Here is a 144,179-nt window from a genome sequence, read left to right as displayed (position 1 = left end):
TCTTTCGTACTCTAACCCCTTGGTGGCCTGGATTCTTCCCCTCCTTGACCCCACACTAGCCATTGGAGCCTTGCTTCTCTTAGCACACTGTCTCATTCAGTTTCTAAAGCAGCAGATGAGTAGCATTGCAAAGATCACTACCAATCAGGTCTTGGTTCAGTATCAAACTGTTCCCAACATAGGAGACAGTTACTCTGATGATACCTCTTGTTTATAAAAAGAAAAGGGCAAGTTGTGGTGTGGTGGGCTGTGAAAGATAGCCTGGCTCCCCATTGAGCTAAGGCTAGAAACCCCAGAGACCCTGAAAGAATGGTAGGCATTTTGCTTGTTCCTGGGCACCAAGCTCCTGTCATGTAGCTACAGCCTCCCACAGCACACCCCCTGTAGGTTTGTGGCCATCAGTCATGTAGGAGCAGCACCCCAAGCCCTCATGTAAATAAGGTACAAGCTCTCAGACCAAGCCAATAGGAAGTACCAATTGTCAGACCCTGACCCACCCCAAAGCTGTATATAAGGATTCTATCTAGAAATAAAAGTGTGTGAAAACTGCTCCATTGTCTGAGAGTTTCTGTCATAAGAGCTGTAACATTGCTCTTTGGGGAAGAGATTTGCTGTCCCGGAAAATGTCCCCTGTATCCTTCACTGGCTAGTCAATCTGGCCCAACTCTCTGAGCAGAGTGACCGGTGCAGCATCTTGGAGCAACTGAAGCAGCAGCAGTGGAGACCAAGGTGGAGGCAGCTACAGCAGCCGAGGCGCTGGGGTAATCCCCCCTCCCTATTCATGTTCTCTCCCCTTCGCCTGAACCCTTGCACCTCACTGGGCCAGAGACCTTGGGAAAAGCTTCCAGTACACAGACCTACGTCTGATCACAAAGATCTCAGATATGGCCTAAGAATGCTAACAGCGTGGCAGAGGTCTATTGCACATAAGCTTTCCCAGTTGCTTCTCCAACCTACTTGAAGTTATTCAAACATAAACAGTTTCACAGGATGATGGGATGCAGAAGAGCATTAGACAGTCCAGTGAGGGACATTAAATGTCACCTAGTCCATGAAGGGCAGCCCAAGTTCCACAGTCACACTGTGCATGCCAAGTGTCTCTCACTGCAATCACTAAAACTACTCACTACCAAGGAGACTTCTTTGCCATTTTGGGGTGTGTACTACAGTCAGGTGTGGTTTAAATCCTTCCACTGTTAGGTGCCATGTGTATTCAAATATATTGAATTTAAAATGTACTATTAGTGTGTGTGTGTGTGTGTGTGTGTGTGTGTGTGTGTGTGTGTGTGTGTGTACACATGTGCTATATCAGGTAAATATCAGAGAACAATATTTCTTCCTTCTATACTTCTTCCTTTACATGGTGTGCTAGCCAATTTCATGTTAACTTGACACAAGCTAGAGTCACTGGGGAGGAGAAAGACTCAATTGATGCCTCAATAATACTGTGCTATTCTCAGGCCTGCAGAGTATATTCTTAATTAGCGATTGATGCATGATGTCCCATTTCATTGTGGGTAGTACCCACTGAGGACAGGTGGTCTTGTATTCTATAAGGAAGTAGGATGAACAGGCCATAGAGACTAAACCAGAAAACAACACCTGTCCATGGCTTAGTTTCAGCTCCTGCTTTCAGGTTCCTGCCCTGTTTGAGGTTCTGTCCTGACTTCTTTCAATTATGAACAGTGATATGGAAAGGCAGGCCAAAGAAACCATTTCCTCCTCAAGTAACTTTGTCCATTATGCTTTATCACAGCATTGATAACTCTGACTAAGACCAGTGGATTCTCAAGGCAAAACTCAGGACCTTAAGGTTCAAAACGTGACCATTACTTATGGAACCCTATTACAGCTCTTGTTTGTTTTCTTGAGATAGAGTCTCATGTAACCCTGTATGATTGGGGGTGACCTTGAACTTCTGGTCTTCTTGCCTCTTCCACCCAAATTCAGGGATTATTGGCATCCACTGCTAAAACGTGTTTATATTTATTGATTTTGATTAAAGGTTTGGGAGAGAGACTAGCTCCTGGAGTTTACATTTGACCATTTCTACCATAGCATAGATTCTGACAGTTGAGTTTATCTATTCAGACAATTCTGAAAAGTGGAGAGGTATCAACATCAGGTCTCCTCTTAGACCAACCAGGTCTTCAAAACTCAGTCACTGCCTGACCCCTGGGCTACCATTCCAGTCAGTGAACATAGCAGGAGTTTGGGTTCCCTGGGACAGACGGTTGCTCAGAGCTGAAGTTCAGAAACACCCAATGGCCTTTTCTTGTCTCATGTGATAGTGTCTTCCTTGCAAAGTAGATGTTGACCAGCCAGGCAGTAGATTTACCCACCACTTGTCTGCTGTCCCTGTAGGGTTCTTTCTCAATGGGTTTCATGTTTTCTTAACTGACTCAGGTCTAGGAGGAGTTTAACGAATTTTTCTGTTCTTCAGAAATAAAAGCGTTTTTGCTATTTTATTGTTGTTGCTACTGGTGAATATATTATAATATATATAGTGGTATGGGTCTTATTTTTTTGTCTAGACTGGCCTAGAACTCACTCCTTTACCAAAATATGGCAATATTGTTCCCAGCCTCTAGAATTTTGAGGTTAGAGGCATGTCTGCCTCACTTTTTCTTCATTTTAACAACTGAATTGCTTTTCTTTTAAAAAAAAAACACTTAAATGACATTTATTATTATTTATTGTGTATATCTGCTTCTCTCCCTCCCTCCCTCTCTCTCTCTCTCTCTCTCTCTTTCTGTGTGTGTGTGTGTGTGTGTGTGTGTGTGTGTGTGTGTGTTACTGACCACATCAGAGGAGTGAAGGGCGAAAGTCAACCTGACAGAGTTGGCTCTTTCCCTCCACCGTACTAGTCATCCATTTTAGTGGCAAGCACTTTTACTTCCTGATCTGTCTCTCTGCACAGGCTTCTTTTTATTTTTATTATTGATGTGCATGTTTGTCAGCTTTCTAGTACTGTGACACAATCCTTTAGAAGATCAGCCAGAAGAAGTGCTGTGTCTTGTGGGCTCAGAGCTTCCAGTCAGACGGCCATTATCTGCATTGTGTCTGAGTCTGAAGAACATAAACCAGGGCACGTCACCAGGGTCCTGCTTCTTCATACTGGGCCCACTTCCCCGACGGTGTCACCCCCCAGATAGCCCTCTATGCTACAGTAGACTGATGGCATAAGATGCTAAAGAGGTGAAAGTGTTCATGAGCCAGTGAACATCCAAAGCCACAAGTCTGAAATCCACTACATTATAAATCATTCTTCAACACATGTGCTTTTGGAGAAAGTCCAGACCTAAACCATAGTGGTATGACAGGCTCTAGTCAGGATGGCAGGTCATATCATTACAGGCTCTCCTGTAAAAGGCATGGGAAGAGGCAATTGCCAGTTTGGACTGATGCCTGGAACGCAAGAGAGATCGGAATGGCCTCATCAGACAAATCAAGAAGGGCTGCTTGTGTCTGGGAAATCCAGAGGGATTTGGGAGTTTGAACATTATGAGTCACCCAACTTCCTAAAGTGTCCCATCTAATCACTGACTGGGAGATACTTAGAGAAATTAGGAGGTGCTGAAATTCAGGAATGCTATAATTCAACAACCCATAAGATAACACAGTGTCATAATTTCAGTCTCCACAGCCTGTGGCTTTAGGAAAGAAAGGCAGTCTTTTTAGAGACCATATGGTTCTCTAAACCAACCCAGGTCATGGCTAAATTGTTCCCCTGTCTGGATTAGTCACAGTTCTGCTTTATCTGAGGATATGGGAGGAGATTTCAAAAGAATTGCCTCTTGCCTTTATAGGTGCTGCCAATTGGAATCAATCTATAAAATACGGTAATAACATGGAGACTCAAGAGAGAGTCCTGTTCAAACTCTGAAGGCAATCTGAAGACAGAACTCCCTCTTCTATTGTAGTCCATATTTTTCTCCTGGGGTTGTAACTGGTTGTGAGGAGACTACCTTTCATAGGAACTCAAAGCAAATCAGTATATTATTAAAAAAAAAAAAAAAGTCCTCAGGAGGGCCAAGGGCAAAGTTTAACTGATAAAGTGCTTGCTTAGTGTACGTGAAGCCTGGATTTTGTCCTAAGGTCTGCATAATACTGGCCTGGTGATGCACACCTATAATCCTATAATCATAGCACTCTGAAGGTAGAGGTGGGAAGATCAGGAATTCAAAAGTCGTTTTATTCTACAAAAGGAATTTGACGCCAGCCTGGAATACATGATGAATAATACGCTGAGCTGGGGAGATGCCTCAATTGGTAAATTGTTTGCCCTGAAAATGTGATGACTTGAATTTGAACCCCAGAATCCCTTCAGTAGGAGGTGAAGTGGTACTTGGTCTTTTGAGGTCTTGAGTTCAACTTTAGCACTCACAAGGTGACTTCCAATAATCCATAACCTCTTCAAGCACTAGACACATACATACTATGGGAAAACTAATTATACACATTCAATAAATAAGTAAGTAAATAAATAAGTAAATAATAAAGCAAAAATTTAAAGAATCTGGTTGTGCTGATGCACTTTTACAACCTTGGTGATAGAAAGACATATATAGCAGATCTGTGGGGCTCATGAATAACTCCTCTAACCTAAACAAATACTAGGACAGTGAGAGGCTGAATCTTAGCACTCTGCCCCCAAAAGAAATGAAAGAAACCCATACAAATAAGCCAAAACAAACAAAAAGAAAAGAATGAAAAAAAAAAGAGAGAGAAGAGAAAAAAATTAAGAAGAGGCACACAGAGCTTGAGAAAGATTGTTCTAGTTTGTCTTCTGGCTCCCATGTGTATATATGTATTCTCCTCCACTTCATACACATACATACAAATATGCAAATGTGTAAATAATGTCACAGCCACACTCTGACCTCCATTGAGCTAAATATCTGGGTGTAGTTGATCTAGGTAAGTTGGCACATGAAATTAACTATCATACTGTTTTTGCTTCTGTAATAGTAGTGCACAGGCTAATCAGGATTTCTTTTTTTTACCTCACATGAACTTCTACTCTTGGTAATTAGTAACTTGGTCTTCCAAGGCTTGCCTAGCTCTTCCTTCCATGTGACTACAGTTCTCTAGAACATCATTAGATAAGCATTTCTTGAGGGTAAGGTTGCTTAGCTTCAAGTCTGCTATAATTGCCATGCTGCTCGACGTTCTTATCTGAAAATAACACAGTTCACCTGGGGCTGGTTTTAGTTGCAGTGGGCGAAATAAAAGCTCATGGGATCCTACAGGAAATGAAGAGAAATGCCGTTGCCTCGAAGTCGAACTGGAGATAGAATCGCATGAGGCAGCTGCCCCAGGGCTGCTAGCGCCAGATCAAATTCAGAGCGAAGGCAGATGCTCTTAAGCCCCAGTAGATGTGTGAAGGTCTGGGAGTTGATTACAAGGAAATCAGGCAGAGTTGTTCATCTTTTTCCACTCCAGGCTGAGAAAACACGATGGGTAATCTTCACTGTCAACTCAATGTCAGGTCTCAGAGAAACTGGTGACAAGGCTCACTCGGTCCCTGGGGCTCCTCCCAGCACTTCTCGCCCCACCCACTATGCTAAACATCTCTAACCTAGGGGCTCGCCTTGGATTCCCTTCCCCCAGCTGCTCTTTTCCTCTATAAAACCTGCATTAGCCTCTTGGTCCTCTGCTCTTGGTTCCTGGTTCTCTCTCTTGACCCTCTTGTTCTTTCACTCCTGACTCCTCAGTTCAGTTTGTTCTGTTCCAGATACCTCTGGCTGTTCTCTCCCTGTATCTATAATCAAACCCTTGTCCTGAACCACACCTAGGAGCTGTCATAACCTCGTTTTCATTCACTCAGTTGGACCCAGAATCACTTATGCCCTAGGAGACTAGGAACACTGTAGTGTAGTCTGTGAAGAAATTTCCAAAAAGGGAGGAAGATCCATCCTGAATGTGGGCAGCACTATTCCATGGGCTGGAAAGGATTCTGATCCACCTCTGCATCTCAGCCTGCCCTGCAGGAGCTGTTCTGTCCAACACTTCTCCCTGCCCAATACACTAAACTTTCTGAAACCGGGAACCTGGAGGAATCCTTCTTCCCACAAGCTGACTGTTTCAGGCATTCTGCTACAGCAACAGTGAAACTAACTAACATAGGTGTCATCTTGCTAACACGTAGAACATCCAGTTTCAAGATGGCGGTGACCATGCAGAGCTAACAATGAAATTCCGGGATAGCTTGTAAGAATTTGGGAATTTCTTCCCTCTGCAGAGCTGTGACCCAAATGTAACCATTACAACTCCCTTTTCATCCCAGTATGAACCCAGAGTTTTGCCCGAGCAAGGCTAAAACATATCCCTAGACCCTTCACTTGTTTTTCAGATAGATAGCTCAGGTGAGTTCAGGCTATAGACTTTTGCTTTGGTTTTGAGAAAAGTCTTATTATATAACTCTGGCTATTCTGGAGCTCATATGTAGATGAGGCTCACCTTGAACTCAAAGAAATCTGCCTGCCTTTGCCTGCTAAGGGCTGGGATTAAAGGAGTGTGCTAATACGAACGCTTGCCAGGCCACAGACTATTAACTGTGTTTTCAAACTACAGAATGATTTAGAATGCTGTAGGAAGCATTCTGAAATGCTCCCTAAGATTCAGTCCTGTGATATGCAAGCTCAACAACTGAGAATATTGCCAATGACGGACGCAGAGGCCTGGAATTCTGAGGCTGGAGAATGAGGTTATAAGTGGTCGTCCTTGGGAGAATCACAAAAGTTACTCTAGGTGGGCCACGCTTAATCAAATCAGCAACTTACTTAGTAGTTAGCTGCCTTTGGAGGTTTGGTTTTGGTCAAGTGAGAGCGAGAACATGTTTGTTTGGAACTTGTTGTGGCCAAGTTTCACATGAATGACCTTGGACTCCTGAACTATGTGGCCAAGTCTCCTGAGTGTGAAGATTACAAATATCTTTTATTTTGTTTTTGTTTGTTTTGAGATAAGACCTTTCTGTGTAGCCCAAACGTCTGAATATTGGGGCTTCGGGTGTGTACCTCACTTGGAGCTAAATAATGAGCTCTTGTTCTCTCTCTCTCTCTCTTTCTCTCTCTGTCTCTCTCTGTCTCTCTCTGTCTCTCTGTCTCTGTGTGTGTGTGTGTGTGTGTATGCACATGTGTGCATATGTACGTGTGTGTTGTTCATGTATACAATGTATGCATAGGAGTGTATGAATGTGTACATGTAGAGCAAGATGCCGAGGGTCGGTCTTCCTATAGTTTTCTACAGGAAACATTTTAGCAAAGCTGGTTGGCTTTTGAAATATGCTTGTCTGGGCCCTTCCAATGCTAGGGTTAAGAGCAAGAACTCTTAGCCACTGAGCCATCCCCTCCCCAGCTCATAAACAGGCTCTTTAGAAAGTGAAGCATCCATGAAATGCTCTTGGGCTGGAAGATAAGCACACAATTGAAAGAAAGCCAGGACTTAGTCCTCTGCCAAAGGAAGTGGATTTGACTGACATTCAGAGAGAGCTTAGAAGAAAGCTTGATCCTGAGAAAATGTAGTTTGTCTGATGCTCTGACTTCAGTCTTGTGAGGTTTTAAGCATATGACACAATGTGTTCTCCCAGTCTCCCTGTGTGTCTGATCCTAATTATGAGGTGATACTTGGGTATTTATTGTTTTAGCCACTAAAGTTTGTAATAATTCCTTATACAAAATAGAAAATGATTACAGAGGAGATTTGAATCCATCAATGAGATATTTTCAGTGGCATAAAGATTCCTCTCAAATTTATTTATTTATTGGAAGTAGAGACATTAGATCTTTAAAACATGTATTTATTTTATGTGTATGAATGTTTACTTATATGTATATATGCCACAAAGGCTAGCAGAAAGCATTGGATCCTTAAGGGTTGTACATATAGATGGTTGCGAGCATTCATGGGGGTCCGGAAACTGAATTCAGGTCCTTTACAAGAATAGTAAATGTTCTTAACTACTTAGCCATCACTCCTGTGCCTAGAGACATTTTAAAAAATAGGGGCACAAAAGAAGAACTAATTCAGTAATATATTCTCAAGCCTACTGAATTCTTCTCTTCTTTAAGTATGGGATTCTTATGCTCTGGCTAGTGATTGAAAGAAAGAACCTGGGGTTGGGGATTTAGTTCAGTGGTAGAGCGCTTGCCTAGGAAGCGGAAGGCCCTGGGTTCGGTCCCCAGCTCCGGAAAAAAAAAAGAACCAAATAAATAAATAAATAAATAAATAAATAAATAAATAAATAAAATAAAAAAAGAAAGAAAGAACCAAAGCCTGGGCTAAAATCTAGGGTAGTCAGTCAAAAGGCCTACGTCCAGTTCCTAGTATCTGTTAGAGAGCTTGGACAGGAATGATCCATTTTTAATAGTCGCTCATATCAAATATGTGTAACTTTTTTATGGTAATAGAAATGGAACTCAGGGCCTCAAGAATGCCAGGAAAACACTTCACCGTTAATCTCACTCCCCTTTTTACTTTCTACAGTTTGAAACAGGGTCTCACTTACTTGCCCAGACTCGCCTTGGATTAACGCTGTAGTATAGATAGGCCCTGAATTTGTAATTCTCCTTCCTCTTGAGTGGCTGAGATTACAGGTTTGTACCTGAACTGGCAAAAAGTCTCATTCTTATTGATAGTTTTCATACTTCTTTTGGCTTTTTACCTTTTTCATGTTTTTATTAATTATGTACAATTGTGTGTTCATTATGACAATTGTTTATTATATTCACCCATTATTACCTTTCTGTTGTTCCCTCCCCACTTATGATGAACTGAAGCCTTACTCTTTTCTCCTACACCCCTTTTGCTTTCATATCCTCTTTTCTTTCTGTGTTCTCAATAAGTTCAGCTAGGGTTGCTTAGAGGAGCATGGACTTTGCACCACTGGCTTCACCACTGAAGCCTAGCCTTCTCTGCCCTAGCAGCCATTATCTGCCTGAGAGCCTCAGGAAAGAGCAGGGTGTCATGAATTCCTCCTATGTACATGGCAGGATAAGACTAGGCCCAATCTTGTGCAGATTTTATTCAGATAATCCCAGCCGCTGTGAGTTCAGAAGTGACATGACCAAGTCATTTCCAGAGGACAGGATCCCATAACATTTCACTCCTTCCTCGAGCTCTTACCTTCTTTCTGTCCTCTTTTCTGCAAAGTTCTGAGCTGTGAAAAAATTGGTATAAATGTTCTGTTTATGGTTGAGTATTCAACAGTCAACTTGCTCTCCTCACTTTAACTATGAATCTCTCCATTAACTGCATCCCATTGCAAGAAGTTTCTCTGATAAAAGCTAACAGCAAGAGTAATCTACAGGCATAAAAGGTATTATTCAGAAGGTAACACAATGAGCACATTATAGCCATTTAGCAGAACAACAGCTATAGTTTCTCTATAAGAGTTTGTGACATTTCCCAACTGGCAGCCATCCCTTTCACCAATTTAACAGTACTAGACATGGATGGATTCCTTTCTATGCAATGGCTTCTGTTACAATCACAGAGTGGCTAGGTTCCCACAACAGAACTGCCTCTAGAGCTTGAGCTGTCTTTTTGAGAGTTTTAATTATCCTGGAGCTTAGACTGTCCATGAAAGGGTGATCAAACGCGCCAGGATTGTAGGAACACACTTGGACAGCTGACTTTATGTGTTCCTCAACATCTTCAGTTCAGAGGCTCCTCTGGTTTCCATTTTAAAATCTAAGACCCATGCCCTTGAGTGCACATCATCCTGAGCAACACGGTTTTCATGTAAAAGCAAAGCTAGACAAAACAATAAAATGGAATACTTTATGTACTTGACAATATCTAAAGGGAAAATCATAGACTCATGTTTTATTTCTTTAATGAGCAAATTAGTTTTACTGAAATAAGTAAAGAATGGATGCTTTTGTTTAAGGTAGCTAAATCTTAGTTCCAAAGGATTGATCTGATTCACCAACAGATTGTTTTGTTTCAGAAGGTGTTTAAAATACCTGGATGACAGAGTATTTAGCCCTGTTTTATAGCCATAGCCCAATTTGTTAAAAACTTTTTGTGACGGTATGAGAATGGCATTATTAGAAGGTGTGGCCCTGTCAGAGTAGGCGTGTCACTGTGGGTGTGGGCTTAAAGTTCCTCATCCTAACTGCCTGGATGTCAGTATTTGCTAGCAGAATAGAAGATGTAGAACTCTCAGCATCTGCTACACCATGCCTCCCTGGATGTTAGCACGCTGCCAACTTGATGATAATGGACTGAACCTCTGAACCTGTAAACCAGCCCCAATTAAATGTTGTCTTCATAAAAGTTGCCTTGTCCATGGTGTGTGTTCACAGCAGTAAAACCCTAATTAAGACATCTTCCTATCTTCTGCTGCTGTTTATCTGATCAGGTAGAAATTAGACATTTTATTTTGCCATTAGCAAAATCAGAAGAACAGACTTTTATACAACAATGTCCACTATCCTGTTTACATGGTATCAGGATGTAGGCCTCCAGGACATGAATGGAGAACTGTGTTTATTCGTGGAGGAGCCCACCCTAAATGACCACTTCTAAGATCACTTCGTCTATGAAAGAAAGGAGATGAGAAAGTTCAAGGAAATAGTATCTGTTAGCTGAGTTTCTCCTCATCTTAAGCTGGTTTCCCAGAAGTCTCATTCAGTGAAATCCCTTACACCTGATAGATGAGAGCATATGATTAATTCTATCTGCCATGAAGCTTTCTTAGAAATCCAGCAACATCTTGCTTTTTTTGGTATTTGTTTTTGTTATTCATTTCTAGGGTGGAGGCTCATGACCCAGTGTATGAGTGGAGTTCAGAGGACAGCCTTGTAAAGTTGATTCTCCACTCCCACCTCTGGGTTGGTTCCTGTGACGGAATCCTTTTTAGGTTTGCATGGCAAGTTCCCTCACCTGTTGGGCTGTCTTACTGGCCTTTTACCACTTTTCTCTACCAGGTGGAAAGAAAATGAGAATAGAAGAAATTATAAATCTTACCTCACATAGCATAGGAGAAACCATTATTTAAAGAAGAACTATGTGGATTCTCCAAGTTTGCACGGGGGAGAAAGATTTCAAAGTATCAGTACTGTGACATTGACATAAAACATTGTGACAACAGAATGCAATAGATTACTTTAACATTAAAAGACACCTATTTATTGATTTATTATCTATCAATCTATTATCTATCAATCTATAATTTTTCTACATATCTTTGGCTATCTGAATAAAAAAGGGATTATATATCTAAATTCTAGTAGAGGAGCTCTATCTCTTTCTACTTCCTCAAGTTCTTCAAAATCTGGTGAATCTTTTTTTTTTTTTTGAGTCATTAACTATTGGTTCACAAAAGCATGGATATTTTGAAAGGTAGGTATTTAAATTCTAATTTCCTTTCTACAATGAAGAGCAGTAAGTATCATTATCAATTATACAGAAATAAACAACTCAAAGGTGAAGCGTCCTGGGAAGTGCAAAGTGAACAGCTGAATATGATGAAGACCTGGAACTTTAGAGTTGCATTCTAGAGACGACGGTGAGAGCATTTTTCTGGCCAATAAACCAGCATCAATTAGCTGGGTGTAGTCCAATTTCAGTACAAGTTCAGCGTAGTTGGTAGAGTTTCAGGGGAAAACAGAAGTTCTTGCACTTTCTCCACAGCAATCACTCAAAGTATGCTCTCAAAATACCCTGCGGTCACTTTTCATCCTCTCAAAATAAACTTAGTTTACGAATAAACATGTAAAACGTATTTGTGCTGATTTTTTTTTTGTCTTGCCTGTAAGATGGGAAAAAGTAATTGTATCTCCATACAGGGGTAGAAGAGTTAATGTGTGAAAAAATCTCTCTATGAAGAGTCTACTGCTATTGTTTAAAGCAGATCAGAAAAGAAGATTAGTACCATCTCTGTATGGAATCCATCCACAGCCATGGAAATTGTCCAATGGTGATTTCTCCTACCTGGCAAGGATGAAAACTCTATTTCAAGGCTCTGAAATAGACTTCTGCTTCCTGCTGTCTTCGTTGGGTTGGCAATAAACTCACGATTTCCCCTGAACACTCCTGTGTTCCTCAGCAGGGGGAAGGGAAAAGCTAGTTCAGGGCATTATTAGCAGATTGTACTTGGTGCAGGGTCTTCCGTTTCTCTTTTTACATGTAAAGTCTCTTTGACCTTGTTGGACCATGGCATTAAATTCAAGGTTAAAAATGACCTGACAAATTTTTTAAGACCAAAGTTACCTTTCTTTTCAGAAGGTCCTCCTGGACCAAGCTAATGCAGCCATGAGTTTGGCAGGTCTGAAGCTATTATATAATCCTTGATAAGGGAAGCACTGACTAGCTGGTCTAAACAGGCGGTCTACAACAGGATTTGGAATGAAAGGCAAGATCACAAATAGGGATCCCTTTGTTGGAGAATAATGTAAAAACAAAGACATCCAAGCCCCAGAGCTGCTTCTCAGTGGTTGCATCTACAGCAAGGAATCGGGCATCCATGAGGATGGTGATGTTACTGTATTTGACAGTGACTTACAAAAGCTTCTATAACAAATAGTAGCCATAGTGTGTTGCCTTTCTTATCAAAATTGGTACTTCTTTCTTTCACTGCAAAAGTCTGTCAGCTTTCCTTCTATACATTTCATGTCAGCAGACAGGAAGGGTCCAGTACGCATTCTCCACATTTTTGAACAAAAGACTGAGAAAAATGATAAATGTCTCTTTCTCACATTCCACTGGGTGGAATTTAGTTGACTCTATAGTCTCTTTCTATTGTCAAAGTGGCTACAACCCAGATCTTTAGCTTGCTAGCTATCTAAGCACTTGAAATTCTATTCCTATGCTGGAGAAGGAATGTTAAAGGTAACTAGCAAGATGTCATATCTGCTGTGCTTACCTTATGGTATTTGGGAAAGAAGAAAAACTAATAACTCAGAAAAAGCACACACATATTCCATTGTAATCTTAGTTGTTTTGTTTGTTCGATTGTTTTTGTTCATTTTGTTTTGTTTTGTTTTTGAAACTCTGTGTGTGTGTGTGTGTGTGTGTGTGTGTGTGTGTGCACGCATGCACATATGTGTGTGTATTCTTGGCTATAACGAAACTCTGTAGACCAGGCTGGCTTTGGACTCATAGAGATTTGCCTGCTTCTGCTTCTAAAGTAGGCCACCATCACCAGGGTGTAATCTTAGTTTTATGATGTTGTCAACATCATAAAGCACACAGCTAGTTGCTGTGGGTGAGAAGACTTACACCCAGCAAGTACAGCAGGCTAAAGGTGTTATCATTGCTCCACGTGGTTGCAGACACCCATGCTCTTCTCTGAGGGTTGGAAAGTTTCTCAACTTAGATTGCTTGAGGAAAAATCATCTTTCTTAGGATTATGTATATGTTTATATGTGTATGTTGTTTGGTAAGTAGCATGCAAGAAGCCATGAGTTTGATTCCCAGGACAGCAAAAAGTGAGCAAGGTGGCACATGTTTGTGACACTAGTTTTCTAGGGGGTGAAAGGAGAAGGATCAGAAACTCAATGTCATCTTTGGCAACATATTCAGTTTGAGGCCAGCCTGGATTGTGTGGAATTCTGTCTCAAAAAATAAGCAAGCAAGTACATCATGGGCTGACATATAGGCAGAGAAAAAAATTGTGGCATCTTTGTGAATACAGCAAATATAAGGGGAAAAATATCAACTGTGAACATTCTTCTATTAGTTTTTTTGATATCACATAGCCATAGACAAGTGTAAACCCTATCGTGACCTTAGTCCTGACCTAAGACTGTGTAAACAAAATCAGGTGTAGCCACCATCAACCTTGTAACTGGAGAGAGAGCATGCTGTCAGTTGAGTGAAGTCACTTGCCATGTCTGGACATTGCACGTAGCAACATTTTCAGAAGCAAGAATCTGTATATGAGTGAGCACAGCCTTTGCCTTCCTCCTCATGGCTCAGCCTGTACATGTGACAAGCCTTGGGTTCAAGCCCAGCTCTATGTTGTGTGCACTTTGGACACAGTACCTCTCTTATCTTTCGTGGGGGGGTGGGGGGGTGATATTTCTTTTGCAGCACTATGGGAGAAATAAATCAGATAAATGTGGTGAAAACATTCTGTATTTAGGACAAAGTCCTAAACATGTAAAAGTGCGTTTATCATAATAAATAATGATATTGTGTTCAAGCAAATGGCATTATAATAAAAGTATTATTGTATTCCCACGTTATACAAATGCATTTGTATATGATCAGACAATACTTGTTTATTAGCACATCCATTTGTTCACCCATTGACTCCATACTTCCTGCCTGTAGAGCATTGTTCCCTGGGGGAAAGGAGGAAGAACATGAAGAGAGATTGACCAGATTAAAATAGAACAGGGAGTGTGTGTGTGTGTGTGTGTGTGTGTGTGTGTGTGTGTGTGTGTGTGTGTGTGGTAAGTTGTAAAGGTGCTTGCTGCCAAGTCTGGTGACCTGAGTTTGATCCCAGGGACTCTGCTGGTAAAATGAGAGAACAGATACCCACAAATCCTTTGACCTACACACATATCATGGCCCATGTATTCATTCATATACATACATACACATACACACACATACATACACACATTCATACACATACAAACATATATATATACACACACATACAGACATATACATGTATACACACATACACATATACATGCATACAGACATACACACAAATAAACAAAAATAATAAATATAGTAGAGGCATACAGATCAAATTTGAGATGAGTGAATACACTGTTCCTAGAGCTCAGTTTCTTTGTGGGCAAATGCAGAATAGGAAGGCTCTCTTTTCTTCAGTGGAGAGATTCACAATCACATGGGGAAGATGGGGCTTAAGTCTGATGCAGTCAGAGGTAGGACATCCGGAGCTGCTTCTACTTGGGAAACGGAGACTGATGCCTTCTTTCAGGGTCATCTTCTAGAATATTCACTGGTTTGTTTCCTGTTTAACAGTTCTAAAGCATCTTTTTTTAGGGCTCCAGTTCTCCCAAATGCCCTGGATAAATTCTGTAGCAGCTTGGACTGATTTCATTTAGTCATTCAAAATTGGATGAGTAGACTTAGAGATTATAGACACACAGGCTGGTACAATTTTGGTCCTGACAGCCTCATAACAGCACTAAAGCAAAAATGACCAACCTAACCTTCTCTCCCCTCCCCCCTTCCTTCCTTCCTTCCTTCCTTCCTTCCTTCCTTCCTTCCTTCCTTTCTTTCTTTCTTTCTTTCTTTCTTTCTTTCTTTCTTTCCTTCTTTCCTTCTTTCCTTCTTTCCTTCTTTCTTTCTTTCTTCTTGACAGAGTCTCTCATTTAACCCAGGATGACATTCCCTTTCCTTCTCTCCCCTCCTCTCCCCTCCCCTCCCCTCCTCTCCCCTTCTCTCCCCTCCCCTCCCCCCCTCTCTCTCCCCCTTTCTTGACAGAGTCTCATATGTAACCTAGGCTGAGTTTCAACTTCTGATCATCTGGCTTCCATCTTCCTGTGTTAAGATTGCAGTCATGTGCTACTGTGTCCAGTGTATGCACTCCTGGGGGTTGAACCCAAAGCTTTGTGTAAGCTAGGCAGGCATTCTACTAACTAAGTTACTTCCCAGATGACAATAAAAAATAAAGCAAAACTGTTATGTCACCCTTGAACATTTTCTTTTAAAATCATAGTAGAAACCACAAATGACTTAGTATGGCTGTGTGTGTGCAATGATATATGAACTGCTTTCTTAGGTAGCCAAGGGCATAGGGCTGTTTGCCTGTGGCAGTCTTATCTGGGCCAACACTCCTTTTGGGTCACCCATTTAGATAAGTGGCCTCCTATTAGATAAGTGTTCACAACTCATTCCAAACTTGGCTTTTAATGTGCTTAAGTAAAATCTAGTGTAAGCTTCCTCATACACTCAATGACTAGGTAGAAACTAGAATTTTCCATTGTAAATCATGTCTTATCCTTTGATCTCTCTCGATTGTCTCAGAAAACAGTGACAACAGAACACATATTTCCTCTCCTGTTCAGTGTCCCTACCCCAACCGTATTCTCTTCTGGGAAGCTCTTAGGTCAGAAGAGAAAAGGTTGCATGGATTTTGCAATCCAGAGAGATCGAGCAAGAATAAAGGTCAGGGTTCCTGCTCAGAGAAGGAGATTGTGCCAAAACCCTTCCTTCTAAGCCTTAGTAAGTCACCCTTGGCCTGCTCTGCTTCGCTCTGTGGCTTTGACATTGATTTGTTTCAAGAACTCTTTCAGGACAAGCTACCTGGTGTGTGTTTTTCCTCTTTATGTCAGAACAACTTTCAGACTTACGTGGCATTCAAGTGTACCTCACAGTAGTCTGGTACAGATAGACTTCTCAGGGGACAGGTCTGTCTTTCTCCATTGTTTTGCAGGAGACAAACCTACTACCCTGTAAATGAGATTTGGCCCTTGTCTCACATTTAGTTACAAAGATTGCTTTACAAACTACTCGTTTTTTACATAATTGATAACTTTTTCTCATGGATATTTCCTTTACCTTATTTGTTCTTTTTTTGAGATGGGTTTCAGGTAGCATAGGTTGACCTATAATTGTTATTTAATGGAGAATGCCTTTGAACCTCTGATTCTTTTGCCTCCACCTCCCAGGATGTTGGAGTTGTAAGTGTGCATCACCACTGTCAGGGCTGGGTGTCCAGCCCAGGCTTCGTACATGCTACGTAAGCACTATAGCAGCTGAGCTACAAACTGCTTTTTACAAAATGCTGTATGTCTTTTTGCTGGGCATACTGGCACACGCCTTTAATTCCACAACTCAGGAGGCAGATGCAGGCAGATCTCTATGCGTTTGAGGCCAGCCTGGTCTGCAAAGAGAGTTCCAAGACATCCAGCACAACACAGTGAAACCCTGTCTTGGAGGGGGGAAAAAAAAAACGTAAACCAACGAAAAATTGTATTTTTAAAAGATAAGTAGTGTCACATAGATACAGTTGCTTAAAAAATTTAGGGAAACTTTTGAGCCTTTTAGAACATGCATTTCTCATAAAAGAACACTTACCATAAATAAAGAATTTTAACTAAATGTCATAATCTCAAGATTGAGGTTCTCTTGAAAATGCCTCCAACATAACAGTGGTAACCAGTAACTGATTAAGCCTCAAAGTTTAAAATGTACTTTTCTAGTTAGAGATGGAAAGATAGGAAGTTCAAGGCTATTCTTAACCATATAGCAAATTCTAGTTCAGACTATTCTATGTGAGATCCTGTCTCAAAAAAATAATTCAGAAAAAAATGTTATCATATCAATGAGCCATTTGTTCTTTCATACTCCTGTCATGTCACAGGTAGTGGCGAGTCAAGGTATCCAGAGGACAAAAGGTGTAGCTGAAAACTCTAAGGGCACAATCTCAGGATCCAGAGATTAAAGTTGCTGTAGTTACTTAACCTGTTTTTCTCTGGATCTGGCCAAGACTTGGTGGCTATAACTACACAGGAATGGGCATGATGGGTGAGTGACAACATCACTTGGTTATCCATGTGATACACAGTCTCATAGTTCATTTAGAATCCTCCCTGGTCTCTGAGAGGAAGTACTTGAAGAAGACTAGAGACTGAAGACAAGAGCTCAGCTCAGGTGTGCCAAAGGTCTGCCTGGCTCTGCTTTTCTGAAGGTGGAGACTGACATTTGCCCCAGTAACCAATCTGAACTGTTGTTTTTGAAATTCCAAGTTGATTTATAAACAGTACCTTAGTTCAAATGTTGCAAAAATGAACTAAAAAATATTTGGGGGTGGGGGATCCACTGAGCAGAACCAACCAAAGGATGTTGAAAGCTAGTTCTGCAACCTTTAACCCTTCATCTGCTTTGGGACAGAAAGGGATTAAAGGTGAAGGGGCCAAGGCTAGATGGAAAGTGGAGTCTGAGATCTCAGGGAGTTATCACTGTGCTGTTAATATTCTTCATCCGTGGTGGAGGGAAAAGGAGGAGCACCTCAGGACAACCTCTTGGAGACAACATAGATTCATGCAGTTGGAGGACAGCTAATTGAGAGGCACAGAACTTGACTCTGAACACTTGGACCAGAGCTGCCCATGTGCTGTGCAAGACCATGATCCAGAAAGTAGCCGTCTGGTAATCAAGGGGCAGAGAGGCATGCTTCAGGCCCAATGCATCATGGGAGCAGGAAAGGAGCTAGTTCTGATGGACTCAGATTCTGCTTCTGACTAACTAGGACAATAAAAAGGTTTCTGGAGAAAAAGGCTGGAGGTCAACATCCATGTAAGTCTTCTTCACCATCAGTGCAAACACATTAATTTACAAACTTTCCCAAGAATAGCCAATGGAAGTCCAAGGAAATGAAGTGTCTCTCAGGAACCCATTACAGACCCCATGAGAGGAAGGGCAGACTTTATTAACTTATTAACAAAGTAACGGAGACAGTGCCATTAACACCTGTCAGGAATTTTCCTGTCTCTGGTCCTTCTTTCTGGAGGTGTCTTCACTAATTAGTAGGAGAAAGGAGACAGAAGAGGGAAGTAAAGACCTAGATTAAACTAAAGAGATGGTCCAGCAGGTAAACTACTCACAAGCATGCGCGAAATCCGTGGTTCTAATTCCAGCATAAGGTTGGATGTGGAGGCAGCAATGAGTGGATCCTTAGCGCTCACTTGCCTGCTTGTATAGTCAAAATGTCAGGCTCCAGGTTCAGTGAGAGGCACTGTTTCAAAAAGCAAGGTGGAGAATCAATGGAAGAAGACATCTTGATGTCAAACTGTGGCTTCTGCCTGTTCTCTCAGTTCATCTGCATATATAGGTGCTTGAAAGGAGAATGAGAGGGAGGGAGGTAGGGAAGGAAGGAGGGAAGGAGGGAAGGAAAAAGAGAGAGAGACTACTTTAGAAACTAGTGGCTCCTTTTTTGCAATTCTAGCATTTCAGAAACTAAGGCAGGAGGATTGCAATGGGTTGCAGGCCTTGCTGGGTTACATAGCAAATACCAGCTCAGACAGAGATCCGGATGGAGACACAGCCAGCCCAAAACCCTATCTCTCTGTGGTCATTCTGGAAGTCCTCTGGTCAGACTCTTTGGAAGGAGTTCTGAGTGTTTTTAAACCTAGACTTATCAGATTAACATTGTGGGAGACTTGCCTGGAAAGATATTGCCAGCACAGAGCTTCTTTCTTGGTAGGCCCATTAGGGACCAGACAAGGATGGCTCTAAATCCAGTGGAGGGATCTCAGCCTCACGGAACAGGCAAAGAATGAAGGAAGTGGTTTTCAGTTGTGTTTCATGCATCCTATGTCTACAAATAACTTTTCTTTGTCTCAAATGAATTGATTTGAAGAAGTGTTCCTCAATTGCAAAAGCACAAAGACGTCACAGCTCTGTGGTGTTAATGTTCTCTTTACATACCAGCGCCAGTTATTAGAAGAAGAAAAAAAGAAGGAATGTTCTTTCTCCTCTTTGCTGCGGTGTCTGCAGTCATTCAGATCCTAAGGCATGAAATTGCAAGGAAAAAAAACCTCTTTCTTCTTTCACAAGGTTATGGCAAACTTTGACCCAACCACCCCCATCAGATAAAGTTCACATTTAGATTACAAGCAGAGAAGAGGAAATAAAAAAAAAAAAATAGCAGGAGGGGGATGTGGCAAAAGAGAAGTTAAGGAACAGAAAAAGAAAGAAGAAGTCGGGGGGTGGAGGGGAAGGTTACTGTGGACATAGAGCAGCATTCGTGACCATCAGGAAAGAGAAGCCACTGGGGCCACAGAATAGAACTCAGAGGAATGGACTCTGCGTTGACAGTTCTTAAAGGCAGGAGGACCGAGCTTCTAGCTCTGTGTTTGACTGCCCAGGATTGTACCAGGCTTACCTATAGCTCAGGCTGTGACTTGGCTGGGGCATCTTCTTATAGTTTGGATTCATTTCTCCAAGGGCATTTAATGTGCACTCGAACATATGTGCAAATGTGGAAGCCAGGTATCCTGACTTTTGATACAGTGTCCTCCATTAAATCTGGACTCACCGATCAGCCTAAACTAGATGGCCAGCAAACCCCAGGGATCCTCCTGTTCCTAATCCCCAGCCCTGGGGTATGGTTGCATGCCACTGTGTACTGTGGGTGCTGGGATCAAAACTCAGATTCTCATGCTTGTGCAGCAAGCTTTACCCACCATATCAAGCCATTTCTCCATCCCTAAAATTGTGTGTGTGTGTGTGTGTGTGTGTGTGTGTGTGTGTGTGTGTGTGTGTGTGTGAGACAGGGTTTCAATGTGTAGCCCTGGCTCTACTAGAACTCACTTTTTTCTTTTTCTTTTTCTTTTCTTTTTCTTTTCTTTTTTTCTTTCTTTCTTTTTTTTTTTTACAAATAACAACAACAGCAACAACACAACAAGGAACCATGTAGTCCAAGTTGGTTTCAGACTTGCTGTGTAGATAATGGCTTCTGTTTCTGATCCTCCTGCCTCTACCTGCTGAGTGTTTAGGTTACAGGGCTATGCCATCATATCTGTTTTGTGAGGGGCTAGGGACAGAACCCAGGACTTCGTGAATTCTATGTGAGTGAGTACTCTGACACAGTTTCCATTCTGAGTCCCAGAAACAGCACTTTGATAATAGAAATAAAGAGAAGGTAAATGCACGCCAAAGTCTTTTGAGTGTGCATATGAAGTGACTCTAATGTCACATATCCTACCGGGAGACAAGACCAGCTCCAGTGAAAAATCTACTTGTGGGCTGCTTAAATGAATTAAGAAGCTCTGTTAAGTTGAGGATGATGACTTGTGCCTGTAATCCTGGCACTTTAGGAGATTGTGGCAGAACGATTGTTACATCTAAGCTAGGGGCTACATAGCAAAACCCTGTTTCAAAAAACCAAAACCCAAACAAACAAACCAAAAGAAGTAAGAAGCTGCCAGTTGAGACTTTACTAGGGCCAACATTTCTCAAAGTATATTTGATGGTCTACTGGGTTCATCAAATGCCTTTAGCAGATAAAACTGGGTTAAATTCTAGCAAAGTATGAAATGTTCAAGTCTCTGAGAATTCCTCCCGTAAACAAAGACATCTATTTGTCTCAGTGTTAACCAAGTAAACCTGGCCCTTTAAAGAATTACATGTTGTTGTTTTCTCTTTCATTTTGTGTATATGTGCAAGTCATAAGGCAACTTTGTGGAATCATTTCTTCACCTCTACATGGGCACCAAACTTGAACTCAGCTTGTCAGGTTTTTGTGATAAGCACTTTTACACCCTGAATCCTCTCTCAATGGGCTATTTTTACATGCAACTTTTCCTCCCCCCCTCCTCTTCCTCCTCCTGGTCCTCCTCCTCTTCTTCCTCCTCCTGCTCCTCCTCCTCCTTCTTTTTGCACTTATTCGTCAGAGTTAGTATTGGGGGAATATGCAAAAGCACTCTTCTACTAGATTATGTTAGACCATTGACCTGAAGTTACCATTCCCTCACCATCCCGAGGCCACTTGGTGTTTATCCCATACTCTGATATTTTCCCCTAATCAACAAAGCTGTAGTAGCTATACAGTGAAACCAAGCAAAATTATATAAACATACCAAACTATAGGGACCACTTCCTGCTAAAGATTCATTAAGTTTGACCATCCAGATTTTTCTGTATGCATACCCATCCAACAAGTGAGCTTCCTCAGAGAAATGCCTGCAGCATCAACAGCAGCCAATCAGAACTTCTAAGTAATGTGACTTAGTCAGTTGCTAGACTGAGCTAATTTGATTCAAGCCTCAAAGCAAAGAAATATAATGTTACAGTTAATTCGAATTAACACATCCATGAGGCAGAGCTTGACTTGCTGATTGTAAACACCTGAGAGTAGAGGCATTATATATAGATGAGACATATAATCAGTTCATTAAATTCTGTTATTCTGTTTCTGCAGCATGTGCTATTTTTTCTTTATTAGCATGCCTTAATGAGTTTGATCGTGACATTTTCATACATGTATACAACACACTTGCACACATTGCTTCGTACTCAAGAGCTCATCAATCTAACAATTTATATTATATAAAACCCTTGGGAATCACAGGTAGAGATATCTGTGGTAATGTATTATGAAGAGTTTGAAAAAAAATCAGTCTGGGAATGTAGCTCAGCTGGTTGAGTGCTTGTCTGCATAGCATGCAACCCTGACTCCAGTCCCAACATTGTAGGAAGTGGTACTGTGTGTCTGAAACTCCAACACTTGTAAGATAGAGGCAAGAAGGCTGTGAGTTCCAGGTCATCCTCAGCTACAAAGTAAGTTTGAGGTCAGACTTGAAATATATGAAACTCAGTCTTGGGATATTTTTTCTAAAAATAAGAAAATGATAAAGCATGAAAAATCTGTTAGTCTTTAAGGATTCATTTTTACTCCCAGTTAAAGATGTCTAGAGAATAATAGCTATGAGTTTCACTTTACAAATGGCACGTTTTATGTTAATGATCTCATTTAACTCTGCTCACCCAATCCAAGACTGAAGAGTGCCTCATAATATAATTTCGAGGATTGCCTCCGTCTCTCCTCCTCTTTTTTCAGGTGCTGGAAACCTACTATTAAACCAGCTATATAAAGATGACATTTATTGGATGGACACTCCAAACATGAACACTTTGTTTTACTTTATAGACTTCCAGGAAACACTGACAAGTGAGATCCAGGGAGCGCAGAGATGTCACTGGGTCTTGAATGCTGACAGATGAGAATGGAAGGGTTGTCTGCATCCTTTTCCTCCTTCTGCTCCTTGTTCTGTGCCGGCTGAGTCCCTCACTGGCGTGGTCTAAGTAGTGGAAGGCATGCTTACCGGAAATGCATGTCTACGTGGAACTGCTGAGCTATATGAGAGCATATTTCCACTCAGTCTTTCTGCCAAGGCTATGTGCCACCAAGAAGAGGTATGGTCTAGTTCAATGATGATCTGTGACTGTCTCCACAGGCTCCATGGATCAGGGCCTTCACATGTGGATGGGGAGCGTGCTCCCATAGTGAAAGTGTAGTCTGGGAGAATAAGAAACAGAGGGAATAAATTGGAAACATGCTAGGTAGATACTTCTGCTGATATATGTTCCCCATAGTGCCTCAGAATGTACATGTTCTATGTCTATTATATCGGTCTATCAAAAGATCCCCCAAGGCCACTATGGATGACTTTATACTTCAGTCATAGTGAGAGAGATTGCGAATAGTGGAAACCCTGTGAGTGTTTGTCTCAATGTAGCTAAACCTTCCTTAGTTCAGTCTAACAAAATGAAAACCCTGTTCTACTTGGGCCTGAGGTACATACACGTGGCAGACATGTTCTCACCTTCTGTGTTAAAGGTGAGACTGCTGAGGGAAGAGCAATGAGGAAACATCTCATGACCGCAGAAAGGGGTATCGGCCAAGACTGTTTCCTTATGTAACAGTAAAGAGCGAGATAAAGGCTCAGGGTTTGTGTTAGACTTTAAACTCCAACGGACAAAGCTGTTGCCTCCCACGGTGTCTCTGTGTGCAGATGTCACAACGACTCTCCCTGGAGGAAAGGAGCATAGGAGAAGATATGGGGAAGAAAAGCCACAGTTTAAGGAATTGAAAAGGAGTTGTTGCCTTCCAGGCAAGTGTGTAGGCCAGAGAAGGCCTCCAGCAGAGTGTGCTATGTTCATTAGGAGACTGGTGACTTGTGCCATTTGAATTTTCTCATTTCTTCTTACTTCTCATGCTAGGTTCAACTGTGTTAAGGGAACTTTCTCTCGCCCATCTCTTTAAACCTTCTGCTTTCACAGTAAGAGCCCAGTATTCATGTCTGGTTTTGGTAATGAGTCTAGACTAACAGTGAGATGGGTAGGGGAAAGAGAAAATCTCCCCTCCCCCCTTTGTGGTTAATGGTGTCAGAGGCTGGAGGAGACTGGCAGGTGTTTAGAAACCATCATGAGTCATTCTATATCTCAACTTGGCTGGGCTATGGGGCTGGATTTTCAGTCAAGCATTATTTTAGATGTTTCTGTAACAACAACTTTGAGTGAGATTAACATAGAAACCAGTGGATTCTTAATACAGCAAGATTACTTTTCATGACACGATGGGCTCCATCTAGTCAACTGAAGGTAGTGCTAAAGACTGATGCTGACCCAAGAGGTTTAGGTTCATATCAAGTCTCCATGATTGCGTGCAATAGTCCCTTAGAATAAACTTCTCCAACCCTCGTCTTGGTTAATATGGAAGCTCTTTCTACACTCAACCATAAAGTAGAGATTGCTCTGTCAAGAGTCCTGAAATCAGGATACCATTGCTATACATAGCTGTATATGTGAAAAATACAACAAATTCAAATGCCCAAACATCAGTGGCTATTTATTACTCACTTCCCCCTTGTTTTAAAACAGGGTCTCAAGTTGTCTGGGTTTCCTTTGACATTTCTATATGGCTTACGATGACCTTGACCTTCCCATTGTCTTGCATCTACTTCCCAATGGCAGATATGTGCTACCACATTCCTTTATGCAGTGCTGGGGATTGATCCTGGGTCTTTGTGCTCCTTAGGCAAGTACTCTGTCGTCTGACATACATGCCTCAGTCTTCACCATCAGCTTTTGACACAGAATTTTTGGCAGGGTACCCGTTGGCTGACTACAGAATGTGTCTGTCCCCTGAGCCAACATCTTTTTAAAAGGACAGATGATAACAAACCCAGCTGAGTTGGAGACAGTCATCCTGGCAACTACATATCTACTTTTTGCCTGGAACACCAACTCTTAGGCAAGGACTATTTGTCTTTGCACTAACTCAGGACCAGGACCAAGTTCTAGAGAATACCCCATGCCTCCGATAACTCTGAGGGTGGGCTCTGCCAATGTAAGTGACTGGACTTGGCTCAATAACCAGTGTTTTCTCAATGGCAAATCTTCACAAAGCTTATGTCAATTGTTCTACAACAGATAAGCCTAAGGTGTCCAGTTTAAGGAAATGTTCCTCTTTGAAACAGTGTGTGTGCTATAAACCCCTCCTTAGGAGAAAGAGGAGGAGTGTGCCCAGCTCCAAGATGTGGCCAGACAGCATTGTGCAGCCTGGTGATACTAGTCAGCCCCACCTTCAAGGACCCAAGTTCAGCAGAGGTGAAGAGTGCTTTTGTTCTGGTCACTCATTCACCAGGGGAAGCTGGACACCATCCTGTGAACCTGATCTTGTGAAATCAGACAACCTCATTGCCCTTTACAGCTTGGTAAATGATACACTCCAACTGTGAGGGCTAAAGTTATATTTTAAGTTTTAATTACTGTGCTTAAGAAATGTATAAAACAAAAATGTCTCTAGCCTATAAGCTCTACTTGTCCATGGACAGATAACTTCCTGGAACCCCGGGGGCTATTATTTGTGCAAGAGAACAAGCCATGAAAATGTTTTCACATTTGTAAAAGAGGTTGATTGGTTGCTCCAACCGCCCAGAATGTGCTTAATCACATTTACCAGGAAGTACATAGGCAAGATGTATACTTCCACCCAAGGCAGCAAGTACACATCCTTGTGGGTTGTGCCTTTATAATCACCAGATTAACATAATTTGAGGCCATTTTCTGGGAATCCTGAGTATGGATCTGACCAGTGTCCCTAGTCTTGGCCAGCATTTAATAAAACTTACTTCAACTTTGGCTCAAAAGTGGGGATAATGGTCCTATTCTCATTGAGTAGGATCAATGATAGGGCTCGTAAAAGTTAATCCAGACCCAGGCTTCCAAGCTCATACGCTGGGTGATGAGCAGAGATATCTAGTTGTCTGGTCGTGGGTAGGCAAAAGCTGGCCGAGGTTTCTACACCATACTTGGAATCTCTGGAGAGGCCTGTATATGCTGCGTCTGGCTCAATCACTTAAATTCTGGGACTGGGCATACAGCTCAGTTGGCAGAGTGCATGCTTACCATTGATGAGGCTCTGGGATCTGTCTTTGCACCATATAAGTAAAGACAAATAGTGCATTCTTGTGATATTCAAATTTAGGAGGTAGAGGCAAGAGGATCCACTCTTCAAAGTTCTGCTCAGCTATGTAATTAGAAGTCATCTTAGCCTAGGTAAGACCTATCTCAATAAACTAAAAAGCAAGCCAAATAACAACAGAACCCAATTTAGATGCCATAAAAATAGGAAAAGCTGGAAAGATTTCTAGAATGTTCTCCAATTTGATTCATTCTCCAGGTTTTCTTTACTTTCCAGCTAATGAAACTATTTTATGTTGACAGATGAGGTGGTTGGGGTTAGTGATTTCTTTTTTCTTTAGGGTTGTTGGCCTTTGATCTTCCTCCTGGGGCTGTGACTTACAGTGGGCAGTGGCTCCCATGCTCTCAGTTTGTGGTCAGCCTGGGATCACAAATGCAAACAACCAATATGCTCCAGTATGGTTGTTTAGCTAGTTTGTCCCGTAGGTGATGGGGATTAAGTGATATTTTCATCTAGTGATGGGCTTATCAGGAGATGATCTCATTGTGATTGAGTAGCATCATTAATTGTTTGAAAATACTATTTTCTACGGATTCCTGAAGCCTTAATCTGTGCCAATTTATATACATATGTTGCCTGTTTAATCTTAACACGTGTCACATCCAGTGGTCTTATTCCCTGAGAATCAGCAAAAAAGCAATGATGTTACATAGCCGCAATACCAGAATCATTTTTCCCTCTCTTTCTCTCTCTCCTGTGTGCCTGTGCGTGTGCATGTGTGTGTGTGTGTGTGTGTGTGTGTGTGTGTGTGTGTGTGTGTGTATTTGGGGAGGGGCACTCATCCAGGGGCCAGAGAAGGGTGTAGTGTTTCCTTCTCTAATGGTTTCAGTTGCCTTGAGACAGTGTCTATCACTGAACCAGAAGACTACCATTTAGATGGAGTTGCCTGGCCAATGAACTCTTAGAATCTGTCTCTCTCTCTGCCCGCAAAGCTGCGCTTATGAAAGGGAGCAGCCATGACTGGCTTTTTACTTGCATACTGAAGATTTGAACTCAGGTTTTCATGCTTGCAGAGCAGGAGCTTTTACCCATTGAGCCTTCTACCCACCCCCTGAGAGTTATTCTTTAAAATCAGGAGTTCCTGCTACCACAGTTCACATGTTGGAATCCTGCCATCTGAAAGGCAGTGTCTGGGTCATTTCCCTGGTCTCCTGTGATGGTAAAATGCAGCCATAGCAGTTTCACCAGTGGAAAGTAGGAATGGGTGGAGGGTCCACTTTTCTTCCTTGGGAAGATTCTGCAGTTCTGTATGGAAATCAAGTATGCAGGAAATAAGAATAACTGAATTTTGAGTCATCTTTGGTAAGCACTGTGTCAAATTTTAAATGGCAAGAAGCTAGCAGGGGAGGAACAGGGTATTTTTAGAAGCTGAAATTTATTTTAACCAAACAAGTAAAGAGCATGTGTTACATCTTCACTGCTGCTAGGATCTTTCAGACAAATTCCTACTGTGGTTTAAGAAAGAGACTGCTTAATGAAACTTACTATTTTGTAGGATAACTAAAAAAGTTAATAATGGGGGAAATAAAGGGAAGCTCTTCATTCTAGTAAAAACTGCAAAGCTGTTGTATTTTGCTTAACATTTCTTTATTCAATGTGTGTTAGAGGCAGTGGGGGGGGGAGGCTCTTGTTGGTTGCAGCACCACAAATGAGTTTCATTTATTATTTATTTAGAATGGAATCACCAGAAATTGCTATAGTCAATGCTGAATAGACTTGAATCTTTCCAGCTAGATATTTAAATAGATGGGCTAAAAATAGATGGACTATAAAAAATGACATTATGATACAAATGCTATGTCACAGTTAATAGAATACTTGCCGGCATGCAAAAGGCCTGCATTTGATCTTCAGCACCATGACTGCCACACGTGGTGGTACAGGCGTATAATCCTAGCACTCTGAAGGTGGATGCGGGAAGATCCGAAGTTCAGTCATCTTGAGCCACATAAGGCTTCATGGGTAGCTATCTCAAAAGGAGGAAAATACCAAGATAACAAAACCAGTAACAGAACCACTGAATCTAAAGAAGAAAAATCAGATGAAATGAAACCAGAAGAACCGAGTTGGAAAAAGCTCTTTTTGTCTTTGAGTCAGGTATGTGCTAATTACACTGGCTTGATCATTAGCAACTGTCTGGATCTGTCAAAATATCTCACCATCCCTATAAATTTATATGAGTACACAGGAAGAAGTAAAGCAATTTCTTTATTAGAAGTATTTTCTACAGAAGCCTTTCAATGTATGAATGGCTGTGACAAACACTTAGAGGTATTTTCCTCAATTTTAGATAGTAGAGAATGAGGATACTGCCACACTCCCCTACTTCGTGCCCCTCCCCCATTTGCTCTGAGTTGTGTTTTTGCATTACCTTCAACTTGCTGTGACAAATGTCTGGGATCTGGCTTAATTTGGAACTTACTCGTGGAGTCTACTTCCCACGATCAGGCTGTCTCATTGCTTTAGGCTTTGGGGGTAGTCATCTCAAGAGCCAGAGCAAAAGTAGAAAGGAGAAGGGGCTGCAATTCCACAATCCTCTGTCAGGGCTCATCTACATGACCTGAAGATTTTCTCTGTGGCACCATCTTTCAAAGTTTCTATCCCTTCCCAGTATATTATCCATGAAGAGAATCCAGCCTTAGCGGAAAGAGCTCTGGGGGACATTTAAGATACAAATTATAGCACTCCCTCCTCCTTTTCTTTCTCTTTGAATCAGGATTTCACCTATATCAGACTTGTCTGAAACCCTCTATGTAGTTGAGGGTAACCTTGAACCTCTGATCCTCCTGCCTTTATCTTCCAAATCTGGGATCACAGGGAGTACCACCATTCCTGATTTACCAAATGCTGGAGATGGAACTCAGAGCTTTGTGCATTCCCCTAACTCTGCGAGCATTTTGCCAAACGAGCTCCAGAATTACTCTGTTCAAGTTGCCCTTACTGGTATTGCTTGCCTCTTGTCATTGTAATTTCTACTGTGTTAGTATAATTTCCCTGCGTCACAAACTTTCTGCCAGGCTTCGTGCTCTCTCATTTTGCTATGTTTTCTCTCTCATCGGCCTAGGTCTTACTGTCTTATTTTCCCAGGAGGTCACATTGCCTGTGTTCTCTGATTCTTCTATTTTGAAAAGAACTGCAGTTGTCAGCATACTAGAATGATGTCCCTACTCAACGTTCCTGAGTCACAGTTTCTTTTCATTAAAATTTTGTGTATGTTTCTCCAGGGTTCAATCATTGTATGTTACTGCAGAGACTCATGAGGTCAGTTTGATGTTTTTCTTTACCCCCCCTCCCTTTTTAAAAAATCTTTTAGGTGCGTGAATCAGGATTCTCCAGAGAAGTGGAACCAGTAGTGTGTGTGTGTCTGTTTGCGTTTGTGGTTTGGGGTTGGTTGATATTGTTGTTCTTCCTATGGTGCTGCACACCCATTCAGCTACCTAAGGACATTCTTAGATCTTATTCTGTTCAACTGTTATGTGTTTGAGGTTATTTTTTTATTTCATCTCCTTTCATGTTTTCAGAAGTTATAAGACAGGAATTGGAATGATACGTGAGGGAACTAAAAAAATGGACCCACGTAACTCCAGTGACATTTTCTCGTTTTCAGTTAAGAGGTTCCATCTTGTTGGAATACAAGCAGACTGTGTTTTGGAAGGGAAAGCAGCCTGGACCTCAGAAGCTTCCTTAGCCTCCAGGCCTAAGGGTCACTATCCACTGCTCGCTCTAACTGGGAGAGCTCCCTTGGCTCTCATTTTCCAAAGCCGTGGGATGGGATGAGAGCATCTGTCCTGAGTCCCTCTTAGAGCTCTCCAAGGCTCAAGTGAGGCAAAGTAAAAGGGCTGTGGTGGCCCTAGTCTGAAATCTCAACACTGGGAGACTGAGACAGAAAGGTGGAAAGTTCATTGGTCAGCCTGAGCTACAAAGTAAACCCTTTGTATTTATGAGTCAAAACATCAAATCAAAGGAATGAGTGAGCTACTTGGGGGAATCTGAACATAGCGGAGTGACAAGGAGAGAGAGTATGTCTACTCTGGCAGATGTTCTAGGTCATTTCTGCTGAGCTTGTCAGGTTTAAACGTTTACACAGCCAGAGACAAGCAACCAAATGTTTGTGATTTATGCCATCCACATTGGTACACTGCCTCACAGCTTTCACACTGATGGGTGGCTAGCAGTATTATGTTTTGATATGTTTACCATCCTTTCTGCATTTCAAGAGATTGGTACTGTTATTTTTATTTGGATAGAATTTCTTTCCAAAGAACAGGTATATATAAAAATATGTTTCAAGACCATAAAACCTCTGTTTTTGAGAGAGCAGTATGAAGTCTGACCATGGGGCTTGTTGCACAGTTCAACCTGGAGCACTCAGACAAGGTGATTTGATTATAAGTCTTACTCTGAGTAGTAAACTTTTATCTCTTCCTCCTACAGCCTTACTGGATTTTTCATATTTCCCTTTCAAATGTGCATATTTTAAATAGCAGTCATTCCGTGAGGTTGCATTTTATAGTTCCATAGATGCTGGGAGGTAAAATAAGTTCATTGACATCCTTGATTTTGCACCCGTCATCATGCTTCTAAGGTATCTTTGGTCTGAGTAGAATCAATGCTTAGCTAAAGAGTTTTGAGAGAATTGTTATATACTGCTTCCTTCCTTCCCTTCCCATCTTCCATCCTTCCCTTCCTCCTTCCTTCCCTTCTTCCTTCCTTTCTTCCCCCTTCTTTCCTTCCCTCCTTCTTTCCTTCCCTCCTCCCTCCCTCCCTCCCTCCCTCCCTCCCTCTATCCCTCTCTTCCTTCCTTCCTCCTCCCCTCCTTCCTTCCTTCCTCCATAGATATTTTTTCCTGATCATATATAGCCAGGGTGGTCTTGAACTCCTTATGTATCTGAGGTTGACTGGTTCTCCTCTCTCCACCTTCCACTATGTTTACATGCATGTGCCACTATGCCTGGTTTATACAACATTGGGAATCAAATCTAGGGCTTCATGAAGGCTAAGCAAGCACACACCAACTGAGCTACATCGCAGTGTCTCAGTGTTTATAATTCACTTACAGGCACATGCCTCATGTGTGTGTGTATGGGTGTGTCTGTGTGTATGGTATATGGGCATATATGCTTGTGTTGTGTGCTTATACATGTGGGCAAGAAGTCAGAATAGGACAGCTTATATTCTACTCTATCAGTTTCTACTCTGTTCCCCTGAGATGATCTCCCATTGAAGTTGAAAGTTGGTACTCAGCTAGTGACCAGCAAGCTCCAGCAATTCTCTCATGTCTGTCTCTCACAGGGTTGGGCCTTTAGGTGCTTGGGACCACTCCCAGCTATTTATTCAGGTAGATTCTTGGATACAAACATAAATCTTCAAGCTGGTATAACATGCGTTCTTACCATGTAACCATCTATCCAGTCTTGTGTTTATAATTTTTAATTTAATTTCAATAAGTCATTCATTCTTCTTTTAACATAATATTTTATTGATTCTTTGGGAATTTCACACCATTCACCCTTATCACATTCATTTCACTTCCAGGTCCACCTCACCCTTGTAACCCCTCTAAGTAAAGATTAATATTAAATTAAATTAATAAAACACCCCCCTCAAAAAATAAAAGAACTCAAGTCCAACCTGTACTATCTATATACTCAGTGGAGCATGGTCAAACTCTCAGAGGCCTATTGCTTAAATAGAGCTGAGTCCTTCCCCTCCACACCACTGCCAGAGCTATCAATTGTGGAGAGCTAACTTCAGCATCCTTATCACATTCTTAAGAGTTCTCTTCAATGGTTTCCTGTTTTAGGCTGCTTCCTTTTGAGGTAGGGAGTGGCAAGTTCCCACTTGCTGGGGATTGGGGTAGGGGTGGGGTTGTCACAGAAGTCTTTCATGCCCTTCTTGTCAACTGTGTGTCTGCAGTCATCAATGTCACTGCAGAAGTAGCTTTCTTGCTCTTTACAGAAGCATGGATCGTGGGCTTCCACATGGTTTCTAATGACAGCATAGACAATAAACATGGCCCTGGCTGCAGAAGACCAAAAACCCAGATGAGGCAGGCTGGACCACGGACACCACCATGGCCACAGGTGGCAGGCAGCACAGGCTACTCACATCAATATGGCCCATGGCAACTGCACAGCTCATGGACATCAACATAGCTCAGGCTGCAGCATAGACCACAACTATGCAAATGTCCACCGTTGGCAACACAGGACATCAATAGAGACCTGCTGCAGTACAAATTAAATTAAAATTTTGTTAATTTAATTATTTAATTTCATCTCATGACCCAGACGTGGCCCTCAGTGAGGCATGAATCCGGACATAGCCATGGCCTCCCATCTATATGGCACATGCTGGCATCCTAGACCGTGGACATCAATGTGATTTCAGGCTGCAGCATAGCCCATAGACATCTGCATGGCCTTTGGTGGTAACACAGACCATGAACATCAACACACACTTGACTGCAGTAGAACCACAGACCCAGACACGGCCCTCTGTGACAGTATGGTTTGGATATCACCATGGCCCAGGCCACTCCCATCAGCCTGGTCCTCACTACTGTTATGTCTCTAGTCCTGCCTCTCTCCTCACCGTGCACACCACTCTGTTTTTGGATCTTTCCCATGTTTCATACAGGGCAGGGCAGCCTTCACTCACTGTTTCATAGTCACCTAGCTTACTTCAATCACAAGGCTAGGACAAGATGCTTTCTAGGTAACCGCGGCTCTTAACCATCACATCTTGTAAATATCACATCAAGTAAATATCAGCTTGAGGTGGAATGTTGCTACAGAATCTGGGACTCTGGGCACTCAGAGAGTAGAAGATCAAATGTTCAAAGGCTTGGCTCCTGCCATGTCCCAGATTGCACCCGTGTTAATAAAATGGTCCTTTCAGCTCACTGTGAAACATTTCTAAGTTATTCTTGGGAATCATCCTCTGAAATTTGTAGCCAAGTTCTGCAATAAATATTGACTGTGATTATTTTTAGAACTCATGTTATTTAGAAACAAATTCATTCTACTTCTCAGAAATGTATCTGGTATAAGTCTGCTCTCTTTAATCCTTAGCCATGTAATCATTTTAAATTGGTAGTGGAGATTGAAAGCAGAGTCTTATACAACTCATTAGAAGCTAGGAACTTACACAAAATTTACTACATTGTTCCCTTCACTGTTAGCATAAAAGGGAAAACCAGCAGGAAGGAGGAAGGAAACCTTTTTAGAAGACTTACAATGCATCTCAGTTGCTTTCACTGTGTGTGTGGTTACAAGGCTCTTATTGTTGGTCACTAAGAAGGGGTGTTTATTTCAGTCTGAGCATCACTCTGGGATTGTCTTCATAAGAAAGGAACACAAAAGTAGCCTGTGCCTATCAAGGAAGACCAACTAAATGCTCCAAGTTTGCCTTTACCTGTGGGATGAAGATAGATTAATGGTTAGGTTTGCTGAGATATACACATTATTATCCTCCAACCTTTCCCCTACTGCTTCTCCACAGGGTGTTGTATAGCCCCATAACCACCCAGCATTTACATGGGGTGTAGGCATCTTAACTCTCGCCCTTTTGCTAATCAAGTAAAGGCTTTAAATTTGAGCCAGAGTCTCAGCCAGTGGACACGTTTTTAGCTCATTCATTTCCTACTTTTGTGTTTCTCCGAGACACGAACGTGAGCATGTCTCCTTGATCTCATATTCTTTCCTGGCTCCTAGTTGAGTCCTGTAGCTCCCATGTGGAGGTATGGTGCATCCTTTTCTAAACTGATGTTTCTTCCACTGTCTGTCATCTCCTTTCCAGGTTTCCAAGTTTGTTAGTAGAGACACTATTGGATATTACATATCCATTTTATACCCTGCAATATTCTCAAACTTGTTTATAATTGCTTGCACCTTTTGTGCAGCCTCTCTTAGGTATCCTACATAGATGACTTCATAAAAAGCCAGATTTACTGATTTACATGTCTTTGTCTTCTACCTGGTTGCAAGTAACTTTCTTGCTTGCCTGAGGCAGGAAGTTCTCAGCTGAGTGGCAGGGCTGCCCACTAAAGACCTTTAGAGCCGAAGTTCTTTGTTTTCCGATCATTTGCCCTAGATGGTTCAATTCTTATTAAAAAATACTTTAAAAGTTATTTTCTGTGTGGATTGGGTGGAGAGGGAATGGGTATGTGCATGCCCCAGTAAGAATATGGAGCTCAGAGGACAGCTATGGGAGTCAGTTCTTCCCTTCCCCAAGTGGACTGTTCTTCAATAACCAATCTCAGATCACCAGGCTTGGTGGACAAGCCTGTACCTTTTTTAACCTACTTGTTCGATTTTTTCCCCCCAGGAGGAAGGGTATGTTCAGTTCTTATTACTTTATTATGTCTAGAGTTATAAGTCTGTGTGGAATGTTTAAAATATTATTCTTGAGAGTAACTGGTAATAGAATAGGCCATATAAATCTGAAGGATATCTTCCAAGCTCCACGGAACTTGATGGACCGTGAGGGGAGAAATATCATCCCTGTCACCCATGGCTGCTGAAAGACAGTGTCACTGGATGCCCTCAGAACAGAAGGAGGTTGGGAAGTTATTCTTCCTTTTGGTCTTGGCCTCCAGGTCCTCCAGGTATAGATATAAAGCTCCACTGTCCTTGTTTCTGTACCAAAGTACCTGACAAGACTAACCTCTGCGGTTGGGGCGAGGTTGATCTTGGTTCATAGTTTGAGGATACGATACACCACGGTAGAAAGGCAGAGAGCCAGGAGAGTGAAGTAACTGGCCACTCGGTGTCCATAGTCAGGATTCAGGAAGCAAGAAATGGTGATGCTCAACTCACTTTCTCTGCTTTTCCCTTTACCAAGTCTCTAAGGCCCTAGACTAGTCAGTGGAGCTGCCTGCACTTAGAGTAGGTTTTCCCTCCTGGAAAAATAACCTCACAAGTGTGTCCTCTAGGCCATTCTAAATTCAGCTGAGTTGATGTTGAAAATTGTTCTAGTTAGTGCTAATGTCTTCCTGACATAGTCTACAGACTTCCGACAGGAAAACCTTAGCTGGGGAATTGCCTAGATCAGTCTAATTTATGGATAGATCTAGGAGGGACTGTCTTGATTGTTTTAATTGATGTAGGAGGGCCCAGCCTGCTGTGGGTAGCTCCATTTTCCAGACAGATGGCCCTGAGTTGCATGAGAAACTTAACTAAGCATGAGCCTGAAAGAGAGTGAGCCAGAGAGCACAGAGTAGGCCAAAAAGCCTCCATGGTTTCTGCTTGAGTTCCTTCCCTGGCTTCCCTCAAGACTGGACTGTGACCTGTAAGTTAAATACAGCCTTTCCTCCCTGAATTACTCTTGGCCAGGGTGTTTTATCACAGTGACAGAATGAAACTGGAACAAAGATGAGCCCTGGCACTGAGAGGTAGATAGAAATAGATGTGTTCAGGAAAGAGGGGCTGACTGAAATGACAGACTAGAAATTCTCCTAGAAAGGACTGTGCAACTGAGAAATGACTGCTTACCTTAATTTTAAAGAACATGAAATGTAAGAAGCTCTATAATGGAAAAAAAAATCATTCCATTTCAGAAGAATATCTTTTATGCTCACATGTGTGTTTGTGTGTATGCATGTAATTTGAAGCTCAGAGAACAGCCTCAATTGTCATCCTCAGGAACACCATCCAATGTCTTTGAAATAAGTCATTAGCCTGAAACTTACCAATTCAGCTAGACTGCTTGGCCATAAAGCCAGAGGAATCTTCCTGTCTCTACCTTCTCAGAGCCTGCACTACAAACTACCACCATTAACTCTGGCATTTATAGACATTTTGTGGATTTAGCTCAGATCTTCATGTTGCAAGACAAGCAGGTCCCTGATGGAGCCACAATCCCAAACCCTAACAGAATCTACTGATGTTACTACTGGCGGTCCTTATTACAGCGTCACTCTGTGTGGCCATTTCTTTCCTCTAATAAAATTCACATTGACATAAAACAAAAATCCAAAGACTTTAATCCTAAAGACTATTGCCTTATAATATCCATAATATCCACCCAGTAGTTATGTACCCCTAATTCTGCCTTAGAGTTCATTATAATAAAAAGAATAAATTATAATGTTTTGTCCCTTTGCAAGTTTCTAAAATTACATTTTTAAACCCCAGTAATAATTTATATCAACCATTTTATAAGAACACTGAAAAAAGCAGCCGTTTGTGAAATTCTTTGATACCTCATATAGCTATTCAACTCAGTGGAATTAAAAGAATAAGTGATACTATTATTAATATGAGTCTTTGGGTATTAGTCAAAGCTTGACTCAAGTTGAAACTCAGTACAATAAATTCTTGCTTTCAGTATTATGTATTTCTCTAGTCAGTGGTTTGGAACTTGTGTCAAGAAGATGAGAAAACACAAGAAATAACTTATTCATATAAAATAACGTTCAACAATCTGTGTAGAGCTTAGATCTATTTCACTTAGACTCCATGAGAACTCAGATGAGTACATTCGTACTAGTGCATGACAAAGGCAGGGGCTGTGATATGACTCAGTTGACAGAGCACTTGCTTAGCATGTAAGAGGCCCAGGCATTCATCCCTAATTCTGCATAAATTGAGCATTGCGGTGCATGAATGTAATCCCAGCACTGGTGAGGTGGAGGCAGGAGGATCAGAAGTTCAAGGTCATTCTTGTCTACATAATGAGCTTTTAGGTCAACCTGGGCCATATGAACAATCTATTTTACAACAAACGCAAACAAAAACCAAAAAGGAGGCAAAGGCAGAGGAACATGATGATATCTTTCAGCCTTTGGGTTATACCTGCCATAGCTGGCTCACATAGTCTATCCTGATCATGTGTCAAAAGAACATCTTTAAGACTGTTTGGTTTTATCAGGGATGTAGAAAATTGAATCCATGAGGAAGGCATAGAGTAAATACTACATAATATCCCTTACCATGAAGTATGGCTGACCTTTATCAAGCCAACCTTCCCTTGAAGTCACAGTGTGTGTGTACTATGGGGGTTGTAAGGTCTAGGTGAGAAGGGAAGCAGCTTGCAGCTTTAGTTCGAGAATATATTAGCTTTAAAGGTTAATTGTGAAACTCTTTAACCTTTCTTAGAGAATGCCTTTTGACCCACAAGCTGTTGTCTATCACCCAGATTAATAATTCGGCTGAAAGCAAACCAGATTTACCCAAACAGAGAAGCTTCATCTCTTTTGTCTGTTTTTGTTGTTGGTGTTACTTTTTTTTTTTATTTGTTTTTAGTTTTGAATCATCCAGTAGACCCTGAGAGTGGACCCTGAAATTTTCATTTAGATGCCGACTCTGAGGTTTCATGGGTTAAAGCCTTTTACCCAGGCATGGAATGAACATGCTAGCCACAGTGTATCCATCATATGCGAGCTTCCCAATGTCCTTCATGCTGCCATCTCTTCAGAGTAAACAGTGTAAGAAAAATGATGTAGTCCTTAGTACAGATGACAAGGTATCTCTAGCAGTTCTTTTACACAGGGGTAGAAAAAAAAGCTTAGGTTAGTAACTTACAGAGCAAAGGGTCTTGTCATGGGGTTTCATTGCTGTGAAGAGACACCATGAGCACAGCAACATATATAAGGGAAAACATTTAATTGTGTCGGGCTTATGGTTCAGAGATTTAGTCCATTGTCATCCTGGTGGGAAGCATGGCAATGAACAGGCAGACATGAGGCTGGGGAGGAAGCTGAGAGTTCTACACCTGGATCTGCAGGTAGCAGGAGGAGAATGTGAGCCACACTGGGGTTGGCTTGAGCATCTGAGACCTTCATGTCTGCCTCAGTGACATACTTCCTCCAATAAAGCCATGTGTACTCCAACAAGGCCACATTTCCTACTAGTGCCACTACCTATGAGCCTATAGGGGCCCTTTTCTTTCAAACCACCACAGATTAACATCATTTAGAAGATTGGGTTCTGGCCTGAGGAAAAATAGAAAACTATAAAATAGTTAATAGAACATGAGACTATATGGTGGGTAATATAATAGTTAAACAGATATAGAAGAGACTGTAAAAACTGTATCAAGATATAAGTGCTGGATTATCATTTAAAAAGCACTACATGGACTGGGGAGGTGGTTCAGTCACTGGCTGTGTTTGCCTCATAAGCGTGGAGATCTAAGTTTGATTCCTAACACCTATGTACAACCTAGGTGCGGTGCTATACACACGTAATCCCAGGGCTGGAGAAGTGAAGACAGGAAGATTCTTCAGTTTGCTCCTCAGTCTGTCGGTCCAAATTGGTGCATGGTGACTTTGAATTTTAGTGAGACCCTTCCTCAAAAAATAAGGTGGCAATTGACAAAGGTTTACACTGGACTTCAATAACTGGTTCCACATATGGACATGTTTGTGAAAGAGTTTGTGTTTGTGTGTGTGCACACACATGTGCATGTCCAGAAAGCACAGCAAACAAACAGATGAGAGACAATTACGTAACTTATTTTTAACTCATTGTAAAATACTGCTACACCTTTAAGGATTATAGGATAATAGATGAATCAACGAATGGAAAAGAGGTTGTGGAAAAGGCACAAGATTATTGCTAGTCTCTTTAGTTCTTAAATTAGACTTGTAAAGCGCTTGGACTGAAGCCTATTCTCACTTTATAGATGAGGAATACAAAGCTGCAGGCAGTGGGTATAGGAAACTGCCTGAATTCTCACTGTTGGTCAGTGACGGCTTCAGCTTCAAACCTGGAATGATACGATTGGTATTGTTAGGGGTAAGCGTATGTGGCATGGCTGAGATAGAAATTTATATTTTCTTGCACTTTTTCCCGTTGTGCCTATTTTCCCTTCAAAAGCTCTATGCCCAGGCTGTACTTGGGAAGTTAGGAGAAGCAGACAGAAGCGAGAAGATGTACTGAGTCTGGCAATAAATGGTGGTGTCCAGCCTGGACTTCAAGACATGGAGAACTTTCCTGGTTTGCTTGTAACCTCCTTGGAACCAGGGAATAAGTGAGTGCAGTGTCCTTAGAGAGGCTTGATGTCAGACTCTGGGGCTTCCTGCCCCCAAAGATGTCTGTGCTAAGGCTGGCAGGAGTAAGTAGAGCTGTGTGACAATGACAACATGTTTTGGAGGGCTTGCTGTGAAGATAAGAGGATTCTGTCTGAGAGGAATGTTCTGAGTAACTTCCCCAAGGATGTTTGCACAAGGCAGTAAGGTCCTGGAAGACTAAGGACCAATACTCAAATAATTTGCCTTCGGGATGAAATGAAATATTGTGACATTTCAGCGGAAAGCAGAGCTGGTGTGATGTTAGGCGTGTGGGCCCAAGGCCTTCCTCCACGTCAGCAGACTTGCGCAGAGAACGGTCTTTTGTGCTCTTAATACTACTATCAACTCAACATGATTTTAGGTTATCATTGGGATGCGCCAGCCACTGAATAGCTTAGCTGTTCAGAGAGTGCTAATGAGCCCAAGGTCAGGGTTCTCATTTCCACACAGACAAATACACTTAGGGAGAAAGAGACCTTCAGCTCCAGGTCCACAGGGAGAATCTAACCCACATAAACTCAGTCAGTGGAGCCAGGTGAGAGGCTGGGAATGAGTCAGCACAAAGCCTGACTGCAGGGCAAAACATGAGTGCTCACGCTTGATACCCCTGAGCACAAAGTGCTTATGGAAAAGCATATGCTAGGCACAATAGCCAATCACAGACCAGAAGCAGCTCCGACCAGCTCTGGGCAGTTGGACTTACAGGGTAAGGCTTCTATCTTTCATTGGTCAAATGCCACATCGGTAGTGAAGACCTCAGCTACAATTAACTCATATTATGATATGATTTATTAAACTAATACAGTAGTTTATTTGACTTGTTTTAAAGTACCCAGAATCAGACTTCAGGAGCTGAATATGTTAAGCAAGTGCTACTGAGCTAAATCATCCAGTTCCCTGATAATGTAGATTTTTTTAAGAAGCATGTTTAAAAATCTGAAAAAAATGGGTCAGGAAAGATAGCTAATGGTTAAAAAAGCTAATATACTGTCTTGCTGAGAGCCAAGGTTCAGTTTCTAGCAGCTGGAGTTGGATTCCCAGGACTCACATTAAAGCTGTGTGTGGTGGTGTGCATTTGTAATCCTAGTGCTGAGGGGAGGGGGTGGGGGTAGAAAGAGGCGGAACTTAGGATCTCACTGGTTATCCAGTCTAGTCAAACAGTGAAGTCAATGAGAAATCCTGTCTCAACAAAGATAGCAATAAAATAAGACATCCAATGTTGATCTCTAGCTTACACACATATACACACACATACACACACACGAATACATACAACACACAAACACATAATCACACGCAAACACACACTACACTTATACATACACACAAACACATAAACGCACAAACATTAGAGCAGGAGGGTTGTGGAGAGTGATTTGAATCAAATAAACTGGTCTGGTGGAAGGATGGAGGCTGTGTTATTAAAGCATGAAGACAGCACATATCTTCTTGCATGGTCACATTGTTCTAGGGTCAGATTTTCTGCTGGATTATGTTCCTGTGATATACTCCTTTACTTTCTGGGCCAAGCAGAGACTGCGTCCTAGGAATATTGTATGTCCATCAGTCAGCCTGTACCCAGCAGTCAGAAGGGAGTGAATTGTTCTGCCTAGATTTGTCAAAGGAATTTATATGGGAACAGGTTTACTCAGGAGCAGTCTTGAACAAAAGGCCTAGCTGATGGCAATTAACCTCAAACAGGAAGCTCTTTGGTCTGTAGAGTGTTTGGGGCACTAAATATTTTTTTTTTCATGAAAATCCTTCCATTTGATATTACTGAATACTGTCACAATTTTGAATTCCTTGGAGCAATTTTATTTTTAATTAACGTTTAAAAACCTTTGCTTTGCGCATATGTACATAGCAAAATGGTCCTGAGCCAAGACTTTTTTCCCATAAAAGATTATGTTCTTGACCTTTCTTCAAACAATTATTTCATCAACTGCTTGAAATACAAAAAGAGACTATGACAAAAATACAACAGTCGCCTAACACTTCAACCAAGACTTTTATCTTGAATAGAACAAATAAAGGAGATTATTATTGTTATGATTTTTAGTCGTTCCAGGTAGAATAACCCATTTTTCAAATAATAAGGAAATTAAATGGCTTTCTCTTCATAACTGATAATCAGACCCAACCAATTTCATATCTTTTGGAAGAAGACGAACTCTTTGGAGGATATAATGAACAAAAGTAGACTCTGGTTATTGAACATTTATTGTGTAAGTAGAAAATTTAGATGAGGATTTGAGAAGAATATTTTGAGGCTCTCTTCATACTTGGGGACACTGAACAGGTTGCATAAGTAATTGCTTTGATTGACAGGCGGAGGTCATCTTTTGTTAGGTGTGACACACAGTATTGTTCCAGACATAAATTCTCTGGTGTAAATTTCACTGATTTTCGAACAGACCAGTTCTCTTCAGCAAAGCATCACACAAAGGAGCCAAGGGGAAACAGCATGGCTCCTGTTTAATTTTGCAGAGGATGGGCCCATCCACTCTCCTCTTCTGTGCTTCTTTTTAGCAGATTCCAATAAAAAGGAATTCTTGATCTTTTTGTAGCTGTGATGTGGAAGGCTAATATTTTTTTCTTTTTTTTTTAATTTAGAGAATACTTTATTAGTTTTTGTAATCAAACCCACGTAGATAAGACCTTACATATTTAATACAGTGCGTTACCCCTGTACAAATGGAAAAAACTTAAGTTCAACACTTCTAGACCAATATGGCTGTTAATTTCTGTACAGTGGAAAGGCTAATATTTGTGACTCCGAATAAAACTTCCCTTCTATGCCATAAACACGATTTTAAGTATTTTTAAAGGTTTTAAGTTTTCCACTGAAAAAACACACTCATGAAGTCTGAACTCAGCTTTCAATTGCCATGTGTCTCAATGGAGAAAAACTATGGATCATCTAGAGCACATGTGACACCCAGAGCTACTTTCCCTCAGTGAACCACACCTCATGCTTTGTGAATGTGCCTGTTACAAACACTTTACATCTGATCTTAGGATACATTGTACAGTTGTGTGTGTGTGTGTGTGTGTGTGTGTGTGTGTGTGTGTGTGTGTGCAGGTCCATGTGCTTGTGAGCATACACATGACAGAGGGGGACAAAAACTTTCTGCTCTATCACTCTGCATTTTGCTGCTTTGGGACAGGGTCTTTCAAAGAACCTGGAGCTTAGCTGATTGCCAGCAAGCCTTAGGGAGCCTCGTGCCTCTGCTTCCCACAGTAAATATTAGAGGCATGTGTTGCCAAGCTGGGCATTTTTACATGGAAGTTGAAGACTTGAACTTGGGTCCTCACCCTTCCACAGCATGTACTCTTACCTGCTGAGCCATCCTCCCAATATAATTTTTTTAAAGATTTATTCATTATATGTGAGTAGTACACTGTCTCTGTCTTCAGATGCACCAGATGAGGGCGTTGGATCCCAGTACAGATGGTTGTGAGCCACCATGTGGTTGCTGGAATTTGAACTCAGGACCTCTGGAAGAGCAGTCGGTGCTCTTAGCCACTGAGCCATCTCTCCAGCCCCTAATATAATTTTTTAAAATATGAATATTTGCTTTTATACTACATCTTTAAAAAATGAAATCTTCAATTAATTAAACTTCTTTTTATAGATGCTGATTACAAGCAGGGGAAAATATATAAAACTATATGTTTGTGAGAAGCAGTTCAAGAATGCTTTCTTCCTTGTCTACAATCTACAAAGTGAAGTCAATGTGAGTTTGCATTTGTTAGAGTAGTTAGAAATGAGAGAGTTCTTCTAAATCAATCATATGTCCCAGGCCATTGGGTAGATAGCAATCAAGATAACTTTGTAATAAATTATTTCTTTGGGCAGTCTAATGACAGTGGTATTTACAAACACAGACACAGACATTTACACAGAGAAAGAGACACACACACACACACAAAGACACAAACACAAAGAGGGAGGAGAAAGAGGGAGGAAGAGAGGGAGAGGGTGAGGGAGAGGGGGAGAGAGGAAGAGGGGAAGGGAGGAAGAGAGAGAGAGAGAGAGAGAGAGAGAGAGAGAGAGAGAGAGAAGAGAGAGAGAGAGAGAGAGAGAGAGAGAGAGAGAGAGAGAGAAGAGAGAGAGAGAGAACTCAGTGATCCCATCTTTAAACCTTGTCTTGTCTACTGAATTAGGCCTTACCTTCATCTCCTATATCTGGATAAGGTGCTTATCTGGACAAGATGCCCCCTCTCAGGTTTTATCTGTGAGATTGGTATGTCCTATTCTAATTGCAAACTTAATTGCATTTTCTTTAGGAATTTCTAAACTCCTGAGATTGTGGGCATCTTATTTATCGCCTCATTCTCAGATTCTAGCCAGGTGCATGGCTTGTGATTATCTTTCAGTAAAAAGTTGGTAATCTCTGGGGTTGGGGATTTAACTCAGTGGTAGAGCGCTTGCCTAGCAAGCGCAAGGCCCTGGGTTCGGTCCCCAGCTCCGAAAAAAAGAAAAAAAAAAGTTGGTAATCTCAGCAGAATAAAATTATTAGTATCTAACAGAATGAAGGAGGCAGCACTCCTAGCCACAGACACTCCCACCCTCTGCTCACCCCCGCTTTGCTCTCCCACCCTCTGAGGTCAAGCATGTCCTGGCTGATGAGTTTCCCCATTTGTGAACCAACAACCAGAATAGGAGGCAAAATGATAGGCTTTCACGGGCCACCACACACATGTGGCATTTTGGAAGAGTCATTTTGAAGAAGAAGTGACATTTTGGTTCAGCCTAAAAAAAAAAAAAAAGCTCTTAAACTTTCATCTCGATAAAAACCAATGACTGAGCTTCCCAGTCACACTCAGAGGCAGCTGAGCATAGTGGGCCCTTCAGTGACCTCGAGACACCAACACAGATACAAAACTGGAAGACAGACCAGGCCTGGTTTTTCTGTGTTTAGAACAATGTTATAATACTACTTACTCCATGATCCATTCAAAATGGTGGGGCAGAAAGGATGAATCTGCCCAGCATTGGTCCTGAGCTAACTCAGAATGTTTCTTTCCTACCCTCAGACAGATCCAGTTCATTTCAGTAAATTTTGCTTTCAAAGTTTTTCTTTGAAAAGCCATAAACAGGGGCTGGGGATTTAGCTCAGTGGTAGAGCGCTTACCTAGGAAGCACAAGGCCCTGGGTTCGGTTCCCAGCTCCGAAAAAAAGAACCCCCCCCCCAAAAAAAAGAAAAGCCATAAACATGTTACCTTGTATTGGGGCCAGTTGATAAAACGTTGTATGTCAGAATGTGGTAACTACTTACTGTTGCGGTCACTGGGGTTTGATGGTTGCTTGCTGAGCTGTGACAAAGACAGGCCAGCATTTGGGGAAAACAGTGTATGTTCTAGATGGACATCTAGTAAGAATTCCTTGGGCAAAGAAGGAACTTGGGTTTGAAGATTGTGTAAGTATCCAGGACAACAGGAGCTTGGTGTCTAGAACATTTACTTGTAGATATCAAGTCCTCCTCAATGTGGGGCGCAGGGGCCCTACAATTTTCCATCCCTTCTTCCTCAGGACTTGCCAAAGGTTGTAATTAGACATGTATCTACGGATTGCTAGTCCAACTCTTATTAGACAAAGACCACGTGTTTTCCTACTTTGTTTGGTTTTGCACAAAGTTTGAGATGTAATGAACATGCTTTTCCTATTTTTAACAAGCAAATAAGTCATTTTTAAAGCAACTCACACATAAGTGGATAAATAATTGAAGAAATGAATTACTTTGAGCCACTGCAGGGATTGTTAAAGAGAAAGGCAGGAGCAGAATTATCAAATAAATGCAGGTTAGGATAAGACAGTAGGCCTCGATTCTTCAAATACCTGGGCAAAGGCATTTCATAACTTCTGGTCACTGGAGTAGTAGGTCCCAGGGCTGTGAATTAGGACACAGTAGACCTATTCAAGAAACAGAATGGCCTGGCTGGGTCTTGCATCCCTGTTTTCCATGGATAATGCAAGGCTGACCGAATATGTTTTGAAAGGTCTAGCTCATTCCATTCTTTTTGTTGCTCAGAAGACATTTGGAGCTGTTTTGCTCTTATTTATTGTTTTGCTTGTTTGTAGTTAGTGTCTGAACATTTTTACTGAAACTTTTGCTTTTATCCTCTGCTCACTAATCCATTTAGACCTAAGGCACTGGGAGTTAGAGTGAACAAAGCTCTTTTAAAATTCTTGTTTTTTCTAAGTTCTTTGGTCCTGCATGGCCTGTCATATCTGAAGTGAGAATGCCAGCAATGAGGTCATCAGCTAAAGGTACTTGCTGCCTAGCAATCTGAGTTTGATTCCCAGAACCCGCATAGTAGAAGAGCAGTGACTTGCAGGCTGGCCTCTGACCTCTCCTCTCACGCACATGTACCAAGTGAGAACTTTTGAGTTGGTGCACTGGTCTGGAAGCCCAACTGGACTTCGACCTCTTCTTCCAGCTTCACTTAAACCTCTTTTCTTTGTTTTTTTTTTTAATATTTTTTGATTATTAAAATATAATTATGCTTGTGGGAGGCTGGAGAGAGTAGTTCGGTGGGCTGCTTCTGCCATTCCCCTGCCGATGGAAGAATCAGATCCCTTCCATCATACTAGCATGATGTTCAAGGATGCAGTGACTCTCCCAAAACAACCTGTCCCTTGAGAGTGGCTGATGCACCATCCTGGAATGCTTCATCTCTCATTCACCAACAGGTCAGTTCCAGTCACATCCCCTCTCCAATAAACCACGATGCTTCAGGCTAACCCTGTGTGATAAAACTGTGGCAATTCTAATAACAGCCACCACAAATCCTGCCTGCCAGCCCTTTGTTCTAACCTCTAAGCTACTTGCAGCAAGGACAAATGTTTTCAGGAAAATAAGATGACACTGCATTGGTCACCGTGACACAATTGTTCCTCTTGTCAGAACTTCCAATCAAAGAGCAGGGAGTCCCAGAGTGAATGTCTACCCTCTGGTCACTCCACACCTGGTTTCAACTTACCTTTTATTTTTAACACAATCTGAGTCACAAAAGCAATGGGGAAAGTGGAAAAAAGAATCCAAGCCAAAGGGGCAGGGGACAACAAAGTAACCATTGTTACACTTTTCTTAAGCAGAGTGGTTTGTCTTTGTGTTTCAGAGTTAGTAGCAGGGTTCCTACAAAAGTTGCTTAAGTGGGTGACATCCTAACTGACAGAATTTGAAGATCAAGAGAGTGTTCAGAGAAACTTCAGGTGGTCTCACAGGGGGCTGACCCGTTCCCCTGAATCCTTTCGGCTCTTACCTCTGAAGTAGGTTAGCATCCTGTTGTCCTTTGCATCCTGTTGTTTTGGGGTTCAGGGAGAGACTCCTGGGGAATAGTATATGAACAGTCCACAACCGAGGAATTATTATTCCTGGACACAGATACATTTATTGTTCTCGATTGCATGCACACATAATTCAAATTCTCCAGTAACTCTGTCCCTCTTTCCAGCTGTGTGGTATGTGTCATCTAAATATTTTCACTGAAATCTTGCCTATTAATCTTCGGCCTCAGAGTCTAGTTAGCAATCAGGCACTCAATTTAACTGTTCCCTCTCCGAGCAGCTATGAGGCTGGAATTCAAGATTCTGTATGTATTTTAAGCAGCCCAATACTTCCGTGTCTTGTCATGGACACAAATCTAGCAGGAGCTGTCAAGGGAGATGGGCTCTGGCTTAACTAATGAGATCTGTAAACAAGACTCAGGAAGCTGTGGTTTTCACTTTCTCTGTTTTGAAATGCTGTTTGCTTTGTTGTGTGAACAGTATGTGAATTAACTATATGCATCGAGATTTCTTACCCAGTACTGTTATACAATTTAGTACCCTCATTGGTTATTGCTTTGAAATTTTCATGCACAGATAAAACCAAGGAGACACAACCTTGTGTTGCTGGGGGGAGGGGCGAGTCTCCTTTCAGTTCTACATTTGGAATGTTTAAGCTTCCCTAATTAAACATATGACAACAAATTCACTAGTAAAAGGATGAAGGGAGAGGTCAGACAAGCCAGCAGTTTATCATGGAAAGAGTCAGCATAGACTTCTTTATATCAGAGATTAAGCAATATCGAAATGCAGCTTTAGGGCTGAGGCGAGGGCTCTGTCAGTAGAGTGCTTTCGAGGCAAGCCTGAGGACCTAGTTTGGTCCTCAGAACACATATGAAAGCAAGTACTGGAGCCATAAGACAGGGTAGTCTCTAGTGTTGGAAAAGAATAAATGTGATGTCAAACAAAGGAAAACACAAACAAAGCAAAAGCAACGTGGCAAGGAACTTGGTGTACAAAGGGCATGCCAGAACCCAGACAGGGCTAGTAAACATACGCATGGCCAAGTGACCTCTGATTTTTATCTCTATACAGGTGGTGACTGTGTCTCCTTCCACTGGTGCAAGCTTGATTTCACAATATGACTCAGTAGGCTCATTGGCACGCAAGGGAAGAGGGGAGCTCAGAGAGTATGGGCTCTTGTTAGGAGAACACTTTCTCACTTTAAGACCCAAAGGTCAACCATGCTAGCTGATTCAGAGAGCTCAAGGCTTAGTGAAAGACCCTGTTTCAAAAATGGAACATGGAGAGTGAGTGAGGAAAATATACATGTGAACACTACAAACATAGGCAACACACAGCAAAAAGCAAAAAACACAGCTCTAAACCAGTAGATGCTTTAGACGTAGCCATAGCTATCTGCTATGTGTGAATTTAAGCGTCCTCATGATTCCAGACTCTGCTTTACTGAAGTAGCTGCTTGTCAAAGTTTCCTCACTCCTCACCCAACTGCTACCAGACAATGGGGATGTGCCTACACTGTGGTCTGCAGAACAAACAAAAAGAGAAGAGAAAGAAGATAGTATGAGTCTGAGGTGTGAGGTGGAACATTGCAGTTGGGAAATCCCCAGGCTTTTACCCTAAAAAGAAAAACCAAACCAAACCAAAAACCAGAATGATCTTGTAAAGGAAGTCTGAAAAGAATTTTAATGGCATTCACTGTGAGTTAAGAAAAACATCTATAGAGAAGCCTTGCTTTCTGTCAAGTAGCAAGTCTGAGTCCAGTCCCAGGTGTTTGTGTCTTTACTGCTCCAGTGGCCAGTTGTTAGGCAGAACTAGGCTGATTTTGGTTTGTTTACTTGATTTGTTTGTTAGTTTTGTTATTTTTGCTTGTTTCTGGAGTATACATGCATTTCTCACACAAATAAAACTAGCCACTCAATATAAAACAAAACAAAACTAAAAGCCACTTCTTCCAGGAATAACAAAAGTTTACAACAAAATTTAAGTTAAAAATTTTTTTCTTTCTCCAAGCAGATTTAATTTGGAAGCAGGAACCAAGAACCATTAGACAATGGCGGTCTACCTATAACTTGCCTTCAATAATGGCTTGTGTGGCCAATGAAAGTCAGGATTGGGGAAAGGGGAGGGACATTGGGGGTCATGGGGAACTTCTCTGTCACTTCAAGGTTACACAATGTATACAGGAAACATTTGAGGGCGGCTCTCCGTTAACCAGGAAGATTAGTTAATCTCCTGTTTCACCATAAAATACATTTTTAACCATGGTTTATGAACTATAAGCAAAGCCTCAATGTGGCAGGCTCAGTGCCTCCCTTGCTACGGTTGGAAGGTTCTATGAGTTGGTCATGTTGACTTAGGCAATCAGGAAATTGAGATGGGTTCTTGGCCCCAGCCAGGCTGACAAAGACTTTTTAGTAGCTTACTGATGCAGCCAGCCTACTTCCAAGTCCAGCCTGTTCTTGGAAAATCTATTGCTGTGTTCTTAGGGTGGATCAGATTCCTGAAGGCAAGAGATGGATTAACTGTCCAGGTGCCGCAGCCAATTCCTGCTAATATTAATACATCCCATCAATACAAATGTCCACCTTTATAAAGTGAAAATGATCTGCTCTTCAAAGTGGAGAAATCAGCAGCTTCCTTTGATCACAGGGATTTCTGAGCACCTTCATTGCTAGCCTGGATTATGTAGGTCACCTTCTAGTTCTTTGTCTAGACACAATGCATTATTCCTAAAAACCTTTGGGGAAGCCTAGGGCTATAGCTTAGACAGTAGAGTGTCTGCTACTCTAGTATGCAGGCTGCCCTGGGTTTGATCTCCAGGACTGCATGCATCTGGCATGGTACACATTCCTGTAATCCTAGGCCTTAGAAAGTGGACGTAGAAGGATCAGAAGCTTATGTTCATCTTTGGCTATATACAAAGTTCGAGACTAGCCTGGGCTACAGTATAGACTGCCACAAAACCCACTAACCAAAAGTCTTGGAGATTACAATTGTTCTCATGTGTATTAAGTATTTATCATAGGTTTATTGTATGAGAAGAGATGAGGTAGTCCTATGGTCCCGTGTCTTTATCTCATATGTAAAGAGTTAAAGCTGGCAGAGTGACCTGGGTCGCTGATGTCACTAAGCTGCAGGGTCACAGTTGACCTTCAATGTGAGCACATGGCTAATTTCTGAACTATTCTCACTAGTTCTGTGTGTTCAAACTCCTCTGTAAGAAAAGAACCTAAGAGAGCATTTTAATTATATCTGTGACATTCAGCATTCTCACCTCTAAGATGTTGTGACAAAGTCACCAGGACTACTGTGGAACTGAGAGGGGCAGCTATTTACACAGCTTCCTGGGCAGGGGACAGTGATCCAGCTGGGGGTGGAGCATCTGTAACATTCATCTCTCTGAATAACTCCTGTAACTGAAGTGCAATTTGGTTTCTACTTCAAATCCCACATATTATCAAATCCTGCATAATATCAAATCACCAGTTGACCTTCCAGGTACATGGGGATTATGTTTTTCATCTTAAATCACAATAGTTTTGAAGTTCCCTTTCTAAAATGTGAAACAGTAAAAGAAACAAGAGAAACAGTGAAAGGAGCATTACTTCTGAGAGGAAAATTATCAAAACATTTGCACACGGACATCATTATTAATCCATATGTTAGTAAACATTGTAAAGACCCTGCTCTGTCTGGAGCACAGGGGCTCTGAGATTCATAATGACATAAGCAAAGTGGGAAATAGGATATGTGTCAAGAATCCAGAATGTAAATTATTTAAAAAAAATAACTTACGAGAAGCTTGGTTCTTTTTTTTTTAAGATATATTTATTTATTTTATGTATGTGAGTACCCTTCAGACACACATAAGAAGAGGAAACTGGATTCCATTACAGATGGTTATGAGCCACCATGTGGTTGCTGGGAATTGAACTCAGGACCTCCAGAATAGCAGTCAGTGTTCTTAACTGCTGAGCCATCTCTCCAGCCTCCAGAGCTTGGTTCTTATGCTAAGACCTGAGAGAATATTTTTGCTGTTAGTATTGTCTGTCAACTTGCCAGGACCTAGCATCACCTAGAAAACAAACCTCTGGGCTTTTCAGAGAGGATTTCTAGATTCAGTTGCCTGAGAAGGAAAGACCCACCCCTTGATTGTGGATTCCCATAGGTGGAAGTTCCCTGACTGAATAGAAAGGTGGAGAGTGGTGAACTCTGGCATCCACACTTCCTGACTGAGGCCTGAAAGTAAAGGACTGCTGCATGTGCCTACCATGCCTTCCCTGCCTCAGTGGACTTGGAGCCGTTAGATGGGAAGCCAGAATAAACCTGCTCTTCATTAAGCTGCTTTTGCTGGACGTTTGATCATAGCAACAAGAAATGTAAGCATCACCTCCTCTCAGTAGACATTGTGATTGAGTGATGGATTTGTAGAGCTCTGTCTTGTTAAGTGCCTCAAAACAAGCTAAAACCTGATGAACAGAAATGGGAGTAGGTGTTCCAGGGCAGCTTGAGGGAGAAGAGTGACGCAGGATGCACTGTCTAAAATTAATGGAGAAGAATGGTTTCAGGAGATCTTCTTCAGACAGTATTCCTTAAAGCATTCTTTTTAAAAAAAATTGTTGGACATCAGAGAAATAAGGAATTCAATAAAAATCCCAATAAAGGTATCTATCCCTGAAGCCAAGGCTGCTATCAATCCCCAGGGTTTCAGTACTCCGCTCCATTTGAGGACGCAGATAGATGACAGGTATGTGCTCGTGTGATTGTTTGTATTTGGGCCAATCAGTAGAAGCATGTCTCCTTGGTCAAACCCCACATCCACTTTTCTGAGTTTAGGACCCTGGGTATCTGTGGATTAAGTTTATAACCTGAGTCTCCAAGGACTCTGAAGAGGAGTGTTCCCCTCATCACCAGGTAACACAGTGTGCAAATCTTGTCTCCTTTGAGATCTGGAAGCTGGTTTGAACAGCTTGCGCTGTGTTAAGTAACATCGTTTGACTTTTCAAACTGTAAAAGTGCATCACTAGAGCAAAAGTCACCAATGGCTTCACAAGCCCACCCCTCCTACGCTGAGAAAGACTCACTGCTTCCAGCAGGTTGACAGTGTGGTAATCACACTGCTTGGCTTGTTGCCTTAAATCTACCTTATACCCTGGGCAGGCTTTCTCATCTCTCAGATCCTCCATCTACAAAATGGAAGGAAGCATAGCACCTATTTCTACAGTTTGAAGAAGAAGCTAGTTTACACAGAGTGCCCAGTCTAGAACTTTCTGTTAGCTCACAATTAGCAAGCCTTTAAACAAACAGCACACTAAGGATGCATGCTAGAGAAGTGCATTATGCTGAGTTATATTCCCAATGCTCATAATTTATACAAATATATTCTTATTTCTGGCTCACTGTGGGGAAGGCCAAGGGCAAGAGGACTCCATACAAAGCTCAGAAAAACTAGGCCCTGCTTTCTTGCTCCACACACCCACCCTTCCTTCTCTCTTCCTTAGCTCAAGCAACAACCCAGATACTGAGACCTGTTCACTCCGTGGGAAATTTTGAATGCCTTGCATTTCATAGTTCTGAAGAAAAGGATAAAATACCAGCATCATCCAGAATAATCCTCAGTGACATATTTAGTGTGTTCGTCTCTGAAGGTTTTTGCTTTGTTTTCTTCCCACTTAAAAAGCCTTCATTTCTGACGTTAGAAAAAATCTTACAACAGTCCCTGATAAGATGTATTTATGGAAAGGTCATTTTACAAAAACAGGCACTTTAAAAAACATTGAAACAGGAAATAACTTGATTCCTGAGTGAAAGACTATGCTCTAGGTAAATAGAAGAGTTTAGTGTCTTTTTTTTTCTTTGCACCTGACTGCAGTTAGGAAAACAGTGAGAGGCTTGGCTAATAATAGTGCCACAATGTGAACACACCTGGCATTCCTCAAGAGTTGAATGTGTGGTTTGTATCTGAGAGGATTTTTTATCCCAAGTTCATTTCTTCTCTTGCTATCACAAGATATGACGTAGAATTTCCTAACATGGAGACTGTCTAATTCCATTTACAGCCTCAGAGACTGGAAATAGATAATTAACCCACATAGGAACCTCAGAGGCTTTTGCACAGAACAGACGCAGCTTACCTAGCGGTTCTGAGGAACATTTCAGGGACTCTGGCCATGGCTATTCCAGTTCAAGTTGACTGTTAAAGAACTCTGTGATGTTCTTGTCTTTTCTGTGACTCAGTTTCCAAATGTGCAAAGTGGGTTTCTTTTCTTTTTTCTTTCTTTTCTTCTTCTTCCTTTTTTTTTTTTTTTTTGCAGTACTTTAAATCTTCACAGTCTGCCCCACCCCCAATTGGAAGTCAAGACAGAGAAAATTTCTGTGATCATTCACAATCCAAACTTAGGAAATCCGAGCTGGGAGATCTGACAGTTTCTTGAGACTCAATCTTTGGGCCTACTAAATGGTCTCATAATGATGAGTTGTACAGGACTTAATTTTGGCTGAATTTCCCCCACTCTCTTATTTATCTGTCCATCCCATCCATTCATCCATTCATCCATGATCCACCCATAATCTATCCATCCATCCATCTATTCATCCATCTATCCATCCATGGCTAACCCATAAACAACCAATCCATCCTAGACCCATTCTCTGTCTGTCTATCTGTCTGTCTGTCTGTCTGTCTGTCTGTCTATATCATTGATGATCTCTCTTCTGCCTACTTATTTATCCATCCATCATCCACCCATTCCTCTGTCATTCAAGCATCCATGTATCTATCCATTCATCATCCACCTACTCATTCATCCATTTTCACATTGAAGTCCCAAGCACTAAGAAAAGCTTTCCTAAGAATGTCTACGAGGAACTGACCCAGTGCCTATAACTCTAGGGTAACACTTTGAACCTCTCACTAGCTCATCGAGTCTCTTTAGAATATCACTCTTTAGCTGTCGGTCTAGTGAGATGGCTCTAGGTAAAAACTTGCCTCAAGAGCCTGATGACCTAAGTATCATCTCAGGAACCCATGGTGGAAGAAGAGAACAGACTATTGAGAGTTGTCTTCTGACTTCCACACATATAGAATGTCATAGGTAGAGTCTCTCATATACTACACATATGCATGCATTATATATATGCATGCACGTATACATACATACTTTTTAATAAAACAATCTCCCTCTTTGATTTGTTTGAGAGGTTGACTTGATAAAAGTATGGTCACCTTTTGTCACAGGGTCCCTTTCATCATGATTGAGGTAATAGAGAATGGGTTCAGTGAACTGTTGGTAGTTTTAAAATAGAAAGATGTCGAGACCTAAAAGAATGTAAATTTTAAAAAGAATGGGGTGCTTTATAACATTGCATTAACCTATTTTATTAATTCTTTGGGAAGTTTATACAGTGTGTTTTATCATATTCCCCTAACCTCCCCCAACTTCTCCAAGATCCACCATCATCTCTCTACCCACCCAACTTTGTGTCCTCTCTCTCTGTCTTGCTCCCGATCTAACCCACCATCAAGTAAGTTTTTTGTTTCGTTTTGCTTTTTCTTAAAGAAAATGAGACTTTACCCAGAAAAGTGGAAGGGCACAGTTGTTCTCTGTTTGAGTCTGGTTCAACAGTAAAAGCATGTGCTGCTGGAGAGCTTGCTTCATAATGGCAGAAGGCCGAGAACAGCCTGTAAAATGGAACCTGGTCTTAGGGTGTCGGAAACCACAAGACTCGCAGCAGCTCTGTCAGCTTCCCCACCATACGTTCCTGGCCAGTGTGAATCTTGCAGCATTATTCACTGAGGGTTTCAGAAAATGAAGCTATCTCATTGATACCCCCCACCCCCACTTTAGTGTGGTGTGAATGGGGAAAGGGTGGAGGGATGCATGTTCGGTGCCTCACACTCCCTTCAGTCTGGGAAGGAAGAGGGGGGGTGCTTAGAACTCGGAGCACCCTTCAGTGTAGTGTGAGGAGAGGAAGGGGCACACCTGGCATGTTGAAGAAGCAATCAATGGCACTCATTGCATGGGTGCAATTCAGAGGCTGTTCTTGTGCTCTAGGTTTTTGAGTTATTGTTGTCCTGATGTCCTGCCTGCTATCAGTGCTGTTTTTGGTGAGGTCTTGGCTGGCTTTTTAGTCTGGTGCTCTGCCTGGTGACCGAGTCTTTTCCTGTTCGCATGCTGATCATACTTGGAAATTATGAGTCATTGAAATGCAGCCATGAACACTGGGGGTGGGGAGATTAGAAGGGAAAGTGCAGCCAGGACTTCCTGTTCCAACTCAGGGTCATTATCTAGGGGCAAGCTGGGAACTTCTATGGTGACAGGACGCCCACATTCAGCTGCCGTTGGCAGCACATAGAACTGATTTAAGGAGGGCGTGGGGAGTGTGATACAAAAAGAAACAATTCAACCTTTTGTAGACGCCAGGGTGGACCTTACACTTAGTGTTAGCTGGTGTGACTCTTAACTATTCGCATTGGCCTGCCCTCTTCCAAAACGCCCAGCAGCTGTAGCTGCAGCCCTATTTAAAATAACACGGCACAATTAACATTACCGATTTAACAGGAATTAGAAGACTTACATTCAGAGAGTGTAGGTAATTGACACCAACAGCACTTTTCTTGTAATTCCTGCACTCTGATTGATTTCATTCCCCCAGCTAGTCGTACGAGAATGGCCAAAGCATAGTCAGCTCTCAGATTACTGTGCAAAGGATATAAATGACTACTACCCTGCTATCTATGCTAGTGCGGGCAGAACGTTTCTAAGTGGTTTGGCTTCAGAAGTCAGCCTAATTATACGCTAATTTAAAAGAGTTCAGCATTAGAACAAGTCTTCATAAGGGACAGTTTACAACTTCACAAATTGTAAAGTCAACATATAGAACATTTGTTATAGGTGCGTCACTCACAGATGACTTAGGGGTGCTTAAAAGAATGAGTCTCTCTCCTCCTCCTCCTCTCTTTCTCTCTCTCTCTCTCTCTCTCTCTCTGTGTGTGTGTGTGTGTGTGTGTGTGTGTGTGTGTGTGTGTGTGTACTTATATGTATGGAGTCCAGAAGTCCAGATACAGTATCTTGAGCTGAGCATAGTGGCTCATGCCTTTAATGCCTTTAATCCCAGCACCTGGGATGTAGAGGCAGGCAGATCACTGAGTTCGAGACCAGCCTTATCTACATAGTGAATCCCAGGGTAGCCAGAGCTACACAGATCAACCCTGTCTCAAAACAAGCAAACAAAACAAAAAGACTGGTTGCCTTCTTTGATCACTCTCTGCTGCCAAGTTCTTTGTACACTGTCAGGGTTGGAACTGTCTTGGGTGGCAAGGGACTGAAGGAAAGATAAACAGAGACAGACACAGGGAGATGGGTTGGGTACACTTGGCTCTCTGGTGGAGAAAACTCAGCCTTGGGCAGCATAGTGTGTTGTTAAAAAGTTGAACAGAGAAGTGGGGTTATTGCACACAGCTGAACAAGGAAGCACGGTTGGTAGGAGTTATCTTTGTAGGGGAATAGTCTTCAGGTCATACATAGCTGGCAGAGGAAGGTTATGGTGAACATTTTCTGCACACACTGTCAACATCCACACACTGACAAGGAGAAGGCGTTGCCATCCCCCTGGCCTCACCTTGGAGGAGTGTGTTGCTTTGCTAGTTTTTTCATGGCTCTGAGGCTTTAGGGTCTTTGAAATGGTGGTGTGGTACCTGCATCTAAAAACACATTCACTTGGGACTCCACTCAGTCAGACCTTCCTCTCATTCCCACACTTCAAACCTTGAGTTCATTGACTCCATTAGGCTGGCTGGTTAGTGAGCTTCCAGGGTTCCTCCTGTCTCTGCCTTCCCAATGTCGAGATTAAAAAACACGCTTTAAAACAAACAAACAAACAAAACAACAACAACAACAACAAAAACATGGGTTTTATATCGGTTCCAGGGATCTGAACTCAGGTCCTCATGCTTGCTAGGGAACATTACCAACTGACCATCTTCCTAACCCAAAGGATGTATTTTATTAACTGAAGGTAGATATGTGTCTTCTTAAATCCCCTAAAATCAGTCCCCCACCTACACTAGTGCTGTTCTAAATGACCATAGTGCACCGTTTACATGGGTGTGATTTGAGTAGTGAAGCATCATCACATTTGATCCCAGCGCCACACTCTGCTTAACAATGCTGAGCAGAGATGTTTAATAAGTGAGGGTAAGATGTATTATTAGATTCTTGGAATCTACTCTCAAAACCTGAGGAAAAATGGAAAAGAAGAGGTAGCTAGGACATAGTGTTGAAATAAATTCTGATTGTGTTTCTTTGTTTGTTTATTTGTAGTATATGGGCATGCTCTGGGACTGAGCAGTTTCTCTAGCTTCCTGTTCTTTCAGGTGACCTTCATCCGGCCATCTGAAACCATCCACAGGGGCTCACCTTGCTGTCTTTCTGTTGCTCCTGGGCTCCTGTGCTGACTCTCACTGCCTTAGAATGCCTGTGTGGTTCTCCCATAATTCTTCAAATCAGTTTAAGGGCCACTCCCTGAAGTCCCTGGAAGATTCCAGTCTCCCCCAAAGCTTCCACCTCCTCTTTTCTCTAGAAGCCTGTGACTAAGCCCCGTCGACACCTAGAACAATGAAAGGGAAGTACTTGTTTATCATTCCATTAGACTTTAGGATTTTTGGAACCAGGGATCTGAAGAGAATTATCTAATTTTAGGATCTGTAACAATTCCTGGTATAGATGGTGCTTGAGAAGTTTTGCAAATGGTTTGTGAACTCTGATAAGCCAAATTTCTGTGATGATGCCACTACATTTAAATTATTCCTAAACTGCAATCGTAAACATTTTCAATTCATAGAAACACACACACACACACACACACACACACACACACACACACACACACACACGCTTAGAGGTAAGCAAACAGTTTTACAATACCTTACATTATTTCCAGCAATTTAATTTGGCTAAGATTTTCTAAAACTTATTCTCCAGCAGTGCAGATCTACAACGGAAAGCATGGCCCTTACGATTGGTCTGGGTAAAGACTAGAGAACAAGGTGGCCTTGAGGGACCTTGAGGGCTTTTTGGAATACAAAATTGGTACTTTTCAAAAAGATCTTAGCTTTTGCTTGCTCCCAACTCAAACAATTTAAAAAGAGAAAGTGTTTATTTTGGCTAAATATTTTTAGAGATTTTGTTTGTAGTTGTCTGGCTGCATTGGTTGGTAGCGTTTGACAAGGCAAGGATACTGTGGAAGAAGGCTGCCCACCTTGTAGAAGCCCGAAGAGAGAACAGGGAGAAAGAATTAGAGAGGAGAGAGAGGAGAGACAGAGAGACAGAGAGACAGAGAGACAGAGACAGAGAGAGACAGAGAGAGACAAAGACACAGAGACACAGAGACACAGAGAGAGACAGAGACAGAGAGAGACAGATACAGAGAGACCATGTGGTGTAGAGTGAGCACACAAGCTGGGATAAGACACATCCCCAGTGACCTCTTCTTTCCCTCCAACCAGGTCTTATGTCTTAACAGCCCATCAATATCATCCATCCATTCCCCTAAACCCTGCTTGCTTGCAGGGCTAGAAAGCTAACTACTTGTTAGACTGTCTTGCAGACAGCCTTGTATTGTTCAGAATGAGCAAATTGCCCTGAAGCTCATGGTCCAGTTAACCTGCAGTAGCATCTCAAAAGAAACATCAAGAGATACCTATCTCAGGACGGTGAAAGGTGAACATCAATGACTTTCAAAAGTTGTTCTTTGACTTCTACGTACACACGGTGGCACATGCATGTCCTCCACCCACCCACATGTGCATACACCCTTCCATCTCACTAAATACGTTTTTTAAAAAAGTTTAAACAGCAATACACATGGAGGATAGACCTGTGGTTACCATGCAGTTGGGAGGAAAACAGAAAGGACAATGTGGGTGAACACATCATTGCAGAGAAGTGCATGTGCAAGTCGAGACATCATGTGTGGTAAAGGACTTTGTCGTGGATGCACTGTATCCTGCACTGGCCAAGAGTGGAGGTTTTGCTCTTCCTTGCTCACAGCAGATAACTACTGAAGAGGCCTATGCTAATCTGATTGACTCCCATCTTCCTTTCGTTATGCAAGTGCCATACCATCATGCCATACACACACTGTAAAGACAGAGGTCCCCATGGCCCAAACAGTAGTGGAAATTAGAAATCATCTACCCAAGGGGATGGTGAATGATAGGCAAGGCTTTCTCTGCAGCCTCCTAGGTCACTCCTTAGCCTGGGATGGGAGATATCCTCACCTGCCAGTGTTTGACCTGATTATATACTGTTTACACCTATTGCTGGAGTCTTGCTGTTCATACTGGAGAGCTCCCCTGCCTCCCCACCACACACTCATCATCTCCTGTAGCTCCTCAGTCTGACCATCTTCACTTAAAGACCCCATTTAGGATCTGCAGTGACCCCAGTCAATGGGTAGGTATTGATTCTATTTACACGTTTCACACTACTTTGCAGCTCCTTCCTCATTCACACAGGATCCTACACATAGAAGATGCACAGTGAACGCCACTGACTGGCTGGGGACGTTTTCATAAACTCCTGTAAAATTCAGCCACTGGAAGTGCTGGGAGAACAGCAGGCCTGTGTTCCCTTTCTCTAATCTTCCCCTTCAGAAATTGGAATTTCTTAAATGAAAGTTAAGGGTGCCTCAGGCTGAAGCTGCTTATTTCTGTCAAGAGTTAATTATGTGTGGAGTCTAAAGGGACTTCCCTGTGTGGCTTGTAGGGGGAGTGCTGAGGGGACATTAAGAGACACAGCTGGGTAATGGAAGGGCATTCTGTGCTGACTGTAAAGACAGGATGTTTCATCTGCTTTGAGGCAGGGATATTTTCCTCCATGGATTTTAGTGATGCTCACTGAAAAAGAGAAAATACTTAACTTTTGAAAAAAAATTCTTTGACTCATTATCTCTGTGCATTATCGGATTGGGGAAAAAAGGAAATTCGTAATGTTATCTGGACTGCAATTCTTAGGCAGTATAGGATTTAACATTCTGTCAATCTTCATGTGACTAACATAAGTCAAAGACTACATGAAAGTGTTTCATCCCAGCACAGATTTGCAAGTATTGACAAATTTTAAAAATGTTTTTATTAGCATATATTAATTATATATGTATATATAATGGGCTTTATTATGACATATTCATATATGTATATAATATACTTTGATCATGTCCACATTTCATCCCTGTTATGCTGTCCTTTTTTTTTTTTTTTTTTCTTTTTTTCGGAGCTGGAGACTGGACCCAGGGCTTTGCGCTTGCTGGGCAAGCGCCCTACCACTGAGCTAAATCCGCAACCCCTATGCTCTCCTTTTAAAAACTTTTGCTTTTATTACAATTCTTTCTGTGTGTGTGTGGAAGGGGGCTGGTCATATGTCACAGCACATAAGTAGAGGTCGCAGAACAGCTTGCTGAAGTCAATTCTCTATTCTGCAATGTGGGTTCTGGGGATGAAACCCAGGTTGCCTTGCCCAGTGGTCAGAGCCTTTAGCTTCTGTGCCATTTCATTGCCTTTGTTAGTGTCCTTGTTCCTCTCTCCTACTACCCCTATATCCTCTCCCTAAACAGCTCTCTTTCTGTTTTCATGTCTTTTCTTTTTCTTCATGAGCCCACAAGTCTCCTTAGGGTTGTTTGTAGGTACCTGGACGTCTTACCAGTGGCTACCACTAAAGGAAATTTCTCTCCCTCCTCCACAAACCACTAATGTGTAACCCATCTCCTTCCAGATAGGCTCAATTCTGTACAGATGATCGCATCTGCTGTAAATTCCAGATTGAAACCACCTTGTGAGGTCCAGAGATTGGCCTTCTACACCAGCCCACACCTCCCCCTCCATCTCTTCCCTCTCCTCCATCTTCCTTGCTGTTCTCTGACGCGTGGGGTGATATAGATGTCCCATTCAGGCTGAACAAGCATTATTCTCATTATTATCCATTTCTGTAGTTACCTACTAACTACTGCAAAAGGAAGCTTCTTTGTCACTAGAGCTGACAACAAGATTATATGATGAGCAGAGACGTAGTTATTTAGAAGAGGGTTTGACAGTCACATTGTGCCCATCTAGCAGAACAACAGCAGTTGCTTTCATATCGGCACTGATGACCTCCCTAGTCATGTGCTTTTTGACTAGGTTGGTAGTATAAAATGTGAGCTTTCAAATCTAATCAGAAAGAGGTTGGTTACTCCCATAACAAGACTTGCAACTATTGCACTAGGAGTTCATCATGCCTGGCTGGGTTGTGGTACACGGGGTCCACCGTTGAGTAATACCGATGATGACAATTCTTTTCCAGCAGCCTATGTAACCCATCTTCTGATGCCATACAAACTAGCCAGTAAGGATGAAGCTTCCAGCTTAGTCCCTCGATGAGTTCTCTAAGTCCTGGGACTAAAGGGTGTAGTATCTTCAGTAATGGGTTCTTATTATCTGGTTCTAGTGGCCAAAAATTGTCGAATTTCCTTTTCAAGACCTTTCACATGTGAATTGATTATAAACAGGATGATAGGCTGTTAAAAGGTCATTGTCTGCCCTGTGGAATCATTAAAAGGGAACTTTCTCCAACTTCCGTGTTATTCAGGCTTTCCTGTCATTGTTCAAAATGAGTCTGGCACATCTCTGAAGCTCCCTTTCGATCTACATAAGGAAAGGCACTAGGCTCAGGGAATCACTGAGTTGGTGGACAGATTAGCTAGCAAGTGCAAAGACCCAAACTTGATCCTCCTAACCCATATAAATTCCCCAGTGGAAAGGACCACCCTAGGGATTACAGTTGGGGAGGTGGAGGGGAGAATCCCTGAGATTCAGGGGCCAGCCAGTCTAACCTATTTGGTGAGCTCCTGACCAATAAGAGTCTTCATCATAAAGAAAGTGGCTAGGATTCCTAAAGATAGCACCTGAAGTTGTCCTCCAGCCTCCACGTGCACCCTCACACACACTAATGTGTACACAACATGCCCACACAGACACTTAGGAAAACAAAACCAAACACATGAAAATTCAGGGGCAATGAGAACGTGTACTTATGTGTATGTATATATATGTGATGTGATGTGTGTGTGTGTGTGTGTGTGTGTGTGTGTGTGTGCGTGTGTGTGTGAATGTGTGTGTGCATTTAGGTGCATGTGGAGGCCAGAGGACAATTCCCTGCTTCATGTCAGGATATATCTGCCTTATATTTAGAGACAGGGAACTGTATTGACTCAGAACTTACCTAAATAGGGGAGGCTATTTTACCAGTGAGCCCCAGGGATCTACTTATACCTACTTTCCTAGTGCCTGGCTTAGAAGCATACACAAACATGCCTTGCTTTCTCTCTGGGTTCTGGGAATTGAAATCAGGCCTTCATGCTCAAGCAGAAAACCCTTTACTGACTAAGCCTCTTTGTAGCTCCCTGCCCCCTTTCTTAATTTACATTTTGTTAACTTCATCTTGTGCCTCCTTCAGCACTGGCACCAGACAATTTCAGACTGTTTCCCAAAAATCAAATCAAACAATGAGATTTTGCCAACATTAAAACTCCTTCAGAAAAGCAAGAAATACAGGCCCTGAAGGCAATCTAAAGAGAGGAGACACAATACAGTTTTGAGTGATGCCTGAGTATATTGTTGCCTGGAGTAGCTTTTTTTTTTGGTACAATACTCATTTTGATATGGAAGAGTTTGTATATTTTTAAGTCAGTCTCTTAATAAGACTTTTTATCTAATTCACTTTGGGTTGAGTTTTTAAAAGGTCTTCATGGATGAAGACTTTGGATGAGCCTTTTTAAGGACAAAAAAGTGGGAGAAATTTACATCCTGTCAAAGTGAAAAAGATGTAGTGGAGGGAGAAACATGCTTTAGAAATTCTGGGTTTTGGGAATGCTAGAACTAACAGACAAATTTCCACACTGACTTATAACTCAACATTATTAGAACTCCAATCCTGGAACTGGGAGTGGTTCAGACAATGAAATGCTTGCTCTTCAAGTACAAAGACTTAGATCCATCTCTTCTGACCATATGACAAAGCCTGGAGTCATTGTTTGCTTAGCAGCCCAGTGCTGGCAAGGCAGCTGGGAGCTCAACTTCTTGGTGAGTTCCGGGTCAGTGAGGCACCTTGTCTCCTAAAGCAAAGTACCCAAGGAACGACACCTGATTCTGATCACTGGCATCTCTCTCTCTCTCTCTCTCTCTCTCTCTCTCTCTCTCTCTCACACACACACACACACACACACACACACACACACACACACACACACACACACACTGTTTAAGCCCCCTGTATAAGCAACCTGTAACCTTGACGAAGACCTGTAGAGTTTCTTGGACCCAGTTTTTCAAGACCTAGCTGTAAAATGATATTGTCCACTATAACAGTTTTATACCTCAAGTTGGCCTTAACTAACACTCAGATATTTAGCCAAACATAATTATGTCTGCTTTGGAAAAGATATCTTGGATAAAATTAATGTTCAATGGCTGTGTTGTTTTCCTTCAGTGCTGTTTTGGAACACGAGACCTCATACATGTTAGGGAGGTACTGTACCACTGATCTCCACACTCAGCTCTAAATAGGTGGGTTCTGAGTCAAACAGCATTATTCTGCACGAAGTGGGAGGACCTTGCCCTAACATCAGAAGGCCTTGACCTCTCCCTGAGCAGAAAAGCAGTAGCAGATAGTTTCTGCACTTGGGTTGCAGTCTCATTTTTTTCTAGTACAGCCCCAATGTGGGCTCATCAGGTTAACTACATTGGCGTTTCTTTTAACATTTTATGTATTTATTGGCTCATTGTGTTTGTGTAGGTTAGCACACAGCTAGCACTTGCGTGAAGATAAGATGACCACTTATTTTGAAGGAGGTGATTCTCTCTTCCTACCATGTGAGTCCTGGGAACTGAACTCAAGTCATGAGGCTTGGCAGCAAGACTGTTATCCATTGATGTTTGTTCATAGTGCTGGGAATTCCTTAACATAATTGTCTCCTTCCAAATACATTCTATTCCTATGGGGAACCTTGAGGAATACATTTACAGCAGAAGCTTCTGACCACAGGAGGGGGAGAGGATGGAAGAAGGCCTTCTGTTTGCCACAGCCCTAGGCTTCTCCTGGGAACTTTCTTCCCTTTCCTTCTCTTTCTTTGCTGAAGTTTTTTTTTTTTTTTTTTTTTTTTTTTTTTTTTTTTTTTTTTTTTTTTTTACCCCATATAGAAAAACATAGAGAATGGAGGCAGAAGGTGACTACCAAGCAACTTCTAATTGTGTTGGTTTCTATAGGAAGAGCTACATTTGAGCTGTGACATTCAAATGCTGGTCAGATTGGGTTGCTACGAAGAGAGACAGGCATGTGAGATGTACCGAGATATTTCTGTAGAAATAAAGCTTTTCTGGGGCAAGCAAAGGTTTAGGGGCACCAATGGGGAACTCCTGATCACCCTGTAAATATTCTTTCAAGGCTGAGCGATTCGGGAAGGCAGGGTACGGTCTCAGATTCTCTCAGAAGATACTGGGGAAAGTCCCGGCTGTACCTGTGCTTTCATGTGTATATCTGTGCATCTGTGACTTTCAAAAGAGAGAGAGGCAGTCATTTGATAGATTCAAAAGAACCCAGAGGACCAGCATGAGCTTCACTATTCACATCCCATCTCTGGAAGATTAAGGTCCAATATAGATTTTGTAAGGCACTGTAGCACTGGCTCTGCTGGAGGTGGTAGTACAGGCCTAGAATCCCAGTTCTCAGGAGGCAGAGGTAGGAAGATTGCCTACGACTTTAAAGCTAACCAGGGCTATCTAGTGGGAAATAAAAAAACAAGGTTCCAGGTTATATTTTAACTATGGTCTTAGGCAGTTCACTGGAAATTTACCTGGTATTATTTTAGAATCTGCATTGTTTCCATTTTGTTTGTTTCTTAAACTTTAATTAATTAATTAATAATTTTAAATTAATTAATTAATTTTGTATTTTAAGACAGGGTTTCTTTGTGTAGCTCTGGCTGTCTTGGAACTCGAACTCCCAGAGATCCACCTGCCTCTGTCTGGGGTTAAAGATGTGCACTACCACCGCCTAGCTGTTCTTTCCATTCTTGGGCAGTGAAGAGGTTAGACACTTCATCTGACCTGCAAGAGTGCTTTGTGTCTTTGAGCCCTTGAATGTAATAATTGGGCAAGCCTTTGTAAGCTTAATGGTGCTATGCAAGAGGTGTGATTATCAAGGTTATAGCACACTCTCAAGTGACTCAGCTGAAGAAAGTCTGCCTGACAGAGTCTCTTTCCTGATAATTGAGATTTCTATTTTGTTTCTGGCATACACTGTGAGCTCTTATCACAATAGACAATATCCCAAGCCAGTGGACAAGGCTAGCAACTGCCTACACAGCTGGAACTGAGAGGATAGAGTTGAGCTTCCAGCTCAGTGGACTACTGCCTATGGCTCATCAGCTGGGTTCTGGGCCACTGGACTCTACCGTACTCCATTCTTGAAGGTGTCAAGGCCGTCTTAGACACATTCACTTCTCTGATAGTCTGTTACCTAAAGGTACAAGGCAGGCTGTGGAGATGGCTTAGCAGGAAAGAATACTTGCTATGCAACAAGAGCTGGGGTTGAATCCAAAGCAGCCACATAAAAACCATGGGTGGTCTTTCATGCCTCAAACCCCAGGACCCTGGAATGGAAGCAGAGACAGGAGGATGGAGCTGGCTGCTGGCGTAGCTCCAGGATCAGTGAAAAATTTGTCTCAGGGGAAAAAGAAAGACCAGGTCATCTGTCATCTTCCTTTGGTCTTTACTCTAATGCATGGGTAGATATACACAAAAGAGAGGTCGAGGGAGAGGGGGAGGGGGGGGAGAGAGAGAGAGAGAGAGGAAGGGAAGGGGGAGGAGGAAGAAGAAGAGCAGGAGACTTTGCTTCCATTTCCTGTAGGAAGAAAAAAATACCATACAAGGCTTTGAAAAAGGCAGCTTCTCTTTTTCTCAAGTGACATCTCAGCAGTGATGACTGCCCAGTCTCCCATGACAAAAATTTTCAGTCTCTAATAATAAACTTTCACATGTGAAAAATTTTAAGTCTCTGATAATAAACTTTCACTGAGTTGTTAACTCTGGACTCCATGTGCACACCTCTGCATTTAACCCTCCAGTCCCATATAATTGACACATATTTAATGCACAAAAGTAATTAATGAACTTCAAGAATGGTTCTTGGGGCAGGAAAGACATTGGTGATTGGACCCTACATTTCACAGAGATACAAAAAAGATAGCATTGCTTAGTCATTAGAAATTAATCTTAACTATGGGGGAAAAAAATCACAGTAAGTGGAGAGCCTCAAAGGAAATGGGAATGGGAACCGGGGCTACATGTCCTGCAGACAGCTCTCTCTTAGAGGGTGAGAGGAATATTGTAGTTTGACAGTACTATTATGACAACAGGTGTCAGGTACAGGGAGCAAGACAGGTTCATGCTTTGGAGACCAGCTTTCCAACTAGAGGCAGCAGATGGATGCCTCAAAGACAAGACAAGAAGTTCATGAAGTACACTGGAGAAGGTTAAAAGAAAAGACTGGCGGAGTGTGCACAGCGAGTTTGGATCTGGCAGAGTCCTAGAGGCTACCATGGGTGCTCTAGCTTGGATTAACTGAAATGGAAAGTAGCCAGAAAGGCTTTATTCTAGACGTCAGCATATCTTGGCTTGTACTCTCAAAGGATCATTGTGATTGCTACAGTGTGAACAACAGACTAAGGTATGAAAGTGGGGAGATCACTTGGGAAGCAACTGCTGTCCTGCTGAGAGAGGACTATGGTTTGGATCAATGAAGATGTATGAGACAGCTAGGTCAAGCATCAGGACTTAGTGTGACGTTCAAATTTGCAAAGGATAGAAGGTGGGGCTGGTAACTACAAGATCAGAAATGGTGGCACATTCCTATCACTTTATAAAACTGGGCATGGTGGCACATGTCTGTGCTCCCAGCACTTGGAAGGTAGAGGCAGAAGGAGTAGGAATTCAAGGTCATTCTCAACTGCCTAGTGTGTACAAGGTCAGCCTTGACTACTACTTGAGAGACTGTCTCAAAAACAAAGAAACAAAACTGGTAGAGTGTAGTGCCTCAGATCCCTCCTCTTTTTTGATGTTGATGCTAAATCATTGAGGATGAGCATAAACAGGGTCTTGAATTTCCTTGGGTGGAAGTCCTGGGTAACCTTTAGAAGTCCCAGTCAAGTGTGCTTGAAGGCAAATACCTGATAGTTGTTAAGGAGGAGTAAGAGGGAGACAGGAACGAAGACATGGTTGATGTCTAGACAACCTGTTTTCTGAGCCTGCCTTTCCGAGACAATATGTTCTAGAGACTTGAGGAACTAATTTACGGATATCCTTTTTCCACACTTCTTTCTCTGGCCACATGAGTCTCTGCAACGAGCTTATCTTGTGCCTGTTATGAAAGAGAAAGTCAGCCAGTGAACTCATCAATGAAGCATGAGCAAGCTTGATAAAATCGCTGCCTTCCTGGAGGTCATATTCCAGAGGGAGAGAAGAGACTGATGAAGACAAAATCCTTGTTCACTGCTCACCACTCCCAATGAGAAGTATGATGTGGGCTGTGGTCTTGTAGAATGTGGCTGAGATACTTCTTTATGGGGTGAAGAAAACAAGCAGAGGCATAGAACAATTGATCCCTTCTACCACCCTGGAGGGGTAAATGGGAGCTGCCCCAGATGTGTATTTTGTAGGTAAATGTGACCCCTCTCCATTTGCATCCTGAAAGCCTAGCACAAAGACATCTGGCATGGGAACTTTGGCGGGTAATTAAGACACAAAGAATAGGATTAGTGCCTTTGTAAGAAGAGACACAGGAAGATTTCTGACTCTTCTACTCAAGGATATAACAAGATTACATTCACTACAAACCAAGAAGGTGGTCTTAGCAGAAACCAAATCAATTGGTCCTTTCCAATATCCAGAAAGGAGAGGAAATTTACCACTACTCTTTAAATCTCCCGGGCTGTGATGTTTTTGTTGTAGCAGTTGTATTTAGGTATACATAAGTCTTTTCTAAAATGGCCAGAAGACTCTTCTAGCCCAGAGAAAGGCTCTCTAACAGTGGAATCCTTAAGATGGAAGGGAATAAAAGGAGGGAAGAAGAGTGGTTCTCATTGGTTAGAGTGGTTGAGTCGGGCAGAAGACATAAAGAAAGTACATGGGAAGCAAAGCATGCTGGGAGGCTTCCAAAGCCCAGACTCAAGAGAAAGTTGCCCACTGTGTGGCAATTTCTGCAGGAGTCCCACTTCTGTACATTGTGAGAAGGGGATGGTGGCTTCTGGAGTAACCTTGCTGATGGATTAGACACAATGAATGAAAGTAAAGAACAAAATGACAGTTGTTTTGTGTGGGGGCTGAGGTGCTTGCCTCACACCCATGAGGATTGGGTTTGATCGACAGCACTGCATAGGCCAGGCATGATGACTCATGTCTGTTATTCCTGCACTCAGGAGGTGGAGGCAGGGGGATCAGGAATTCAGAGTCATCCTCAGTTACATAGTTACATTTTGAGGACACTCTGCATTACAAAAAATTTGCTTCTTTTTTTTTTTTTTTTTTTTTTGGCCTGTGCAGTCAGATACATGAGGACTATTATCTAGAAAGGAAATACCTGGTAAGAGCCAAATGTGAGGTAGTAAAGAGGAAGTGGGGATTAGAAGCAGAGACTTGGTTTAAAAATAAGAGTTCAATAAATTTCAAGGTGAAATGTTTTTGAGAAGCTGGAAGCCTAGAATGGAGGTGCAGCACTTGGGAGGATGCAAAGTAAATTGGAGGTACATTTCAAACTCTTGACTCCAAAATTAACCAAGCAAGCAGGCAAGCAGGCAAGCAAGCAAGCAGGCAAGCAAGCAGGCAAGCAAGCAAGCAAGCAGGCAAGCAAGCAAGCAAGCAAGCAGGCAAGCAAGCAAGCAAGCAAGCAGGCAAGCAAGCAAATCAACAAATAAAGAGCTAGCCTACTATATCAAATACTTGTAGTAGACGTTAGTTTTTTTGATATTGTTGTCATCCTAACACCCTTTGGGCTTGTTCAACAATGATTCTCTCTTTTGTTAGGAGGGGTTGGTGGTTTGGATGAGAATGACCCCTATAGTCTCCTATATTTGAATGTTTTATCACCAGGGAGTAGAACTGTTTGAAAGGATTAGAAGGTTTAGGAAGTGTGGCCTTGTTGGAGTAGTTGTGATCTTGTTGGAGGAAGTATGGTACCGGGATACCTTTAGCATTTTCAGAAATCCACACTAGGCGCCGTGTGTGTGTGTGTGTGTGTGTGTATGTGTGTATGTGTGTGTATGTGTACACCTGCCACAATGTGTGTGGACATGTCTGAGGACAGATAACCTGAGGAAGACAGTTTTCTTCCTGTAGCATGCATGTCCCAGAGATGGAACTCAGAGCATCAGGCTTAGTTGCAGACATCATTACCTGCTGATCAATCCTGCCAGCCCTGCTGTCTTATTTTATGAGTCAGGGCTTCACACTGTTGCCTAGGCTGGCCTCACATCCATCTGAACCCTCAGATTACTGGCCTGCACAGACATGTTGGGCTTCTTTGTTTATCTGGTAATTTGCTAGAGGCTTGGCTTCCTTTTGAATTCACCTTTATTTCCCTGGACTCAGTGGGGGCACATTCTGAACAGAGAGGATGATAGATAGCTCTGACAGTTCCTGATTGAGGATAACACTAGGAAGAAAAAAACCTGCTTTTGATGGGTTGAAATGTGATGCGGGATGCCAGGGAGGTGGGCTTGGGAGCTGGTTCCAGCAAGCAGCAGTATATAACAGCTTCCATGCTGTGTCTGATGGCTGCAGACTGCCCTGCCTTCTTGGAGCTAGAAGGGAGTCTATGATACGGCAGGGTGGAAACCTGACTCATGGCACACAGTTACAGGCTTTTGTCTCTGATTCTGACTTGGAAGTGACTCATGGGTTGGAAAAAAACCTTTTGGAAGCAAATGTGGGGGAATGCAAGACAGTTCTGCCTTGACTGAATTTTATCCTAAGATAAAGTGTGGGCCTGCTCTCCCATAAACTCTGGTAACCTTATACTGCTTCATCCTTCCTCCTACCACAGCAGGGACTTATGAAGCCTGACGATTCACTCATTTTCTTCTAGATTTGTATGAAATGCAATTTAGAGGGAGATAAAATCTCTCTTTTTCTATTCACTCCAATAAACGCTAATTACCACCAGGGCAGGGCAGATGGGCTTCTAGAAGCCTGAAGCAATATGTAACACTCTTCCTTTACATTACCCCAACTCTCTGCTTCCAACAGCCATCGGGCTACTTCCCTGCCATTCAAACTGGGCCCCTGCAATCTGCAGTAGATTTACTGAGCATCTGGTGGTGGGAGTTGAGGCTGAGGCACAAACACTCTGGAAACACAGCTCCTAACAGTGAGGCTCACTCCAGGTCTGAATAGTTAGTTCTGAGATCTTGGGCAATTTGGATTAAGAAACTCAGTTTGGCTTTGAGGGTTGAGGGTGGATGTAACACATATAAATTAAGTTAAACAACAGGAGAGTTTCTTGTGTTTAAACAAACAAACAAACAAACAAAAAAACTAGGCTGTCACAAGGAATATGGGGCAGGGAGGGCTATACCAGGGACACGGTTGTGACCCACAACCTCAATGTCCCTGCTGGGCTGGCTTTTCAGCTTTGTTCTTGTTTCATTCTCTGACCATATCTGCCTTCATACTGGTTGGTCTCTCCTGCAGTAGGCCAGGAAATGGGGTCATGTAGAACTTTGTAATGTTTTTCAGTTTATCCCTTGGGAGAAATTGTCTTTTACACTTCCAGTTTCTAGTTCCCTAAGGCGGCTTCTGATTGGATTAAAATATGTCACCACTAGGCTCCTGGACCAGTCCTCTGGGGCAAGGTAGGAGAGTAGTGTGAACTGGGCCCAGTGTGGTCTCCACCTTCTTGGACTAAGTGGTTCTTTCAGGAACCTCGTGGATGTGGGAGCTTTAGAAGGGGCTGCAGCTTCAACTGGGACTGGAGGCTGCTGGTTAGGGTGGAATTTAGGAAACCAAGAGTCTGTAGGCTGTTTTCTGAAACAGGAAGAGGGGCTTTGACCTGAGTGCAGTGTTTCCAGAAAGAGTTGCCCATTTGAAAAAAGGAGACAGAGAGGTGCAAAGTCTAGATGTATAACTCCCTAGTTGCCCAGAAGACAATGGCTCTCCCCACTTCGATGATGTGTCCACAAACAGGTTGAGCCCTCAGCCCAAGCTCAGAAGCCTTGAATAGTCCTGCATCTCCAAAGCACTAGTTCGCTTCCATCTCTGCACAGGCCCAGCCCTCCCCTTCCTTCCTGAGCTAAATAAGACTTGGCTTCTTGGTGGCATTTGCACAGGCCTGCGACAGGGAAAACAGTCTGTGGCCTTCTCCTCCTCTGGTGTCACTATCCAAGCTGGGTATGCTGGATGTGCAAGAGGGGAAAAAAAAAAAAAGCCAGGGCTCCAGGAGACACCAGCTTGGTGGCACTGGCCCCACCCGAGTTGGTAGCACAAACGGGGAGGGGGGGTGGTTCTGGATCTTTTAATGCAAATTCTGTTAACCTAGCACTGAAGATGGTTGAGTACCCAATGGTCCAGTTTGCAAGGTGGGAAGAGGAGCCTACACTGTGCACCTGTAACGAAACACGTGCACCTGTAAGGAAACACGGACACCATGGCTTACAAAATGTCACCAGAGCTGAGGTGCAGGTTCCTAGAGGCTCTTTGGATCGGGGACTCCAGCAGGAAAAGGGACCCGGAGCTTTCCAGACCTTGAAGACTGTATCTTGTGTGTATGTCGAAATGTTGGGATGGGGCAAGGCCTTTGCAATCTCTACTTCCCTTGGTGACTGCTGCTAGCCTTGTAACCTCCTCTGCCGCGTGGTATGGGCTTGGAGGTAGGTGGTGGGACCAGTTCTATCAGCCAGATGAATTTTTGGCTAAACATAACATTGAAAACCCCTTCTCCCTAGCCCAAGGCCCCCTCTTGACTTGGTGGAGGCGATCCTGCTGCGGCTGAGATCCATCCAGCCTGGCCAGGCAGCCGCCGCAGTTCCCCTCCCCCGCCGGACTGTGAGCCCATTTTCGCTCGGCTGGTCTCTGCGCCGCCGGATGGATGGCGCCCCACCCCCCGCTCCTCTGCTCAGTCATTCAGACTTGGAAAGTCAATAACACGCTGACATCATCAGGGGTTTGTGTATTATTACACGGCTACTTTCCAGAATACCTGGCATTATCTAAGAGAGGAGCACTCGATTGCACCAGCAAGGCCCAGAGCGGAGTCTGCAGCCCCGGGGAGGCGCGGCTGCTCTGGCCCGGCTCTTTTTTCCACCGGGAGTACCTCCAGGGCACCAATTAGGAACAGATGGTGGCTTCTGCTCTAAAAGCAGATGCACTTTAGATATCGATACAGATTCATTTTGGCTTGGGGGTGTACTCAGAAGTCACCCTCAAGTGACCTCCATTTCTTCTGAAAACACACATGCCCTGACTTTTGGTCCTTAAAGAGCATTTTCAATGACTCTCACAGAGGCAAAAAAGAAAGGCATTTGCTCTAACCAGAAGCCAAACCCTGCCTCTTGAGGCTTGGGGTGGGGGTGGCGGTGGGGGTGGGGTGTTATGTAATCACCATTGCGGCTGATTAGCGCTTTGCTTTGCCTCCAAGGCTGAACTGAAGGTTTTGGTGCCTGAGTTTCTCTTTAAGCTTACTGCAGGGCAAACGCACAGAAAAACACGGCCCAGATTTATGGTGCAAAACTGCTCTCCAAGCAAATTGCCTTAGCATTCTGTTTCGGTTCTGGAGCAGGGGAAGTAGATGGATTTGGTGTTAATTAAGATCTCTTTATCTTACTGTTCCGGTGGTTCCTTTGCCTAGAACGAGGATTTTTTTTTTAAGTCTATGCATTTAAGCAGTTTACTTCTCTCCCCCTTGCTGTGAACGGTACATTGAAGTTGCTTTGATACTAATTAAATGTATAGATTGCTGCCACTTTGTTCTTGAGAACACATTCACATATTAAAGACAATACATCCAATAACTCACGCAACATGGTGCCTTTTCTGTTTGGCCAAACAGGCTATTTATTTACAGACACAGGACAGGTCTCCTTTAAATTCTCTTCGGTACTTTTAATTGGGGAGAAAAAAATGGCAGCCAGCCCTAATTTGGAGAATGACAAGGGGAAGGAAGGGCTGGCCCTCCTTGGCCTCATCTTACCCCTCCTGCTCCCGGCAGGGAGCTGCCTGATCTAAAGTCCTTAAGTGCTCCCCTGGAGGAAACAGAGCAGACAGCCTCTCAACTAGTAAGGTTTTCTCTCCCAGCAGCCCGTCATTCAGAAGGTTAGGGCAACTTCCCTCTAAATGCTATGAAGGAGAACAGTCTGAAGCTGTCATTTCTTGAATTCAGCCACAGCTGGTGAGCACACAGCTGGGAGTCGGGGCAAAAACTTCCAAGATGGCCCCCTGATTGCCTGAGAAGTGTCTGAAATGGTGAGACATGCAGAAAAATGGAAGTTACGGGGTGGGGAAGAAAATGAACCCTCACTTTGGAGCCTGGTTGAAACCTCTAGCCAGCTGTAAAGGAAGATTTTTTTTTTTTTTAAGATGAAATTTGCTGTGAAGGTTGCTGTCATACAACCAATATTCCTGTGTATGTGCATGCAGGCCCAGCAACCTCAAGTGTCTTTCCTCACCAGGCGATTCCCACTTTATGCTTAAGATGGGGAGTTTCTCAGTTTTTTGTTTTTGTTTTTATGTGTATGGGTGTATGTATGTATGTATGTATGTATGTATGTATGTATGTATGTATGTGTGCAAGGGCCTATTGTGGTTAGAAGAGGGTGTTTGATGTCCTGGAACTGGAGTGGTTTCAGTGGTTGGGAGTTCCCAGATGTAGGTACTGGGGGTTCATCTCTGGTCTTCAGCAAAAGCAGCAAAGGCTCTACCTCGAGCCCAGTGGTCTACTCCTTGAAGTAGGCTAGGTTAGATGGCCAGAGAGGCCCAGCACATTGCAGCCTGGCATGTGAACCAATGTACATATATCATGTAAATATATGATCATACATTTCTAGAGGTAAAAGATATTAATTTGGTTTGCAGTGGAGATGCCCTACCTTCTCATATCCCTGTAACCCAGGGTTTACTTTAACCTTATCAATTGTATTCCTGTCATAGACCATCCAGGGACCATTCTGGGAACTCATCGAAATTCCTTAGCAACCCTTTAAAAAATAAGATTTTTAAAAATCATGCAACTATATATATATATATATATGACATATATATCTTATATATGACTATTCTAAAGACAGTAATGTGGGCTCTTCTTTGAGCAGCCATACCCATAAGCAAGCTCTGTTGTATCTTATTCCCCCACCCCCAAGTGCCTGTCTTTTTTCTGTTATTAAAGAATATCCATCCAACTCCACTTCCTTGTAGCTTCTCCTGAAATTGTTTTCTGCGTCAAAGCCAATGATCTAGTTTTACTTGAGTCTGAATCTCTGAAAGAGTAGGTTAGCATGGAGTCTAGCTTCACCTTTAACTAGCCTTGGACTACTTATTTAGGGGCTTCCCACAGCTTAACAGAGAGGAGTTCTGATCTTGTGCCAAGCCTCTTTGGTTTTCAGGGTGCAGAGTCTCTTAAACCAGGTATGGCCAAACAAAGCCTGTGCTCAAGAACTACACAACCAAATTATAAGTAAGCAAATCAATCAATCTATCAAAGTAAGTTTATGATTTTGTGCTGGGATGCATTCTCCGCTGTACTCTGCTACACATGGCACCTTGAAGTGGGTTGGACATGTCGAATAGCACAGTTACTTGCTAGCTCAGCTAATCCCGTCTTTGCTTGAGCCCCTCCTGATTACAACTGGATGATAAAAAACTTATTGTTGGACAAGGATCTCCTCTATCCATCTGGTCCTGGGTGCTGATTTTCTGTACCTGGCAATCATCTTCTTGCTCTGTACTTCTGCCTGTGCAGAGGGACACAAGCTAGAAGCTGGTTTGGGCAGAACCTAATAGAGGAAGTCATTCCTCCCACTGTTGGAGCATATATGGTCTGGAATGACTCTGGTATTTCTCTGTTTTCTTTGGAGAACAAGGGTTTCCCTCTGAGCCTTTTCTACTAAATATTTGTCAACTGGCTAGAACCGGGTGTACTTTGACTCACAGGCTCCTTCTCTTTTAGATGGGTCAGGTGCAGAGCCCTCTCATCTTGGTTTTGGAAAGAGAGAGTATTGAAACATGCCCTTTGCTTTGAGGAAGACGACGACAATGCCAATTCTTCACCCGAGCTTGAGAAAAGGTCTTACCACACTCCTTAGGTTGGTCCCATACAACTTAGCTGAAGCAATTCCCCAGTACATCTCCCCATTAGGTGTGAGTAGAGATGGGAACTGCCATACCCAGTTCACTAGAGTGAGTCAGAAGTACCAGCATGTTCACATTCATTGCTACCCTATTCCCATTGGCTAGGCAACAGAACTAGCTTAGATGTTCGTCAACTGATTTATGGATAATGAAAAGGTGAGGTAACACTGCATGTCCTCTCTCATATGCAGATCCTAGCTTTTCATTTTTACATATACTCTTTATGTGGGAGTAAGTGTGCGTGGGTAGAGGTCAGGAAACGAGAAAGGGACCCACAAGTTGGAGGAAAAAAGCTTCAAGGAAGAGGGTTAGGGAGGGCAGTCAGACACATGTGAGCTGCAAGTGGAAGGGGGGCTGCAGAAGTACAAGTGGGGAAGGGGCAGAGAGAAGACGGGGGAAGGGAACCAATTCAAACTAATTAAGTCTGAAAGCACCATAAGGAAACTTGTTATTTTGTATGCTAATTAATACATAAATTACAGAATGCATAAACTGTGGGCAAGATTTTCAATCCATTGCTCACTGATATTTTTGGTTAAAAATTAGAGGAATAAATTAGAACAACAGAAATAGGATGTGTTGGTTCTTAACGATGACCCCAGCCGGGAGGAGGCTGAGCCAAGAGGATTTCGAGTTGGAGGTCTTATATAGCAAGTCCACGTCTATAAATAAGCAAATTAATAAATATTAGAAAACAGGTAAAATGGGTTTTTTAGTAAATTTCAAAAATTAGATTCAGAAACTTTCTGTGTCAAGCTGTTACTATTTGCAAATCTTCTTGGTTGCTCTGCACATCTAGCCGTGAAATGTTCCTTGATGGTTCTTAAACCTGGGTGGGACCTTAACTTTGAATGGCAGTGGTAGAGATGAGCAAACGGAGGGCCAACTGGATGAGTTTAGCCTGGGTTGGTGTTTAGGAGTCCTGACTGATCAAATTTGTCTTGCTTACAAAACAAAGAACAATAACAACAAAAGAAATCCAAACTGGAGTAAAATTCTGGAGTTTTTATTTTTTATTAAACAAACAAACAAATGACTCTTTTTCTTGTAAAGGAAAAAGCTTTAAACAATACAAACCACAGCGACAACTGGGTTGACCTGAATGTAATATGCTAATTGATAAATTTTGAAATATTTTTCTTGGGTTGGCTGTAGTTTAGTTAATAGAGTGTCTTCCCAGCGTGTGCAAGGCCCTGGGTTTGATCTGTAGCACTCATTAAACTGATAGGAAGAGTCATGCATGTCATCCTATGGCTAGGGATGGAGACAAAAGGAACAGAACTTAAATGGTTTTCAACAACATAGTGATGACATGGTGTTAAAAAAAAAATCAAAAGATTTAAAATCAGACATACATACACTACCTGTCCTGGAACTCATCCTCTGTAGATCAGGCTAGCCTCAAACTCAGAGATCAGCCTGCCTCTGCCTCTGATGTTCTAGCATTAAAGGCCCATGCCACTGTGCCTGGCCTTCACTTACTTTCTTAGGAAAAGACAAATCGTTGCTATTGTCCAGTTGTCTGGTGCATGCGTCTGATCGAACAGCATTGCTCAAACTCTGACTTGTGACCCCTTTGGCAAACTATCTCCAAAGATAAAGTACAATGCATAACAGCTGCACAAGTATAGTTATAAAGTAGCAATGAAATAATTTTATGGTTGGAGGTTACTGCAACTCGAGGAACTGTATGAAAGGGGTGCAGCATTAGGAAGGTTGAGAGCTACTCTCTAGAAGACTGACTTATATCACTAGGATGTAGCTCAATCGTAGAGCACCAGCCTAGCATGTACAAGTTTGACTCCTGGCAAATGGAAGCTACAGTTACCGCTTGGCGCCCCAAGTGGAAGTTGTCTCAACAGGTATAATAACTGGTGCCCTACAAAAATCGACATTTTAGAATCAAACTACTCTATCACTTAAAAATGTATCTATTGGGATTGAAAAAGTGTAGTCATCTAATATCCATCATTATTCACTTAAAAGTTCATGAAGAAAGGCTTCTCTAACCTTGGCAAATTTTATATCACTTTTCTCCATGAATTTATGTAGCTATGTGTATAAATCATTGAGAAAATAGGTATACATTTTAAATTAAAAATGTATGACTTGAAAATTATGTATATTTCTAAGTTTTATTATGATCAACAATGTAAAGCATATCTCTATATCTATGCATATACATGCATGTACACATGGGTGTGTTTTTTGAGTGTCTGTGAACCCATGCCATGACTTACTTGTGGAAGTCAGAGGGGAATCGGGTCTCTTGGAAACCATGTGAGTTCCAGGGATTGAACTGAGGTCGTCAGACTTGGAAGTTGGCATATGCCATAACCACAGAGTCATCTTGATTGCCCTTCATCTTGTTTTTAGGGTCAGGGTTTCTTACCGAACTCAAAGTTTCATAGGTTGGATAAAATGATTTGGAAGTGAGCTCTAGGGATCCACCAGTCTCCTCCTGCCTCTTCAATCTTGGTGTTACAGATGTGTGCAGATGTGTTATGTGGGTGCTGGGGCACTGAACTCAGGTCCTATGCTTGACTGACCAAGATATCTCTTGAATATGTATATCTTAATGAGATAGATGTGACTTTTCTTTAAATTAGCTTTTGTAACCCTGGATGACTATACTACATGTCACTTGGATGAGCTTGGTATCGGTTCTAGTTATAACTGTTGACACATGTACATAAGTATGTACACACATACACACACGCATAAACACACACACACACTAAATTGTTATGGATATAGTATTGCAATATTATCTCAAGATTCTTCAAACACCTTCTGAATTATTTGCCAAGAATCTCATGCCTTGTTAAAAATCAACTGTGGTTAGTTCCTACTTCACTCATTTTTATGGAGAGCAGAGAGTAGGAAATATCAGATCAGCAAACGTATTTACTTCAAATCTTCTGCATTCTTTGCTTTCTTGACACCTACAATTTAATTTGGTCTTTGTGGTGCTTTGCCAATGTGTAAGTACTGGAATGGATGTGCCACTGGAATGGATGTGAGCTTTTGGTTTCTTCAGTATTGTAGGAAATTAGAGATTTAGAGATCACCTTAACACATAGCACTCAGGGGTTGAAGAAACAGATTTCCTCAAAATGATTGGGTACTCCTTAGATTATCTTCATGTGGAGCTGAAGGGGTTTGCAACCCCATACAAACAACAATACCAACCAACCAGTGCTCCTGGGAACTAAACTACCATCCAAAGAGTACACATGGACAGATCCATGGTTCCATCTGCATATGTAGCAGAGGACAGCCTTGTTGGGCATCAATGGGGGAGAACCTCCTTGGTCCTGCCAAGGCTCGATGCCCCAGTGTCGGGGAATGTCATGGTGGGGAGATGGCAAGGGGTGGGTGGGTGGGGCAACACCCTCATAGAAAAAGGGGATAGGGCGTTTATGGACAGGAAACTGTGAAAGGGGATAACATCTGAAATGTAAATAAAAAATATCCAATAACAATAACAAAAGGATGTCTTCATGTATTCATAGGGTGTATGTGCTCTCCAGTTGAAGTATGGCTGCCCTGGAAAGAAGTCTAGGTTCTTATAGTAGAAGGGTAATAATTGTATATTGTGGAAAACTGTCCTCTGCACAGAGCAGCTATGATGGTCTTATTCAGAGCAGCTTCCATTACCACAAATACTCTCCCAAAATCCAACTGTTGACCTTCTCTCACTTAAAAGGAGGGGTTGGGCCATCAAGAGTCATTAGAGATTCCACATTCCCTCTGGCACATCCCTTCCAGTTGGATGTCATCTTGCCAATCTGCATATGGAAGGTTGTAGAACACACAGAGAATGGAAAGTTAACTGGAGATCTGTCTTAGTTAGGGTTTCCTTGCTGTGAAGAGACACCATGACCATGGCAGCTCTTATAAAGGACAACATTTAATTGGGACTAGTTTACAGTTTCAGAGGTTCAGTCCATTATCATCATGGCAGGAAGCATGGCAGTGTACAGGCAGACATGGTGCTGGAGAAGGAGCTGAAAGTTCTACGTCTTTATCCTCAGGCAGCAGGGCACTGCTGGGTGTAGCTGGAGCATATAAACCTCCACAGTGACATGCTTCCTCCAACAAGGCCACACCTACTCCAACAAGGTCATACCTCTTAATAGTACTTCTCTCTATGGCCAAGCATTCAAGCACATGAGTCTATGAGGCCATAACTATTCAAACCACCACAGGGTAAGTGGGACTCCATCCATGCACCCATGTGAAAGTAGTTATCTATGCTGAGGTGAGACTTTCTGTTGATGTGGTTAATTGGAATCACTTACCTCTGGTGGGGTAAACCCCTCACCATACTCTTCTAGGTAAGTAACCCTCTATATGTATGTGATATATATGTGTGAGGTGTTTGCATGTGTGTGCATTTGAAAGCTAGAGCAAGATGTCAGGTGTCAAAATTCTCTTCCATCACTCTGCCTTATTCCTTTCAGACAAGGGTTCTCTCAAACCTCTCTCCTTCCTCATAACTCTAGAGTTATAATGTAAGCATAAGTGAGCCCCACCATTACATGAGTGTTGGGATCTAATTCAGCTTTCACACTTGTACATACTAAGCCATCTAGCCCACTCTCCACATTTTAAAAAGATAGCCATTTTAAAGCATGTTTAAGCGTTATTCTCTATACTTGTGTTTGTGTTGTGGGTGTGTTAAAGTGCTTGTGTGAAGGTTAGAGGAACGTTTTGGGGCAGTGATTCTCAACTTTTTTTTTTTTTTTTGGTTCTTTTTTTCGGAGCTGGGGACCGAACCCAGGGCCTTGGGCTTCCTAGGCAAGCGCTCTACTGCTGAGCTAAATCCCCAACCCTGATTCTCAACCTTCTTAATGCTATAGTTCTTTAATATAGCTCCTCATACCACCATAAAATTATTTGGTTGCTACTTCATAACTGTAGTTTTGCTACTGGTATGAATTGTAATGTAGACATCTGATATGTGACCCTGAAAGGAATTGTGACCCACAGGTTGAGAACTACCACTTTTGGGAGTCAATTCTATCTTTCTATCATGTATATTTTAGAGATATACATTCTGCTTGTCAGGCTTGGTGATGAATGTCTGTTGTACCAAATGAGCCATCTTGCCAGCACCTCAATAATACTGACACATTTTGAATCATGCAGTTTTTATGTATGAAGCATTTTACATGCATTATTTCTGTAAATCTCTGCAGTTCTCCTTTACAGTAGATATTGGTTGTGCTTTTATATGTTTGTCTCCTCTCCCCCAAGTCATATGATGAACCCTAACCTCATACACAACAGTATTAAAAGGTGGGGCCTTCAGGAGTTAATTAAAGGTCATGAGGTAATCACTTGGACTGTGGAGTTAGTGCTTTTCACAAAAGAAGCTTTACACTGTAAATGACCTTACTTTTTGGAGGTAGGACATGTGCCATGGTATGTGTGTGGTGGTCAGAGGCTAACTCATTGCAGTCAGTTACCTCCTCCACCTTGGTGTACTGGCTGGTTTTGTGTCAGTTTGAGACTAGCTACAGTCATCTGAGAGAAAGGAGCCTCAGTTGAGAAAATGCCCGTGAGATCCAGCTGCAAGACATTTCCTCCATTAGTGATCAGTGGGGGAGGACCCAGCTCATTGTAGGTGGTACCATCTCTGGGCTGGTGGTCCTGGTTTCTATAAGAAAGCATGATAAACAAGCTGTGTAGAGCAAGCCAGTAAGAGTACCCCTCCATGGACTTTGTATCAGCTTCTGCCTCCAGGATCCTGCCTTGCTTGAGTTCCTGTTCTGACTTCCTTCAATGATGAACAGAAATATGGAAGTGTAAGCTAAATAAACCCCTTTTCTCCCTAACTTGCTTTTTGGTCATGGTGTTTTGTCACATCAGTAGAAACCATAACTAAGACACTTGGGTTCCCTCAGGTCCTCAGACTTGAAAGCTCTTTCACCTGCTTTGCCATCTCCATTGGTAGCTTTTTAACCCTTCCTATCTTGGGAGGACAAGTAGAAAACTACTACCCAGGAGGTGTGGACTCCAGAACTGTGAACAGTACAATTCTATTAGTTGCAAATCACCTAATTAGAGGTTTGCTTGGTTTTGTTTCTGTCTCTTCTAAGGCATTATTACCATCCCACTTCTCAGGTGAAGGGTCAGAAGGCAAGAGAGCCGAATGCTTGAAGCAGCTTTCAGCTGTGCAGCTGGCTGACATTGCAATACTCAGGACTCCTTCTCAGTTTCCTTGGGTACAAGGGGGACTGACAAAGTCAGGCATACGTTTGTTTTGTAAAGTGGTTCAAATGCAATTACATGCTAATAGTTTCCTTTTCTATGTAACATTAAGGGCTCAGACAGGGACCATGACCTTCTGGTTCAGAAGGAATACCCATCTGGATTTGCTAGTTGCACTTTAGCAGATGGTTGAAGACTAATAGTTGTTCAAATTATTTATTTTTAATATTTTAAATCCATTTAAATTTGTTCCGCATCTTCCAAAGCATTTTAAGGAGACTTTATTTTTAATATGATTGCCTTTCAATATTACAGGACCCACAGGATGAAATTAATGAATCTGATTGAGTAAGTCAGTGAGATGGTAGAAAAAGTACACAAAACTCTTAAAATATTAGGAAGGGCTTAAAACATTGGGAGTGTGACTGACAGCACACTCCTGTACATAACCTATCACTCACTGGGAGGCTGTGTCAGGGGATCAAGGTCAGCCTGGGCTATGTTAAAAAAAAAACAAAAAAACAAAAACCAAAAAAACCAAACCAAACCAACCAAACAACAACAACAACAACAACAACAACAACAACAACAACAACAACAAAAACCCAAAAAAAACCCAAAAAACCAACCAAACAAACAAACAAAAAAAAACAAACAAAAAGAACCCCAAAATACTTGGTCACCTGGCCTACTTTGGCAGTAAAGTATGAGTGGATGGTACTGTTATTCAACAATTTGATAAACCCAGGCCCAGGAACATGGAAGAAAAGAAATGTGCTTTTTTGGTTGTCTCAAGGGGCTTCTGGGATAGCCTCAAGTGATGGATTGAAACCCTGAAGTGGATCCAAGTTCTAAAACCTGGAGGGAGAATTGACCAGAGACAGTCTATCATGAAGCCAAGCCCTATGACTTGAGTTATCCCCAGGACCCACATAAAAATGTTACTGCTGTGTAACATTGGTGAGTCAGCCTAGTCAATACAGAAAGGTTTTGGTTCAATGAGAGATCCTGTCTGAAAGGCAATATGGTGGGGATTGATAGATATAGAGACTTGGCATTTTGCCCTGGGCTCTGTATGCATCCTCAAGGACTTGTAGCCCACTGTCATGAGCATTACACTGCATATATGAAAATAAATAATAACTGTGAGTCATCGGCACAGTAAGAGATAGTTAGAAGCTCTTCTAATAATTCCATAGTCTGATGGTATTTGCCAATGGCCTTACTATGACAGACAGTTTTAATGTGTGCACCATCCTATGGAATATACCTGATGGAAAGAGTGTAAGTTAACCTGTGTAGAGAGGGGTAGAGAGATGGCTTGGTTGGTAAAATGCTTGCTACGAAAGCATGAGGTCCTGTGTTTGGGTTCCTAGAACCCATGTTAAATAGCCAGATGCAGAAATTCCTGTCTGTATATCAGCATTAGGGACTGGCAGTGATAGGAGGATACCTGGGAGTTGGGGGCTATCCATTCTAGAGAAATCAAAAGACTCCAAGAGCAGACACAGGCTTTGCGTCAAAGATAAAGTAGAGAGTAGTACATGATGGAGGGATACCTCTGATGTTGATATCTCCCCTCTACATGAACACAAATACACACACCAAACCAAACAATACTGGGTCTAAGGACTCCCTGGTCTGAAAAACTTTGGAGAGCCTTAGTCTATTATCAGCCTCTGTTGTCCACAGTGTAAGGACTAAGATCAAGATTATCAATACATACCCAAAGCTAGAACATTGTCACTTATTAACGAAGGTGAATTATGTTAAAACTTGCTGGTGGAATTTTGTCTCTATTTGGTAAACTCTCCACACTGACAGGCAGACAGCATTCATTCACATGGTATGTTCTGGTCAAACTTACAGGTGAAGCCTGTGAGAAATCACCTTGCCATTTGGAAGGCTCTTGACTACTAGTTTTTGTGGGCAACATTTCATACTGCTGACCAGGCTTCTCCAGTTCTGGTTCAGAATGTGTTTGTTTATTTTTGAAAAATTTGTGTTCTACCCCCCTTTCCCATGTGTGTGTGTGTGTGTGTGTGTGTGTGCAGTACTAATGTGGAGGTGGACTACCTTGTGAGAGTTGGTTCTGTCCTTTTACTACTTGGGTTCGAGGGATTACACTGGGGTCATCAGCATTGACAGCAAGTGCCTTTACCTAATGAATTACCTTGCTCACAGTATTTAAAGGTGGTGGTAGTAGGCAGGCTAATCCGTGAATGGCCTTGATCTCTGATTGTCTATCCTCCACCGGAAACCAGACCTGTGCAACACTATGTTGGTTTGTTCTGAGCTGGTGATAGAGCCTGGGGATTCATGCATGCTAGGCAAGCATCGTACCCACTGAGCTGCACTATAGGCCTTCAGAAAGTCTCTTTTATCTCTCTCTCCACGATCTCCATTTCTTCTTCTATCCCTTAGCCCACACAGCAATTTCTCACTGTCTAGTTACTATTCCAGCTATCAATTGGTCCCTCTGGTCCAGTCTTTTCCATTTCACTTCAATTCTATCAGGTGAATGTTTGTCTGTTTTTGGAAAGGATCTCACTGTGTAGCCCAAGCATGCTCCAAACCTTCTCTGTAGCTCAACCTGGGTTCTAGCTTTCCATCCTCTTGCCTTAGCCTCGCAAGTGCTGGGCTTATAGTTATGTGTTACCATACCTAGCTAGGATTTTAATTTTAAACAGAAATGATTTTATAATACAAATGAGACTATGTGCCTTGCTTGATTTAAAGGGACATAGAAGGGGGGTGGGAATAGGGTTTTTGCATAAAAATGCAAAGTAAAAAAAATCACAAAAGGTTCATAAGAAATGAAAAGGATCTTTATTCAGACTATGGTAGTTCAGGGACTGAAGTGTTGTGAACTGGACGCCCTCCTTAGGGAAAATAGAAAGATGTGTATAATACAAAGTTAGACACAGTAGTTTTCTGTGCTTCCTAGGGAATATCTCTCAAGACTAGTTCAGTGCTTCCTAATGCTCCCAACCTTTAGTACAGTTCCTGATGTTGTGGTGACCCCTAACCATTGCTATTTCATAATTGCAATTTTGCTACTGTTCTGAATTGTACTATAAATATCTGATAAGCAGGATATCTGATAAACAACCCCCAAAGAGGTTGGCGACCCCACGGCTTGAGAACTACTTAGTGACTTACTGGACACAAAGGCAGTGTGGAACCTGACTTGGATGGTGTGCTCTGTTCTACACCTGAGTGGCAGCATTTCTTCAGAGTTTATCTTTCCTCTATCCTTTAGACCCTCCCCTCACCTTGTGCCACTGTACTTAGATGTTTGGGGCCATTATTTGGCAAAATAAGGGACACATGAAAATAAGGACTGTGTTACCTAACAGTTGATTTACAAACTATGAAGTGGGCCAAAGGTAGGTGGCATGTGCAGGTAGACATGCTGGATAAAGGACTGATTTGCATCCCAGGAGGGGCTCGGCTGGGATGAGATTGGAGGGCGAGATATCACACCATACCATATTATTTAGAATGATTGTCAATTTAAAACATATTGACAATGTTTTTTCTGGAATTTTCTATTTAATGATTTTAGATGGAGAACCATGGAAAGAAAGCAAAACCTTAGCTACAGAAGGATTATTGTCATCTGGGTCTGAAGGAGATTAGTATAAGGGTTGGGGTTAGAAGTCTAAGATGACATACATTTAACATGAACTGATTCAGCTCAGACAAACACAGAAACAGAGCAGTAGAGCTTGAGGTAAAAATCTCCAATCGGGGCTGGAGTTCAGTTGATACAGAATTTCTGCATACACTATATACACTGGACATAGTGGTACATCCCCATAATCCCAGCATTTTCGAGCACTTAGGAGCATTTGGAAGTTCAAGGCAGGAGATTTAGGAGTTCAAGGTCATCTTAACTATAGAACGAGTTTGAGGTCAGCCCAGGCTACAGGAGACTGTGTTAAAAGCAAAAAAATAAAAGGTATCATTTGTTCATCGTTCCCAGTCTTAGATATCCTGAGGCGTTCTTTTAACCACATCTTTTTTTTCTGGCATTTACCTTAAAATTCCTAGTAGTAATTCACTTTAAAATGATTAATTAATCCTAGCACTCAGAAGACAGAGGCAGGTGCATCTATGAGTTCAAGGCCAGCCTGGTTTAGAGAGTGAGTTTCAGGACAGCCAAGGCTACCACACAGAGAAAGTGTGTCTTAAAAAACAAAAAACAAATAAGTTAATCAGTCCAAAAACAATGATTAATCACATCAAAGTAGAACCTTTTAGCACCTTCCTACTGCAGAAGAGGCTGTTATTTTCTGCTGTCTTCTCTCACGGTTTGGTTGTTTGTAGTTCTAGTGCTGAATAACAGACCAGTCGTTAACTTTATTTCTGCCTGTGTCATTTGGAAACCCTTCCCTAACTGAATCCTGTCATTGCTTACTCAATGAAGAGCATCTCTAGTGGACTGATTTTGTCATTCCCTCGCACACACAAGATTCATGACTCTGCTTTCTCCAGCCCTGCTCCCCACTTGCCTATTGAAGTCCTTTCCATCCTCCAAAGTCGAGATCAATTCGCTCTTCATCTATAAATCTCAGCTGCTCCACTGTCTCCTTGGTATCTCTCTCCCAGGCTTCTTGATTCTGTAACACACAATTTAGCACTTAATTATAAAGCTTATTGTTTGTTCTCGAGCTTACTTCCTCTCCCATATCCCTGGAGCCGATCACCGAACCTCTCACAAGGTTAGTTTTCAGGAAGTGTTTATTGAACTGAATCAGTCTTCTCTGTAATTGTCTGGGATTTTCAAATCTGTATTTTCTCAGAGTGTAGAACGCAGTAGGAATTCAATATGAAATAATTGCTGGAGAATTTTACTGTTTATTCTGTACACATTACCTGGTAAAATTTTCTCTGCACTTACAAGGACATAGAAGAGGGTAGGCAGGGACACGCTATTTAAATCAAGTCCAGATTATATAATATATCTATTTCCCTGCCTGGTTTTGTGAGCAGGACCTTTTCTCCCTACTCATTGTCTATGCTATGCCAGAAGACAGCATTTCACAAGACTCCTTTCTGTAGCTTACAATATTTCTGTTCTCTCTTCTATGATGTTTCTGGAGCCGTGGATGGGGCTATTAACAGAAGGCCTATTAACAGTGATCATTCAAGAATTTCTAATTCTTAGCACTCTGACTACGTAAAAGTCTCTTCAGTAACCACTTCCTACTTTAAAATGAAGCATCTCTGACCAAAGCTGACAACAGCCTTAATCTACAGACAGAGACAAATATTTAGAAGGCAGTTTGATAGGCAAAACATACCCATTTTTCAAAAAAACAAAACAAAAGCAAAAACTCATACAACAATGGTAGTAGGTTCCCCACTAGGGCTTCTGACCTCCTCAGTCAAGTGCTGGTTAACAGTACCAGATGTGGAGGGTAGCTATAATCCAATCAGGAAACAATTAGTTTCCCACACAGTAGTCATGCCTCTATCACTCCAGTGGGCACATCTTGCTTGGCATTCAGTACTAAGACTATATGGCTATGTAAGACTGCTAATGACTTTACCCCTGTAACACTGATAGTGCCTTCTACAACTAGAAATGTCTAGACATCAGGGCAGGATTTCTAGAGGTTAGTTCTAGTTTGAGTTTTAGAAGCATTTCTTAGGAGGACAGGATTTTAGGAGCTGTTAAATGCTGACATCGGAGATCTTAATCAGGCAGATGATACGCTAGCTGTGGGGTTGGGTCTGAGAAGGTTGTGGGAGGATTGAATAAAAGGAACATTGTCTTGGAAAGTATGGATGGGGGTTTCTGAGTGTGAGGGGACTTACTTTTGCTGAGAAGCATTAGCTATTAATGTTGAGGACATTGGCAAAACTTGGGTGGTAAATCATAAAATATCAAATCGATAAGCTTTCCTTTTGAGATAGGGCCTTAGTTAGGTCTTAGGCAACTCAGACTAGCCTGGAACTTGATAAATAGCTGAGGATGACCTTAAACTTCTGATCTGATTTTACTGGCTTCATCTCTCGAGTGCTGGGATTACAGGAATGAGTTACTACATCTGGCTTATGCAGTGCTAGGATAAAACCTAGGGCTTTGAAAAAGCTAGGGGCACACTCTACCATCTAAGCCATGTCCCCAGCCCAACTGACTCTAAGCTTATTTGTATTTGTTTGGTCTTTTTTAAAAAAATGTACCTATTGTTTACTGTACGATAGAATACCTTTTGCATTTCTTCTTATTAGGGTGTTTTCCTTAGATTTTAAGTGCTTGAACTAGAACCCAGTAACTTGCTGGAGCTAGCCAGGGCCCCACCAGCCCCCGGTGTTTTCTATTCACCTTCTTGAGTCTTCTAGATGAACATGGATGAGAAAACAGCTGGACTATGTGTCTGCACGGCTGTTTTTCACAAGGGCACAGACTGTTATAAGATCCAGCCTTGAGTATGCAATGAATTTGTGCACGCATCACTAAGCCTGTTTTTATTCTAACGCTGCAAGTGAAGTCCTAAGCTGCAGAAACTGTAGCACTCCCTGCAGTTTTCCACAGCATAGAGATTTCCTCAAGTGGGTTCTTTCCCATTATGCAGCCCCTATGCAGTGAGATCATGAGGTGGGCAGCAAGAGAAAACAGTATTTAATTGGTTTTAGAAGGATGCAATATAAATAAAATCTCCCTCCCTCAGCGTAAGCTTTAAATGCATCGACATAATCAAAACATGAAGGGATGTGATGCTGCACCCCAAACAAGCCCACACTTCACTGGCTAATTAAATCATTTTAATCTAATGAACATAAGCGGTGAAATAAATGGGCTTAGCGATGAGTCAGGAGCCATCCGATCTCAGTGGCTGCAGAGCCAGTTCCTCCATGCTGGGACAAGCAAAACCTTTCCGGGGGATCTTCAAGCGACGCCCTGTGCGCACTTTGGCCTCGGTTGAGGTTTGAGTAGGCGGCTTTCCCTGGCGGTCTCCCAAAGGAGTTCGACCTCCTCCGCACCTTCACCTTTTGGCTGATGAAAGCCAGGTCCCAGAAACCAGAGAAGGCCAGGGAACAGAGCCCAGGTCTGGTATGTTCTCCAGGGCATTTCCCTGATGACCCAGGGTTTAATGGTAGCAGATTATTGAAGAAGGTGGGTCCCAGGTTCTTTGATCTTGGTAGCCATAGAAGGGAAAAGTTCACAGTGCTAGTCTATATTGTTTTAACATGAGTTCAAAGGTAAGTAGTGAGTTGGAAAAGTGGTATAGGCATCAATGTGGGTGTGGTCAAAGCTCACCTCTCACCTCCTACCTAAAAATGCCCTACATGGTGGGATATCCCAGTGATTCCAATATTCTGGAAATGGAGACAGGAGATCCCTAGAGCCTGATGTCCAGCCAGTCTAGCTGAATTGTCAAGTTCCAGGTGCCAATAAAGGACACTGTCTCAAAAAAATCCAAGTGGGGTAGTGGTGGGGCTCATGGGTATTACAAACCATTGGTGCAAGCCTGGCCACCTGACTTAGAACCTTGGAACCTGCATAAAGATGGAAAGAGAGTACCTATTCTGTCTTTGTCTTCTGATTTTCCACAGGCGCTATGATACACATACACCCTACCATACACATACAATATAATAATTATACATTAAAAATGCACAAGATAGGGTTGGGGATTTAGCTCAGTGGTAGAGTGCTTGCCTAGCAAGTGCAAGGTCCTGGGTTCAGTATCCAGCTTAAAAAAAAAAAAAAAAAGTAAAAATGCACAAGATAGATGGTTCCTGAGGAACTGCACAAAGGAGTACCTTTGACCAATACTTACACAATCAAGTCCTGACATCTCTCTCCCACAAATGAATATCTACTATGAGGGTTAGAAGTGGTAAGGAGGCAAGATTGGTTTCCTCTGTATGGAAGGATATGCTTGATTTTCTAGATGCCTCTGTCGCAGGGGATTCCCATCTGTCACAGTAGAGGAAAGTCCCTTCTCACTGTTCGGGTTTCAGAGTGTGGGAAGATTTCTCTCCTCATTCTAGTTGTGGGGAGTCCCTTATGACCCATTAGGTACAAAGGCAATAGGAGGGGAAATTGGACTAATGTTGCTAAAACAGCATTTATACTGTGGTGGACTCTGTCCTTGTCATAGACACTCAGACTTTGCAGCTGGGAGGTCTGCTTTACTTGAAAGCATGTTTCAGGTGGACCCTACCTCCTGTGCCATTCCACCCATAAATCTTTCTTTCCCCTTCTTTTGGTGCGCAGGTATACATGTGTGTGCAGGTGTGTAGGTGTGCACCTGTGTATAGAGGCCGAAGGACAACACGGGTGTCATTCCTCAGGTAACATTCAATATGTGTGTGTGTGTGTGTGTGTGTGTGTGTGTGTGTGTGTTTGTGCATGAGCTCACATCTGTGTGGAAATGTGTGTGTGCACCTGTGGAGGCCAGAGACTGATGAAAGTATCTTCCTCAGTCATTTGACACATTGTTTTTGATGTAGTGTCTCTCACTGGGCTTGGAGCTCACCGATTGGCTAGATAAACTCTTCATCAAGCCCCTGTCTCTACCGTCCCAGCTCTGGGATTAAAGCCTCATACCATCGAGCCCAGTTATTTCCATAGGTTCTGTAAATCCAAACTCAGATCCTTGTGCTGGCAGGGCAGGCACTTGGCTGACTAAGTCATTTCTCCATCTCTTCCCTTCCCCCCATTTTTTCAAGAGAGGGTCTCTCACAGATATGGAATTCTCAAAGTAGGAAAAGCTGGCTGACTGGTGAGTTCCAAAGATTTGCCTGCCTCTGTCTCCCCAAAGCAGGAACTATCCATGTATCTCTTAAAAACCAACAATATTAACATAGGGCTGGTTTCCTGCTCTGTTCCTCTGCTGTGTTTATTTAGATATGACTCTTGATTTATTTCTGCAGGACACCGTCACTCTTGGTAAGAAAATTATGTTGGTAGTTAAGGCAGATTTGAAAGACTGCTTCAACAGGGGACTGTTATATAGCTGGTTACAGGGGACAAGAAACCAGGACACAGGCATGAGGGCTCAAGGCCTTGGGCCTTTGTTTAAGTGCAGGGCTGCCAAGAGAAGATGAAGCCTCAACAGGTCATAGAAAGCATTTGCCAGAAACTTGAGGCAAGACACAGAGCTTTGTGGCCATTCACATGAGAGGTAACTGAATCCAAGGGCATTTATGATACCTGCCAGGGAGAAGACATAGAGCAATGGTTTTCAACTTTTGGCTGAAGAGAAGAAACTTTGGGGAAACTATTGCAACTTACCTGCCCAGGACCTCTACTCCCAAAGATTATGTGGAAGTCAGTAATGGTTTAAACTAACTATGAAATCCTTGTGAACTACAGTTCAAAACTGACAGGCAAGATGTACACTAGACACGTGGCGGTTAGGGTAACTGGCTGGTTTCTGAGTACATTATAGGGCTGCTACACCAGAGGCACTATAAGAGAGGAACTTACCTGGCACTGTGAACCTGGTCAGAGCCTACGGCTGAAATAATAGGACCTGATGGGAGCTTACTACTGTTTGTGAGTGGATGTGATGCCAACTTGTCCTCTAAACATTTATGTTTATACCCATAGATCACTGCTGTAAGCTTTGATCAGGGAAGCATCTCTTTGCACTGGGTGGTACTTAATGCACAGATTAGTAACTAGCCAATGTACAATGTACAAGTGACTGTTGAGTGTTCTGCCCTAAGTGGAACATATGTGACATCCCCACAGGGATCACTATAGAAGAGAGACCAGAAATGGTATAAGAGCGGGAGGACATGAGGAATGCTGTGAAATCCTACCTTATGGACATGACAGGGTTGTGGCACTCATGAACTCACAGAAGTGGTGGCAATCTGCACAAGACCTGCACATCAACATACTATCATGGATGAGGGAGGGGCTCAAGAGGCCCCACTCTTTCCAGAAGAGCCATAGACCATAATGGTTTTATGTGGGGCCATTGGACACTGACAAAAATACCGACAATGTCGTGTAGACTATCCTATTCTCTCTCTCTCTCTCTCTCTCTCTCTCTCTCTCTCTCTCTCTCTCTCTCTCTCTCTCACACACACACACACACACACACACACCAGGTGGGGAGGGGAAGATTAAAAAGAAGATAATTAGGGAGGCTTTGATCAAAGAGCATTGTATATATGTATACAATTGCAAAAGAATAAAAAAGTAGGACTCTTACTTTCCCTCCTTCAATTTCTTCACTTTTCTTTGTTCTTTTTTTGATATGGGATCTCATGTAGCTCGGGCTGGTCTTAAATTGGCTATGTAGCAGAGAACAGATTTGAACTTCTGATGATCCTGCATCTATTTCTCAAAGTCTGGAATTACCTGGACTAGTCTTTTGGTATGACTTTGTATTGCATTGAATTTGATTATATCTTTTTTGGGTGTGTTTATCAAACTTGTCATAGGATTTTCTTTTTACATCTGCCTTTGTAGGTATTGATGATATATTTTTCTACTATTGCACTATTTCTGCATTCCTTCTGATGGCCATGACTTCATCACAGAATATTTGATTTTGCTAGAATTTTCTTACTATTAATTTATATATTTTGAAGCAGAGTCTAGTACAGTCAGGCTGGCAAGAAATTCACAGTGCTCTTGCCTCATGCTCACTGAGTGTCAGTGTCCAATGGCTCATATGACTTTGTTTCTCATTTCAACTTCTTTCTTCATCACCAAGGATGGCTTGCAAATTCTCCTTCTCATGTCTGCATTGTGCTGTTTTTGTAAAATGATGTAAGCAATCTAGTTCCTATCCTCCTCCTCTTCTTCATCCTCTCCCTCTTCTTTCTCTTTCTCCTCTTTGTATTTTTTCTTAGTGAATTGGGAGATTTTTTAAAAATTGAAATTAGATACTTCTTTCATACAATACATCTCTATTGTTTCCTCTCCCAGTTCCCCACCACATCTCCCCTTTGGCCTAGATTTCTTCCCCTTCCCCTCATTTACCTCCAGAAAGGATCAGGCCTCCAAGAGATAACCATACAGGACAAAACAAGATACAGTAAGACAAGTCAAAAGTCTTGAAGTTGGACAAGGCAACCCAATAGGAGGAAAAGAGTCCCAAGAGTAGGCAAAAGAGTCAGAGAGACACTCCCGCTTCTATTGTCAGGAATCCTACAAAAACACCAAGCTAATAGCCATAACTTATACACAGGAGACCCGGTGCCGACTCATGCATGCCTGTAATTGCTGCTTCAGTCTCTATGAACCCATATGAACCCTGCTTAGTTGATTCACTTGGCCATATTCTCCTGTTGTCCTCTATCTCCTCTGACTCTTACAATCTTTCCTCTCCTTCTTCAGTGGGGTTTGCCAAACTCTGAGGGGACAAGCCTGATGGAGACCTCTAATTTAGACACTCTGCATAATGTCTGGCTGTGGATCTCTGCAACCTGCTGTCATCTGCTGCCAGAGGAAGCCTCTCTTATTACAACTGGACAAGGCGCAATGTGAGTATAGCAGATATCATTAGGAATCATTCATTGATTTCTTTTTCAGTTGTGTTTGGTTCATTCTATATATCTGGAATATCCACTTTCTGGTTCCTGGCCATTGCTTGCAATGTTGGGCAGGGGTTCCCTCTTGTGGAGTGGCCCTCAAGTTAAACCAGATACCGGTAGGCCACTCCCCCAAGTTCTGCACAACTATTGCCCCAGCACATCTTGCAGGAAGGACAACATTGTAGGTTGGACGTTTTGTGGCTTGGTTGGTGTCCCGGTTTCTCTTTCCAGTAGTGTGTAGAATACTGAAGAGACTAGACTGTAGTGGTGCAGGCTCAAAATCTTACTGTCAATGAGCTGTGTGGATGTATTCCCTGGCAATGGGACTCCACTGTCAGCTTTCAGAGAGCATCCCTCTGTCTTAGTGTCAGTCTCAGTTGTTTGGGGATTTCTACAGGAGCCCGTCAACTTACAACTCAATCAAAAATAGAGCCCAGCTCAGTCTTTGCCTGGCTACAAGAGATGGCCAGTTCAGAGTCCATATTCCTTATTACTAAGAGTTCTCACTGGGTTCAAGAAGTTTCCACTGTACTAGATTTGCACACTGTCCCCAAATTTCCCCCAATTCCCGCCATCTCTACTTGTGTTCTCTCCTTTCATCCCATCTTCCCCCAACCTGATCCCTCCTGCCCCATCCCACCCATGAAATCTATTCTCTTTCCCCTTCCCAGGGGGATCCATTCGTTTCACTAGAGCCCCCTGCTTAACCTAACCTCTCTGAGTCTATAGACTGTAGCTTGATTATTGTTTAGTTAACAGCTAATATCCACTTATAAGTGAGTAAAAAAACACCATATATGTTTTTCTGGGTCTGGATTACTTCACTTGGAATGTTTTTTCTAGTTGCATCCATTTTCAGACAAAGTTCATGAAGTTATTATTATATTCTTCTTCTATTATTATTATTATCATTATCATTGTTATAACAGTTGAGTAATTTTCTTCATCTATTCTTCCATTGAAGGACATTTAGATTGTTTTCAGTTCCTGGCTATTATGAATAAAACCTCAATGAACAAGGTTGAGCATGTCCTTGTGGTAGGATGATGCATCGTTTGGGTGTATGCCCAAGAGGGTTATAGCTGGGTCTTGAGGTAGATCTATTGCCAGTTTTCAGCAGAACCTCCATATTGATTTCCATAGTGGCTATACAGGTTTGCAATCCTACCAGCAGTGGAGGAGTATTACCCTTGTTTCACATTCTCTGCAGTATGAGGATTGTGTTACTAATCTTAGCCATTTTGGCAGGAATCTCAAAGTAGTTTTGATTTGTATATCTTTAGTAGCTAAGGATGTTTAAGTGTTCCTCAGTTATTTGTGTTTCCTCATTCAAGAATGTTCTGTTTAGATCTGTATCCCATGTTTTATTGCTGTCTAGTTTCTTGAGTTCCTTATATATTTTGGATATTACTCCTTTATCAGATGTGGAGTTGGAAAAAAATCTTTTCCAATTCTGTAGGCTGCTGTTCTTCCTAATTGACAGGGTCCTTTGTCTTACAAACATTTTTCAGTTTTATGAGGTCCCATTTATTAAATGTTGATCTTAGTGCCTGTAATATTGGTGTTCTATTCAGGAAGTTGTTTCCTGTGCCAAAGTGTTCAAGGTTACTTTCTCTTTGATCATGTTCAGAATATGCCATATTATGTTGAGGTTTTGATTCACTTGAGTTTTATGCAGGATGATAGATATGGTTCTATTTACATTCTTCTACATGTAGACATCTACTCGAGAGCAGCATTATTTGTTGAAGATGCCTTTTTCCCCCAGTATGTATTTCTGGCTTCTTTATCAAAGATCAGGTGTCCATAAGTGTGTGGATTTATGCCTGGGTCTTCATCTTCATTTTATTGATCAACTTGTCTGTATATATGCCAACACCATATAGTTTTTACTACTACAGCTCTGTAGAACAACTTGAAATCAAGGATGGTGATACCCCCAACAGTTCTTTTGTTGTTCAGCATTGTTTTAGCTATCCTGGGCTTTTTATTTTTCCTCTTGAAGTTGAAATTTTTCTTTTCAAGGTTTGTAAAGAATTGTGTTGGAATTTTAATGGGGATTGCATTGAATTTATAGATTGCTTTTGCTAGAATGGCCATTTTTATTATGTTAATCCTACTGATCTATGAGCATGAGTAATCTTTCCATTTACTGATATCTTCTTCAATTTCTTTCTTCAAAGACTTGAAGTTTTTATTGTACAGATCTTTTGTTTACTTGGTTCGAATTACTCTAAGATACTTTATACTATTTGAGGCAATTGTATGAAGGGTATTAGTTCCCTGATTTCTTTTTTAGCCCGTTTGTCATTTGTATATAAGAGGGCTACTGATTGTTTGACTTAATCTTGTATTCAACCACTTTGCTGAACGAAGTTTGTCAGCTGTAGGAGTTCCCTGGTGGAATTTTTAGGGTCACTTAGATATACTATCATATCTGCAAATATCGATACTCTGATGTTTTCCTTTCCAATTTGTATCTCCTTGATCTCTTTCATTTGTTTTATTGCTCTAGCTAAAACTTCAAGTACTATATTGAATAAATATTAGACAACCTTGGCTTGTTCGGTGATTTTAGTAGAATTGCTGTGAGTTCTCTCTATTTAATTTGAGGCTGGATATAGGCTTGCTGTAAATTGCCTTTATTATATTTATGTATGTCCCTTATACCCCTAATCTCTCCAGGCCTTTTTTCATGAAAGGGTGTTGGATTTTGTCAGAGTTCTTTTTGACAGCTAATAAGATGATCATGTGTTTTTTTCCCTTCACTTTATTTAGGTGGTGGATTGCATCGACTTGTTTTCGTATGTTGAGACGTCCCTGCATCTCTGGAATGATATCTATTTGATCACCGTGGATGACTTTTTTGATGTGTTCTTGAATTTGATTTGCAAGTACCTAATGAGTAGTTTTGCATCTATGTTTATATGAGAAATTGGTCTGTAATTTTCTTTCTTTGTTGAGTCTTTATGTGGTTTGAGTATCAGAGTAACTGTGACTTCATAAAATGAACTTGCCAATATATGTTCTGTTTATATGTTGTGGAATAATTTGAGGAGTATTCATGTTAACTCTTTGAAAGTATTCTGTGCTTAACTATCTGGCCCTGAATTTTTCTTTTCTTTTTTGGTTGGGAGCCTTTTAATGACTGGTTCCACCTCCCTAGGTGTTATAGGTCTATTTAAATTATTTATCTGATCTTAACTTTGGTAAATGGTACCAATCAAAATCTTTTAGATTTTACAATGTTGTGGAGTACAGATTTTTGAAGTACGACCTAATGATTCTTTGGATTTCTTAGGTGTCTTGCTGTTATGGCCCAGTTTTCATTTCTGGTTTTGTTAATTTGGATATTCTCTCTCTGTCTTTTAGTTAGCTTCGATAAGCATTTGTCTATCTTGTTGATTTTCTCAAAGAACTAACTCTTTGTTTCATCGATTCTTTGTTTTGTTTGTTTCTATTTTTTGGATTTGAGCCCCCGGTTTGGTTATTTCTTGCTGTCTACTCCTCTTGGGTTTGCTTGCTTCTTTTTAGTCTAGATCTTTCAGGTGTGCTGTTAAGTTGTTAGTACATGATCTCTCCAATTTCTTTATGTCGGCACTTAGTGCTATGAACTTTCCTCGTAGCAGTTTTTATTTTGTTTCATATGTTTGGGTATATTGTGTATTCAGTTCATTGGATTCTAGGAAGTCATTAATTTCTTTCTTTATTTCTGTCTTGACCCCCTTTTCATTCACTAGAATTTTGTTCAATTTTATGAGTTTGTAAATTTTCTGTTGTTCTGTTGTTAATATTCAGCTTTAGTCCATGATGGTATGATGGGATGTAGGGAGTTATTTTAATTTTCCTGTATCTACTAAGACTTTCTTTTTGACCAAGAATATGGTCAATTTTGGAGAAAGTTCCATGAGGTACTGAAAAGGTATATATTCATTTGTGTTTGGATGAAATGTTCTGTAAATATGTCCATTTATGTCCATTTCATTTACAATGTCTGTTACTTCAAATATTTCTGTGTTTAGTTTTTGTCTGGATGACCTGTCTATTGGTAAGAATGGGGAATTGAAGTCTCCCATTATTAACGTGTGAGGTTCAGTATATTCTTTAAGCTGTAGTAGTGTTTCTTTTACAAATGTGGCTGCTCTTGTGTTTGGGAAATAGATGTTAAGAACTGAAATGTTATCTTGGTGCATTTTTCCTTTAATGAGTATGAAGTGTCTTTTGCTGTGTCTTTTGGTTAATTTTGGTTTGAAGTCTACTTTTTTAGATATTTCGAGTGACTGTACCAGCTTGCTACTTAGGTCTATTTGCTTCGAATATCTTTTTCCAACCCTCTTACTCTGAGCTAATATCTATCCTTGATTTTAAGTTGTGTTTCTTGTATGCAGCAGAAAGTTGGATCTTGTTTTCAAATCCGTTCTGTTAGTCTATGGGGTCCACAGGAGGCATGGACAGGGAGGAAAGAAGGCTTCAGCTGGTGTTCTGTTGCATGTTCTAGGGACAGACTTGAGGACTGGGTCTGGTAGAACAGAGTGGAGAATGGTCATGGGCACCCTACCTATTCTTCTGGACAAGCATGACCTGTGGTTGAGTAGAAGGTATTTACCTAAGTTGTGGGTTGGGACACCAGCAAATTGTTTTAGTAAAGCCATTTGAGTCTGGTGTTTTCATTGTGGAAGTGTTGAATGTTTCAAAATAGTAATTCATGTTCTTTAATAGTTATAGCACTGTTCATGGTTTGAAAGCAATATTTTTCTAGCTTCCAATCTATTACTTTTGTATTCATTTTTGATGTTTTTCCAGCCAAAAGTCTCTCTCCTTGCTGCCCATTTCCTCTCCCATTCCCTCTTCCTCTTTCCATCTTTGCCTTTTTTCTTTTCTTTTCTTTTCTTTTTCTTTTTCTCTTTTTTTCTTTCTTTCTTTCTTTCTTTTTTTCTTTTTAGAAAGACTCTTATTATGTAGTCCAGGCTGGCCTCGAACCTTCGATATAGGCAAGGTGACCTTGAACTTTGGATTTTGGTGTCTATGCCTCCCAAGTTCTGGGATTAAAGGCATGTGCCATAACAACTGGCACCTTCTTTTTCTTCTGAGCATACTTGAGAGCTGACTTCTCTCTTTGAAGTCACTTTGAGAAGTGACTAATCGCTCTCTATGGTGCTAGCTCAAAGGGATTGCATTTTTTTTCTCTTTTTAACTTTCTGGACCTTCATGCTTTATTGTGAGAGTTTCACTAGGTCTTCCACCTTGAGACTGCTTGCTATACTCACAATATTCTCACTCTGCTCTCCTTTCTCTCCTCTGGTATGAGTATGGACGTACCTCACCCTTGTCCTCTCTCTTTCTCTTTCCTCTGATGTGAATGTAGATGATGTACTTGACTCCCTAAATCCCTTCAGCATGCGTGTAGACCTACCTCATCCCTGCCCTTTCTCTCCTCCAGGGTCACTGTGGATGTACCTTACACCTGCCATTTCATTCTCTTTCCTCTGGTATGAGTGTGGATGTATCTCACCCTTGCTGTCTTTTTCCTTTGCTGCGAGTTTCGATGTTCCTCACCACTGCCCTCTCTCTCTTTCTTCTGGTGTGAGTATAGACATATGCACGCTTTTTCACTCTAGGCCTTTGCTGGTTTTCTCTGTGGCTCCCTTAGATAACTTCATCTAGTAGAATTTAAACATCGAGATTGGAAAGATGGCTCAGTGTGTAAGAGAGCTTGCTGTGTAAACATAAGCACTTGAATTTGAATCCCTAGAAAAAGCCAGGTGTGGCCATGAGAGCCTGTCATCACAGGGATGTTGGGGACCAGAGACAGAAAGATCATTGGAGCTTTTTGCCTGTCAGCCTCACTTTAGGCCCTGTTTCAAGGGAATATATGAAGTGTGAAAGAAAAGGAAACCTGAAATCCTACTCTGCACTCCACACACACAAGAGCACAAAGCCAAATATGTACACATATGTCTAACACACACACACACACACACACACACACATATTTCTTCTATTTCTTTCAGTCTCTCACACACAGAGATTTAAACTTTCCTCGAGGTAGATTTGGGGCCTTGCATGTTTATCATTTTGAGGTCTATTTTCCTAAAGAAAAGAGTATAGAATTCTACATAAAGCCTTATCTTGGAAATGAAGGAATTAGAAGTAAAGTTCACCAAAATTACAGTAAATGTGCCTTTGTTGGTTTTTCTTTTAGAAAAACTTTTTTTCTAGACTCAATATTGGTAAATTAACTTTACAATTAAATGTACCTGCCTCAGAATGAGGCTTACTGTGTTTTGTGGAAGCTTTAAATTTTGCCCATCTATATTTCATACATACTTTTAGGAGCAAACATAGGAAGATAGAAATTTTCAGATCAACCTGGGCCACATAGAAAGCTGTAGCCCAGTCTGGGCTTTATAATAGTATTATTCTGCCTAACACCAAACCAAGCCAAACCACCATGGACAAACAAAACATGAGCAAATTGACATTCATCCCACTGAGAGGCATTGACTGTGACCCTGTTTTTGAGTTTGAGCTTTATGAATATTTGGCCAACAGAATCTTCTAGAAGTACTATGGTACCACATATAAGCTATAGGAAGTGGTTTATACTTCTGTTGTACTTTTGGCCCCCAGATATCCTGCTGGGGAAATGGTACCAAACCACACAGGAAGCCCACATAGGATGTTCCAGCTAACAGCCTAGCCGAGGTTGGCACCCAGTACCACCTTCCTGTGAGTTGACCATCCCAAAAGGAGCCCTGTCCTTCTAGACTCAGGGTTCTGTTGCCAGCAAAGGGAAGTGATAGAGGAGTTACCCAGAGTACTCTTCCTAATGCAGATCTATGACTGCCGTTTTCAACCCTTCACTTAGGGAGTTTTTTTTTTATACAGCAATCAATAGGTAGAATGCATAGACATCTCATTTTTCCCTTCTTCCTGATGCTAATATAATTCATGATGGTAACATTGCTACCCATGCATTAGATAAGAAATTCTAATTTTCCTCCTTTACTTTTTCTTCTTCCTTTTTTAAGACAGGCTTTCAAGTAGCCCATGGTAGCCTCAAACCTACTATGTAATCAAAGATGACTCTGAATTTCTGATCTTCCTGTCACATGCTTCTGCTTAAGAGCTGGGTCTCAGATGTATCCTACAGATGTGTCACACTGGTGTGTCCCACAAATATGTCCCAGTGTACTTGACTTTCCCATTATCTTCCATCTAATGAATCAACAGGCTGTAAGCTTTCATGTCTGACCTCAGTGTACTTCTTCCAGCTGCTTCCTTTTCTCCGTCCCTCTGTGGTGGTGACCTCTATATCTCAGTGTTTTGCTGGACCCTCTTAATGTACTTTCCATATCTGTCCTCGTCTCACTCAGTGCTTCCTGTACTGCTATAACCACACTCACAGATCCCAGACTTGTTCCTTGTCTGTGCAAATTCCTTTGATCAAGAGTTAAACAATAGCTCCTTAGTTAAATAGTTAAGGATATCGTGCAGTTAATGTGTGTCTCTGTTGAAGAAATCTGGATTTGCAGATTTAAAATGGAAACAGGACTAAGGATGCAACTCAGTGGGTAGAGTGTTTGGCTTAGCTTTCAGGAACCCTTGGGGTCTCTCCCAGCACTGCATAAACCAGACATGATAGCACACACCTGTAATCCTAACCCCTGAGAAGCTATAGGCAGGAGCATCAGAAGTTCAGGGTCAGCCTTGGTAGGGGATTTGGGCCCAGCCTAGGTTACATGAGACTCTACCTATTAGCAAACAAACTAATAAAACTTTTAGCAGGAAGAATGAGCATGAGGTTATAGTCCTAAGTGTTTTCCTTCCATGCTGCCCTATTTCACCGTATTAAACAACCAGACCAGAAATACTTTCCCTAGCAATGGTTAAAAAAACAAGTTGGCTTTTAAGCCAGTGATTAAGCAATGAAAAAAATGCAACAAAACAAACAAACCCCAAAATAACCAAGGGATCAATGTCATTGAGATTAGAGGGGATACTGTTAGCAAGATTTTAGTACCTAGCTAAGTTGCACTGTGAGTTAAATAGAAATATAAGACCAAAGGGAAGAAGATAAGTTATATATCCATACATATGCTGTTCTACTGGTAATGAATGAAACTTACTATGCTCACTTGTTTATTATTTTTATTTATTTATGTATATGTGTGTGTTTTTGTGAATATATGCCACCTGTATATGGACACCTGCAGGGGTACAAAGGGTACATTGGACCCCCTGGATCAGGAGTTGTGATCTGCTTGGTGTGGGTGCATTGGAACTGAGAGCAGGTCTCTGGAAGAGCAGTGAGGCCTCTGCAGGCCTGCCATGTCTCCAGCACATCTCTACTCATTTTTGTCATGAGACTGGATAACATTGTAGCAGCTACAGTACAACGACACAGTTAACATCACAGAGGATACTTTTCAAGATTCTAACAGTTTAGCAATAGTCAAAGGTAAACTAACTTTTGAAGGCCAGTTGGATGGAACCGCCACTTTAAGATCAGTTTCAGTGACAGAATACATTTTCAATTTTCATGCATCTAATTTAACAAACAATGTGAATATAACTACAGTAATGTGTCTTTCTGTCAGAGAAATGAAGCTTAGGTGTGGATATTTCACACCCAAGTTTCAGATTCTGGGTATTTGAAAACCACTCCTACCTGACCAGACTGAAAAAAGATTTTTCAAAAAACCAAAACCCCAAAACCAAAACGTTGCCGTTATCTCTTACTGCTTCTTCAGGATAGATAAACATTTTTTTTCAAAAGATAAATTTAGATACCATTTCAAGGATGAACATCTTTGCAGCAGTTTGCCTTTGGTTTTACCAGTAGTCGCCTTGTCTCTGTTTTATGGGTAAAGGCGCTGATGATCTGTGTTCACACACATGGTGGAAGAGAAGACTCCCACAGGTGTCCTTTGGTCTCCACAAGCCTCTCCCTCTGCATAAATATACTACATAACTAAATGTAATTAAAAATAGAAACCCACATGATTCATACATCAGCATGTAATGGTGAATATTATTTGGAGTGGTGAATAAAGGTCAGCAGTAACTTTTCTGCAACCCCATTGTAGTTGCAGAGTTGTCTGGGAATTGTGTAGTTAATGCTGTGACGTAATGTTGCCATGGGACTGTGTTCCCTTAAAAGAAATGTGGAGGTAATGAAAGACATTCTGTATTTTTCAAAGGACTTAAATTAAGAGATTTGGGAAGGCTTAGTTTTGGCAGAATTTAGTATCTTCTCTTCTTTGAGCAGATAAGAAGGAAACCAGGACTTGTGTTCCTGTAAAAGGATCCTGTTGCAGTCTATGGATGTAGTTTATTTGGTAGGTTATTGTTCAGCCTACATAAAACCATGGGTTCAATCCCCCACCCCTCATAAAACTGGATGTGGTAGTACGCCTCTGTAATCCTTGTTCTACAGAGCCTGAGGCAGTAGGATCTGGGGGTCAGTTATGCCTGGCTACATGGCGAGTTTGTGAGCTTGGAATATTTTAGACCCTATCTCAAAAAACCAAGCCAAACAAATGAAAGCCCCCCCAAAAGGTCTTACTCTTAGGGGTTGGGTTGAGAGTGGGAAGAATCAGGTCATTTAGTAGATGCAGGCCTGATCCCATTTCCCTCACAACCTTAGATGCAAAGGAGAATCTTGGGCAGGGAAGCAGGCAGAACAGGTTGGGTGGCCGCTTAGTCTGTTTTCAACATCACCTCTATGAAGCCACAAAAGATGGGTGCATCCTGACAGTTCTCATGCTAGTAGCTCGTTGATCCATGGTCCTATGGGACTTGGGGGCAACCCCAGAATTTTAGGATTAATGTGGTCACTCCTCTCACCTGTCTTTCATGTTATGACTGAGAGAGAGTTTCCTGGGTTTGTCAGCTCTGGCCTAAGTGTCATCATTACTTGTCTGTTTGTATCTGCTACCATCTAATTACATAGAATGACTTACGGTTGGGAGAAGAGGGTGAGGCTCCCTCAATTTCCCCTGGTAATTTCAACAGTTTACCTCACTGTTAGGGTTGCTAATGTTTTGCCAAGTTTTAAGGTTAATCTATTATCCTCTTGGGCTTTTGGCCAAAATTACAGCCTTGGGAGGATTTATTTCTGCAGACAATGGGCTTCTTGGATCCAAAGAGTGAGTAATTTATTAGGTGGTCCCAGAAGCCTTTGTGATTATGATGTATTCTTCCAAAACCGTTCAGTGGTGATGGCTCACTTGGTAAAACATGCTTGCCTTGCAAGCTCAAAGAGCTGAGTTTGTCTCCCAGAACCCACACGGAAAAAATTGGGCATGCTGGCACTAAGCATGTAGACCCAGTGCTGGGCAGATGGAAGGCAGCCATGCCTAGCCAGGCAGCCTAGCTTATTTGTTGATTCCAGGTTAGTGTAAGACCTTGTTTCTAAAGCAGGTAGATTGTTCATTAGGGATGACATTTGAGATTGTCCTATGGCCCTCAGGCATGTGTGCATGCATGGCATGCATGTATACCTCAACATACATGTATTCCCCATACATGAGCACATGCACACATCCACGTATGTACACACCAAGTATTCAATTGATTACATAAAGCTTCTGCTGCTGACATTTGATGGTGGAGAGCTTATGGTTTCCTAAGGCACCTCTTTAGGTCTGGAGAAAGGGTCTGGCAGAAGGAGAGTACAACTGCAAGTAGGTCTGTAAGGCTTGCCTGTCCAGTGCTCAAGGCCAGGGGGAAATGTGTATTTATGCCTTTTTACAATTTCCCAAAATCTATTCTCCTTGCGTGAAAAGTTGACATTCTTTTTGTTTGGAATAGAGGATTCCAGAAATGTCCTCGACCCAGACAAGACTGAGGTAATAAAAATCTATTAACCTTGGTGGAAGGTACCCCTGGGCTTGGCACTATAAGATTTATAAAGAATTTCTCTAAAACCTGCACTCATGTGACTAACATTAGCTTCATTTTATAAATCAGGGTGGGAGTGAACTAGACTGTTGGGGGGAGGGCGGCAATGGGGGGAGGGTTGGGAGGGGAACACCCATAAGGAAGGGGAGGGGGGAGGGGGATGTTTGCCTGGAAACCAAAGAATTATTATTAAGTATTAAATAAATAAAAAAAATAAATAAATCAGGGTGGGGATTCCTGGGAAGAGATAGGGAAGAGCCTGGATCCCAATTGTGTAAAGTCAGTGTCTAAAGTGGAGAAAAATGCTGCAGAATTAATTGGGAATGTCAGTAGAACAAATTTCCTGCAAGGGCAAATGTGGGACTCGACACAAAAAAGCATAGGCTTTTAGTGGGTGAAAAATGCTTTAGTTTTTGCCTATTAGTTATTGCTTTTGTTTGTTTTCTAATGACAGAGAACAAGAACGGATGTGGATTTGGGTAGGTGGGGGAGCAGGAGGTATCTGGAACTCTTTGAGGAAGGGGAAACTATAATCAGAATATTTTATATGAAAAAAATCAATTTTCAATGAAAAAGAAATGCCCAGCACACATTTTCACTCATGTCTTTACCTGATACAGATGAGGAGTTTATTAAATACTCCTTCTGGGTTATCTGTCATGTATGGCCTTTTGTTAAAATGGAGGTGATGCAAAGTTCTCTTCCTGTCTGTCTGGGGAGTCTCCATTACACAGGCTTGAAGAAACAACCCATGAATGGGTGCCTCTTGGAAGCCCTTCCTGAACATATTATTAATCAACTTGCTCTGGACATTTCTGTTTGTAAAGCACCCATTATAGAGATATCACTGACTATGTTGACTTGTTAATTTGCCAATTGCCTTCTGTGAGACTGAGACTGTGAACCTCAGGCCACAGGATTGACTCCCATCCCATTGAATTGGCCAGCAGTCGTGTCCGTCTGGCTCTGAATTGCTGTATTTCAATATATTTTTCCTTAGTATGTGAATTCCCCCAGTGAGTCCAAGTAAAGCTGAGTTCTTCTAAGTCATTTATACTTTTAACAGGCACAATTAGCTGAGTATCTGCTTCACACGTATAATTTAATCTTTGCCAGCCTGTGAGAGCCATTTCATGGCTAATTCATTGAGAAAGCTTCTCAGAGATGTTAGAAACTCATGTTAGGTTGGAAACTCAGTGCCCGGAGCTGGTGACTAATGTGCAGAGGGGAGTGGAATCTAGCTGCCCTCACTCTCACTTCTGTTTATCTGCTGCCTCCCAGAGTCCTGTGTATAAGTAGAACCCATATCTTATGTGCTCACTCTCTGTCAGCTTCATAATATTTTTCCTCACCTGCATATATTAGGGCCTTGTAGCACTGCACTCCAACCCTGAGTTGCCACATCAATTATACAAAGAGCAGCTTTGATAGATCTCAGCCCGCATCACCTCTTAGTGCTTTATTAGAGAGAAAACTTGTGTTGTAGTTTGAATGGGAACTGTCCCACATGGGCTAATGTGTTTGAACATTAGTTCCCTGGCTGTGTTTTGGAGTGTTGTGGAACATTTAGGAGGTGGAGGTTTGCTCGAGGAAATGTGGCAGAATGGGAGAGGAGGACTTGAAATTGTATATCTGGGACCCACACCCTGCTCCTTCTCTGTTTTCTGACTGGGAATTCCCCATGATGGGCCATATCATGTTCTTGCTATACCTTCCCTGTCATAAGGAACCATATCCCTTCTCCATAAGTTTAAATAATCTGCACTCTACAGGGGACATACACACAGTCTCTGAAATGACTTTGGACTTTGAGACTTTAAACATGGGACCATCCAGGAAAAACCCATGAGCTGCATGAGTATGACAGGCAGGTAGATCCGGGTTTGTTTATTCTGACATAACAAATGCTGAATCACCTGTAGTAAGGTACCAGACTCGAAGTATAGAAAGACCTGAAGAACACAGTGCCTGAAGAGTGCCCATGTGCGAGCTTTTCCATGGAGAGGGACAGCTCCCCTCAAGTCACATGATGCTTGGGCAAGAGAGGCCAAGGTCCTTGCTACACTTGGCTACTCTATGTAGTGATCATAAAACCAGCTTGGTGAGCTTTTGTTAAAGAAGTAGCATTCATCATAATACAAACCAGTGGAAACTCTATGCTAAGAAGACACATATTGCCATAGAAACATAGATCAGTCAAGATATAAAATTACAGTAGATTATGACTACCAAGCTTGATCGAGAGGCCAGCTTTGGGAATACAAAATCTGCCTAAGAGTCTAGACATCCTAGGCTAGAGAAGTAGTTCAGTCAGTAAAATGCTTACTGCATAAGTATGATAACCTGAACTTGATCCCTAGAACCCACATAATAAATCTAGGCCAGATGGGGTAATTCCAATACTGGAGAGTCGGACCCAGGCATATCTGTATGGGTTGCTGGCTAGCCTAGCCTACCTGGTAAACTCCAGAACAATGAGAGATCCTGACTCAAAACCACAGCAGCAGCAATGACAACAACAACCACAACCACCACTACCAAGATGGAGGGACTGAGGAATGAAAGTAGAGGTTGACTTCGGCTCTCCACATACAAGCACGTGAGCCTGAACGCATATACTCATGTAGGCCAAGTGTAGTCTTCTTTGACAGAGACTCTAAGCAGGATGGAAGCAGAGTACACATCTTGCAGAGCAGTTTTGTGTGTTGTGGTGTATCACCATACCTTGCCTCACAGCTAAGCCGGTAACTCCACAGGGAAAAGCTGCGAACAGTACACGGTGACATGACAGAGCCCCCTACCCCCCAACACACAGATCTACCTGACTGATTTTTTCTTCCCCTTACAGGGAAGTCCCACCTGTGTAATCTCACACATACATGTTGTCTTGTTAGAAATAGGTCTGATGCCTCAATATATTGACGATCCTACAGCCCGAAATATTTCAGCAATGCAAAAGATATTTTCTCTTGCAGAGGGTGCTTATGCCAAACTAAGGAGGAAAACACTGGGCAGATTCTCGTAGATATTTCATTCCTAACTGAAAGGAGCCTCCCTCATTTTGAATGGTCAGAGCTTGCCATCACATTCTTACATGATTGGCTAGCTTAAAGTAATACATTTGAAAAGCAGATGCTGAGCACCACGTACAAGCTTGTGCACATATTTTAATCTCAAGAATTGCTGACCCTGGAGGAATTTACATTTCTGCCAAGCAGCTTCTTTATAATTTCATTTTAAAGGAAGTTTTGTTTTATTTAATCCTTTGATAGAAAAGCCAATAGGTTTCTTTTACATTTCCCATGCTGTGTGTGGGGCCCAGCTTGCACACTGGAATTCTACAGTGTAGTTAAAGAGAACCAGACATATATCTGAAGGTAGGAAAGGGAATAGGAGTATATCACTTTCTTTTAAACCAGACATTAAAGGACATTTTCTTTATCAAACCCGTTAATCCATTTATGTCAGCCAGTGCCAAGTATCTTGTTAGCTGGCACTTCTCTAGTAGTACAGAGGTCGTGGTTGCTGTATGGCATTCTTAGGAAGATGCTATTTGGGTTTCAAATGGGTAATTATGGAAATAATGTGGAAACAAAGACAAGGCATTTTTCAAAGTTATTGATGGTTTCATGTCCTAAAGAATTAACCTTGCCAGGTGAGGTGGTACATGCATATAGTCCTGGGTTTCAGGAGATTAAGGCAGGAAAGAAAAGAGTTCAAGATTATCCTTAACTACACTGTGAGTTTGAAGTGAGCATGGACCACATGGGGCCATTTTATATGAAATATAAAAAGAGGAATAAAGAAAAGGAACAAAGGAAAGGAAGGAGAAAAAGATTAAAAAAAGAATTCTTTGAAGCATTTTACTTTTTGGAAGTTTGGGGCACCCCCAACTTCCCTGAGCTGCCTGCTATCCCCACTAAAATCCCATTCATGTGCCAATTCTCAGCCAACCTTCATCAGACCTGCTGATCTGCAATGATATAGCCCAAGGTTACTTATCAGATATTTGCCCACACAAGTATCATTGAGGTTATGCCTCCTCGTAAGACCTACTACAACAGGAACATTTAGGGGACTAAAGCCACACACAAATGGCAAAAGGCCCTCAAAAGAGCAAAATCAACATAAGCCTGGGTAATATGATACCTTCAGAGCACAGCTACCCTACTACAGCAAGCCCTGGCTATCCTAACACAACCAAAGCACAAGAAAATGACTGTAGATCCAATCTTATAAGGATGATAGAGACCTTTAGAGGGGAAATGAATAAATTCCTTAAAGAAACACAGGAAAATACAGTCAAACTGGTAGAGCCCTTTATAGAGGAAACAAATAGAGTCCTTAAAGAAATATAGGAAAATATAATTAAAGAGGTCAAATAAATAAATAAACCTGTTCAAGACCTGAAAATGTAAATAGAAGCAGTAAAGAAAATACAAAACTGAGGGAATTCTGGAGATGGAAAATCTAAGGAAGGAATCAGGAGCAACAAATGCAAGCGTCACCAACAGAATACAAGGGATGGAAGAAAGAATCTTAGGCAAAGAAGATACAATAGAAGAAATTGATACATCAGTCAAAGAAAGTGTTAAAACTAAAAAATCCTGACGAAAAACATCCAGAAAATTTGAGGTACCATAAAAAGACCTAACCTAAAAATAATAGGAATAGAAGAAGGCGAAGAGTCCTAACTCCAAGGCCCAGACAATACCTTTAACAAAATTATAGAAGAAAACTTTCCCAACCTAAAGAAAGAGTACCCATAAACATACAAGAAGCTTATAAATACCAATTAGACTGGACCAGAAAAGAAAATCCTCCCAGTACATAATAATCAAAACACAAAATCCACAGAACAATTAAGAAAGAATTTTAAAAGCAACAAGAGAAAGATCAGGTAACATAAAAGGCTGACCTAATAGAGTTATACCTGACTTCTCAACAAAGAAAAAGGTAGCAGACCCTGGATATATGTCTTGCAACCTCTTAAAAAACTAAACACAGATGTCAACCTAAACTACTATACCCCACAAAACTCTCAATCACCATAGATAGAGAAAATAAGATATTTCAGGACAATTTCAAATTTAAACAGTATCTATCCACAAATTTTACCCTATAGAAAATACTATAAGGAAAACTCCAACCCAAGGAGGATAATTACATCAAAGAAAAAAATTAAAACAATTAGTAATTCCATAACAACAAAAACAAAGGAAGCACATGCATGCACACGAGTGCATTAATATTGTTTAATATCAATGGACTTCATACTTCATTAAAATGACACAGGCTAACAGAATTCATTCAAAATAGGACACAGCATTCTGCTGCATAGAACAAATACACCTCAACAATAAAGAGAGACATTACCTCAGAATAAAGGGGTGGAAAACGTTTTCCAAATAAGAAGCAAGCTGAAGTAACCATTTGAATGTCTAATAAAGTAGGTTTTCAATCAAAATTAATCACAAAAGATGGAGAAAGGCACTTCATACTCATCAAAGGAAAAAAAAATCTACCACGTTGTTATCTCAATTCTGAACATACATACCCAAAACACAAGGGGATCCACATTTGTAAAAGGAACATTGCTAAAGCTTAAATCACACATCATACTGCACACACTAATAGTGAAAGATTTTAACATTTCACTCTCACCAATTGACAGGTCATTCAGAGAGAAACTACACAGTGAAATAATGGAGCTACTATCAGACATTATGAATCAGAAGAACCTAATAGACATCTATAGAATACAAACACAAAAGAATATACCTTCTTCGCAGCATCTCATGGACCCTTCTCCAAAATTTGCCACATAGTTGGACACAAAGCAAGACTCAATAGAAATAGGAAAATTGAAATGCCTTATTTCAATCAGACCACCATGGGTTAAAGTTGGACACCAACAACACAAACACTAGAAAGCCTACATAGTCATGGAAACTGAACAACTCTCTACTTTAAGATCTCAGGGGGTCAGATTAGAAATAAAGAAGTTAAAGTCTGTCTAAAATTCAGTGAAAATGAAGGCACAGCATTCCCAAATTTATGGGACACAATGAAACAATGCTAAGAGGAAAGTTCTTAGCACTAAGTGCCTCCATACAGAAATTGAAAAGTTCTCATGCTAACAATTTAATAGTACACCAGGAAGTTCTGGGGGAAAAAAAGGAGGCAGGAAATAATAAAAATCAGGGCTGAAATCAATCAATTAGAAACAAAGAAAACAATATAAAGAATCAACAAAACCAAGGGTTGGTTTGTAGGGTGATGTCATTATATAGGTGAAGGCAGGTACAGGATAGAACAAGGCCTATCATTGACAAGAAGGAAGGATGGGCAGGAGAAAAGCTTTGGAGAGGAGGAGGAGACTGGAGGAGAGAGGGAGTTGAGAGAACATGGCAGCAGATGTTAAGATTTCCCTCTGCACATCTACAGTTGTTATGATTATTCTTACAGGATGAATATGTACAGGGCTATGTATGTCTAGATGAGCAAATTATACCTTATCAATTGGATCAGAGGTTATTGTGTTGTGTGTTCCTTCATGTGGCAGTTTAGTTGAGTTCAAGAGTGTGTGGTGGCACTGGGCCACCACAGAATTGTGATGTGTATGTCTGGCATGGTGGCAACCTGCCTTGGGAACTAGATAGGTAGAGAGATTGTTGCCAGGATTAGAGAGTAGCCATTGACAGTGTAATATAGGATGGAGCTTATCGGGTGAGACACTTTGTTGACTGACATGAAAATATCCCACAGATGCCATGTGGCACTATGGTGCCAAAACTAGTGTGGGTTAAAAAGAAACCTTTTTTTAGTTTTACCTCAACACTGGTTCTTTAAGAAAATCAACAGGATAGACAAACCTTTAGCCAACCTAACCAAAAGACAGAGAAACAGTATGTAAATAAACAAAATCAGAAAAGAAAAAGGAGACATAACAACAGTCAATAAGAAAATTAAAGAATCATTAGGTCTTACTTCAAAAACCTGTACCTCACCAAATTGGAAAATCTTAACAAAATGGTATCTAGACATATACCACTTACCAAAGTTAAACCAAGACCAGGTAATCTATTCAAACAGCCCTATAATCCCTAAAGAAATAGAAGTAGTCATTAAACATCTCTCAACAAAAAAGCCAAACGGCTTAGGTGCAGAATTCTACCAATCTTCAAAGAAAAACTGTTACCAATGCTCCTCAAATTACTCCACAAAGTAGAAATAGAAGGAACACTACCAAACACATTCTATGAAGCCACAGTCAACCTGGTACCTAATCCACACAAAGACTCAACAAAGAAAGACAATTTGAGACCAATTTCTCTTTTAAACATTGATTAAAAAAATACTAAATAAAATATTTGCAAACCAAATTCAGGAACACATCAAAGACATTATCTATCAAGATCAAGTATGCTTCATTTCAGGCATCCAGGCATGATTCAATATATGAAAATCTATCAATCCACCATATAAACAAACTGACAGAAAAAAAAACCCACATAGTCATCTCATTAGATGCTGAAAAAGACTTTAACAAAATCCAACACCCCTTCATGTTAAAAGTATTAAAAAGATTAGGGATTTAAGGTACATATGAAAACATAATAAAAGCAATATACAACAAGCTAATAGCCAACATAAAATTAAATGGAAATGTAAATTAATTCCACTAAAATCAGGATAATAAAAGGCTGCCCACTCCCTTCCTATCTATTCAATATAGTGCTTGAAGTTCTACCTAGAGCAATAAGACAACTAAAGGAGAGCAAGTAGATACAAATTAGAAAGGAAGAAGTTGAAGTATTACTATTCATGGATGATATATTATACAGAAGCAACCCCCAAAATTCTACTAGAGAATCCCTACAGCTGATAAACATCTTCAGTAAAGTGGCTGGATATAATATTAACTCAAAAAATTAGTAGTCCTCCTTTACATAAATGAGAAATAGACTGAGAAAGAAACTATGGAAACTAAGTCCTTTACAATTGCCATGAATAATATAAAGTGACTTAGTGTAACTCTAACCAAACAAGTGAAATACCTGTATGACAAGAACTTCAATTCGCTGACAAAAGAAATTGAGGGAGATATAAGAAGCTAGAAGGATCTCCTATGTTCATGGATTGGTAGAATTAATATAGGGAATATGGCAATCATAACCAAACACATTTTACAGATTCAATGCAATTCTCACCAAATTCCAACACGAGTTTTCCAGACCTTGACAGAGCAATTCTCAATTTCACATGGAAAAACAAAAACCCAGGATAGCTAAAAGAATCCCAAACAATAAGAAAACTTCTGGAAGTGTCACTATCCCTGACCTCAAGCTCTACTACTGATTAACAGTAATAAAAACCGCGTGGCATTAGTATAGAAACAAGCAGGTTGATCAATGGAATTGAAGCAAAGACCCTGAAATAAACCCGTACACCTATGGACACTTGATTTTTGACAAAAAGATAAGAGCCATGCAATGGAAAAACATCTCCAACAAATGCTGCTGGTCTAACTGGATGTTTGCATGTAGAAGAATGCATATATATATATGTACATATATATATATGTGTATATATATATGTATATGTGTGTATGTATTACCCTGCACAAAACTCAAGTCCAAGTGAATCATAGACCTCAATGTAAAATTGGACACACTAAATCTGATAGAATAGAAAGTGGGGAATAGCATTGAACTCACTGGTACAGGGGACAAGTTTCTGAACAGAATACCACTGGCTCAGGTTCTAAGATCGACAACTGATTAATGGGACCTCATGAAACTGAAAAGCTTCTGCACAGCAAACGGTATTGCTAATAGGGCAAAATAGTAGGTTACAGACTGGAAAAGATTTTTACCAACCCTATATCTCATGGAGGGCTAATATCTGACATTTATAAAGAACTCAAGAACTTAGACACCATCAACCCAAATAACCCAGTTAAAAATGGGGTACAGAACTAAACAGAGAACCCTCAAAAGAGGAATCTTGAATGACCAAGAAGCACTTATAGAAATATTCAATGTCCTTAGTCATAAGGGAAATGCAAATCAAAACAACCCTGAGATTCCACCTTAAAGCTGTCAGAATGGCTGTAATCAAAACCTCAAGTAAAGCTGTTACTTGTCTGTGGAACCCTGACTTAGCTGCTTTGCCTGGCCTCGGTGGGAGAAGAAGGGCCTAGCTTTCCAGAGACTTGTTGTGTCAGGTCAGGATACATGGTGGGGAGGGCTCCACTCTCTCAGAGGAGAAGGGTAGGAGTGTTGTGCTTTATAAAAAGAAGTGTTGTATTTTATAAAACGAAAGAAGGAACCAGGAATATGTTTGGTAGAGTGAGGTATGGTGAGGTGGAAGGGGTGCCTCTGCGGGCCCATGCTGAGGCATCCCTTCCCTCTGAGGTACCAGCCATATGATAGATATAGTAAGGAATAGAGTAATTTAGGACATGGGGAGGGGAGTTGAGGCAGGAGTAGAGACAGAGAAAGGCAGAGACAGAAAGAGAGATAGAGAGATGGGCAGAGGGAGGGGGGTGGAGGGAGAAGAGAGAGGGAGGGGGTGTAGAGGGAGAAGAGGGAGGGAGTGAGTGAGTAGAGGCCAGCCATGAACATGTTGGGTTGGAGGTGGTGAGAGAAGGGACAGAGAGGGAAGAAAGTAAGAGAGTAAGAGGCAAACAGCTCCTTTTTTACCTAGTCAGACATACCTGGCTGTTGACCTGTAACTGTGGAGTAGAGCCTAGAAGGAATGCTAACAAGGGGAAGGGACTGTGGGAGGTGGGGTCGGGGAGGGGAGACAGTGATTGGAATGTAAGATGAATTAAAAAAAAAAGAAAAGTAAAATAAAAGAAATTATAGTTTCATTATATCTTATACTGAATAAAGTTAGTTCTTACTAAGCAAAACAAATGAAAAAAAATTGACTTTTATTGCATTATATCTGTGTGTCTGCATATGGCTTTGTGCAGGAGAATGCAGGTACCTCAGTAGATTAAAGATATTATGTTTCTTGGAGCAGAGCAACAGGAGGTGTCAAACTACTCTTGTGAAATGGGTGTTAGGAACTGAATTATAGTTCCCCAGAAAAGCAGCACATATTTTAACCTGAGCAAGCTCCCTGGTACCCCAAACAGGATTTGATTCTTAATGTTTAGTTTACTACATTTGTGGATCCATGAAAATACGCTCATGCTATTAATGTGTTTAAAAGCACTTGCTCATTTATAAATATATTGGGCACAATTCTTCCTATTGTGTAACATTTTAGCTATGTATTGTGTGTGTGTGTGTGTGTGTTTGTGTGTGTGTTTGTGTGTGTGTGTGTGTGTGTGTATGTGTGTGTGCGTGTGCTCCTGAGTAAGCTACAGTTAGTGTGTGGAGAGCAGAGGGTACCTGCTCTTAGGTGGTTGGGTTTTACTTTCCACTGGGTAAGTCCTGGGGATGGAACTCACATCAAGCCTGGTGGCAAACCATCTCACCAGGGTGAACATGTCATATTCATTTCATTAACAACATGCTGTCATAATCAGGAAAGCCTACATTGTATCAAAGCACAATTTAAGAGTCTTTAAAATGTCTATGACATTACATTCTTTGTGGATATCATGAGTTATTTAATCAGTGCTTTGTCTTTAGAACTCTAAGATTTTCCTCCTTTATGTATCAATAGGTGCATATTGTTTTATATCTCCCTAACATGCATTCTTAGGATTAATAACTACATTTACAATTACCAGTTACATAAGACAAACTTTTAAAAATGTTTCATGAACACTGAATTACCACATCAGGTTGCTGGTTTCTATTGCAATAGTTGCATTTTTAATTTGGAAGAATTTTTTAAGGTAATTACTAATACATTTTTTACCTATCTCACATAGAAAACTTTTTAAATAATTTTTCATTGCCATTGAAATATGTGCACATGCAACTGCACAAGTTGATCTCATTCACAGATTCTGTGTTTACACATTTGCCTACTCACTAAAAGGTTTTTATAATTCTAAAATCAGGCTTTCAAAAAGTTCTTAAGAGAACCTTTTATAGCTCAGGCTATCCTTGAGTTTAAAATGTAGCAGAGGATAACCTTGAGCTCCTCATCCTTCTGCCCTCATTTCCTGAGTACTAGGATTATAAGTACTTTCCCACCATATCTGGCTCATGTAGTATTGGCTTTCACGGCTCTATCCCCAAACTCTGTTATCAGACCTTGATAAGCACGACAGACATTCTTTCATCAAACCCTACATAAATTAAGAAAATTAATGTAAGCAATAAAAAAGTTTAAAAGGTCCTTTCCATATTAACAAAGGATATGAAAACTCGTGTGTGGTTTCCATTGCTTCTTCATTTGCTCTCCCTGCTTACTACAGGACAACAACGCTACCCTGATGCAGCCCTCTATTTCAAACCAGGGTGCTGCATGCAGGGCCCTGTCTACTCTCAGGTATCTGGTAGAGGAGCTGTTTCCAGTGTTCCTAGTGGCCTTGCTTTCTGGTTAGCAGAAACCAAGCTCTACCTACTCCTATTAGCAACGATTCAGCACTGGCTAATTCAGTGTTCTCCCTGAGCTGAAGAACGAGAAGCAGTGACAACTCACCTTGATTTGCTAGGCCATGGTATTTCTAATCTCAACTGTAGAACAGGCTTGATGCGTAACCTTATGTGACAGAGCCATGGTCTCATGATGCCTATTGCTTCTTTCTTGCATCTATATCCCCTAGACAGTAATGCTCGACTCAGACCAGCGCTCTCGTGAAGTAACTGCACACAGGCTTTGGCACTGCAGATTTGCTTCCTTGGATCGTATTAGCTTCTCATTGGCTTTTAACCTCCAGTTACTGTCACACATGACCTTCTCTGTTAGGGAACCGAGTAAACCCAAGGTTGCTCAGGTTCCTATGATCTTGTAGATTCCAGGGTCTCTCAGCTTCTAACACCAATCAATTCTGTTAAGGAACGTTTTATATAAGTGAAGGGTTGGGAAGATGGCTCGTTTGGGAAATCACTTGTCACACATGTATCTAAGGACCTGAGTTTGGATCCTCAATAGCTATATAAACATATCTAGGCATGGCAGTGCTAAACCATAATCCCAGAACTGGGAAGGCAGAGACTGACTGATTCCTGGAATTCATTGAGCAGCCAGTCTGGGTGAATTGGTTCAGTCTGAGACTCTTTTAAAAACTAAGGTGGAGAACATTTAAGAAAGACACTTGCATTGGCTTCTGTAAGGATGTATGCACATACATGGATATACAACACACATATGTGTACTTCCCCACAGAGAACACAATTAATATTATTATTTTTATATGCATGTAAATATTTAATATTTATATTTCTACTTATATGTAGCTTCATTATTTTATACATTTATCTTTAAAATTTTTATTTATATATTTTAGATTTATATATTTTCATTATATACATTTATATTTTCATTACTTTTAATTCTTTGAGTGTATATGTGCACTCTCGTGTGTAGATATAGGCACATGTGTGAAGTCAGAGGTCAGTCTCAGATGTCAGTCCTTAATTTCCAGATTGTTTGAGACAACCCCCGCCCCTTTTTTTCAGTACATCTGCCTAGCTAGGTCAACTTTGAGCTTCTGTGGTTCCTTTCCTCTGTTTCCCTTCTCTTCATAGAAGCGCTGGAATTACAGATGTTGCTGCTACTGCATTTGGCTTTATCTGGGTTCTAGGATTCAAACTCAGGCCTATGGGGCAAGAATCTTATCTACATAGCTCTCATTATGTAAGTCCATCCTGTGTGGGAAGACAAAATGTTACCATAAAGAGACAAAGTGTTTCCACCTGTGAGCAGCTGTGCAAGCCTTCGGCTTAGTCTCCACATGTGTAGAATAGTAATAATAATAATAATAGTAATAATAATAACAACAACAACTGCTACTACTACTACTACTACTACTACTACTACTACTACTACTACTACTACTACTACTACGCATTTTCTGGAAAGGCAAGAACATATTTATAATCCTAGAGACAAGAGAGGTTTGATGTACTCTCTAGTCTCCTTCCTTGTCTTCTGCACTGGCTAAGATTTTAGCCATAAATTTTCCCATGTTCATGTTAAACACTTTCAATTATTCTCCATGTATTATCTAGTAAATGATTCTGATCTGTTCTCTAAGGTGCTGGGAATGGCCAGTACCTCAGGGGCACATTCAGGGTACACTTCCTGGAGTCCTCTTAAATACCAGATTCCTAGGTCATCTAGTCACCGATGGTAATGTGCCTGCATGTCACTGGACCTCTCACTTGCTCCTAGGTTCTCATTTGGCCTGGATCGATTGTTCTGCTTATTATCAGTCCTTCTAGACCTGGGCACTACACTTGTGGTTCCTTAAGTGGTGTCTTTTGGGGAGCTTCCTGTCCTCTCTCCTCTCAGGCTCGCTTGTTCCTGCTGACCCTGTGCAGTCTGTCAGTGAGCAGCACATGGAACCCATTGTTCTGTGAGGTCTGCACGTACTATTATCGTTTTTCCCTTCTTTGCTTCAAAACACTAGAGAACCATCTGGAATTTAGCAGATGTTTAATAGATGGCCACTGAAGGCAGGAATGAAGAGGTTAATGCATGGTGAAAGAGAGAGTGGTCACGAGACAAGCTGCTGCCATAGGAACCAGCCCACACAGTGTCCTAGGTGTGGCACAGAGCACCTACATGCAGTGTTTACTCAGGGTGTGAACATTTACTTCCTAGGATTTCAGTACTCACGTGGCTTAGCGACACTGCCTGGAGTAGTTGCTAGAGAATGAAAGGGTTTCAGCTGGAGTACCTAGTAGTTGCTTGTCTTCATGAACATCTGGGTACATACACCAGGGAGTGGCAGGTGGTTGGGTGTGACCTCATGTGCACACTTTTCATGTGACAAATTTTCCACAGCTGTTAAATATTCATTATTGTAAGGGCCTCAGAAATAATGATATGGCTTTGAAACTTAAGATTCTTCGTCAAGGTCACGAAAAACTAAAGTGTCTGGACAGACCCAGTAGGCTAAAGGACTTGACGCCCAAAGCAACATCACATTTGGGACCTGGAGTAGAGAGAGGACAGGAGGGTAAGTGAAAATGGGGCAGAGCTCAAACAAATCCTGTCATACAACTAGCCACCCAAAGATGCCAGCTTCTTAATGTTGGCAGTGGTACGTGCTGATGTTAAGTTGCAAATCAGGGAGGAAGATGAGGAATGTGTGAACACTTTCTAATTTACCATTTTGATTTTTCCATAAATTTACAATTATTCCAAAATAAAAATCATTAAAAAAATAAGAGAACCATGTAACTATGCTTTATTTATAAATAGTATTTTTATATTTTGAAAAAACCATATCTTTATACAATGTCTTTTAATCAAGCCCATCCATCACTACCTCCCTCTACTAACTCCTGGTGCTCCTACCTCACATCTCTTTCCCAACTTCATATTTTCTTTATTTCTATTAATAACCTTTAATTTCTTTTAATAGTCCAATTAATGCCACCCACCCAGGTGTGGGGCCATTCTCGAGGCCATAGGCAAACTATAATCTGTCACGTTGTATTGTATTTCTTCTTCAATCCATAGTTAAGTGATGGAGACAGCTTTTGTGAAGCAGCAGGAGAAAAGGAGCTGTTGTGGTTGACTTTGTACTGGGAACTCTGGTGTCTTACAAATCAAGTCCAAGCATAACAAAAGCTATCTAAGAGAAAAGCACTCAATTAGGAACAAACAAATATACAAAAAAAGAAAGAGGAGTTGAGGCCGGGTTGTTTCTAATCCCAGTGAAAGGGGAAGCAGGAGGAACAGGAGTTCGAGGTCATCCTTGACTATATGTGAGCTCTGGGCCAGGCTACATTACATAATAACTTGCTTTAAAACAAAAAGTATCTGCTTTGAAGGTTTTATAATGTATACTGGCAGTTTTTTAAAGATGAATGTTGGTATCAGGAAGGAACCAGCTTTACGGTTACAGGTCGCCTCCGAATCCAGTGAGGGTGGTGACGTCACCCATAGGCAACAGGAACCTGCTGTCTGTTGCAATGGCAATCACCATACATTCCCAGCATCCACCTAATTAACTACCACTCTTACCTCCGAGTGGTTATGTCACAACTTAAATCAAAGGCAGACCCTCTTGACCTTCGCGCTCTCTTCTCTCTCTTTTCCTCGTTCATCTCCATCACCCCCTTTGCTCCATGCTCCCCCACAATAAACCTCTCTCAGGTGGAACTGTACTGGCCTGGTGTGGTCCGTCCAGGCGAGAGCCGCCTTTCTAACACAACAATAAAGGCACTTTGTTTTTTCCTTTCTTTTTAAATGGTGAAATCTATCAACTCAAAGCTTGGTAGAGAGCCTGCTTCCTGAGAACAGGCAGGGGAGGAGGAGCTGAAGAGGGCGGAGGAGGAGAAGAAGAGGAAGATTGGTAACGCTCTCCTACCTTTAAAGCTTTCCCACATTTGTCTGACTGTGGATATTTCTGTGCCGAATTCAACAGTTAAGACTTTGGTGATCGGAAAGATCATGCTTTTTTCTTTTCCTCTGTGTATGTGCAGCTGTGTGTCAATACACATATGAGTGTATGTGAAATGCATGTTTGCATGCATGCACGAGAAGACCTGAGGTCAATCTCAGGTTTAATTCTTCAGGTGTTATATATCACGTTTTTCTTTTTTTCTTTTTTCTTTTTTTATCTTTATTAACTTGAGCATTTCTTATTTACATTTTGATTGTTATTCCCCTTCCCGGTTTCTGGGCCAACATCCCCCTAACTCCTCCCCTCCCCTTCTGTGTGGGCTTCCCCTCCCCATCCTCCCCCCATTACCACCCTCCCCCTAACAATCACGTTCACTGGGGGTTCAATCTTGGCAGGACCAAGGGCTCCCCCTTCCACTGGTGCTCTTACTAGGATATTTATTGCTACCTATGCATTTGGAGTCCAGGGTCAGTCCATGTATAGTCTTTAGGTAGTGGCTTAGTTCCTGGAAGCTTTGGTTGGTTGGCATTGTTGTTCATATGGAGTCTCGAACCCCTTCAAGCTCTTCCAGGCCTTTCTCTGATTCCTTCAACGGGGGTCCCGTTCTCAGTTCAGTGGATTGCTGCTGGCATTCACCTATGTATTTGCTGTATTCTGGGTGATATCACGTTTTTCTTAAAGACAGGGTTTCTAACTGGGCTTGCCAATTAAGCTATGCTAGTTGGCCAGTGAATCTCAGGGATCCACCTATCCTTGTCTCCTCGGTGCTGAATTCACCAAACATCCCTCACACCAGACTTTTTACATAGATACTAGGGATTGAACTCAGGTTCAAATGTTTTACACAGGATACACGTTTCCTGAGTCGAGAGACTCTATGGCTCTGCCATGGAACAGTTCCTCAATTAACCCCTTTATTCACCATCAAATGTGAAATATTTTTCTGAAAACATTAACTTTTTGCACTTGACATGTGTTGCAGGAGAAGGCACAGTAGAGAATTCTGCAGCCATCTATCAAGTCTTGAGGAGATCTGCAAATGTTCTGCATACAGAATGAGAGGCACTCTGAGCTCATATCACCATTCCATAAAGTGTGATTAGGCAGAGAATGGAATTTTACACTGCTTACCTCCTCTGACTTTTTCATTTGCAGTCCAGCCTTAGCTCATCGGGTACAGATCGGTTTACATCATTGAATGTGCGTGAAACCAACCTGGGCTTCTTTGGAGCTCTTAATTGCTGTGTGATTTGATATCACAGAGCAGTGAAGCTAGGCAAGCTAATTGTTTTCCTGACTGAATTTTTATCCCTCCCCCATTCCGCCTGGAGGAGACTATAGAGCAAAAACAAAAACAAAAACAACAACAACAAAAAAAAAAAACCCAAAAAACAAAGCAGGAACGTCTCCTGGCTGCACATTTTGCCTTTCCAGCAACATCATTTGTGATGGGTAGCAGCCTCGTCATCGCACAGTCGATCATGATGAGGGATAATTATACTCCTTAAGTGGTTTCAGCTTTGGGTTGTTAGTAGAGGGAGCAAAATGAGGATGGGTGGGTGTGTGAAAGACAAATACGGTGTACTCAGCTTTAATGTTCTCTTGCAGCATTTCAGAACCAGAAGAAAGACATTTCTCTGTGTGTCTTGCTGGGGAACTGAGTTTCTGGCTGCAGTGTGTGGTGTGAAACACGTACTGGACTCAAATTTATGGAAACAAATTAAATATTTGATTAATCACTTTAAATATTGATCAATTTGTATGGCTTCCTGTACGTTGCCTTTTCCCATAGCAATCAATAGCGTGGGTGATGTGTAAACAACATCTTCTGCAATAAATAATTACATTATGTAATGCGGGATAAATTTAGAAATTGCTCTTTTATTGCATTTCTTCCTCATAAAATGTAGTGCCAAATAGTAATTGACTCTGAGTTAGAGGTTTAGAATGCTTTACTTCAGACTTAATCCAGGAATTCTCTCAGAGGATTTACAGAAAAAGATCCCTGGAGCAAGGATGGGAAGCAGGGAGTACCTGAGCCGGGAGGCAGGGAGGGGGAAGAAAAGGTCAATGCATGATTGGTGGGGAGGGGAGGAGGGGAAGAGAAATTGAGAAGCCTGGTGTGGCAGATTGTCTCTTTTAGAATCCAGTCGGCCTTTGTGATGGAAATGGACGTCAGGCTAGGCAGAGCTTTGTTGCAAAAGGCTGAGATTGGAGCACAGGCCCCCCAGAGGGCAAACTGCCTCAGACAATAAGATGGGAGATTTATTATGAAGAAACAAAATGCTCTTTCCTCTCCCTGGTGTTTCTAAAGCACTTAGCCTGCCAGGAGAACTGTGGCTTCTGTTAGCACTAATCACTTCCGGAGCGTCCCCAGTTGCTTTGAGACTAAATGTCTGCTGGCCACGAATCAATTATCTCCCCACCCCCACCCCAAGGATTAGCTGTATTCATCTTTACTTAGATAATTCGATCATCTCCAAGAGAAATGGAGGCGTCCTAAGCAGCTAGAAGCAGAACCAAGGAGCATAGTACACCCTTGTTTGCTCAGGAAGGACACCCTTATTGTAAAGGAGAAGGTAGTAATGGGACTTTTTGCAGCACAGTTCTCTGAATGGGGTCTTCCACTGAAAATTATGCAGGAGCTATATTTAGAAAGTTCTTCATAAACCCCAGTAGAATTGCTTTCACAATGACAGCACAAGTTTGGGAGGAAGAGGTCGGCGAGAGAGGGGAATGAAAGGGTATAGTGGGGGTGGTCTGACCTCAGTACATAGTCCATAACTGGCAAAGGGCAAAAGTGAAATCCAACATTTTGTACATTAGTACACTCATGAATAAAAGCTCTAAAATAGCGCTGTCAGCAAAATGACTCAGCAGATAAAAGAGCAAGTCTGGCAGTGTGTTCAATCCTTAGAATCCACTGGAAGAGAAAACTGAGTCCACAGAGTTTTCCTCTGGCCTCTGTATATGTGTTCTGGGACATGCACTTATGCACATGTTTTACACACACACACACACACACACACACACACACACACACACGAGCATGCATATGTGAGCATGTGTGCTTGCCCAATACTACTAAAGAAACACAATAGTTTTAAAAGGCATATTTGGTTATATTGAGTTTTAGGTCATCCTGGGATACACTAGTTTAAAAAAAAAGTAAAAATTAGACTAGAAAACATCTCATAATATTTTAACACAAAATGTAATTTGAGAATTAAGAGCAATTTGGAAAGGGGCAGGAATCAAACGAAGACAGCAGCTAAGCATGAATTGCTTCTGCAAACTGTTTGCACTCCATGATTCAGGGAGAAGCATTATATCCTGCAGTGCCTGACCACACCTCTTCAACCAGCTGGAGTGAAGGGAGAACTCTAGCATCAGCTCCAAGCCTCCAGGCCCAGTGAGCTGTGTCTATGATTTGCCTTTTCTTGTCTTCAGGCTGTATTTTTTTCATTTTTCCCAATCATCACTCAGTTTGGCCTCTTCTGCTGGTTCAGCTCAGAATCTTTCCACTTCAATGAAACCCATTCTTGGGTGTTTTCTTCCCACCTTGAAATTTCATTGCAAAAATAACAAGTGCTGTGACTATAAAGGTGCCTTACTTTTATTTCTCTTAAGTAGCTTGTCTTGTCTTTTTATTTATTCTTAAAAAGACAATTTTGTTTATGTTCTTGGCAAACCAATGAGTTTAATTAGGGTTCCTTATAGGAGTATGGGGTATCAGTGGCTATATCACTAAGGAAAATGTCGGTCCAGTTCCTGCTCCCAACAATCATTAACTGCCTACAAATTCTTAAGGGAAGGTGGGGCCAGGGGAGACCTTCCCTGTCACTCCCTCCGTGAGGGAATTTTGACGGGTCAGTTTGTATTGGTCCTGTTCAGGTGGTTGCAGATGCTGAGCATTCAAGCATGTAATGGCCAAGCCATGCTCAGAAGACATGACATTCCATGCCTTCCTTGTCTCTTATGTTTCTTCCACCCTTCATTCCAAAATGGTGTCTGAGCTTCCACTGGGGTGACAGAAAATTCAACCATTACTTACAGCCCACTGTCCGTTTGTGGAGTCTCTGCAATCATGTTTGCATACTGCAAACCTTATATTGTGTTTTTAACTAGACGTCAACTCTCTGACTGAGGCAGGTCATGATGTGTGGTTTCACTCACAGGCTGATCACTGATAACCATGCTCACAGTGGCTATTGAGTTCTTGACTGGGTATTTGACTCAGAGACATGACTCTCCTCCAGATCTTGTCAACCCGGCAGAGGACATTTTCTGACGGCAGGTGTGACTACTGTACAGGAGAAACATAATGATCCTTTATCATTAAGACAGAGATCTCTGTCTGGGTTTGTGGTAAAATGCTCTTCAGTCTGTTGGTAAGGATTACACCAGGTGACTTGCCTGCTAGTCACCTAGAATTCTTCTCATTTAATTTCTTTTCAGCTAATTTTCTTGATTTTCCTGTTCCTCTGTTAAGGCCTTAGAATTGGTGTTAGTCAACAAGTCTAAGTCTTGCAAGCTCTAAATTACTGACTCAGCAGCTAAGAGTTGACCTACTTGAACAAGGGTAGCTTTGAGAGGCCTTGTAAAGCAAAGTCACTTAATATGTATAGGCATGGAATAGACTGGGTACCCAAATCTTAATGGATGATTTGGAGCTAGTCATAAACCAGGGAAGAAAGCAGATATAGAGTTCACTTATTCGTGTAAAGAACTCTGATTAATAGGATACAGGGCAGGTTCATATGTGTTTGGGTCTATAACTAACAGACAAAGGGTGAGTTCATCCACGTTTGAAATCATGACTGATAGGGTACAGGGTAGTTTCATGCATATCTTGGTTTATGATTGACAGGATACAGGTTTTATGGATATCTGATTCTGTGATGATAGAACACAGGGTAAACTCATGCATACATGGACACTTATACACATGTACACAATAAACAAAATATAAATTATTATTTTATGATAAAATAAAAATTATTATTTTATGATAAAAAACTATTTTATGATAAAATAGTTACCACCCAGTCAATCCTGTATGTGTATATGTGAAATGGTGTCCTGTAGTCCTATGTATTTCAATACTTTGTCTCCAGGTGGTAGCTCTGATTCAAAGGGTCATTCATTGCCTTTAGAAGGTGTGGTTTTATCAGAGGAAGTGAATCACTTGGGGATATATATATATATTTATAGTTTGTCCCTACTCTTTTTTTTTTTTTTTTTTTTTTTATTAACTTGAGTATTTCTTATATACATTTCAAGTGTTATTCCCTTTCCCGGTTTCTGGGCAAATCCCCCTCCCCCTCCCCTTCCTTATGGGTGTTCCCCTCCCAACCCTCCCCCCATTGCCGCCCTCCCCCCATAGTCTAGTTCACTGGGGGTTCAGTCTTAGCAGGACCCAGGGCTTCCCCTTCCACTGGTGCTCTTACTAGGATATTCATTGCTACCTATGGGGTCAGAGTCCAGGGTCAGTCCATATATAGTCTTTAGGTAGTGGCTTAGTCCCTGGAAGCTCTGGTTGCTTGACATTGTTGTACTTTTGGGGTCTCGAGCCCCTTCAAGCTCTTCCAGTTCTTTCTCTGATTCCTTCAACGGGGGACCTATTCTCAGCTCAGTGGTTTGCTGCTGGCATTCGCCTCTGTATTTGCTGTATTCTGGCTGTGTCTCTCAGGAGCGATCTACATCCGGCTCCTGTCGGTCTGCACTTCTTTGCTTCATCCATCTTGTCCAATTGGGTGGCTGTATATGTATGGGCCACATGTGGGGCAGGCTCTGAATGGGTGTTCCTTCAGTCTCTGTTTTAATCTTTGCCTCTCCCTTCCCAGCCAAGGGTATTCTTTTTCCTCATTTAAAGAAGGAGTGAAGCATTCACATTTTGATCATCCGTCTTGAGTTTCGTTTGTTCTAGGGATCTAGGGTAATTCAAGCATTTGGGCTAATAGCCACTTATCAATGAGTGCATACCATGTATGTCTTTCTGTGATTGGGTTAGCTCACTCAGGATGATATTTTCCAGTTCCAACCATTTGCCTACGAATTTCATAGACTCATTGTTTTTGATAGCTGAGTAATATTCCATTGTGTAGATGTACCACATTTTCTGTATCCATTCCTCTGTTGAAGGGCATCTGGGTTCTTTCCATTTTCTGGCTATTATAAATAAGGCTGCGATGAACATAGTGGAGCACGTGTCTCTTTTATATGTTGAGGCATCTTTTGGGTATATGCCCAAGAGAGGTATAGCTGGATCCTCAGGCAGTTCAATGTCCAATTTTCTGAGGAACCTCCACACTGATTTCCAGAATGGTTTTACCAGTCTACAATCCCACCAACAATGGAGGAGTGTTCCTCTTTCTCCACATCCTCGCCAGCATCTGCTGTCACCTGAGTTTTTGATCTTAGCCATTCTCACTGGTGTGAGGTGAAATCTCAGGGTTGTTTTGATTTGCATTTCCCTTATGACTAAAGATGTTGAACATTTCTTTAGGTGTTTCTCAGCCATTCGGCATTCCTCAGCTGTGAATTCTTTGTTTAGCTCTGAACCCCATTTTTTAATAGGGTTATTTGTTTCCCTGCGGTCTAACTTCTTGAGTTCTTTGTATATTTTGGATATAAGGCCTCTATCTGTTGTAGGATTGGTAAAGATCTTTTCCCAATCTGTTGGTTGCCGTTTTGTCCTAACCACCGTGTCCTTTGCCTTACAGAAGCTTTGCAGTTTTATGAGATCCCATTTGTCGATTCTTGATCTTAGAGCATAAGCCATTGGTGTTTTGTTCAGGAAATTTTTTCCAGTGCCCATGTGTTCCAGATGCTTCCCTAGTTTTTCTTCTATTAGTTTGAGTGTGTCTGGTTTGATGTGGAGGTCCTTGATCCACTTGGACTTAAGCTTTGTACAGGGTGATAAGCATGGATCGATCTGCATTCTTCTACATGTTGACCTCCAGTTGAACCAGCACCATTTGCTGAAAATGCTCTTTTTTCCATCGGATGGTTTTGGCTCCTTTGTCAAAAATCAAGTGACCATAGGTGTGTGGGTTCATTTCTGGGTCTTCAATTCTTTTCCACTGATCTATCTGTCTGTCTCTGTACCAATACCATGCAGTTTTTATCACTATTGCTCTGTAATACTGCTTGAGTTCAGGGATAGTGATTCCCCCTGAAGTCCTTTTATTGTTGAGGATAGCTTTAGCTATCCTGGGTTTTTTGTTATTCCAGATGAATTTGCAAATTGTTCTGTCTAACTCTTTGAAGAATTGGATTGGAATTTTGATGGGGATTGCATTGAATCTGTAGATTGCTTTTGGTAAAATGGCCATTTTTACTATATTAATCCTGCCAATCCATGAGCATGGGAGATCTTTCCATCTTCTGAGGTCTTCTTCAATTTCTTTCCTCAGTGTCTTGAAGTTCTTATTGTACAGATCTTTTACTTGCTTGGTTAAAGTCACACCGAGGTACTTTATATTATTTGGGTCTATTATGAAGGATGTCGTTTCCCTAATTTCTTTCTCGGCTTGTTTCTCTTTTGTATAGAGGAAGGCAACTGATTTATTTGAGTTAATTTTATACCCAGCCACTTTGCTGAAGTTGTTTATCAGCTTTAGTAGTTCTCTGGTGGAACTTTTGGGATCACTTAAATATACTATCATGTCATCTGCAAATAGTGATATTTTGACTTCTTCTTTTCCGATCTGTATCCCCTTGATCTCCTTTTGTTGTCTGATTGCTCTGGCTAGAACTTCAAGAACTATATTGAATAAGTAGGGAGAGAGTGGGCAGCCTTGTCTAGTCCCTGATTTTAGTGGGATTGCTTCGAGTTTCTCTCCATTTAGTTTAATGTTAGCAACTGGTTTGCTGTATATGGCTTTTACTATGTTTAGGTATGGGCCTTGAATTCCTATTCTTTCCAGGACTTTTATCATGAAGGGGTGTTGAATTTTGTCAAATGCTTTCTCAGCATCTAATGAAATGATCATGTGGTTTTGTTCTTTTTTTTTTTTTTTTTTTTTTTTTTTTTTTTTTTTTTTTGGTTCTTTTTTTCGGAGCTGGGGACCGAACCCAGGGCCTTGCGCTTCCTAGGTAAGCGCTCTACCACTGAGCTAAATCCCCAGCCCCGGTTTTGTTCTTTCAGTTTGTTTATATGATGGATCACGTTGATGGTTTTCCGTATATTAAACCATCCCTGCATGCCTGGGATGAAGCCTACTTGATCATGGTGGATGATTGTTTTGATGTGCTCTTGAATTCGGTTTGCCAGAATTTTATTGAGTATTTTTGCGTCGATATTCATAAGGGAAATTGGTCTGAAGTTCTCTTTCTTTGTTGTGTCTTTGTGTGGTTTAGGTATAAGAGTAATTGTGGCTTCGTAGAAGGAATTCGATAGTGCTCCATCTGTTTCAATTTTGTGGAATAGTTTGGATAATATTGGTATGAGGTCTTCTATGAAGGTTTGATAGAATTCTGCACTAAACCCGTCTGGACCTGGGCTCTTTTTGGTTGGAAGACCTTTAATGACTGCTTCTATTTCCTTAGGAGTTATGGGGTTGTTTAACTGGTTTATCTGTTCCTGATTTAACTTCGATACCTGGTATCTGTCTAGGAAATTGTCCATTTCCTGAAGATTTTCAAATTTTGTTGAATATAGGTTTTTATAGTAAGATCTGATGATTTTTTGAATTTCCTCTGAATCTGTAGTTATGTCTCCCTTTTCATTTCTAATTTTGTTAATTTGGACGCACTCTCTGTGTCCTCTCGTTAGTCTGGCTAAGGGTTTATCTATCTTGTTGATTTTCTCAAAGAACCAACTTTTGGTTCTGTTGATTCTTTCTATGGTCCTTTTTGTTTCTACTTGGTTGATTTCAGCTCTGAGTTTGATTATTTCCTGCCTTCTACTCCTCCTGGGTGTATTTGCTTCTTTTTGTTCTAGAGCTTTTAGGTGTGCTGTCAAGCTGCTGACATATGCTCTTTCCTGTTTCTTTCTGCAGGCACTCAGCGCTATGAGTTTTCCTCTTAGCACAGCTTTCATTGTGTCCCATAAGTTTGGGTATGTTGTATCTTCATTTTCATTAAATTCTAAAAAGTTTTTAATTTCTTTCTTTATTTCTTCCTTGACCAGGTTATCATTGAGTAGAGCATTGTTCAATTTCCACGTATATGTGGGCATTCTTCCCTTATTGTTATTGAAGACCAGTTTTAGGCCGTGGTGGTCCGATAGCATGCATGGGATTATCTCTATCTTTCTGTACCTGTTGAGGCCCGTTTTTTGACCAATTATATGGTCAATTTTGGAGAAAGTACCATGAGGAGCTGAGAAGAAGGTATATCCTTTTGCTTTAGGATAGAATGTTCTATAAATATCCGTTAAGTCCATTTGGCTCATGACTTCTCTTAGTCTGTCGACATCACTGTTTAATTTCTGTTTCCATGATCTGTCCATTGATGAGAGTGGGGTGTTGAAGTCTCCCACTATTATTGTGTGAGGTGCAATGTGTGTTTTGAGCTTTAGTAAGGTTTCTTTTACGTATGTAGGTGCCCTTGTATTTGGGGCATAGATATTTAGGATTGAGAGTTCGTCTTGCTGGATTTTTCCTTTGATGAATATGAAGTGTCCTTCCTTATCTTTTTTGATGACTTTTAGTTGGAAATTGATTTTATTTGATATTAGAATGGCTACTCCAGCTTGCTTCTTCTGACCATTTGCTTGGAAAGTTGTTTTCCAGCCTTTCACTCTGAGGTAGTGTCTGTCTTTGTCTCTGAGGTGTGTTTCCTGTAGGCAGCAGAATGCAGGGTCCTCATTGCGTATCCAGTTTGTTAATCTATGTCTTTTTATTGGGGAGTTGAGGCCATTGATATTGAGAGATATTAAGGAATAGTGATTATTGCTTCCCTTTATATTCATATTTGGATGTGAGGTTATGTTTGTGTGCTTTCATTCTCTTTGTTTTGTTGCCAAGACGATTAGTTTCTTGCTTCTTCTAGGGTATAGCTTGCCTCCTTATGTTGGGCTTTACCATTTATTATCCTTTGTAGTGCTGGATTTGTAGAAAGATATTGTGTAAATTTGGTTTTGTCATGGAATATCTTGGTTTCTCCATCAATGTTAATTGAGAGTTTTGCTGGATACAGTAACCTGGGCTGGCATTTGTGTTCTCTTAGGGTCTGTATGACATCAGTCAAGGATCTTCTGGCCTTCATAGTTTCTGGCGAGAAGTCTGGTGTGATTCTGATAGGTCTCCCTTTATATGTTACTTGACCTTTTTCCCTTACTGCTTTTAATATTCTTTCTTTATTTTGTGCGTTTGGTGTTTTGACAATTATGTGACGGGAGGTGTTTCTTTTCTGGTCCAATCTATTTGGAGTTCTGTAGGCTTCTTGTATGTCTATGGGTATCTCTTTTTTTAGGTTAGGGAAGTTTTCTTCTATGATTTTGTTGAAGATATTTACTGGTCCGTTGAGCTGGGAGTCTTCACTCTCTTCTATACCTATTATCCTTAGGTTTGATCTTCTCATTGAGTCCTGGATTTCCTGTATGTTTTGGACCAGTAGCTTTTTCCGCTTTACATTATCTTTGACAGTTGAGTCAATGATTTCTATGGAATCTTCTGCTCCTGAGATTCTCTCTTCCATCTCTTGAATTCTGTTGGTGAGGCTTGTATCTACAGCTCCTTGTCTCTTCTTTTGGTTTTCTATATCCAGGGTTGTTTCCATGTGTTCTTTCTTGATTGCTTCTATTTCCATTTTTAATTCCTTCAACTGTTTGATTGTGTTTTCCTGGAATTCTTTCAGGGATTTTTGCGATTCCTCTCTGTAGGCTTTTACTTGTTTATTAATGTTTTCCTGTGCTTCCCTAAGTGTGTTCATGTCTTTCTTGAAGTCCTCCAGCATCATGATCAAATATGATTTTGTAACTAGATCTTGCTTTTCTGGTGTGTTTGGATATTCCATGTTTGTTTTGGTGGGAGAATTGGGCTCCGATGATGGCATGTAGTCTTGGTTTCTGTTGCTTGGGTTCCTGCGCTTGCCTCTCGCCATCAGATTATCTCTAGTGTTACTTTGTTCTGCTATTTCTGATAGTGGCTAGACTGTCCTATAAGCCTGTGTGACAGGAGTGCTGTAGACCTGTTTTCCTCTCTTTCAGTCAGTTATGGGGACAGAGTGTTCTGCTTTCTGGCGTGTAGTTTTTCCTCTCTACAGGTCTTCAGCTGTTCCTGTGGGCCTGTGTCTTGAGTTCACCAGGCAGCTTTCTTGCAGCAGAAAATTTGGTCTTACCTGTGGTCCCGAGGCTCAGGTTCGCTCGTGGGGTGCTGCCCACGGGCTCTCTGCAGCGGCAGCAACCAGGAAGACCTGTGCCGCCCCTTCCGGGAACTTCAGTGCACCATGGTTCCAGATGGTCTTTGGCTTTTTCCTCTGGCGTCCGAGATGTGTGTGCAGGGAGCAGTCACTTCTGGTTTCCCAGGCTTGTCTGCCTCTCTGAAGGTTTAGCTCTCCCTCCCACGGGATTTGGGTGCAGAGAACTGTTTATCCGGTCTGTTTCTTTCAGGTTCCGGCGGTGTCTCAGGCACAGGGGTCCTGCCGCTCCTGGGCCCTTCCCCACGGGAGCCCAGAGGCCTTATACAGTTTCCTCTTGGGCCAGGGATGTGGGCAGGGGTGAGCAGAGTTGGTGGTCTCTTCCGCTCTGCAGCCTCAGGAGTGCCCACCTGACCAGGCGGTTGGGTCTCTCTCTCACCGGGTCTGGGAGCAGAGAGCTGCTGCGGGCCGGGATCCGCGGGTGTGGGACTTCCGGTAAACACAGAACGTGCCCGGTCCTAGAGAAATTCTGCTTTCCTGTGTCCCAAGCTCACCCGGCAGCTTTCTTGCAGCAGAAAATTTGGTCTCACCTGTGGTCCCGAGGCTCAGGTTCGCTCGTGGGGTGCTCCCCACGGGCTCTCTGCAGCAGCAGCAACCAGGAAGACCTGTGCCGCCCCTTCCGGGAGCTTCAGTGCACCAGGGTTCCAGATGGTCTTTGGCTTTTTCCTCTGGCGTCCGAGATGTGTGTGCAGGGAGCAGTCACTTCTGGTTTCCCAGGCTTGTCTGCCTCTCTGAAGGTTTAGCTCTCCCTCCCACGGGATTTGGGTGCAGAGAACTGTTTATCCGGTCTGTTTCTTTCAGGTTCCGGCGGTGTCTCAGGCACAGGAGTCCTGCCGCTCCTGGGCCCTCCCCCACGGGAGCCCAGAGGCCTTATACAGTTTCCTCTTGGGCCAGGGATGTGGGCAGGGGTGAGCAGAGTTGGTGGTCTCTTCCGCTCTGCAGCCTCAGGAGTGCCCACCTGACCAGGCGGTTGGGTCTCCTTGTCCCTACTCTTGACCATGCCCCCTACCATGACAGACTCTACTCCTCAATCAGTGAGCAGAAATAAATTATTCCTTAAGGTGCTTCTTGTTGGTGGGATTTGTTCATAGCAGGGCGAAAAGAAACTATGTACAGAAAAAAATTCTTCTTTCACTTTGCAGGACAGACAAGTAGCAACACAGGCTAGTGAGTCTTTAGTTCTGCATCTGTGTGGGAGCAAGAGATGAAGAAACTGGCTTGGAAGAAATGAGACACAATGCTAGTAACAACAGATGAGGAAAAGGTGTCTGGAATTGGGAGTCAGGAAGTGCACATAGCTCACACCAAGAATACATACTGAGCTGAGATACCCACTGCTGAAGGTAAGTAAGCGTGAGCACACGGAGCTCAGAGCATTCTGTTAGATAGAGGGCTACTTGTTTCTAATTGGTCTATCTGGTTTTTTCTTTCTCTTCTCTTCCTTCTTTTTCCCCAGTGTTTGGGGAGTAAGTCTAGGGCCATGTACATGCTAGGAAAATGCTTTTCCTCTGAGTTCTAGTCCCAGTCTATTTTTTTTTCCTTTTTTTCTTTTGAGACAGAATCTTGATAAATTATTCAAGCTGTCCTTATGTCTTACTTACACTTCTAATGTTGCAATTGCACACCATGGCCAGGACACTTTACACAAGAAAGAATTTGTTAGGAGCTTACAGTTTCAAAGGGTTAAAATCTGTGATCATCGTGGGGGTGAACATGGCAGTAAGCAGCAGGCAGGCAGGCAGGCAGGCAGGCAGGCATGGTGCTGATGTGGTAGCCGAGACCTTACAGTTTGATTTACAAGCACAAGGCAGAGAGAGACTAACTGAGAAGCAAAGAGTTCCACCAACTAGAGACCAAGTTTCCAAATATATGAGTCTATGGAGCTGTTCTTATTCAAGCCGCCACATCTGCATTCATTTTGTAGCCCTGGTAGGTTATGAACTTTCTTGTTTAAGCCTTCTAGTTACTGGGTTGACAGATAAACTTGTGTCACCAGTCTCAACCATTTGACCAACTTTTTTTTTCCTTTTTTTTTTTTTTTTTTTTTTGGTCACAGGTTTTCTCTGTGTGGTCCTGCCTGTTCTGGAACTAGCTCTGTAGACCAGGCTGGTCTCGAATTCACAGAGATAAATCCACCTGTTTCTTCCTCCTGAGTGCTAGGATTAAAGGCATGACCACTGCCTGTCTTATCTAACTATTATTCATGATTTCATAGGGTTTAAATGTATCAATTGGCCAGCTTGCAGACATTTATTTGAAAAGAAATATATGCTATAATGTATCTAGTGAATTTATGAAGTGAAGGAAGGTGTGGACATATTAAATGAAATCCATTCCTGGGAGCCTAAAACAATAGGCCTTTTTGTATTCATTGGAAAGAGTATCAACACTACATGGCAGGTAGTACTCACCAAGAGCAGGGCAGCCTGGGAAAGTAATAAATTCAAGAAGACAGTTCACTGGTAGAATGCTTACCATGAAACTGTGGGTTCAAACACCCTTATCACATAACCAGGTATGGTAGTACATACCTGTTATCCTAGCAACTCAGGAAGTAGAGACAGGAGGATAGGAAGTCCAAGGTTACCCTTGAACACAGTGAGTTTGAGACCAGCCATGGCCATGAGAGACCCAGTTTTGAAAACATACAAACAAACAAACAAACAAACAAACAAACAAACAAACAGAAAAAAAAAAGAAAGAAACCAAGACAAACCTCGGGTTGATACTCTTATGAAGGTGCAGACACTTATAAGAATACCCTCTATATTGGGCATATGGTCCCTCAGGCCATCTCTTCCTCATCTCCATGGAGCTGAACTTTATTGGATTTTCTTAAACTCCAGATATGATGACCTATTGTGATTTTTGTGATAAACTGAAGGAGAGTCTTACACTCTCCTACAGAGCACTTCTTGTCACCCTCCTTTTAAGTTTAGGAAAGCACCTTGGGTCTGAATTATACAAAGGGAAGTTTCCACTTTCTAAAATGTTTACTGTGCAATTTGGTATCTTATTAAGTTCTGAGGAACTGTAAGAATGACCCAGACTTTTATCCAGCTATGTCTAACCTTAATGCCTGGAAGACAAGGTTTTTATACCTTCACCACAATGCTGATGGTTTTCTGTTAACACAAGCGTGGCAGATACTTTAAGGTGCTGGTCCTTTAGTGGGCTACTGCGGCAGTACTCATTGTCCCATTCATACAGGCGCGGATCTCTTATCTGTTTAATGGGATACTGTTCTTCATTCATTTGCTTTAGGTATTCCCCATCTCTCTGGGCTGCTCCTTTCACTGAGTGTTTGGATATTTTTGTTTTTCTTCTTTGCTTAGCTATAGTGGTCTTCCTTAAACTCCAATTATGTGCCTGTGACCCCTTCTCCTTCATCTGACCAACATTGTATTTACTGAATAGGAGCCCTAGCTCTTAGACTATGAAAATTATCTTTGAAAGAACCTCAAATGTTCCAAGGGTTATAAAAAATAAAACAATAACAACAATCCTTTCAAGGAAGAATATTAATGGAGCAGCCAGTTCTTGAATTCCGCCAAAAAGCAAGACTGAACTTTGACCAGGAACTGCTCTGAAGCTCTGTGAACAACAATGAAACTCATTGAGATGACACCTTAGAAAGAATTCTCAGCACTAACTTTATGCTAAAATAGTGCAGGTTTTGTTTTTCACAGAAGCTATTTTAAGAATAAATTTTTCCCAGTCAGTCTTTTTCTCAGTGATGAAATGGGGGTGGAGCAGAGTCTGATTTCTGAGAGACAGCTGGTTGCCAATTAAACAGAAATACTATAAAATCACATTTGGGTATTTCCCTACAAACACCAGGGAACCAAGGAAGCAGAGAAAAGCTCCAGGAAAGAAATTATTAAGGTCAATATGACTAATCTTAGTTGTCAACTTGAATACCTGGGAGGAGGAACTTCTGTTGGGGAATTTCCTTCATTACTCTGGCCTGTGGGCATGACTATGCAGCATTTTCTTGATTGTTACTTGATGTAGAAGGGCTCAGCATACTGGTGGCAAAGCCACCTGTGGGTAGGTGGGCCACTTTGTACAACAAAGGTAGATATATGAGCAAGTCAGAGAAGCAAGTCAGTAAGCAGCATTCTTCCATGGCCATTGCTTCTTTTTCCACCTTCAGTTACTGGCCTTGATTTCTCTGACTTCCCTGAGTGATGGACTATGACCTGAGAATTGTAAGCTGAAATAAACCTTTTATTCTCCACCTTGCTTTTTGTTGTGATATTTATCCCAGCAACAAGAAGCAGACTCAAACCATTTTTGAAATAGTAACATAGGTTGTGTTTTTGTCCTGTAGAGAGCTGACCTGTTCTTTTTCAGGTCCTCGTGGGCATAAAGTGGAACTGCCCACATCTCTGTTCATGGCTGGTTACACTTGGCAGGCCTGGTCATTCTTTATGGATTGGGACAGCTCCCACATTTACAGGAAACTTCTCTGCCTCACCAGGTGACTTTCCCTTTCTGTTTTATGCTCCCCACTCCAGGTCAGTCCAGTCACTCGGTTGATCTTAGTTTGTAGTGACTCTCTGCTTATGGGACAGTGTCTCTGACTATAAGTCAACAAAGGCATAACCCAGCAAGTGGGAGGTCTTCAATAAACATTTGTTAGATGACTGACTCAACAGAGAAAGGAATTAACTCATGATGGCAGAGCAGACCTTTTCTTTTAATGCTGAATAACTTTCATCTCCCGTACCACAGTTCATTCATTCATTTACCCAAAGACAATTGCTTGCTGTCAAGTTGAGACAATTATGGATAAAGTTTACATAAACATCAGGACACAGACTTTCGCATAAGTGGAAGCATTGTACATGTTTGGATAAATACCAAGTAGTGTGATTGTTAGATTAAGTTATTAAGACTATGTTAGACCTGGTGTATTGGTACACACCTGTAATACTAATACTCAGGAGGCTGAGCCAGGAAGTTTTGAAATTCTTGGGTATTTTGAGCTACACAGTAATTTTCAGGTCAACCTGGACGATATAGCAAGATTATATCTAAGACAAAAGCATGAGTTGGGGGAGATGATGGCTTGAAAGATGGAGTGCTTGCTGAGGAACCATGAAGATTTGAGTTAGACTCCCCAGAATTCATGTGAAAAAGCAAGCGTGATGGCACACACTTGTAATCCCAGTGCAGGGGAGGCAGAGGTAGTAGGGTCCCTGGATCTCACTGGTCACCGTGCATAGCCCAGTCAGGGAGCCCAGGTCCCAGTGATCCACCCCAAGAAATTCCTAAAGAACAACACCTGAGGTTGTCTTCTTATCCACACATATATGCACGCGTACACATACATACGCACACATGCATATTCCCATATATATATATATATATATATATATATATATATATATATATATGAACAAAAGAATAGCAGTCAGTCTGTTAAGTTTTGGGAGAAGCTGCTAAGGTAGCTTTCAAAGTGGCTGTATCATTTTGCATTACCACAGTGATGAACAGATGTCCCTACTGTCTCATGTCCTGACCAGCATTTGGTATTATTAGTGTTTTGGATTTTGGCTATTCTGAGAGGTGTGTGGCAGTATCTTGTTTTACTCTGTGATTTCATAACAATGTGTAAGGTAGTACATCTATGTCTTCGCTATGTATTTCCATGATTCTTGTGGGATTTCTCTTTACATCTTTTGCTTATTTTATTTCTTTATTTTGAAAGTTATAAAAATAGGGGCAATAAGGTGGCTTAGTGAGTAAAGCTAAGCCTGATTAGTTGAGTTCAGTCCTTGGGAGCCCCATGGCAGGAGAAAACTGCTTTCTTCAGGTCATTTACTGACCTCCACATGCCCACTATGACATCCATGTGGTGTCTGTGAATGTAAGCTCAGGTCAATTAATGGAATGAAAAGAGTCATAATACATTTTGAATGACAGTTTTCTAACAGAGTTTAGCAAGTACTTTTCACCCACTCTGTAGCTTGTCTGTTCATTCTCTTGATGCCTATTTTCAAACATAAAGAATTTAATGAAGCCTAGTTTATCACTCCTCTTTCACATTCCTGCCTTTGCCTCAGCCATCTGAACTATCATCACTCCCATCCTGTGACCTTCTCCTTGGCATGTTATATGTTGCCTGTTGCTTTAGGTATCCCATCTAAACTCCCAGAACTGGCCCCGCTACCAGCTGCCACCCTTGAATTCAGAGATTAAACACACACATGCAGTTTTCAATTTCAACTGGCCTTTTGACACAATTGCTGGGTGCTTCTTATCTTCCACCTGGAAAAGCTTGCCCTTATCACTATTCTTAGCAACTCACCTTTCACCTGCCCTATCATTAGTTGTTAAGTTATATCCTCAGCCAAACGCCCACCTGTAGGAGTGGCCTGTGTGGCCACCCCATTTCAAGATCTCACATGACTGGTCAACTTTCCTCCATCAGAAGCCTGATGAACTGTGTTTCTCCTCCCTTGTGTCTGTCCCTTTTCCTCCAGGGATCTGGACGTTGCCTATTTCTTCTGCCCAGCAATTGGCCCACAGCTTCTTTACTGGCAGATCAAGAACCAACTGGGGAATAGTACAGCATGAGAACCACTCCTACAGTTGTAGTTTTGAGATTTATATTTAAGTTTTAGCTGCTGTTTGATTTACTTTTGTGACAGCACAAGCTTTCTCTCAAGATTTATTTTGACATACAGTTGTCCACCTGTCCATTTTCCATAGTAATACATTTACACATTTCTATGACATTTCATTATGTCATATGACTCAAGCACTCTACATGCTGGACTTGAAATTCCATGATGTTTTTACAGCCTCTTGCATAAGGTTTAATGGTAATTTTCTTCTTTTCATTCAACAGTTTTCAGTGCTTTGCCACTGGTTTGTCATTGACACAGCCTTTCATGAAGCCTGCTCACATCTGCCCAAATCCGCGCAGTATTCAATTTCCCTCCTGCTGATTTGTACATCTTGAATGAGGGTAGGTTTGGAAAAGCAGAGTTGGCTATTCCATTTGGTCCAAAAGAAGTCCAAAACTTGTTTGTAATATAAATTTAGTCCCTAACAGACATTTATTCAAGAAGGGAGATGGGTTGATGAACTGATACCACCCCACTCATAGCATTCTACTCCAAAGCTGCCGTTAACTCTATTTTCTATCGTCGTGTGTGTGTGTGTGTGTGTGTGTGAGTGTGTGTGTGTGTGTAAGTGAGTGTGTATATGGCAGGTTCACATGTGTGCACATGTGAATTTGCGTGTGTGCATGCACATGGAGGCCCGAAGTCCATACCAAGAATCATCTTCCATTGTTCTTCCACCATGTTCTTTGCAACAGGGTCTCTCAAGCCCCAAGCTCTCAAACATGCTAACCCAACCTACATGGTATTTACATGGATTCTGGAGATCTGAACTCCAGTTTTCATGTACAAATTGCAAATAGCTTTAACCATGGGCTTTCTCCCAAGCTCTTCTTCCCAAAGAAGCTTCTGAACAGAGCATTCAGACTACAGATTTTTGATCCTTCTCTGGCCTCTTTGCTGTTAGAGATGAATGTTCATTTTGCAGATCTGGTCCCAGTGTAGTATCATATAGCTAGTAGGTCACAGGTGGAGGTGGTAAGATAGGAAATTTTCTTTTTCTTTTTTTTTTTTTTGAGACAGTCTCTTGTAGCCCATGCTGTCTTCAAACTGAAAAGTAGCACAGATGATCGTGAACTTCTTATACCTTTGCCTCCATCTCCAAAGTGCCTGGAGTTATAATCAGATCCCTGATTATAATCCACTGTAGCTTATCTGTTCATTCTCTTGATGCCTATTTTCAAACAATAAAGAATTTAATGAAGCCTAGTTTATCACTCCTCTTTCACATTCCTGCCTTTGCCTCAGCCATCTGAACGATCATCACTCCCATCCTGTGACCTTCTCCTAGGCATGTTGTATGTTGCCTGTTGCATTAGCTATCCCACCTAAACTCCCAGATCTGCCAGTAAAGAAGCCATGGGCCAATTGCTGGGCAGAAGGAATAGAAAGAACTTCCAGATCCCTGGAACAGACAAGCTTAGAGGCTTATAATCACATATGGTTAATTTATTTGATGCTGGTGGTGGAACCCAGAGCTTCATGCATTCAAGGTAAACCGTTGGCAAAGAGATCTCTGCCATCAGCACTGAACCAGCTTTACTGCACAATTTTCTCAGCTGTGTGCATGGTCACAGTTTATTTCTGAACTGCATTTTGAACAGGAAAACTCAAGACTAGGCTAGCTTTGGCCTCTGGGTGGGCCTAGCTAGTGATCTGTGCTAGTGAATGGCGGCTCTCAGGGCTACTGTATCATGGCCTAATGTTTAGGAACTCGGGAAACAGTGATGTGCCATAGGGCAACTTTTGCCCCCAGTCGAGAATGAAAACATAAGCCGATGTCAATCACCTTCAGTTCTGTTTTCACTGTGATTGTTTTTCATCCAGTTTTCAGGAGCTGTTGTGACACCTGATTTTTTTTTAATGAAAGATCTTCTTTTTGATTTGAAGATAATGGCACAAATCGCTAAAAAGGAAAAGTCTGTCTTATTGCTCTAGGTTCTGAAAACCTGCAGGAAAAAGATGATGGTACTGCAGGATAAAGCACCATGCACTTCCTCATGATGTTGAATGATATGTTGATGGATTGATTGACCTAGTTTCTAATGGTCTCTGAACAGAACACTCAACAGTAATGGAGGGCATAGGGAAAAGATGGGCTGGCCCTTTAAGGAGATCCGTATTTAACATAAGAGTCACAGCAGAAAGGAAATATCTATTAACAAGGAAGGTAGTCACAAAAGATAAAGACACCAATATAAATGGAGTACTGAGGGAGAAAGGAAAAGCTCTCTCTGAGAGAATGGGAAGTGTATTATGGGAGAAGTGGGCTTGGAAATATGGGTGGGAATGGTGGGAAGGGTAATTATTGGTTAAAATGCTAAAGGTGAGGACTTTTGTGTTTTACTGAAGTATCTGGTACTTCTCAGAAACAGATTGGACTTGTTGGGTGGGGTGGTGAGAAGGAGAAGATGGAGAGACTGAGAGAAGGGAAGAGAGAGAGGGAGAGACAGAAAAAGAGAGAGAAGACGAGAAGGATAATCAGTGAGAAAGGGAGAGGGACACCTATAGGTATAAATAAATGATCATTAAGTTACCTCAAAGCTCATCTGTGGTTTGTGTCTCCCCAAAGCCCTAGGTTAGAGGCCTGATAACACTAGGTGGCACTCCCAGGAGGGGGTGGAACCTTCACACAGCCTACTAGGAAGAAGCTAGGTTTTTTGGGTTGCCTTTGAGAGGAGTAATGGCTGCTTCTTGTTTCTGTCCCGCTTCTTGTCACTGTGAAGTGAGCATTGTTCCCTACCATGTACTCTTGCCACAGACAGACTCTTGGCAAGAGGCCAATCTATCTCAGCTAAATAACTCTGAGGCTGAGCAGCATAGGAGGTCCTCCTTTTAAGATGGTTGCCTTGGATATTTGTCACAGTGACAAGAAGCTGACCCTGTTTATGGTTTTGATAATTTTTTTTTGTTTTGTTTTGATGTAAGAAATAGGGTCTCATGTAACCCAGGCTAGCCTTAAACTCCACATATAGCATAGGATGTTTTTGAACTTCTGATTCTCCTGCCTGTACCTTCGTAGTGCTGAGAAGGCAGGTATGAATCACTGTTCTAAGGATCAGAACCATGTTTTCTCGTATGTTAGGAAAGCTCGCTATCAGCTGAACTGGAGCCCCAGATGGAACCATTTGTCTACCCAGTCATGTAGGAAGACAGATATTCTTCCTTTCAGGGTCATTTGGGTTAAGATTTGGGTCACTTGTTATGTGAGTTATGCTTAGTCAAGATAAAATTGTACTGGAAAGAAAGTTTGGAGTTAGAATGCTGAGAAATTTACACAGCATTTCCAAGGCGTGTGTAGCCACTTAAGTGGCTTGGAAAGTCTGTGAGATTAAGCTATTAAGTACATTCTGGAGGTGCAGGGAGGCTTTCTTGTGGAGATTAGACAAAGGCTCTGTAGGTGAAAGTCTTCTCTAGGGCTCCCCATGGCGGATCCCATGAAAAGGAACAGTCCATGGTTTCAAGACATTTATTGTCATAGCAGAAAGTGGATGAGTAAAGCCATATCCCCCTTCTCAGGGTGGGCCTGAGATTAAATTCCTTTTGCAGGAAGGAGTGTCTGGGAAGGGAAGCTTCATTGGCTAAGCTTCCAGGCCTTTAGGTACCTCATTATAATGGAGATCTGTCTTGACCCTATGTGACTTGTGGTCACATCCTCTACCTGTGGAGGGACTTGGGGTATTGCCTTTACATGCCTGATGGTCATAAATCTATGGAGGACTTCGGGCTAGTGACCAACTTGGTTTCCTGGGAGTCAGGTGAAGCTTCTACCATCCCTTTCAGGGTCTCCGGGATTCAAAACTCCTCAACCAGGAACCAGAATGTCTTTCACTACCCCACACCTGATTGCTCACAGCCATCTGTAATGGGATCCAATGACCTTTTCTGGTGTGTCTGAAGACAGTGACTGAGTACTCACATACATTAAATAAATACATTTTTTTTTTAGAATTTTCTTTTTTTCCCCTTTTCTCCATCTTTATTAAATTGGTTATTGCTTATTTACATTTCAATTGTTATTACCTTTCCCAGTTTCCAAGCAAACATCCCCCTAGCCCCTCCCCCTCTCCTCTATATGGGTGTTCCCCTCCCCATCCTCCTCACCTTACCACTGTCCCCCCAACAATCCCATTCACTGGGGGTTCATTCTTTTTTTTTTTTTCACATAAAGGGTTTATTTTGAATGTTTTAAGGAAGGATACAGTTACATCATAATTATAAAAATTACTTACAGAATTAACAGAGTTGTACTGTGTATACTTCTAAATGCAGAGAACAGGGAACTGTCTACACGTTGTATAAAATAAAATTAAAATTAAAAATGAATTCAAGCTCAAAAAATGAGGTCGTTTTTCTAGTTTTAAATGTGAACACGAAGACCTCTGAATTCTACTCGTTCGTTCGTTCGTTCGTTCGAACTGCACCAATGGTGGAGAATACAGAGAGCGCAGCATTCCCAAGGAACACAGACATTTTGGCCATGATTATTTTGAGTATTTTCCCTGTGTCATCTTTGGAGGACCTCCGTCTCTCAGACAATCAGTGTTAAGTGTTTTCAGGCACTACAGTTTGTGTTGCTCAGAACAGTCTTCTTTCTAATGGGTCTACAGAGTTCAGAGATTCAGGCCCAATGCACTTTGGGGTTTGGCACATAAAACAAGAATAGAAATGAAATCTGGCTTAGAAGCAACTGTGATTTTTAGAGCGTGCACAGTCCCTTCAAATGCTGCGTGACATTTACAACTGGAATCACCTTCTGTCGGCGCTACGACTGCTTCACCAGTGCGTCTTTACCCTACAACCACTAGAACAGTACAGTAAGCAAATATATAGGAAACCAAAAGCAAATTGAAAGAAAGAAAGCAAGCAAGAAAGAAAGAACCTAGGTCTCTTTAACATGCAGGTTTAGTTAGTTACATTGAACATTCTACTTAGAAGAGAGCATGCAAAAATGGATGGTCTGCTTTAAGGTTCTTCTCTGAAGTTTACGTGGCAGCCTGACGTCACACACGCACACACACACGATACGATACTAGAGCAGGTAAGTGAGGAAGGCCAGTAAATTTTATACACAGATTCACTGCTTGAGTTGCCACAAGCCCCATGAAAATTTTGGAAATTCATGTTCAACTCCTAAATGAGGAATCAACATTTAGATACCAGGACAATGCAAGCAAGGCATGCAGATCTGAACTGTGAGCCTAAGGGGAGCCCAAGGCAGCAGGCTCAGGAGTCCGTCACCATTCAGGGTGGTGGAAGCCACCAAAAGAAAAGAGTGGGAGGAGGGGTGAAACAATTAAAATACAAACAAACAAATAAAAACCTTTCCCTTCCCTCTGCCTTACATAAAGGCAGTATTTGGAATAGTGAGCAAAGTCATCCCCATCTTCTGTTGCAACCCCAGACCGGGAGGTCACGGGTAACCAAAGCCAACCTAGGTTGCTTGCAGAAAACCACAATGCAAGGCATCAGATAATGGCAGACATGTTGGAACTGATCCAGTCCTCGGGACATTTTGAAAGGAGTTTGACTTTCCAGTCACCGTGCATGTTCTGCACCATTGGTGCATGCAGGACACTCTCATCCACTTGTGCCACAGATTACCAGTATGGGCCGGAAGAGACAGACTCTGCTCGGAGATTTACATGCAGGACAACACCTGGTCACGTATACTAGAGGCACCCAAGACTAGGGTAGATCACACGGCTTTGAGAAGCTTGTCCCTGGTGCCTAGGAGAAAACACTGAGCACACGGTGACTGCAGCCAGGGACGGAACTGAGGTACTGTGTTCACATGGTGAGCAGTTGTGACCACCCTGCAGCACAGGGCGGTCAGCCTCTGTGAAGACTAAATGGATATCCAATAGCCATGTGCCTTGAACCGTGACTGACTTCTTGCATCAGGAAGAACCCCAACTAGTTAAGCATACCTACACTTGGTCATCAAGAAGAACCCCGACTAGTTAAGCATACCTACACTTGGTCATCAGGAAGAACCCCAACTAGTTAAGCATGCCTACACTTGGCCACGCCTCTGCTGTTTGCTTGACAGCATCAATACTGTGCAGCCACAGATAGATTTCCAACCTCCACGAGACTGATTCTACAAACCGTCTTTCTCCAGCTGACAAGCTACCAGGCTTCCTACAAGACAAAGTGAGAGCGAGCAGAGGTTTGGCTAGTCAACCAACTGCATGTCAGTTCTATTTCAGCTTCAAACCACCTCACAGGAGCAAATCATAATGCACTTGATGGCGAAGAGCTGCGATCCACCCATAACCAGCAAGGATGACCGTCCAGTGACACATCATAGACATGCAGAGCCCGGAGGCCACGGAAGGGATAAACCTGCATGAATAACACACTTGGAGCAAGAACAGACACTGCCACAACAGGGTCAAGGCAAAAAGCCATATTGGTCTAGCATTCTCTGTGGGGGAAAGCCAGGAAGAGTGGGAGAGAGTAAGGAGGGGGAGAAGAGGCCTTCTGACCATAATCATATATCAACAATAGTAGTAATAAAAATTAAAAAGTCCCAGAGAACTTGAGAGAAGGCAACAATGCCATACTTAAAACTTACATCTCTAATACAAATGCACTGTTCTTGCGGGGATCTACGGCACATACAAACCCTGGATTTATTGTTGCCTTTTAAGTCCATGTAGTAAAACCCCGCTGACAGGTGTGAACAAATGGACTAATGTGCCGTCTAGAAGCACATCTATATTATTCCATGTGAACCAAGGACCCGGGCTCTATTGTCAAAGTAGTTATGATTAAAGAGTAAACAACAACGATAACAGAAACAAACAATAACAACAAAAACCACAAAAAAAAAATAAAGCTTAGAATTGAAGGCAGCCTTTTACCCAGATTTCTCAACAGTTTACCAGAATTCTACTGTGGGTCATTGACTGTTTATGGCTAATTTATACCTGGACTCAGCCAAAAGCCTCCGGATTGAAATGGTACTCAGAAATTGACTTTTGAAACAACCTAAATGTCTCTGTGTGCTTCCTGTGCCCAAATTTAATTTCAAACAAAGAGCAGGCATATTATAAATATGACTGACTTGGATCGAGCACTCCTGTTGAACTGGAGAAAACATTTTCACCCCCACCCCAATCCGCAAGGAAAGGCGTGTCAGTGGTGAGTGCCTCTGTGTGTGTATAATATATACATAGGCACACAGATGCAGATCTAGACAGGTAGCTATATAGATACATAATCTCTCAAAAAAGGCAGTAACAAAAATAACAAACTATGCTTGCATTGTGGCAGCAGAATAAGATAGTGTCAGAGTGAAGGGGAAATGGGTACAACCTATCCAGGTTTAAATGACTGTGATGCTAGCTTAACTTTACCACCTTGCTTGTAACCC

General features: G+C 41.7%; 1 long non-coding RNA gene and 1 other non-coding gene across 7 annotated transcripts; both read left to right on the top strand.

Moving 5' to 3' along the window:
• Positions 1-39,481: 39,481 nt before the first annotated feature.
• On the top strand, positions 39,482-120,669 carry LOC148006679 (uncharacterized). 6 transcript variants are annotated; one of them, XR_015671448.1, is made up of 4 exons: positions 39,482-39,648; positions 89,118-89,194; positions 92,202-92,347; positions 119,779-120,669. It is a non-coding gene; the product is annotated as an uncharacterized LOC148006679 (long non-coding RNA). The 6 variants fall into 6 exon arrangements; XR_015671447.1 differs by lacking the exon at positions 119,779-120,669 and adding an exon at positions 95,177-98,571 and having other exon boundaries at positions 39,484-39,648; XR_015671443.1 differs by lacking the exons at positions 39,482-39,648; positions 119,779-120,669 and adding exons at positions 67,946-68,070; positions 95,177-98,571.
• LOC120100786 (uncharacterized) lies at positions 70,616-72,332 on the top strand. Its single transcript, XR_015671442.1, has 3 exons — positions 70,616-70,711; positions 70,860-71,074; positions 71,266-72,332. It is a non-coding gene; the product is annotated as an uncharacterized LOC120100786 (transcript).
• Positions 120,670-144,179: the final 23,510 nt, after the last annotated feature.

This window comes from Rattus norvegicus, chromosome 2, assembly GCF_021556685.1.
Source record: "Rattus norvegicus strain SHRSP/BbbUtx chromosome 2, alternate assembly SHRSP_T2T, whole genome shotgun sequence".
Taxonomy (NCBI): Eukaryota; Metazoa; Chordata; class Mammalia; order Rodentia; family Muridae; genus Rattus; species Rattus norvegicus.
This window is presented reverse-complemented; position numbering and strand designations above follow the sequence as displayed.